Below are 144179 nucleotides of genomic sequence, written 5' to 3'. Positions count from 1 at the left end.
CTTTTTTTTTGATGAAAGTTGAAAACCTAAAAATCATGGATGATTTTTCTAGTAACACACAATTTAGCAAAACAGAATCAATAAAAGTTGGCATGCCTGTCTATTAACATGGGAGAAATGAAAAAAAATAGTCAAGATCTAGCCCTGTGAAAGAGTTCTATCCAGGTCGCTTTTATAAACAAGGTAATTCTTGTGTTATATTAACTGTTCTGGAGCTCAGAAAAAGATGGACACTTTAAAGCTGATTTAATGACATCCTGATACTAAAACCAGAACAAGGCTAATGCCCACATGCACACACACATGTACACACTCACCAGTCTCGGCAACTCTCACAAACATATAGGCAAAAATCGGAAGTAGCACACTTATAAAATTGAATTTTGCAATGAATTAAAAGAATAATGCATTATGAACATCTAAGGTTTCTCACTTCATACATTTGCCATATAACAATAATTCCCCATCAGGGAAACAATGAAATTCACTATTTAGCACACAGAAGGATGATAGCCATGGAATCATCTTAATAGACGCCCCAGACCCTCTTGATAACACACACACACACACACTCATTCCTCAGTAAGCTTCCTGTAAGGTGAATCTACATCGATATAGTTACACAACTCACTCAACGAAATCAAAGAATAAGAAGCATAAATATTAGAAAACAAAAAGCAATACTCGCAGACCATTTAATTATTTAGATGATAAAATTAGCATACAAGAATAACAAATTTTGTTAAGTGGCTAGACTCAAGACCAACATGAAATCTCAGTAAATTCCAATATATAAGAACTATTATTTGGAAATTGTAAGGGAAAAACATGCACTTCCAATGGATACAAAAAGGGAATTAAAAATACCTACGGGAAATCCTAACAAAAATAAGCATAGCCTACGTGAAGTAAGTTAAGAAATGACTGAAGGATATAAAAAGAACATCTGAGTGGAAAAGACCTAATATTATAACAATGTCACTTCACCATAGGTTAATTTATAAATTAAATGCAGCCCTACTTTGAATCCCAACATGACTTTTTTAATAAATAATACTTGACAAGCTGATTCAGATGTTTATATGGAATTGAAAATAAACGTAACCAATACAATTGACTGAGCACCACGACGATATAATTAAAACCCAAATTCCTTTAAAACGTATTCAGAGGAGGTAATTTTCCTCTGCCCTTGGATGAAAACTCCAGTAGGCATATGAGTTTTCTCTTCATTCTTAGACAACTGATAGTTCCACGGTCACTTTAAGTTCCAAACAGTCTCAATCTAGAAATTAGAATTTGCAGTCCAAGATACTAAGTGAAATTCCAAACTTGATTTAGAGTTAAATGTTCTCCACTCCTCCAGTGTGCGTCTGTTTGGGCAAGAAGTTCTTCCACTCCTGTTATTCTTTATTTCTCCACCTCACGGTACCCCTCCTCCCTGCGCTGCCCCTCCCCCACACTGGCTTGGTAGGCAGTTTCTAACCCATCAAGTTTGGCGATCAGGAGTGAGGAGTAGTAAGGGAACAAGAAAGTTCTTACTTAAACTGGTGGCTTCACACTCTCTGGTCTGGGAGATGCTCACTGTGGACTCTCCCTTGGAGGCTGTTTTGCACTGGGGGATTCCCATTGCTAGACCTCTCCCCTGTGGTTCCCAATAGATGGCATTTAGAAGTATCCTTCTCACTCCAATTTGAAAAATTACTTTGTTTTAATCAAGAAAGGATATTAATTTTATCAAATGCCTGCTTTGCTCTCTATAGAAATTATCATAGGTTTTTTTCCTTTTTCATCTTAATGTGCTAAATTGCATAGAATTCCTAAATCTGAATTACCTTTGCATAACTATAATGAATCCTATTTGTTCCATTTGCTAAAATTGTTCATTAAAGGACATCCATTCTGCCCCGGGTAACCTTACAGAGCAGCCTTGTTTTTAAATCATGAAATAAAGGGTTTGATTTGCTAATATATAATTTATTTATATACATACATATTTTTTTCCAAACGTGTTAGGTCTGCGGTTTTATTTTTGAGTTCCTTTATAACATTTTGATATTAGCAGTCAGTTATAAAAATAATGGGGAAACGTTCCATCTCTTCCTGCACTCTAAAAGCATAACAGCATAAAAAGTGTTTAATCCTTAAAGGTCTACTTTTAAAAATATTTTGCACTAGTGCCATTTTATGGGACTAGTTTTAAGTGACTGAATTTTAAGTGTTTCTCAAAGTTATTGGTCCGTTCAGATTTTATTTTTCTTTATAAGCCAGTTTTGGAAATTTGTATTTCCATTAAAATCAAAGAGATTTTTACATTCATTAGCATTCTGTTACACATAGAATTTTCTTATAATTTTGAAAACTCTTTTAAAGTTCTGATTTTTCATTCTGCTTTATCTCTTCTTTTCCTTGATATAATTTACTACAGAATTGTCACTTTATTGGTTTTTTTCCATCAATTCTGCTTTTTGAAAATTTTTTAATATAGTTTTTGTTGTTTTATAACTCATAATGTATTATGGTTTTATCTTTATGAATTTATTCCCAGTTTGTTTTGTTTTCCTTCATTTAACTTTTTGAACTTGGTGCTTATTTTATTTATTTCCAGTCTTTCTTATTTAGTAATGAAAGACGTTTAAGATTATGGATTTCCTTTAGATATATAAATTTATAGGTTTTGCTATGCTGTGTTTTATTGTAGTTAATTATTAATTTATTAATAATCTTTGATGTTAAATTTGATTTTCTCAGAAATGAAAGTTATTTAAAAGAGTGATGCTTTAATTTTTTTGTTTGTTATTCTTTTGCTAGTAATTTCCTGTTTTGTTGCAGTGCGGTTAATGAATATGGCGTGTGAAATCTATTTTGGGGACTTTTTTTTCTTTGTTGAGTTTTACGTGATCAATACTCTATGTACATTAGAAAAAACGATTATATATTTAATCTTGTTTGATATATACTTTAGTCTATCATGTTACTGTTTATTGTCTACTTATAGCAAATTCTGAGAGAACTTTGTTAAAAATCTTTCTAAGGGTTCATAAGAATTCTATATTCATTGTGAAGTATACATTTCAGCAATCTGTACTGTCTCATTTACTGCTTTTTGCTTTGAATTCCACTTCGTTGTTATAATGTGCCCACTACAACTTGTATATTGTTTGCATTTGGGGGGTATTTTAATCTGTTGTTTTATTTTAAACTGTTGATACATTTTGTTTCCATAACCCACTCACATTTATTATGGATAATGGATACACTGACCTCATTCCTGTTGTTTTATTTTATACTTTCTTAGTATTTCCTTTCTGGTTTTTACTACATTGAGTTGGAAGTCGTTAATCCCGTTTCAAGTCTTTTCATGATTACTTTACCTTAAAACACAAACCTGTATTTCTCTATCAATGTCAAGAATGAAGCAGAACGTACATACTTACCACCTTCAACCCAAGCAAGATGAAAACTTGAGCCTTTGGAACACAAAGAGGGTTTTTGCTTGCTCTGTTCTGTTTTTTAAGTGTGTGCTCCTTTTTCTCCCAGAGATTCTGACTCTCTATATCCCATTTGCTCTGAATGCTGAGCTTGGTTACCCATATTGACTTCCTGAAAATTTGATATATCCAGTGGTATTTCTCTATTTACTCATCTTCATAGAAGGAAGTCAAGCTTGTTAAATGTCGATAATGAAGATGGGCCCCCCCAGAGGTTGTAGAGGGAATCCTCCAATTCCTTCTATGAACAGATTCTTCTTCGTATCCATCTTGTCAATCCAAAGCCATGACATGTCCCTGGCTGTCAGTGCATGTGTGTTGAAAGCAATTTGAGAAGACCCTGGTCCTGATGAGTTCTGACACACAACTTTTTTCCTCTTCTGCCTTGTTTTCCATCCTGGAAAATTATCCCTGAGATATTGTTATACTGGTGAGAGAGAAGCTAGAAGGGGTGGGAGTGGACCTGACTCCATTTGTTTCCTGCCCAGGAGGGCTTCATTTTGCTTGTGCAAAACGGCTGCTCTCTCTCTCTACTCTCATCTGTAACTTCAGGCATGTAGCATGACCCATCACTATTTTCCAATGTTTTTATATGGTTTTTGTCTTGTTCCCTGGCTTATTCGCTTCAGTGGGAAATTGGAAAAGAAATGGGGATGCGGAAGGAGTCAAATAAATGGGCCATCAAGACCCTGGAAGTCCTACTTGGTGCTTTATGGCATAATGATTTGTGCTCTGTCTTGTGCCCTTCACTAGCCTAAAGGTTCCTTGAGGGAATGATTTAGCATTCCATCTCTGTAACACGAGGTACGGGGCTTGCACTGAATAGACACCCATTACTGTTGATTGACTGAATACTGAGTTAACACTATTGCATTCATATCCATTTTTATATAACTGTAAGCTTCTTTTGGGGTTAGAAACTTTCTTAGACTGAGTTCCCCAGAAGCAGACTGGGAGAGGAAAATTTATGTGCAAAGGATTTATGTAGAATGTGCTGCCAGAATAAATCAGTCAGGGAGTGACGGAAACAGAACAGGGAAGAGGAAGGAGGAAGAAACTGAACAAGGATGAAATTATAAACAAAGCTCCAGCCTCAGTCTGATCCCACAGGGGAGCTCTGGAGTTGGCCTCCCCTTGAGCTTCATGGAGTCTCATCCTTCCACACCAGTCACTTGGGTTGGATGGCTAAGGGCCGCAGGAGTTGGGGGTGATGGGATGATGAAGGAGGATGCAAACTCCCAGGCCTCTGGCTCTGTGTGCTTTCAGGTAAAGCAGATCCAGAAGCCCAAGGAAAAGTCTCAGGTGAGGCCTTGCAAAAGAAAGGCAGAGGGAGAAATGGGCACCCCAAAACAGTACCAGGACTTGAGGGGATCTGGGTGGAACACCAATAGAGTCTGCAACAGAAACCTCATTTTGATTTTATTTTTTTAAGTCATTGCTTCCTTGGGTGTCGTTTGTTCTGTCAACATGTCTGTTTGACCACTATGGGGCATCTCCCTTTTCTACAAATGGAGACAAAAGTGCCTATTTCAGCAAAGAAACAGAACTTATGTTTCCGTTACTGGTGAATGCCGGATTAAGCACAGAAAATGCTCATGCTGGGTCTTTCCTTATGGAAGATTATCTCCTCCTGATGGCCACCTGCCATCATCAGTTTCTCATAGAGACTTCTGGTTGTTGCAAAAAGCAAAAACTTTACTAAGGGAAGGAGCACTGCATAGACATTCACAATTTCCTTTTGGCCTGCACTTTGCATGGACTTTCACCAGACAAACTCATTTTTGAAAATGCCTGGCAGTTCTATTTTTAATTTTTTGAGGAACCTCCATACTGTTTTCCATAGTGGCTGCATCAATTTACATTCCCACCAACAGTGCACAAGGGATCCCTTTTTTCCACGTTCTCAGCAACACTTATCGCTTGTCTTTTTGATAACAGTCATTCTAACAGGTGTGAGGTGATATCTCATTGTGGTTTTCATTTGCATTTCCATGATGATTAGTGATATTGAGCATATTTTCATTTACCTGTCGGCCACTTGTATGTCTTCTTTGGAGAAAACGTGTATTCAGGTCTTTTGTTCATTTTTTAATTGAGTTGTTTGTGGTTTGCTATTGAGTTGTATGAATTTCTCATGCGTTTTGAATATTAACCCCTTATCAGATAGATGGTTTGCAAATATTTTTTCCCATTCCATAGGTTGCCATTCTATTTTGTTGCTTGTTTCTTTTGCTGTGCAGAAACTTTTTAGTTTGATATAGAACCACTTGTTTACTTTTGCTTTTGTTGTTTGTGCTTCTGGTGTCATATCCAAAAAAAATGGTTGCCAATACTAATGTCAAGGATATTTTTCTCTATGTTTTCTTTTAGGAGTTTTATGTTTTCAGGTCTTCCATTTAAGTTTTTAATTCATTTTGAGTTAATTTTTATGAGTGGTGTAAGATAGGGCTCCAATTTCATTCTTTGCAAGTGAATATCCAGTCTTGTCAACACCATTTATTGAAAAGAATATTCTTTCCCCATTGAGTGTTCTTGTCTCCCTTGTCAAATATTAGTTGACTGTATATGCATGGATTTATTTCTGGGCTCTCAATTCTGTTCTGTTGGTCTATGTGTCTGTTTTTATGCCAGTACCATACTGTTTTGCCTACTATAGCTTCATAATACAGTTTGAAATCAGGAAGTTTGATGTCTCCAGCATTGTTCTTCTTTCTTGGGATTGCTTTGGCTATTTGGGGTCTTTTGTGGTTCCACACAAATTTTAGGACCCAGAAACCCCACTTCTAGGTATATGAAATCACTATTTCAAAGAGATATCCACACTCTCATGTTCATTGCAGCATTATTCACAATAACCAAGACATGGAAACAAACTAAGTGTCCAACCGACAGATGAATGGATAAATAAAATGTGGTGTATATGTACATATATATATATGTTAAGTGAAATAAGTCAGACAAAGAAAGGTAAATACTGTGCGATCTCATTTACATGTGGAAACTGAAAAAGCCAAACTCATAGAAACAGAGAGTAAAATGGTGGCTGCCAGGGGCCTGGGGGGTGGTGGAAATGGGGAGATGTTGGTCAAAGGGGACAAACTTCCAGTTATAAAATGAATAAGTTTTGGGGATCTAATGTGCAGCATGGTGACTATTGTTAACAATACTGTACTATATACTTGAAAGTTGCTAAGAGAATAGATCTTAAATCTATTTTAAGATCTCACCACACAAACAAATCGTAATTATGTGAGATGATGGATGTGCTCACTAACCATATTATGGTAATCATTTCACAATACATACATGTATCAAATCACGTTGTATACCTTAAACTTTCAAGATACTATACATCAATTGTATCTCAACAAAGCTGGAAAAAAATTTTACATTTAAAATTTTATGGGAAAGGAGAATAGGAGAGAATTTAGATGAAAGCAGATTGGCTACGACTTTCATGTTGAAGCTGGATAATGGGCTAATAAGTGTTAAATAAAGTATTATGTCTACTTCTTTAAATGTGTGAAAGTTTTTATAATAAAAAGCTTTTAAAAAGAAAAAGAAAATGTCTGGGACTTAGTGGAAGTCAATAGCCACACAACCTGGTAATCAAATTTGTCTATGAATAGCCCCAGGTCTGGAACTTTATTTAATCAACATCTTCCTGTTTCTTTCCTTAGAAAAAAGCAAAATATGTAGAGCATGAAACATATTGTATAATGTAATTAATAAAATCTCTGATAATAGTTATTCAGTTTTACTCAGTTCCACAGACTGTCATAGAATCCCTCTATGTGTCAGGCACAGTATTAGGCAAGGGGAGTAAAATTGTTGAAAAGACATGTCCATTGAACTTATGAGATTTTGAATTTGGTGGGGGCAGGGCAGGGGAGGTTTGTGTGAAAGGGAAGTGGCATGCCTACTGCCACTGTGTAGGTGGCAGGGCTTCTCCAAAATAACTGTGCATCAGGTTATCTAAAGCGATTAAAAATAAACAAACAGAAACTAAGAAGAATCTAAGAATAAACCATGGAAGTTTTTATGAGCAAGACTCCCATAAATTTTAACTATGGAAGGTCATTTTTTTATGACAAGCACATTTCAGAATAATCTTTCCCAAAATGTACTATGAGACAAATCCACGAAATTATCTACTAAAGAGAATAAGTGAAACAAAATCTAATCTTCTATTAGAAAAAGAAGAGAACAAACACAAAGAAAGAAAATAAAATAATAAAGATATAAAGAGAGACTGAGAATTGAAGAACGTGAAAAAGGAAACGACGGGGCCGGCCCTGTGGCATAGGGGTTAAGTGTATGCGCTCCACTTCGGTGGCCTAGGGTTTGCAGGGTCAGAACCCCGGGCACGCACCGACGCACCACTTGTCAGGCCATGCTGTGGCGGCGCCCCATATAAAGTATAGGAAGGTGGGCACGGATGTTAGCCCAGGGCCAATCTTCCTCAGCAAAAAGAGGAAGACTGACATCGGTTGTTAGCTCAGGGCTAATCTTCCTTATGCACACACACACAAAAAGGAAATGATGAATAAATCCAAGAGATAATTTCTAAAAGACAGTAAAACAAATAAATGGATAATTATCCAATAAAAAAGAGAGAAAGCAAGCAAAAATAAAATTATAAATAAGATATTAATGTAAGATATAGAAGAGATTTTAAATTAAAAGTGTTTTACTTTGTGTTAATAATTAAGATATCAATAAAGTCATTTTTCTGAAAAATATAAGTACACAATATTGTATCAAGAAGTAGAAAATTTATATAAAACAATAAGCATGAAATACACTAAAAGTTTATTAAATATGTCTTTAATAAAAGCTCTAGGACGAGTTGGTTTTGTATGTGATTTATTTCAAACTTGAAAACCACACAATCCCCATGAATGTTAAACTCTGAAGCATAGATGAATATTGAAAGTTTATTAATAATTTATGAAGCTTTATAATCCTGATTTTTAAAAAGAAAACCTAACAGAGATAATACCAAAACAGGAAACCCATAGACCTCTTTCACTTTTTTTTTTTACTTTCTTTTTTTTTTTAATTTTTGTTATTGTGGTAACATTGGTTTATAACATTGTATAAATTTCAGATATACATCATTTTCCTTCTATTTCTGCATAGATTACATCATGTTCACCACCCAAATACTAATTACAACCCATCACCACACACATGTGCCTAATCATCGCTTTCGCCCTTCTCCCTCCCCCCTTCCCCTCTGGTAACCGCCAATCCAACCTCTGTCTCTATGTGTTTGTTTGTTGTTGTTTTTATCTTCTACTTATGAGTGAGATCACACAGTACTTGACCTTCTTCCTCTGACTTATTTCACTTAGCATAATACCCTCAATGTCCTTTTAATTATAGGTGTTAACTTCCCAAATACAATACCACCAAGCCAAAATCAACAGTACATTTTAAAAAGCACAATGATTTTGACAATATTCTTCTGAATCTGTTTTTTTCTGTCGTTGTTGTTGAGGAAGATTTGCCCTGAGCTAACATCTGTGCCAATCTTCCTCTATTTATTTAGTATGTGGGCTGCCAGCACAGCGTGGCTGCTAACAGAGTGATGTAGGTCCACACCCAGGAACTGAACTCAGGCCGCCAGAAGCAGAGCTCACCGAACTTAACCACTAGGCCACTAGGGCTGGACCAGTAAGTCTGTTTTTGTACTTATGTTTTTCTTGAAAGTTTTCCGTTTTATTTGAGTTCAAATTTATTGGCACATAGTTATTTGTATTCTCCTATAATTAAAATTCTCTATAATATCTATAGTATGTCTCTATTTTCTGTAATATTATTTTTAGCTTTCAATTTTATTTTTGCTTGATGAGTTTTTCATATTGTATTAGGCTTTTGAAAAGAAAATCTTTGGAAAGAATGACCATTTCTGATATTTTGTGTGCTCATTTTCTGTTACTATTTTGTTTGTTTATTTGAAGTTCTTTTTACTTTGATGTTTCGTGTTGTTATTTTGCTTTTCCTCATTGGTAGCTCATTTGTTTTCAATTTTTCTTGTTCTAATAAATACTTTTTACTTTATATTTCTAAGTACCTCTTTAGCTACATCTCCCAATTTTAAGATGTAGTGTATTCTGTTCATTTATAAACGTTAAGTAATTTCCATTTTTATTTTCTCTTTAATCATCAACTATTTAAAAATGAGTTAATAGTATCCAATTTTGTATACATTTTACATTTAGTTTCTTTCAATATTTACAATCAATAAACTTTAGACTTATTTAGAAACTGTTGTTTTACCTTTCATGTTTAGATAAACAATCTGATGTTGGTGTATGATGTATATGATACAAAGTAAGGGTCAAGATTTATGATTTTCCAATATGAAAGTCCATTTAGACTAGAAAAATTTATTGAAAAGGCTGTCCTTTTCCCATGACTTTGCAGAGCCACTTTGTCATAAATAAATTCTCCGTATATATGTGAATCTGTTTCTGAACCCTCTATTACGCTCCACTGACTTCTTTGTCCTTAAGCCAATGCCATACTCTCTTAATTACTGTAATTTTCTAACAATATCTGTTAGTGCAATTTCTCCACTTTTGTTTTATTCTTCATGATTGCCATGGCTTTTTTTGTTCCTTTGCATTTCCATTTTAATTTTAGTATCAGTTTATTAATTTTCTCATAAAAACAACACAAACAAAAGAAAACAAAAAAATATGCAGGTGTTATGATTTTGTTGCAATGAATCTTTAAATCAAATGCGAAGAATTGGCATCTTTATAATATTGGGTCTTCCAATCTATGATATGCTATAGTCTCTTATTTATGTCTTCTTTTGTTTATCTCAATAATGATTTGCACATTTCTGTAAAGAGAGTTTACAGATATATCCTTAAGTATTTGAAATTTTTTTCGTGCTTTTGTAATGGAATTCATTTTTAAATTCACTTGCAAATTTTTTGTTGTTGGTATATGAAAATATAACTTTTGTTTATTGATCTCTCCAGAGACCTACATAGCTAAAATCATTTACTAACTCTATTAGTTTGTATATTGATCCTTTTAACTGTTTTTATCTACACAGTCATGAAGGCTGCAAATAATAAAAATTTTATTTTACTTTTTCAAACCATTTGTCATTTATTTCTTTTTCTTGCCTAAAGGCGTTGACCAGGAACTCCAACACAATGTTAAATAAATTCGAGGTAGTAGGCATCCTTTTCTCATTCCTACTTTCTAGGGAAATTGTTCTAATTTTCCATATTAAATGTGGTGATTACTAGTGTATTTTAACAGAATACCTTTATCAGATTGAGGCTGGTTACTCAGATTTTTAAAATATCATTATTGAGTATTGGATTTTATCAAATACATATTTAAAAATGAACTAATTTTATGTCAATAACTGAAATAATTTTTAAAGCAAAATATAAATATGAAAATTGACTCAAGAAGAAATTAAGCAGGTCAGCAAGTAAAAATTTCTAGTTATAAGTCACGAAGATGTAAAGTACAGCATGATGACTATAGTCAATAATACTACATTGTATATTTGAAAGTTGCTAAGAGAGTAGATCTTAAAAGTTCTCTTCATGAGAAAAAAAATCTGTAACTATGTATGGTGATCCTTTCCCAATATATGCAAATATTGTGGTGATCCTTTCACAATACATGCAAATATAAAGTCACTGTATATTGAAACTAACATAATGTTACACGTCAATTACATCTCAAAAACCCCCACAAAAAAGAAGAAATGAAAACTCTAAAAAATTACCTTAGAATAATTTTAATTTATAGTTGAAACACCCAACAACTGACAACTCCATATATTCCCCATGCCCATTTGGAAAAGACAGACATTTTACCTACTCTCAAAGAACAGATAACCCCTAATTTATAGAAAATATTCCAAAGAATAGAAGAAGTAAAATTGACCAACACATTTTATGAGGCCATTATAACCTTGAACCAAAACTGGTCACAGCTTGTTCAAGATGGTAAATTTAGGGTAATCCTTTTGAACTCTGGTCAGTGCATGTTGGAATTTCGTATTTTAGCTCCCATTTCCCTTAGATTCTGTTATCTATTTTCCACCTCTCTTCTGCATTCTGGATGATTCTCTGTCTTGGCTTTGGTTAATCAATTATTAAGCCAATTCATTGAGTTTACCTCCCCCTCTGATTTTAGTCTCTTTATTGTTCTTTTCAAGAATTTATATTTTCTTTTTGAAATTTGCTCATAATTTTATAATTTCATCCTATTCTGAGTTTATACTTTCCCTTCATTAATTTGTCTCTTAGGACATTTTAAATATTCCTGATTAAAATCTCTTCTTTAATGAATTCCTTTTTTTTGTTGTAACTGCTGATTACATCACAGGACAGTTTCTTCATGTGGTTTCTCATACTCAGTAGAGCTCCTTCTTGTGGGAGCCCTGTTGTGGATGGATTTATGGAGTCAGTCATATGGAGACCTACGGGATTAACCAGAACCAGGTCACTTTTTACAAGTTTCCCATCTCAGGAGTTTTTACACCTTCTAAAAAGTGCTCATTAGGGCCACATGATAGTGCCCTTGTAGCCTCAGAGCTTTAATTTCTCTGTAGCAGCTCTGCCTCCATCTCCTCCTTGGTTAGGTCATCCCACTTGCCATCCACTGGTTAGAATATTTCCAGTCTCAGTCCATAGGCAGTACAGTTTGTGCAGCTCTGGGCTTACACATGAGGCCCGTCCCAGATGCCCCCCAAACACATGGCCATACTTTTTCATTTTTTCCACAGGTATTCAAATCTTAGCTCCTGAGTCATACGTCCAATACAGATATTCATAGGAATTTACTTTGACTTATGCTCTTACTCACAGCTGTGAAAACTGAATTCTCTCTTTCTCTTTCTTATGTTGGGAGAAACATGGGGGTGTGATGGGGCTGATTATCAGCCTACCGTCTTGCCTGAATGTCAGGAGTATGAATTAATAAATGTTATTTTAAAAAATATATTTCTCCCATTTGTAAAATACATCTACTGTTTATTTTAAAATGAGTGAATTAACTAATGGATAGCTCAGTCCCTGAACAAGATAATGAAATTGTTCTCAATTCAATTTATAGCTTGTTAGGTACTTAGTGCATTTAGCACATCAGATGCACAGCATTAAAAGGAATAAAAGCAAATTCATGACCACCAATGCCTTCCTAAGCCACATGAGAGCTCGTAGCAAAGGCCTTTGAAGTGAACATTAACAGTAACTTCTTTGGTTTTGGATATTTAAAATCAAATGCCAAAAAAAGTTCCTTAATTTGAAGGAATAAAAAGAGCTTTTCTTCACTTACCTCCTCCTTCTGAAATGCATTTTGCACCCGTGTTGGTTAGAGTATCCTGGGCCCAAGGTCTTTGTTCTTTATGGAATACTCATGTGCTTCCTGCATTATTTAGGGTTAGGGGCATGCCTTACTAGTAATTAGTGGGTCTAATCAGGGTCTGGGGAGCCAACTAAACGGCCTACAACCCGAGAAGACTTGTTTGGAGTCTTAAGTATTGGCTTTTAATGTGGAGAAACTAGAAACAAGACGTAAACCAGGTTTTTTCTTTTTTGTGTATATATATGTGTGTATGTGTGTACATACATGTGTAGCATTCATGCACCGTTAGGTAGTCGACATCTGTGGTAAAGTTAGAGCTTCCTGGTCCAGCTGGGACTCACGTTCTAGTACACTCCGCTACGCTCAAGGCTCAGCCTGTCTTAAATGTTTTAGTTGGACATCATGGGCTCTTCAAACTGGAAATGACCTTAGAGATCAACTTATCTATCAATCTCAAATATAGATGGGGAAACTGAGGAAAGAGAGATGAAAGAACCACAAGTCGCAGGGGATCAACTTCTAGGTTTGGTTGTTCTGAAAGAAAAGAGAGGAGAGTGCCTTCCTGAGTACTCAGATCCTACTTTGGATGTGTGATGAGGAAAATAGCAGCTGGGAAGATTCTTATGGACTTCTTTCTTTGTGTCTCATCTCAGTCAATCACTTCCTTGGTTCACCACTCACCCAGAGGAAGAAAAGCAAACCCTAATTATGACTCCCTTGCCTTGCAAGGAGACCAGGTCAAAAACAACAGCTTCCTTGTGTTGATATTGTTTGTGCCCTCAGGATGTGGGTTCAGGGTTTTCCATATCCTATAGTAAGATCTCCGTATTCTCTCCCAGAGGACAAAAGTTCCCATGTTCCTAGGATAGTCCAGCAAGATCAGAGTAAATGCCAACTTCTAAGTGACTGATAGAGGTGCTTTTCAGAAAGCCAGTTTTGATAAGGGAAGTGGGAGAGAGTCCTAGAGCTCTGAGTGACACATGGTGCTGCTTCGTGGAAGGTGGAGCAATTACAGGCCATTCCTCACAGTCCCACGTGGCTTATACTAGCAAGCATCTTAAGCATCCTGATATTTATTTTCTGTGCTGAAAAACTATTTTAAGATATACCCTGGATTTGTCTTTAATCAGGTGTGGTAAAACACATAGACACAGAAATGATTGTCATGAAGGAAGAAGGTTTTACTCGAAGTTCCCTAGAAAGAGGAGGCATAGGACGCCAAGCAGGGCCACTCAGAGAAGCACGAGGGTCAGTCAGGAGCAGAAGGAGCAAGGGGGAAAACGCGGGCTAGAGCCTTTATTGTGGGTCTGAAGGAAAGGCAAGATGAGTCAGGGCACACAGACTTAGAATTGACTTGTTTGAGTCACTTCGGCAGGCTCTGGGGCATAGGGGCTCTCTCTAATTCTCTGGGACCTGGCCCCGGGATGAGCAAGGCAGAGGAATACTGCCTCCTGGAGTGTAAGAGTCAGGTAGAGGAGGTGGTCAGGAGTGTGGGTTCTGGACTGGTGAGTATACATAGGAAAGATGCACTCCCAGGCAAGTCTTTCGCTGTCTCCAAGAATTAGCTGGCCCTGGGAGGGGCATCTCTCCCCCGTCAGTAAGTCCCCAGATGCCAGAGCATCCAAAATACAGAAAATGAGAAAATACAGTTAATACACTAACATTCCTGCTTTGACTCTGCTCCCCCATAAGTCTCCCTCCCCCAGCCCTCATACCTCATCCCAGCTTCTTCCTTTCTTGGTCTAAAGCAAACTGCTCTGTTTCTGACATCTGCTCCAGTGGGCATTCTCTAGGAGATGAGTGCCCCTGGGTTTCCATCTTGACTCCCTCTCAGTCCCTCCCACTCCTGCATAGTTGCCAACAGAGTGAGGCTCCGTGGCGCTTGAGCGTGGTGAGAGGAAGGAATGACTCAGGAAACCTTATACGGAAGAAAGAATTGGCTGGTGCCTCAAAGCCCTCCTCACTTGCTTCATCAGTTGCACTTTGGGGATAATTGTGTAGTTGGAGAAGAGACAAAAGGCATAAAGTAGAAGATATTAATTAATATCAGGGAAGATGGAAGGGAGTAGTGTACATTTCACTTTCTTCTTTCTCCTGAGAGAATACGGTGCTTCATTAAAGCATCTCAGATCATTCCAGTTAAGCAAACTCTCTTAGCTCCAGTTCTTTTTTTGTAAAATGGGAACAATAATATTGCTTTTGCATGGTTTTATCAGTGTTAAACGGGCTTATGTATGTACATTTTCTAGCGTAGATCCTGGCACATAGTAGGCACTTGGTAAATAAGTTTTTTCAAATTCAAAGAATTAAATTTTTAAGACAATCTCTCTCTTTTCCTTGGCTTGAGAGGCATCCAAGATGGAAACAACTATTCAAGCCACTGCAGCAACATTACACCCCATGTTACCAAGCAGAAGCATGGACATTTCCAAACCTAACAGTCTTGGTCCTGGTACTGCAGTTCACTAATGAAATTTCCATGGTGTTTCTGCTGTCCCAGCACTTTTACTCACACTAAGACGTACGAGGCCTGAGCTGCGCTTCCTACATCCCTGAGGGGCATTAGAGGCTGCATCAGAGCGCACTGTGGGGCTGTGCGGAGCAGGCTGAGCCAGGAGGAACAGGAAACAGGCATTATGAGTTAATTAACATATAGTGAGTTAATCCAAGAATCACCTGTTTTTACATTATTAGTACAGATAGCCAATGTAAAAATTTCCACGATATAGAAATATACAGAGTTAAAAGTAAGAGGCCAACACACATTCATGAATATATACAACCCACTCTATTCCCCAGAGGTAACCACAGAGAACTGTTTGTGGTATCCTTCCAGAACTTGTGCTATGCGTTTACATACATATACAGATACAGATATGTTCATGTCCAAAACATACAAATGTGGTTATATTATATATGATGTTTCGTAACTTGCTTTTTTGATTTAAGTTAATTTCATGCTAGTGCAAATAGATGCATCTAAATATTTTTAAATGTTACTTTTATTCCATGATATAGATGTACCATCCACAGTTTATTTAAATAATTCCCTTTTGAGGAAAAATTAAGTCTGTTTCCAAATGTCCACTATTGCAAAAAATGCCTCCAAAGACATATAGGTTTCTTTGAGCAATTATATTTTTTTCTCTAGGATACTGTTTGTATTAGTTTGGTAGGGTTACCATAACAAAATACCACAGACTGGGTGGTTTAAACAACAGAAATTTATTTTCTCACAGTTCTGGAGGCCAGAAGTCCAAGATCAAGGTGTCAGCAGGTTTGGTTTCTTCCGAGGCCGCTCTCCTCATTTGCTGATGGGGGCAGACATCCTCCATAGTCTTTCCTCTGTGTTCACATGTCTGTGTCTAAGTCTCGTATTCTTATAAAAACATCAGTTATATTGGTTAGGCCCACCCTAAAGGCCTCATTTTAACTTAATTATCTCCTTAAAGACCTTATCTCTAAATATGATTACATTCTGAGGTACTGAGGGTTAGGACCTCAACATTTGAATTTGGGAGAATATAATTCAGCTTGTAGCACTGTTCTAGTTACTATTGCTGACTAACAAATTGCCACAACATTCAGCAACTTAAAGCAACAACAATTTAATTAAGCTCACTGATTCTGAGGGTCAGGCTTAAATAACAGACATTTATTTCTCAAGCTCTAGAGGCTGGGAAGTCCAAGAGCAAGGTGCTGAGAGATTTGGTGCTGGTGAGAGTCTGCTTCCTGGCTTATAGACGGCTCCCTTCTTGCTGTGTGCCCACATAGCCGTCCCTCGGGGTATGGTCTTAGAGAGAGAAAGAGCTCTGGAGTCTCTTCCTCTTCTTATAAGGGTGCTAATCCCATCATGAAGGCTCCACTCTCATGACCTCATCTAAATCAATTATCTCCCCAAAGCTTCATCTCCAAACACCATCACCTTCGAGATTGGGGTTTCAGCATATGAATTTGAGGGGAGGGGGGATACAAACATTCAGTCCATAGCAATAATGAGCATTAAATAAATAAAAATATAGTTTTAGATATTGATAAATATTATGAAAGAAGTAAAATAGGGTAATATGATAGAGTATTGTAGAGAAAACTCCTTTACATTGAGTGACGCAGACCTGCTTATCTGAGGAGGGGATATTTGGCTTGAGACCTAAAAGATAAGAAATAACCATCCACGTTAAAAGAATGGGGGAGGGCTTTGCAGACAGAAGGGACAACAAGTGAAAACACTTTTGGAGGCTCCAGGGAGAGACAGAAGCTAGTATGACTGGAGGATGGTGAGTGACATAGAAAGTGGCACAAAATTAGGTTAAAGAAAAAAATAAGAGAGAAATCCTGAGACAAGTTTAGAGTTTTACTAAATTCAGTTGGAAGCCATTGGAGTTTCTTAGAGAACGGAGTGACATTATTTGATTTACATTTTAGAAAAATCACTCCGCTTGCTCTGAAGAGCAAGAGTGGAATGTAGGAGAACAATTATGGGATTTTGAAATTATTTGGGCAACTTATTGTCATGGCTCGGGCCAGGGTGGTAGTAGTGTCAACGGGAAAGAGTGGAGAGATTCAAGATGTGTTTCAAGGGTGGAACCGTTAGGACTTGCTGATAGATCAGACTTAGGGACCAAGGGAAAGAGCGGAATCCAGGGGCGTGTGTCGGTGTTGGCTTTGAGCAACTGGGTGGATTGTGGTGCCATTGACTCAGAGGGAAAGAGTGGTGTTTGGGAGGACAAGGATGGAATGACAGGGTGTTTTGAGGGAAAATGAGAATCACAGGACTTATGACTTATTTGTTATATTTTAAGTGTTTGTTAGCCATTTAAGTGAAAATGTAGAATAAACAGTTGGATAAGTGAGTTCAGAGGTCAGGGCTAGTGATAGAAATCTGTGGGTCAACATTCAGGTATTAGATACACAAAGCCTAAAAGAGATTAAACAGAAGGAAAATGTGGCTGGAGAAGAAAATATGCCCCAGAGAAAAGACAGGCATTCTAATACTTAAAGGACACAGAGAGCAGGGAGAACAACCAGGAAAGGAGACTGGGAAGGAGACGCCAAGGAAATAGGAGGAAAATGGAAGTGTGTGGTGACACAGGAAGAGAACCTTTTCAGATGGAAGTTACAATGGCTGTAGAAGTTCTTTCTCACAACTAAAATTAAATCTCACAATTTCTACACATTGCTCTCAGCTCTTAAGTCTGGAAAACATATAGCAAAGATCAAAAGGAAATTTTTAAAAAATGTTTCATTGTGGAAAGAGAATACATTGTAGTTACCCTGCTCCTGTTTGAATCCTGGGGCCACCATTGATGAGCTGTGTGACTGTAGACAAGTGACTTGGCCTCTGTGAGCTTCATTTTCCTCATCTCTGGAATGGAGATAGTGACATTTACTTTGCAGGTTTGTCGTGAAGCTTAGTAACAATGCACATCACACACCTAGTCTATAAAATATGCTAAATAAATTGAAGTAATTGTTAGATTGGTCCCCTTTCCCCTTCGATAGCCCTCGAAAGAGTTGACGATTACCCATATTCCCTTTGAACCCAAGATTTTCTAAGCTATGCATTTTTCTCTCATCCTTGTCTTTTCTCCCTCCTTTGGCTTTGTCTTCTCACATCTGGCGACTTTTCTAGATCTCAGAGAATTCTAAAGAAACAAGACAGATCGCCACATAGGCGATGGCTTTCTCCAAACACAATGGCGTGGGCTGTTTTGTGAAGCAGGGTACTACTCTGATGAAGTAAAGCGCAGTGGTTCAGAACTCAGTTTCTTGAGGCCTATTATGTGGGATTTAATTCCCTTTCCACCACTTAGAAGCTATGTGAACTGGGACAAGTTACTTAAACTTTCCATGTGTCACTCTCTTCATTTATAAAATGAGTGTAATTGTCCCTATCTCATCGGGTTGTTATAAGGATTACCTGAATGAAGATGGTTAAAGTACTTAGAAGAGTGGCATGTGCTCAATATTGAGTAAGCATTCAACAAATATGAGCTGCTGTCTATAATCAAGATTTCAAGCAGATGGCAAGATGGCCTCCTTTCCAGGATTTGGTACCAAAGATTTACGCCTAAAGAAGGAGGTGTGGGATGACTCTTGAGGTCCTCTCCGGCTTGACATTTTTGGATTTGATGGCTAGTGAGACTCAGTGATTTTGGGGAGAGCTGTCTCCAGAGGTGGAGGGAGAGCAGAAGCATGGTCCTTACTCTCAAGAACCTAAGACACACTCAGGAAGAGCTAAGAATTTGGGTTAAAAAGTCAAAACCACTTCAATTTTTAATAATGCCTTTTCATGTCAAATGTCAAAACTTGAACTGCTTTTCTGGGCTCATATGTTCTATTCAGGTGTTAAAATTTTCTTTGATAACTTATCTTCGGTTATAGAAGCAGAATGATATATAGAAAAGATTATAGGTTCACAGTTAACTGGAAATTCAACTCTCAGCCCCTCTACTTCCTAGAGTAGCTGAGTGTTTCTGATCCTCAATTTCCCCACTTAAAAAAGAAATTATAATACTTGCTTTGCAGAGTTATGAGAATTAAGTAGAATAATGTACATAAAAGACCCAGCAAGGTGAGAATTACGCTTTCCTTCCCTACCTATACCACTGGACTGCAATCTCTATCTCTGTTTGTTCTCATTTCCTTCCAGATTCCAAAAATATCAGCGCAGATGGCTCCTTCAGAACCTCGGGAAAGCGTACCTGTATATTTGCAGAAGTCAGTCCTATTATTGGGTGGTATTTATATTAAAAAAATAATAAAACCATACTGAAACCAGACTTATGACTTGAATTAATAAAAAAGACTAGTTTCTTCCCCAAGTTCTAAAAATATTACTCAGAAATAATGCTCTTTCCAGACCCCTAATGCTGAGTAAGGTAAACCTAACCTCTCAGTTTAATAGGCTACTGATAATTCCCTTTATGCCAATGGGAAAATTAGCTAGTGCCAAGATATTTTTAACTGGTCTGAACAAACCCATCTTCATTTGCATCCAGCAAGATGTAACCTTAGCAACAGCATGTATTTTTGGACTCCTTTTCATTTAATGCAAATGAAGCACCACTGACAGACTCGGAATCTGATGACAGAATTCAACGTGACCAATTCATGTGTCTGGGGCCGTGTCCCTTGCCAGTCCAGCAGGATTCTGATTTCCTGTCATCAGCATGAATCAGTAGGGCCCAAACTTTATTTTAGAGCATTGATTTTTCTTGTTTACTTTCTTTTAAGTCACGTTTAACTGTCACTCCTGTTATAAATGGTGTGACATAAAGAGCTTAGGTTTGACATTTCCGCAGAGAATTAAAAATGTGTTTATGCTTCTTCTGACCTATGACCTGAGGGCAGTTACCTTCCATCTCCAAGCCACAGGATCTTCTATCAAGTAGAGGCAATTGTTAATTTGACAATTTTCCTGCCTTGTAAAGTTGTGAGTGTTAAGTAACATATAATGTTTGAAAGTGATTTCCAAAGAGGTAAGAGGGTCATCAGTTCGACGGCTTGCTTTTATAACTTGTGGTCCTCCATCACACCCGCCTGATGCCTGGCACGTACATAAAATGGGTGATGCTGAATTGAACCAACGTTTTCTCTGTAGGAGTGGAAATGCAGATGGAAGAGATTGGTCTCTCTAAAGGCTGCCCCCCACGCTCTGTAGTTACCACTTGGTTTGTGTTGCTGTGCTTGAGCCATTTAAAAATGGACATATGTGCAATTGTTTGTATATGTGGAAGAAGAAGAACTTCTCATTTTTCATGAAAAGTAGAGCAACAAAAAAACCTGAGTGATACAGGGCTTTGCCAGTCTTGTTTGAATAGTTGAAGATCCCCTAGCACTTGTTTCTTAGTCTTTCGCCTGCCATTGCCACAGCCAGCTCTTTTTCAACCTTCTTTATTGTGCTCTGGAATAATTGATTACATTGTCAAATTGTCATGACAACTCATCAAGTTATAGGGTCACAGTTAAATCCATGGATAAACCATGGATTTGGATAGAGGGCTCAAGAGTAGAAATTTGAGTGTATGTAAGTATCTCCATGTGTGTGTGTCTATGTATGGGCATGGGCGGACCTATGTGTGTGTGTGTTTATACATCTACATTCATGAAGCTGTGCATGTGATCTTATGGACTAGGGTTTGTGAGCACATGGAAGTCTGTGAGTTCATATGATGTGTCTGTATACATGTGTGTTGGTAAATTTATGCATGCGTAGTTTCTGTATGTTTGTTGTTGTGTAGGAGGAAGGGAGCAGCTGAGGATTAGGTGTCATTTATTCATTCATTCAAGAAATGTTCACTTAGAGGATGAGCAAGCCAGACATTGAATCTGTGAGGTTACTGGTTTAGTCAATGAAGGAATCATGCCAAACAGAGATGGAGGAATGCTGGCTTTGCTCGTGTGCTTTGAGCAGTGCTATGGCAAAATCCTCTGTCTGTAGAAGCTCAGGTGGCAACACTGGGGCTCAAAGAAGCCCTTAACAATCTCTAAGGTCATATACATTACACCACAGAGGGTTCTGTATTTTCCCTTCTGCTTTCGGTAGGTCCCACTCTTCATGGGAGAAGCAGCAACCTGGTGTGTTCCTTCTAGAGCGGTTCAAGATGACATGTCCCTGGCCAATTGGTTCAGTTTTCATGCTCCACAGTGTAAGCACTAGGATGTCTACAGGGGTTTAGGAGACAGCCTAACTCCTTTCATTTTGTTTAGAGAACTCGGTTAGGAAAATTGTTGTATCCCAATTGTTGTCAGAGTACTACTTTTGAGTGCTCTAAGGGAACAAAAAGAAAGCTCATTATTTCCACTGGCCTCAGTTATGGAATTAGACAGAGATGATGCCTTCATATTTCTTTCTGGACAGGAGAAAGGAGAGCAGCACATCAGAAAGAAGTCATGTCCTGCCCGTGGCCCTCAAGGGTGAACTGAGGTGGGAACCCAGGTCTCCGAGTTCATGACCTTTCAAAATCCCCTGTCCTCTGTGAAGCCTCCCTGTGATGGTTAATTTTTTGTGTCAACTAGACTGGGCCATGGGGTGCCTAGATTAAACATTATTTCTGGGTGTGTCTGTGAGGGTGTTTCTGGATGAGATTAGCATTTGAATTATTGGACACGGTAAAGCAGATTGCCCTCCCTAATGCGGGTGGGCAGCATCCAATCCACTGAGTGCCTGGGATAGAGCAAAAGGCAGAGGAAAGAGGAATTCACCTCTTTTCTTCCTGCCTGCCTGCTTGAGCTGGGACATCAGTCTGCTCTTGAACTGGGATTTATACTATTGGTTTTCCTGGTTCTCAGGCCTTGGGATTCGTACTGGAATCACACCATTAGCTTTCCTGGGTCTCCAGCTTACAGACTGCAGATTGTGGGGCTTCTCAGGCTCTATAATCCCATAACCCAATTCCTCATAATAAATTTCCATATCTATGTATATCCTATCTGTTCTCTTTCTCTGGAGAGCCCTAATACACTCTTTGACCTCTCTTTCCCTAAAAGACTACAGGCTGATTGAACTCCTTCTGATTTGGGCTCCTGGAGCACTTTGAGTTTAGGTCCACAACACATCACACAGCACTTGACGGCTTATGAGGCACTTGGACTAATGCCTCCTTTTGTGCAATCTTCACATACCCAACGTGAGACAGGTTATCAGAACTATTCTAAAGATAGAGAAATTGAGGCTCTGAGAGGAGGATAGTAAGTGGCAAAACCAGATCTGATGGCTCAAATCCAAGGCTTCCTGACTTGAGTATGGTTAATGTTTCACACACCTGCCTGCCCTGTGGACTAGGAGTTACTGAGAGTAGGGGCTGCATCTTGCTCTTTGGTGCATCCTCATCACTTCGCTTGGGCCTGGCTTGGTGTCTGGGGTTGGGTTCCCCAGAAACCAGACTCTGACGCTGAGATTAGTGTGCAGCAAGCTCACTGGGGAGTCCCCCCGGGATAATACCTGTGAGGGAATGAAGGAGGTAGGACTGGGCAGGTGGAGAAGTTGAACTATGGAGAAGTTGAACTGTAGTGTAGTCGCAAGAAAGGCCTCAGCTGATGCCTCAGGCAGCTCTGGAGCTAGGATAACCCTTGAGCTATTTTCAATAGAAGAAAGGAGTCCGGGCCTTTGTACCCTGTTATTGACCAGTCATTGGATATGGCTGCCTCCAGAAAGGGTGTGACCTTGGGCGAAGTGGTTCTCTTTAAAGAAGTGCAATTCAGGGATTCAGTCTGAGGAACTCAGCTAAGAACCATCTGCTACCAACACTCTCAGCAGCTGGGGGAGTGGGTGACTCAGCCCTTTAAGGGGATCTGGGTGACACACCAGAGAACAATCAGGAAGGGGTTGTGAAATTGACTTTTCTCTGCAACATGCTTCTCTTCTCTTACCAGTGAGCTCTCCTGGTACATTTTTGTTTTTTCCTGTACTGGTTGCCCTAGATCTTTAAACACTGTTGCCTTCTCTGCCCCTCTTCCTCCTGGGATCACGTTCTGAATATAGTCTCAGTATGTGTATGTGCATGCATGTGTGTGTGTGTGTGTGCATGCAGGCATGCCTGTGTGTGTGTGTGTCTGTGTGTGTGTGTCTGTTTCTGCCCAACATCTGCTAAGGCTCACTTCTCCATTGGTTTCCAAGGCAGAGAACTCAGTAGTTCCCTAGATGGTATGGAAAGCTGGGACAGTAATGACAGAATCCCAGCCCTGGCTTTGCTGTGTTTCTGTGGTCAAGGGGTGTCTGGGTCCCAAACTTGTAACCTTGGGAACCTGCTCTGACACTTACAGAGCACAGTCTCCACCCAGCGGGAGCATGACTCCAGGTTGGGCGGCTTTGAGGCCTCCTGTGCTCCTCTGAGACCTCTCACAAGGGAGGCCCCAGTTAGGAGGGTGGGCTGCTGTTTTGGCAGTGAGAGATTCAGAGGACAGATGCCAAGAGGCCGAGGCCTATTCCAGAACAGTGGCTCCATTCTCCACAGAGGGTCAGCACTCACACTGGGTGAGTTCACCAGGACTCTCTCTGAGCCCCTGACTTCAGACTCTGTGGAACTTGACTAACCAGGCCATGGGGCATGACTGCCCCTCCAGTCGTTCTATCATTGGACAGATTTCTCCCATGTTCCAGAGGTCACGCAGAAGGCCTTATGTGAAAAGTCTGTCTCCTCCTCCAGGAGTTCATCCTTGCCCATGGCCCACACTTCACATTTTCCAGTTAGAGGGTCAGGCCCTACAATCTGGCTAGACTGGAAGTTTGGAATTTGGCCACTCTCTGGGGCTCCCTGCTAGGCTGATGGGTTGTAGAGGGAGGAGTTGCTGTGTACTTGGGCAATTTCAGAGTCTCCAGAAAGTCTCTCTGGCTTTTGCCATGAGATGAAGGCTGATCGCTACCAGAATTTCCCTTTTGCAGATGACAGCATTTTTCAAAAAGACAGCTCAGACATAGAGAACACCTTTGAGGGTACGTGGGGGGACAGTGTCTGACCTTCAATTTATGGCCTGGGTCAGAGATGTGGCCCTTCCTGGGAGCTGGATGCTCTGTTGTTGAGGAGGAAAAGAGGGAGGAGAGGGGTGGGGGCCTGAAATGGAGAAGGCTGTGGAATGGGATAGATCCAGAACTGGGAATGGCATCAAAACCAGCACTACGGAGTTTGCCAACTTGTCAACGCCCTCTCAATTTGGCTGGTGTGTGACCTAGGGAAGACTGAACAGAGAGAATATCCACGTAATTTTGCAGGCTTAAGTGGGCCCACGGGCTGTGTGTTACCTCGTACTCACGGCAATGCTGTGAGGTGAATGTGCCCCTAGGTTCCTTCTGAGGAAGCTGGCTCGGAAATACAATTTGGATGCTCATTTGTAAAGTGGATCACCTCTCTTAGAGTCTAACGAACATTTCCAGAGCAGGTGACATCTGAGGTGGGGCTTAGGAAACTGGTCAGGAGTCCCACAAACAGGCCTTTGTCCCAGTCCTGCTCTGTGCTGGGGGGTTCTCAGTGGGAGGGGGCAGCACTCATAATTGTGAGGGTCTCCCAGGGACTGAGCCATAAGTCATAGTCCTTGTTACTGAATAAATCAACAACCAGGAGCTTCCAGAAACAAGAGCAGTCAGAGAAACAAAGCTGTTTTGAAAGTTATGAACGAGAAGAGGAAGACTAGGGCAAAGATAGAGAATTTATACAAAACCAACATGAAGATGTCATGTTCTTTGAAAATAAAAGATGAGTTTGTTTCATAGAGTTCTTTCTTTCTGTTCTTTATGTCTGCAGTCAGAAATCTCATAAGAAGGGATCGAGGGAGGATGTGGCCTGGAGTGCCTATGATTCCTCGACAGAAGCACTTATTCGTCTTTCTCAGAGAAACCGAGAGGTGGCTGTAGCTTGCAGGAAAGGGCCCTGGGCTGGGGCCAGTGGCCTGTGTTTGCTTCCCAGCTGCTTCGTGAGCTCGCCACATGTCCTTGGGCAAGCACCTTGCCCTCTCTGGGTCTCCCTTTGCAAAACGTAAACTGAAAGATGCCTTTCAATTCTACCCTCTATGGACCTATTTTTAACAAAAATCACAGTTACTCCCACACTCTGAGCTTGCCATAATGACATTTGTAGCTACACAAACTTCCCAGAATCAGAAAGAAATAACATTTGTGAAATGTCAGCTCCTCAGAAATGACTGGCAACAGGGGGGTTCCAATCCCATCCCCAAAACCTGCTCCGTGATGCGAACACAGGCCGCCTTCCCAGCAAGGCTGCCTTGCGGGGGTGTGTGCTTGCTGACTACGCCGCGTGGTCTCAGGAACAGAAATAGAATCCGTCTGTCACACAGCAAGTGCACTCCTGGGAGGATAGGGTGTGTGTGTATTTTTTTATTTAATTTTTTTCAGATAATTCTGATAAAGAAAATAATTTCTGAAGTGGAGGGTGGGAGCCCTGAAAAGCTATCGGCTCCCTGCAGACATGTCACTTAGCACAGCATCTCGGCGTCCCCAACTAGAGATGGTGCAAGGATGCTGATCACACATCCTGCAGGAGTGTCGTGGGGCTGCATGTAGGGACCTCACAGACCTTTCGGGTGTCAAAATCCACTGCAATGCAAAGTGTTGCCAGATTATTAGGATGCACAAGCTACCTTCTCCGCATCCGAGACTCAGGATTTCCATGAGCTAAACTAAGCTGGTAGCTCTGAGCTCATGGGGTCCATAGATCAGAGACCGTGATGCTCTGAGATCACCCTCCCCACCGTCCACTTGGAGCAGGGATCTCCTCCTCAGCCTCCCTGACAAGGGGCATCCAGCTGCCTCATCTACCATCTGAAGTCCACACAGTGGCAGTGGGCTTTCTTGTGTCCTAATCTGATCTCACTATTGAAACTACCAAGAACTTGAAAATCCCTTGACAGGAGGTGGAATCAGAAATTCAAGTCCAAACTCCCTCACATAGAAGCTGCATAACTTCGGTGGCCTTTTTAGACTTCTCTGTGCATCCGTGTCATCTGTAAATTGGAGATCATGAAAACACATGTGGGTTATTGTAAACATCCCATATAACATTGGACACAAACTGTTTTAAGCATGATCTGGGCTGAGCAAAGGCCCGTGGATGCTCTGTTCATGGTACAGTGCCAGCCACTCGCAGCTGAGAAGGAGAGATAAGAATAGTACCCAGAAGACAACTACCAGGAAGAAAGCTAGAATCCAGAGCATGTACACAGGAATGTGAGCGAGCAGAGGAGAAAAGTCATCTGTCAGCGTTTCTTGGAGGAGACCCATATCTACGCAGCCCCCATCCAGCCCAGAATGTCCTGGGATCATTGGTTTTCTTACATATATGAGTCCTGTCCCCTAGCCCGGTGACAGGTCCCTGAGAAAGGCCAGAGATGCCTGTTTCCGTGTTCTCTCCTCAGAATGGTCCTGCTTAGCCCCAGCCTGGCTCCCCGCCGGAGCTCAGGATCCCTTTCAGATCTGCTCCTCAGCCTCTCCCCCTGCTAGGTGCACCTGTGCTGCTCTCCTGAGATGCCTTGCCGAGCCAGGTCCTGGCACACAGGTGCTTCCCTCCTCTGCTCTGCTCTCCCCATGCGCCCCTGATGGGGCTACAGCCTCAGATTGCTGCCAGCCTCCTTCACACATTTATCCAGGCCCCTCATTCCCTGTTCATTCAATGAGAGTGGGCACGCTTCAGACCCCAGGTGGGCACCGCGGGGAATTCAGAGACCAACAGGCTTGTTTCCTACTCTTGTGGATCTTGGAAAGCTCCTAGTGAATGATCTCCACCAGGCCTGAGGAATCCTGACTGGCTCATTGCTGAGCTGAGGATGAGGATAGCTACATTTTAATTGGAGCCATGCCAACAACGAGCATCCAGAACAACTAGTTACTTCCTGTCATCCACACAATGGCCTCTGTGAGGATTTTCATACCCATTTTCCTGATAAGAAAACTAAGGTTCAGAGAAGGGTAGTAAGTGGCAGAGCCGGGATTAGAAATAAAGTCTTCTAACTCCAGTTAACGCAAGTTCCTAATAAACCAAGATGTTTCAAATGGAGTGCTTGGTGAGAAGCCCAAGATACACTTTGGGATGAGAATAGTGGAAAGAGTACTAAAATAGGTCTGCTCTGCCTGGGACAAGAAATTATTCAATAAATGAACATGAGTCAGTGGGGAGGTGGCATTTTCTCCTTGGAAAACATGGGTGTAATTCTGCAATTAGAGGTTCCAGTAAAAGTGGGTGGGCAGCTCCTTGGAAATATAAATCACTTCCAATAGGCAAAGATGAACAGCTGTAGCTACACAGGCTGGGGGCCAGGAAGGGTCAGGAACTTTGTGTTTTACGTCATGACCACCTTGGAACCCACCCGCCTGCTTTGGCCACAAATCCCTAATTGGGATTCCTTCTTCTCTTTTGCTTCTACAATCCCTCTTTCTCCCAGCCATCTCAGTGATATTTATTTTAAAAATATGAATAAAATAAATTTATAAAAATTTATCTTAAAAAAATTCATATATATGAATATACATATATATATATATACACAACCATGTCACTTTCCTAATAAAAGACCTCATTGGTTTCCTAGCTCCACAAGGTAGAATCTAAACTCTTAAGCATGGCAGTATGGCTTTTGAGTTTGTCTTAGCTTAAGTTGTCCCCAAAGCAGACCCTGAGACAAGGGTTTGATTTCAAGCATTGACCACTGAGAGGCAAGACAGCTGAGGTATTTACCCATCAATGCTTATTCCTCACGAGCTAAGGCTTGTTTCTGGGGATATTAACTTCCCAACATGTCTAACTACTCCTTGCATGACCAGATCACTCCTGGAAGGAAATTGAGCCCTCAGATGGAGAGTGGGCCCACAAATGCTTGAGGTAGAAGTCATTGGCACATAAGGAACTGTCCACCAAAGCTGCTGGCAACCACTCAGAGTGAGCCAAAGGGATGCAAGTCAGTCAGTGGGGCATCTGTTGCAAGGACTCCGCATGAATTTCCTTCTCAAGTTGCATCTTCTCCTCCTACCCATGGCCCTGGATTTCACAGAGGTGTTACTCTATGAGTAAAAAAACCCTCATAGGTCACACATAGTTATGGTAACTTAACAAGAACGTGTTTATCTGAAGAAGCAGGCAATTAACCTTTCTGTAGTAGATTGATCAGGTTGTAAACTTTGGACTCTTTTCTTTTTAGTATAAAGTCCCATACCCTCAACTAATAGGCATGAGAAGGAAGCAAATGACAATGAAAAATTAACTCATAGCAAGCTCCCTGTGTGGTTGGCAGGAGGAAAGGCTCTGATCAGCTCTCTCCCTGGGCCTGGGCAGAAACACCTTATGAAGCTCTTCAAGTCTTGTAGGATTCTGTATTACAAAGGAACAATTTAAGTGCATTCCTTAAACTTTTCTTAATAAGGCAAAACATAGGACCTGAGCATGGGAATTTAACTTGAGTTTTTGATTAGATGAAGTTTGAAAGCTGTTCCCAAATATGCAATCTTTCCTTGGATTCTCATTTTTTGCACATGCTTGTCCCTCTACTGAGATTATCTTTCCATGTTTGTCTATCACCACCTCTGTGAAATGTTCTCTGACTAGTACATACAGACAATCCCACGCTTGTCTATTCATCATACCTTGTCAATAGCTCATTATAACTCTCAAAATCATTAACCCCTTTCTGAACTTTATTTTATTTATCTGTAATACAAACTGTTCAAAATAATGAGCTTCAAGGCCTAAAGTTTTTTAATCTATTATAGTCTCTTATTATTATTTTAATAGCAAGATCACCTAATTTGTAGGATAATACGTATGTCTTTTCTTACTTTTAAATCTATTTCAGATTGGTTCTCATAAAAATTTTTTGATTCAAAGGCATTTACTAAATGTTTTTTATGTGCCAGGCCTAGTGGGACATGCCTAGAATTTATTAGTCCTATTCTTGAGAAATTTATTTTTCTGCTAAGAAGCTGACAGATAAGCCCAGGAAAAAGACTAAGAAATAATTCCAGTCACTTGGCAAATCAACTGGAATTCACACCATGGGGAAGTTCACCATGAGTTGGGGCAATGCTTCAAGAACATGAGGCTGTAGCTGAGCCTTGGGGGAAGACTAAGGTATGGTATTTCTGACGGGAGGGGATAGGTTAGTACAGTATCGATTACACAGAACCACATCAGGAGTAAGCAAGGTATGAGGTTGAGGGAGATGAGAACCGTGACGAATCTCCCTGGAACAGCTTATTCGTGCTGAAGTGGAGTTGGACATGTGGTTGGAAGGGTGCAGACTGGGGAGAACTTAGATGCCAGCCAATGGAATTTGACATCAGACAACATGAAACCAGTAACTTTTTAAGAAAGAGTGGGCCATTAAGACGTTTGTGTTGAGGAAGGTCAATGTGGCAGCTGTGGGAAAGATGGTTGGGTGAGGATGAGAGGAGCCTGTCCATTGAGACCTTCAGGAGAACATGGCTTGAGGTTGGGAAAGGAGAAGGAGATGTTCGTGTGATGGGACATTGATCTGGACAGCAAGAAAGAAGAAGGATGCAATAATAAGCACTGCAAGGTTTGGCTCTTGGCTGGGAGAATGGTGGTGGTGGTGGTGGCAGGGGTTAGGACAAATTGATCCAAAGAGGTAAGACTTGTTAAAGCCATATGAATGGGGAGTGTGTGTGAGTAAGGGGCACAAACAGAGTTTTGGTGTGAGAAGAGGAAACTAAAGCAGGAAAGGAAATAGAGGCAGACAGAGGTAGGATGTAAAGCCTTTGTCTTTGAACACAGCTTGGTTTCAGATGTACTTACTACTTGAGCCATTCTTTGCAGCACAAAGGGGCCCCAACTTCCCGGAGCATCAATAATGCAACATGGAAATTGCAGGTCTCTCCCTGAATAAAGACCCCCTGGGATTAGGGAAGTAAGCCATTCGAGAAGCTCTTCCTTTATCACAGTAATTATAAATATGGTCTGTGTTTGGAAGCTGGGATGGAATTTGATGCTTGACTTTTTGTCATGTGGGACACGTGACCACACAGTTTCCATACTCTTTCTTTTTGGCTGGTGATGCTACTTAGTTTTGTCTGTAGATAAAAATGAAGCCATTCATAGCAGATACAGAAACACATTCACAGATTTTTTACATGGGAATCACTTAAGCTCAGTGGCTCTCAAAATATTTTTGCCATCCCAACACTCCTGAGAGGTACAGTATACTCAGATCAATAGTAGATAGTCAATTTCCATATCTCCAATTTCAGCGGGAGAATGGAAGGGCATACATTGCTCAGTGCTTGAGTCAGAATCTGGGGAAAAGAGAGCAGAAAGCCCTGCAGGAGGTTCTGATAGAGCCCCCAGGAGGCAGGTCCTCCATGGGGACTCACTGGCCTCTAGTTCAAGGACAACCTAGGCTCACCCATCTGTCGAAACTGAATTTTCTGTCCTGCCCTCTGCTCACCTAATTCTAAACCTAGTGTCAGCTCTTACCAGGGTTCACGACCCATTAAGACCCAGTTGTAGTTCTCCCTTCATCTGAGAAATCATCCCTGCTTTGCACAGCTGAGGTGATCCCTTCAATGTGCTATCCTTGCCCTTCATTCAGTATGAGACTATCTGAGTATCTGTCTCCCCACTAGATGTGAGCTCCTTGAGAGCAGGTACCGTGTGTTATTCACATCCGAAGCCCAGCATCTAGCATAGTGCTTGGCACAGGGTAGATCCATAGTGAAGGCTTACAGATTGAATGAATGGATGGATGCCTTGTAACATATACATGTCTGCAACCTTCAGTCTCTCTGCTGTTTCTTGATTCCTTTCCAAACATCTGAGGGGACCCTGGCTTCAGCCCCTTGCTCTGGAGTCTCCTCCTCTTCTGGACAACTGCTGCTGCTGCCTCCTCCCTCCTGGCCTGCGTTCCTCAGGAGTGGTCAGATAGAACAATCTTTCCCACCCTGTGGGTTCAGATTCTATGACCACTCTATGGTAGTTTTTCAATAACTCCTTACATGTGTGGAGCGTTTCAAAATTCCCCAACCATCATGTCCTTTATCTTACCCTCACCTCACTGCCATGCTGGGAGATTAACAGGGAAAGTATCATTATTCTGCTGTTATATGGAAGAAAACTGGGGTACTTGTGAGTAAAGTGACATGACTGAGGTTGCACATAAGCACGTGGAGGAGTTAGGACTGGAACCAGGTACTTTGTCTCAAAATTGGTTTTTTTCCACTTCATCATATTTGATCTTTTTCAATCAGTTTCAATTTTCTTTCTGCCTTTAGGGATTTGTCCAATATTTCTCTTTTAGAGCCAAGTGGGGGACACCGTGATGAATGCCTGGCCCTTGCCTCTTCTGATACTTTTGGAAGGACTCCACTTTCCCTGACTGGAAAATCCAACAGAAACTGTTACTTCTGAGATGTCCAATATCTGACCTCTCATGCTTCACATTTCCCCGTTCTATTCCAGAAGTCATGCTGACCCAGAGAACTTTGGAGTCTCCTTCGGAGGCTTGGAGCAAAATTGTTTGGAAAGCGCTGTTTGGTACCCATCCTCTTACAATAGAATACTAGAATATCTATTGTTTTATTTTTTACGGTTTTTTCTCTACCTCCTCTTTCTTCTTGCCTGTCTATTCCTTGAAGCATTTGAAATATCCTCACAGATATGACAATTAAATTTATTCACTAAGTCATCCTTTGCTTTATTATAATGAAAACTAATGCATATTTTTCTTTCTGCAAAAGTTTCCTAAAATCCCTGGCTAGAACACAAGAAACCTCTTTTCTAGTCATTTTCTCATAATCATTGGCTTTGTGACATCAGAGAAGTCATATAATCTTTCAGTTCTCTGGTTGATCATATTGCATTCTCAATTATTTATTTACATGATTGCCTCTCTTATCAGACCGTGAACAATTAGAAATATCTTGTTCAAATTTTTATTCTCAACACTTAGTACAGTTTCCAGCAAATATTGGTTGAATTCAATGGAGCTCTGAATGCCAGAGAGAGGATGGGAAGCAGCTAACTGCAGAAAAGGGACACGGAGAAGCCTTACTCATCTCTCTGATGCTTCCCTTCACGTTTGAGAAGGAAAACAGCAGCATCAAGTGGGGGTAGAAAGTGTGGCGTGCGTGTGTGTTTGCACACTTGAGTGCACAGATGGCGTTTGTTCTGAATGGAAGACATAGAGTTGTTGGCAGTAAGAGAGGGGAAGGAGCCATGAATGACAAAAACGTAGACCAAAGAGTGAATGATTTAATGTCAGGATCTGACATGACCAGAAGACACTGACTTAAAATTCTCTAGTCAAACACCCAACAGATGCCTAGTCAAATGCCCATGGTCTTAGCACCACTGTGTGGCAACAGCTGGGAGTCAGAGTTCTTTTAATTCATTGGGTGACCTAAGGAAAGTTATCTCTAATTTAAGGTGACCTTTAAATTTCCAAGATGACAGAGGACAACGAAAGTTGTTAGCTGGACTTTGGAGGATGCAAAAATGCACACAGGTTGTTGAGAATATCATGCCGTTTTCTGGGGAAATAGAGTCATACTGGGATGTGCTCATTTTGGTATTGCTTCTCTCAACATTGCCAGGGGAAAGGCTAAAAACTGCCAGAAACTCAAAATACTAGTACAAAGGATTGTTGGACTGGGGACAAGGAACACTCAGAGGATAGAAATTTTTTTCCAAGGGAAAGACTGTGAAATATATATGAAGGTAGGGAATGGAATAGAGGAACCACATGCGATTAGGATAATTGGGACAAAGACGTTATGGAGAAGGCAATCCTGCTCAATAATTTAAAAGCACAAGAGTTACAACAAATGAATCCTGGGAGAGCACTCAGTTCAGGAGTTTGGCAAGGGGAGTAGGAAGATAGGGAAGTATTTTTACCAATGGGGAGAAGAGAGTGGAACGTATTTTGTAGGAAGGAGGATGCTTTGTACATCATATTCTTGGGGAATAATCTCAACATTAAATTGATTTTCAAAACAATATAAATAATTAAATTTATATAAGAAAATATTTAGTGTGAAAAGGCCCAGATTCTCAGCCATTTTTGAAGTCCTTATGTATTTTGAGGCAGCCCCAGTGACAGTTTTCTTGGGATTAAGCTGCTCCCCGACTCTCAGCTGTTTTCCCATTACAATGGCTAGTGTGAGACTCTGAGATGCACACCTCCATCCTTACCCAGGGATTTGGGGGCACGTTAAGAACTCGGTTCACTGTGTTTCATCTTCTCAAAGGAATTCTGCTCTGTTGTGATCATTTTCCCATATGGAATAGGGAAAATAAAACAACAAAAACAAAAACCACACAATTCCTGTGAGCTTCACACCTTATAAGTATGTAAGAAAATGGCAAATGTTTTCTCCGAGCATCAAGGTAACTTTTCCACAAAACCTCAGGTCTTGTTTGTTTTCCTTAAACTTCGGAAGCAGGCTCTTTCCTGCTATGACCTTGAGATCTTAGAAGTAGCAGAGGGGTCTGTTTCCTGTGTGTTTGCTTATTGTGGAGCACCTGTTTCTACATACAGAGTTCTGCTAGTTGTCTGGGATTCATTTCAACCTCTTGACCGGATCTCACCAGGAATTTACTCCGAGTGGATGCTCTGCTTTAAGGGTCATTATTTGACTCTGCTACATCTGAGGACCTGAACTATTTATATAGTTCATATAAACGAACTATAAATATTAAAGCCAGAATAGATCTGAGACCACCTATGGTCCAAAGAGGGGAGGGAAATTGGGCTAAGGACATCCCTAACTTGAACAAAAGCGAATATAATTCCTGGACAGAATGTCTAACAGAAAATTAAACAGGCATTGCATTTCCATTTGCCTATAGAGTGAGGGAGCCCTCGACACTGAAATGCACTCACTGATTACTAAGCTGTCAGATGACAGCTGACCATGGATTGGCAAAACTGGTAAACGGGAGGAGTTTGTTTTCATAGGCACTGCCCTCCATATTCTCCGCACAAAGGTATCAGACTCTCTTTAAGGCAGTTGGTGTCCTAATACTGTAAGAGATTGGCGTTCAGTCATTTTCCACTTGGAAAGACTTTGCACCATGGCATACCTTTTCCCAATCCTCTCTTCTCATTGGACCCCCTTTCTCCTTCCTCCTCCGAAGTCATCATGTAAGGTGGACTTCACATCTGACAAGCACCAGTGACCACAGAATGGAAGCTCTGCCTGAGACCTCAGTGTGGAGGGTGTTGGCCCTAATGTTCACACTCACTATTTCTTGACTTTAGATTTCCAGGTTCATAATCTCTTCTTCGAGCTTCCAGGAGTCTTGGGTTCCAATCACTCCCTGGCACTCACTCACTGTGAGTGATCCTGGGCGATTTCCTTCTCTCTTGGCCAATGATTTCTCCATCTGAATTTTAAGGCATCTTATTTGATGCTGTACTTGAAAGCAGAAAGCAAAGCTCAAGTAAAAGGATTTAATATTATTGTGATGATTTTCCAACCACAGGGAAAAGGCTTTGGATGTTTGTGCTAAAATGTTGACAGCCTGTGTCTATTGAAAAATTAATCTCCTTTCTACCCAAGAGACCCTTCCTGTCCCCTCTGAGTTGAGGTTCATATCCTATCCTCCAGCAAGACAGTGATGCAAAGCTATGCAGAATAATGATTTACTTGTGCTTCACTTAAAATGAATCTCATCCCTGTCACCCACATAAAATATTATGTTTCGGGTCATCACCAAGAGGAAATTCCAAGTCTACTAAATGCATTCCTGCTCATGACACAGGAGTATGAGCAAGGCTCTCAACAGGCTCTGGTGCCTGCCTTGTTTTCCAGCCTTGCCTCCCCCAGCTGCCCCCACAGGATCCCCATGCTTCAGACACACAATGTCCTGTAGTTTTCCATTGTCCACGTTATTTTTTTTTTCTTAACATTTTTGTAGGACTTCAAATTTATTTAAGTATTTATTTTATTGAGATAACATTGGTTTATAACGTTATATAAATTCCAATTTTGTATCATTATATTTCGATTTCTGTGTACATCATGTTCACCACCCAAAGGCTAATTACCGTCTGTCACCTTACACATGTTCCCTGTCACCCCTTTCACCCTCCTCCATTCCCCCTTCCCGTCTGGTCTGGTAACCACCAATCTAATCTCTGTATCTATGTGTTTGTTTGTTGTTCTTGTTGTTTTTATCTTCCACTTATGAGTGAAGTCATATGGTATTTGACTTTCTCCATCTGACTTATTTTGCTTAGCATAATACCCTCAAGATCCATCCGTGTTGTCACAAATGGCAAGATTTCATCTTTTGTTATGGCTAACCAGTATTCCATTGTGTGTATATACCACATCTTCTTTGTCCATTCATCCATTGATGGGCCCTTAGATTGTTTCCAAGTCTAGGCTTTTGTGAATAATGCTGCAGTGAACATAGGCTTGCAAATATCTTTTTGATTTAGTTTTTCATGTTCTTTGGATAAATACCAGAAGTTGAATAGCTGGATCGTATGGTAGTTTTATTCTTAATTTTTTGAGGACTCTCCATACTGTTTTCCATAGTGGCTGCACCAGTTTACACATTCCCACCAGCAGTGTGTGAGAGTTCCCTTTTCTCTACATCCTCTCCAACATTTGTTATTTCTTGTCTTGTTAATTATAGCCATTCTGACAGGAGTGAGGTGATATCTCATTGTAGTTTTGCTTTGCATTTCCCTAATAATTAATGATGTCGAACACCTTTTCATGTGTCTATTGGCCGTCTGTATATCCACTTTGGAAGAATGTCCATTCAGATCCTTTGCCCATTTTTTAATTGGGTTATTTGTTTTTTTTTGTTGTTGTTGAGTTGTATGAGTTCTTTATATATTTTGGATATTAACCCTTTACCAGATATATGATTTGCAAATATCTTCTCCCAACTCTTAGGTTGTCTTTTTGTTTTGTTGATGGTTTACTTCACTGTGCACTTAGTTTGATGCAGTCCCAATTGTTTATTTTTTCTTTTGTTTCTCTTTCCTGGTGAGACATGGTATTCAAAATGATACTGCTAAGATCAATGTCAAAGAGCCTACTGTCTATGTTTTCTTCTAGATGTTTTACAGTTTCAGGTCTTACATTCAAGTCTTTAATCCATTTTGAGTTAATTATTGTGTATGGTGTAAGAAAATGGTCTACTTTCATTCTTTTGCAAGTGGCTATACAGTTTTCCCAACACCATTTATTGAAGAAACATTCCTTTCTCCATTGTATGTTCTTGGCTCCCTTGTGGAAAATTAGCTGTCCATAGATGTGTGGGTTTATTTCTGGGCTCTCGATTCTGTTCCACTGACTTGTGTGCCTGTTTTTCTGCCAGTACCGTGCTGTTTTGGTTACTATAGCTTTGTAGTATATTTTGAAATCAGGGATTGTGATGCCTCCAGCTTTGCTCTTTTTTCTCAGGATTGCTTTTGCTATTCTGGGCCTTTTGTTGTTCTACATAAATTTTGGGATTCTTTGTTCTGTTTCCATGAAAAATGTCATTGGGACTTGGATAAGGATTGCATTGAATCTGTAAATTGCTTTAGGAAGTATGGACATTTTAATTATGTTAATTCATCCAATCCATGAGCACGGAATAGGTTTTCCTTTCTGTGTGATTTCAAGAGATCACCACTTCCATGAATTTTTAAATTATCTTTTAAGTTTTTATAGCATTTGACCATATTTGTAGGCATACATAAACAACACATTGCATAGTTTTGCCTGTATTTGAACATTATATATATTGAATCAAATAATTTGTATTCTTCTGACTTGCTTATTTCACTCAACATTATATTTTTGAGATTCATCCGTATTAATGCATGAGGCTAAAGTCCATAAGTTCTTTCAGTGCTGTAGAGTATTTCGTTGTATAAATCATCACAATATGTGTATCCATTCTCCTGATGATAGCGTATTTTTTTTTTGTTTTTATAAGAAATGCTCATAGACGTTTTTGAACATTTCTCCTGGTGTAGATTGCAAGTGTTCAAAACATATACTTCGAAACGGCAGTGTCGCATCAAAGATTATGCACATTTCAATCCACTGGGCAATGCAAAATTGTTTTTAAAAGTGATTATATCAATGTATCCTTCCTTCAGTACCATTTGTAGTATCCAGGTTCTTTGTCTTTTTTTTTTTTTTTTTAACTTTCTTGCCTTCTTTTGGATTGATTTATATCCCTCCTCCATACTTCAGTTTTCTTCAATTAGTGTGGAAGTTATTCACACCTATACATATTTATATACTATACATATTTAACTTAAATTCTAAACTTATTCGATATCTTTAACTTCTTCCAAATAATACCAGAATTTTATAGCATTAATATTAACTCTTATCATCCCAATTCTAACTACTATGCTATTGCTGTCTTGAGCTTTAGCTCTATCTTGTTTATTTATTTGTACAAATTATACAGATGATAATAGTTTAATGCAGTGTATGTTTTTATATTTACCCATGTTTAACATTTTCTTTGTTTACTATTCCATCTTTATTCTCCAACTTTCCTTCTGGAATTATTGTACTGCTTCCTGAAGAACTAGACATAGAATTTTAGTCTGACAGTTATTTTTTTCCCCAGAGCTTTGGAAATGCTGTTCTGGTTTTCATTATTACTACTGAAGAGTCAGATTCAATCTAATTGAGTTCCTTTATAAGTATTCTGGCTTTTCTTCATGCCTCCTTCTAAGGTTTTCTCTTTGTCTTTGCTGTTCTGTAATTTGACTAAACAATATCTGGGTGTGGAATTATTCTCATTTACCCTGCTTGGGATTTATGAGGTTTCTTGAATCTGAGAATTGTTCCTTTCCAACAGTTATGGAAAATTTTCATTCCTTTACTTTAAATATTTCTTTAAATGTTGCTTTTATCTCAGTCTTTCTCCTTTCTCTTTTGAGGACTCTAGTTAAACATGTGTTTTACCTTCTCACTCTATTGCCCATATCTCTTAGCCTTTCTTGTGTTTTTCTTGCTATTTGTCTCTTTGGTTCTGGATAATTTCTTCAGATAAATCTTCCAGTTCACAAATTTTACCTTCAATTCAATCAGCAGTTAAATTTAGTCACTTTTATTTTAACACACACACCTTTTTATTTTATTTTAGCTCTAGAAATTATATTTCTTTTTTTCTATTTTGCATCTGCCTGATCAATTTTGATATCTTATTTTTTTACCATACTTTTAATTCCTCTTTTATTTTTACAATTATTAAAGATATTTGTTTTATTTTCTGTTCCTCATAATTGAAATACCTACAACCTTTAGCTGGTCTGATTCTATAGTATTTATGCCAACCCTAATGGTGAATTTTGATTGTGAACTCATGTTCTTTGGATCTTTATCTGTGGGAATTTTCTGAGGCCTTGGTTTAAACTATATCTCTCCAGAGAAGATTTGACTTTTGCTTCTTCAGATTTGTAGCAATTTAATACTATTAAAGGATAAAGCCTAGAGGACATTTTTGCCTACAGAGATAAATTTAATTTTGATCACAAACTCACAGGAAGGCAGGTTCAAGTTTAGGTATTATAAGAGATGTCTTTCTTTAATTTTGTTCTTTCTCTCTCTTTTTCTTTCCCTCTTCTTTCCTTCTTTTATTTCTCTCTCTGTCTCTCTCTCTCCCCCCCCCCCCCGCCCATTCTATCAGAACATGGCTTCACTATATACATTTGCAGGGTATAGATTTTATCTCCTTATTCTCCCACTCAAAATGTTGCTCCTCAAATGGTCTAGCTTTTGTGGATATCTTTGGCTTAGTAAACTCTGATAAAGGCCCAGATTTATATCCTATATCATTTATTGCTCATTAAAAACCAAATTCTAAGCACCCTGAAATCAGCATATACCCCAAAAACATTCTGGCTCCTAGACTGGTTTAGTTTATGGATTCATGCTTATGTTTCCTTGTCACTTCGGGCTTCTGAGAAATTCCTTTTTCCTCCACCTCAGCCATGCATCAAAATAAGTTTTTAATATTTTAACTGCATTTAAACTGTGCTTTACTGGGGATTTTCCTATAAATATCTAGTCTATCATGTTGTCTGAAATAGAATTGCCACCCTGAAAATTCTTCAGCCTTAACACTTTTTACAACAGTTGTAATATGTCAGTGTAATGGTCAGTTTATTCATCTGACACACCCTGAGAGCTTCTTAAAGGTAAGGGTTGTGATCTCTTCATCTTTTAATTTCAGTGTCCGACACAATGTAGGGACTCAATCGAAGTTGGTTGCATAAATGAAATAGTACATTTTAAAAACCAATAATGCAATAACCAGAGATTTCCCCTGAACCAAACAGAATCAGTTTATTAAATTTGGTTACTCTGATATTCCAGGTTGATAGACTACAAACTGAATATTTAAAGCAATGATAGTCTTTTACTCAGAAATTCTGAAACTACTAGCAGATTCATGGGGTCTGAAATCTTGCTGAGAGTTAATTAGTTAGAATATAGAATACTCGGAGGGACTGTGGCTGAAAACGTGGGAAGAGATGAGCCCAAGAGGCAGCAAGGTGGAGAAGCAGGGGGGAATCTGCCAAGCAGGTGCTTTCAATCTGCTGAGGAGGCACTAACAGGGGCTGGGAGGCCCCAGTGAGACAGCCCTGAGGGTAAGCTGGGGCAAGGAGGGGTGTCCTTGCTGGATCCTGCCCACGCTATTGGCGTCGTCCTGGGTGAGGAGTGCAACTGCTTCTGCTGCTGGTATCCTCCTCTTCTCTGAGGGCCCCCCAGAGGACTGCGAGCTGTCAGACAGTACTGATTTGTCCATTGTAGAGCGGTTGTGGCTGAGAATCTGCTGGCAGCATTCATCCAAGAACTATTGGACATAAAAGGATCCTGATGTAACAAACAGCAAGCCCTCTTCATCTGATTTCACAACTGTAATAATTGGAAACAGTGCTCTGGACTCCAATAGCTACCCCTTGCCCTCAACCAAAGAATCTGAAATAGCTTAAAACTTGAAAGGAAAATGAATATTTACAAAGTCCCTTCTTTTATTCTCATTGTATGGTGTGTGTAGCATGGCTAGGTGATTAGGGATTGGAGCCACGTGTTCCCTCTCAGCCCTTCACTGCTGGGTACCTTGGTAGGAAACCTTGGGCCAGCCATTCCCTGACTGGGGACCCCAGTTTCCTCATCTACACCATGGGGGAGTGTCCCAGATTATGAAGTCTAAGATTCTATGATTGAGAACTCTTCACTTTCTGATTCTATTATAGGCCACGATTTATCTCCTACTTTGGAAGCTGATGAAATAGTTTCAGTAAGGCATTCAGAACCCCCACCCCCCCAACTAAAAATAATGTAGGTGCATCTTTTGAGTCTGTTATTATGTAGTTTGCCTATAGACATGAGGAGAACCTGCGTTCCTGATGATTTTTATTCTGGGAGCCATACAGTTGAAAAATTACATCAAAATAGATATGTCACCCATTACTCCTCCTTATTGTGGATTTACCCAGCTTGCCTAGTTCCTTTGGTCTTGAGGGCTGCCTCAGGAATCCTGCATTTTCACGTGATCACTTTGGGAGGCCCAACCAGCACTAATTCTTCCATACGATCATAATATAGAACCATTTCATCAGTTCTGAGACCCAGGAACATATTGGGCCTGGGTGCCTGTTGTATTTAAATTTCCCCCAATATTTCAGATTGTCCTCTGTTCCCCTCCCTCAACGCTTAAAAACAGAGTTTTAGCCTCACATGGACTGAGTTCCTAGGACTGTGTCCTGGTTCTCTCTCAGACACCCTGACAGCAGCCTTCCCTTCTTCCTCTTACCCCAGATGGTCCAATTTCCCCAACACACCTTTAATGAGCACGCGCCCAAGTGCTGAGGCAGCACCAGGGGAAGCAAAGCTACAAGGACAGCGTCTCCAGGACCTCATAGCCTGGTGGGGAGGGGGAGGCACTGCTGCTTTATGACTTTCAAGCTGCTAGGCACTTTTGCCTTCACGGACCCCTTCCTCTGCTAAAAATTTTTTTTAATTTAAAATCATATTTTATGACAGCATTGGTATAAAGACGATTACAATCTGGGCTGGATTCATTACTACATGTTCATTATTATTATCTTCAGCTTTTCTTCTGATTTTAAAAGAAATTAAGATGCTTTCATCTACCCCTAAAAATATCGTGGGTCCCAGGCACCATGCCTAATAGGGAAGTCAGCCCTGGGCGAGGGAAGAAGCATTATATAAACAGAGATACAAGAAAGCAGGCCATAGCAGCCTCACAGGAAGCAAAGTATTCTCTGGGACCTCAGAGCAGGGTTTCTTAATTCAACACATGTGGGCCCTGCCCAGGGAAGGACGGTTAAACGTGAAGCTTGAGCCAAGGGTTGAGGTTGAGTAAGAAGTAATGAGGCAAAGAGAGGTAGGATGGTCTTTTGAGAAGTAAGAAATAGGAGGTTGTGTACAGGGAATGAGAAGCTGTCTGATGTTGGAGCAGAAAGTACCAAATGCAGGTGGTCAGAGACAGGGCTGGAGAGTTAGAGGGGTCCAGACGGTGACAAATCTCATAGGTCAGTTTAGTAGCATGAACTTTGTCCTAGATGAACCGTGCAGAGCTATAGAGAGACGTCAAAATGAGAATAACATGATTAGATTTCAGATTGGAAAGATTGGGTAATACATGTATAAATGGAACAAGGAAGTGAGAGGTGTGTGTGCGCGCGCGCGTGCATGCGCATGCTTACACTCATTCCAGGAGAAGCTGGAGGGCATATTCTGCTCCCCTGGGCCCTCTTTGAAGGCCAGTAGACTTTCTTCTATGGATATTCCACTGGTCTGAAAGCACAGCCTCTGACAACGTCAGTTTTAGGAGCAGAGGCTGCACAGTCCAGTCTCTCAAAACTCTTGTGGAAAAAACACAAAGTTAAAAGATTTTTGTCCTGTGATATCATATGCGACAATGTTCAGTACTGTTCTCGATAGACAGAATCTCACACAGAAGCCCCCATCTTTCCACCCTACTAAATATTGCGCGTTTCCCTGAACTGGTTCTGTTCCCCTGCACCCTCGTGTGCCTTCTCACATGCTGTTCCCTTACCCAGCATTCCTTTCCCTCCTTGGCTTGCTTACTGAATACCTGCTGTGTTTAAGATGCAGCTCAAATGCCTCCTACGAAGGTCCTCCTGCTCCTTACTCCCTTCCTCTACAGTTACTCCCTCCCTCCTTTGGGCTGTGGCAAGACGTGGTTCTCCCTTATCACAGCACCCTAACTGGGTACCTCCACATGTGAACATGGCTGGGGGAGTCCACCGGAAGGGCAGGTCCTTGAGGGCAGGGACTCTGCTTAAGCGTCTCTCCAGGATCCAGGCCACCATCCTGCACACAGGAGCTGGGCTAACCCTGAATCAATAGACCTTTCAATCATGAACCTTTGAAGCTGACTTTTGATTTTAAGCAAAGTGCCCCAAATCTGAAAAACACCAACGAAGCAGGGTCTTTGAACTTTAAACTACTGAAGTTTCTTTTACAGAACTGTCTATGCTTTAATCCCTCATTTTTACAGCATTATCTCACTTCTTCAGAGGCTGTAAATCTCATACTACAGGAGCCAGAGTCACCACTACGGGAATTTTCTTATTTTTTGTATAAAATAGTTTCAGGCTCACAATTCATGTCAAAGCATTCTACTATAGAGGCTTTTCTAATACAACAAACTGGAATCCTGCATGAGCTTAATTAGAGTTTGGGTTTCTGGCTTGAGTTTTCTGCTTGACACAGAGGAAGGCATTTAGGAAGGAGCTGAATGCATGTGATTCACATGGTGAGTCTGGGCGATGATGTGTCCGGGGCCCTCAGAGGAAACAGAGATGATAGAGTCCACTCTGGGCTCCCTCGAGATCAAGGCTCTTCTGTTTGCTAAGGATGGAGGAAGAGAGCAAAGAGCTTGACAATTCTTAAGTATGTGCCCGAGTCTACATGCAATCTGGTCCCTCAGATGCTCAGTGCTCTCCTCTGGCTAGCTGTGTCCTCTGGACTCGGAGCAGAAAGACCCAGGCTGAGCTGAGTGGGGACAGGCTGGAAGGGGGTGTTGCTCCCGTTGACGGAGTGTGCACCGTGTACCAGGCACTGTGAGGATCCTGCAGACACTGTCTCATTCAATCCTCACAGTTTATTCATTCAAGGAGTAGTTAATAAACAGCTCCCAGGCATCATAATGGAGATACAGGGATTACTAAATGTTAAAACAACAACGTCCCAGTTCCCCACCGAGTCTACAGTGAGACATCTGACTGAAGTACAGTGGGGGAACAGTGGCCTGGGGGAGGGAACAGCAAGTGGGAAGGCCTTGAGGCAGGACTGTGTGTAGCATGTTTGAAGAATAACAATCATCCTGCAAAGTAATTACTATTATTCCCATTTTACACATAAGAAATCCCAGGCACTGTAAGGCAAAGCAGCTTGTCCAAGGTCACAGAGCTGGTGAGTGCTAGAGCCATAATTTAAACCTGAGTCTCTCTGACTCCAAAGCCCTTGTTCCTTCCATCACTCTGCCAGGCTTAAAGTCAGCTTTTGGTGGTTGAAAAAGAGAGTGGGATGACCCCTGAGCTTACCATCCTGCCCCACCCTCTCAGGCAAGTTCCCAGGAGCCTTCCTCCACCCACACATCAAGCAGTGTATATTGCCCGTGCAACTCCTATGTGCCCACCTGTGCTGGGCAGCAAGGGAAGCCCAGTGTCTGACCCCCCTGCATCTCACTCAGGAGACAGCTAACAGAGGGACAAAGTCGAGCCTGGAGGTGGTCAGAGAAGCACAGATCCATTTCGACTTGGGTTGCCTGGGAAGTCTGGCTAAAGGAGTTAGAATATGGGCCGGGCTTGGAGAAAGACAAGAGTAGATAGGCTTCTGGCTTGGTGCCTGCTCAGCATTCCCATCTTCCTCACCTGTGGTAGGTAATATTACATGTTGACCATTTTTCTTTTCCCTCCCCCTCTTGCCAGGACTTCCTAGTAGGCAGAACGTTGTCTGTTCCACTGACCTTGACTTTGGCCATATGACTTGCACTGGTTAATGGATGTGGGGAGAAGTGACAGGTGCCTGTTTTGATTTGCAGCTTTAAGAGTCATGGCAAGGCTGCATTTATCCCTACACTTCACCATGAGAAGAAAACACCCAGGTAGCTGCTGGTCCCAGAATGAGTAGACATGTGGAGCAAATATAAACCCACCGATTGTTTAGGGCCGAGCTCAGCCCATCCCAGCTGACTCGAGCCAAAGCCGGCAGATGCTATCAAGGTCACAGCAGATCTGTCCACCTGTGAATGTGACATAACTTTTTCTTTTAATAAGCCAGTGAGATTATTGGAATTGTGTGTTACCCAGCACTATTACAGCAGTATTTGAATAATACACCTATGCCCTCAATCATAGGTAAACTCAGGTAAGCCCCTTAACTGCTCTGAGAGGACAGGGTACATGATGAAAACCAGCCTGAATATACACCAATTGCTCAAGTTCAAAGACTCCACAGCTCTGTGGAGGATCCCGTCTCTGACTTTATAGACATCCCAAAGATTGCGTGCCTACAGACTGCACACAGCACAGTGCGTGAGGAATAAAAAATAATAATAAAGTTGTGTCCTGTGTCCTAGTAACTCTGTTCCCTACAGCGGTGGCTATTAACTGTGCTCCTCAGAATCCTGGGGCACTGGAAGGGCTGCTGAAGGGCCAGCTATGGTAAGAGGAGGACAAGGGGACCATGGATTCTAGTCCCTCATCCTGGTTGCAACTCAAGAACTTCTACTTTTATTGCTTGTATATAATCAGATTCCATGGGGTTTTATTTGAAGTTGAAATCTACTACTGAAAAATGTTTGGAATCACTAGTGTACATGAAAAGCCCAAACTCCACAGCCTGGTATTTAAGGGCCTCATAACCTCTCCCTACTCTTGCCTGATAGTAAATCCCATTTCTCCCTTCGCTCCAGCCCCTGCTGCCGATAGTCTGTGCCCCCCCATGTACTATTCCCACGCATGCGCAGTTTTCCCTGCCTCCTTTGTCTGTCTTCTGTCTGTCTGGCACACTCCCTCCCTCACTGTCTGCTGGACCTCAGAGCCCAGCATCAGCGACAGACAGAGACCTTCAGGGAGCATCTAGTCCAACCTCTCTAATTTGTAATCTCACGATATCGATTTGTAAAGTCCAACATCTATTGAGTACTTACCAAAGACAGGCACTGCTAAGCATTTTACATGAATTAGCCCAGTGACTCTCAATATTTTGAGCCGCAAACTCATTCTTTCCATTTTACAGGTAAGGAAACTGAAACCCAGAGAGGTTAAATAACTTGCTTAAGGTCACACAGCTAGTTAGTACATCACTAGTGTCTGTATTTACAAAGGCTCCAGAGTCTACGTTTTAACACTTTCAAAATATTGCCTCCTTCATTTTATATATGAAGAAACTGTGGCCTTGAGTGGAAAGGGATCTGCTTAAGGCCATACGGCTGGTCTGTGGCCAAGCAGGCCACCATTCGGGTCTCCGGATGCCAGCCCCATTGGCTGACTGCAGAGCTGTGCCGCTGGGCGCCACTCAACCCTGGCCACGCCCACACTGGAGGCTTGTGGCTGGTGGCAGAGCCAGGAGGCATTTCTGCAGTGGTGCCTCCTGCCAGCTGGCCTCACCTATGCATGGTCCACCCTGGGCATTTCTTCTCGCTCATAAGTTCCATCTCATTTCATCATTGAGTTACAGTTCACTGGTGGAAGGCATCTTGGAGCATCTCGGGGCCATGGCTTTAAACTGACCACTCATTAATGTCATCTGGGAAAGTTTTATAAACACTCTCAGGGATTCTGATTTAATGCTCCAGGGGTTGGCCCAGGACACTGATATTTTTCACACACTCCCGGGTGGTTCCAAAGCGCAGCCAGCGCTGAGATGCTCTGCTCTAACCGGATATCCTGCTGCTCGGCTCACTTCATAGAAAGAGAAGTGACCATGCAAGTCCCCAAACAGCAGCAAAGCCTTGCCTGGACGCTCAGCCCCTCTGATTCTAAAGCTCATCCTTTTTTCCACTCAATCAGAAGTCTTCCCTAACTACTCCAGGCATCAGTAATCTCCCTCCTCCTATGGCATATGAGCCCAGAGCACAGAGAATAAAAATCCCACCTGGTTGGAAAAAAAATAAAGACAGCTGGGCACAGAAACTGAGATGTCACTGAGGCTATCCTGGAGGCCCAATCCGATCCTTGGGTGTCAGGAACTGTAGGCATTGTCAGCTTTTCTCATTGTCCTTTGTATTAGATTTAGTAACTCACTGCCCCCACACCCTCCTCTCTGCCCCCACCTAGACCCTGTACTTTTCATGGGGTGTGGGTTGAGGTGGGCTGAGACTTGGCTACCACCTTCCCACCACCCACACCACTCCCCTAGCATTTCAGTTGTAGCACACCCTGAATATTGCATTTTTTAATATAACGGTAGGGAATTACCAAACATATCATATTTTATCTTTTGTTCTGGATCAAAGGCCTTTAAAATCTGAAATGCCATTTCGAAAACCAAAATTGCATGAGTATGGGCATGCCAGTTTAACTTGGGGTTAAAAAATAATCCTCACTTTTACAGCCTCTTGCTCTGTAGTTGTCCCTGGTTACTGTTCTGCCTCTGTCTCCACAGAGACCACTCTGGGCCCAGTAACCATGGTGATAGGAGAAGACGTGAGCAGATGGGAGCTCTACTTCCAGAATTTAAAATCCTCATGTTGGGGGAGGTGTGTGGGGAATGAGGGAAGGGAGGAAAAAAAGCTAACCGGGGAGGGAGAAGTTACACTATTCTTAACCCAGGAATGGATCACAACGCTGGGATAAACCATGAGGCAGGATTTTTTGTTGCCGAACCAAGCTCTTCTCCTTGACCTCATAAAGATTTATTCCCCTCTCTTCCCCTTGCAATCAGACCCTTCTAGACAATAGCTTTCCTAGGGAAATGGAGACAAAGGTTTCTGTAACGTGAAGAGTTGGAAGCATTTTTAAAACATATTTGAGCACATTGCATTAATATATTTTTAATGATGTATCATTCACTTTGGAAAACAAGAGTCTGAAACCATGTTGATTTAGGTCCAATATAATTGTGGTGTATTGGGAAGACCACAGCTCAGAAGGTATGACAGCGGGGCTGTAAGCTTGGTTCAGTTACTCACCCCCTGGGCGGCCTTGGGCCAGTCCGTTTCTTGGTTTATATCTCTAAGATGCTCTTAAGATATCTGTTGGCTTTGAAACTATGTGAAAAAAAATCTCATTGGTTGTTGAACTGAGACTTTCTGTATCAGTTTCTGCTGAGACCTCAAAGATTGACACCAATAAAATAGGTGACAGACAACTATGCAGGGCATGTGAAAAAATGGCAAAATCGGTTTTTCAGTCCTTAGTCTAAAAGAAAGCAGAAGAGAACAGGGAAGACGTCTTAGGAGAGAGTTTCAGTTCGCTGAGTATCATTCCCAGCTCATGGGAGAGAGGAGTGGGTCATTCTGCCCACCGACCACGTAAACCCAGGGAAAGAGGCATCAATAAACCCACCAGGAGAGCTTGACCCATGACCCTCTGGAATTTGGGAAACACAGGAACTGTACCTGATTCGGAGTGGGGGTCGTGGCTGAGTGCTGCAGCCTAGGGGCAGGGTGAGAAAAATTGTGAGTTCGGCAAACGCTGGGAGGAGAAAGAAAGTAGAGAGAGAGAAGCTTTAGGTTGGACAAAGGGTCTGGGAGATTTTATTTTAGACTGAAATAGACTTTTCATTTGGTTTATTTATTGAAGGCAACTGGAAAAGCTGAGACTAGCCTGAGACTTCATCCAGAGGTGGGGATGGGAGAGGATGTCCATAGAGAGCATTTAATGAGGAATGATTAGAAAAAATAAAGTGGCTTTCTGTTTGTACCCTACTGTGCCAGCTCGTTCAATAAACTGGTTATGAGGTGTTATGGGCTGAATTGTGTCCCCCCCAAATTTGTATGTGGAAGTCCTAACCCCCAGTATCTCAGAATGTGTCTGTGTTTGGAGACAGGGGCTTTAAAGAGGTGATTAAGGTGAACTGAGGTCATATGGGTGGGCCCTGATCCAATAGGACTGGTTTCCTTATAAGAAAAAATTAGGACACAGACACACACAGAGGAAAGGCCCTGTGAAGACACATGGGGAATGCAGCCACCTACAAGCTACGGAGAGAGGCCTCAGGCGAAACCAACCCTGCTGACACCTTGATCTCGGACTTCTAGCCTCCAGAACTGTGAGAAAATCGCTGTTGTTTATGCAGCCCAGTCTGCGATACTTTGTTATGGCGCCCTAGGAAACTAAGATACTGCCTGCGATTATTTTGGCACTTCAACCACCTGTATCATTGGCCTGAAGGGAGAATAGGCCCCTCCAAGGGTCTCTGCAAAGATATTACTTCTCAAGTCTGAAAAGGGACCTGAGGTTTCACTGCTTTTCTATATCCTCCCAACTCACTCCTGAATCAGTGCTGGGTACAGTCTCTCATTTATCTGCATCACAGCCTGGGGTCCTGGCTGTTCCACTATCTTGGGTTCAGATAACATAGGAGCTCAAGGTATTTCTCCTGGATCTCAGGCCTGGAAGTCGATACCAAGGCAGGTCCACTTGAAGATGAGTTAGGAGGCTGCCCGAGCTGTGGTCGTTCAAGGCAGATGGACAAGCCTCCCAGCTTCAAGCCTGACAAAAAACAAAACCAAATGGAACCTAAACCTAAAGCCCTTCCCTACTTGCTCACCAATTCTGGAAATGCTTTTCCTGGGGTTCTCTTCATGCCTCTCCACAATGGCCAGAGCTGAAGGGAGCCACAGAGCCGGCTCTGGCCATCACCATGACATCTAGTACAGGATTCCCATTTATTCATCTTCTAACTCATTTACTAGCCTTAAATAAACCAATAAAAAGGAAGTAAGATATGCAAATAAATGGGATTTCTATCTTTCCATGAGCTCTCTCAAACTATTCCCTCTTAGTTCCAACGACTGTTTCTAAAGGGAAAGAAGCTTCCAGGAAAAATAATCTGCATTCCCACGTGGCTGATGTTGAGATGTGGTCTGGGTGATTGCAGTGGTGTCTCCCAAGCCCGTTCTGCTTGGAGACTAGGCCGAACTAAGCCCAGTATTGGGAAGTCCAATGAGGTCTTGGTTGTGGCAGGAGAACAGGGTTTGCCCTTTCTACTGGTTTGGCCATAGTCTGCACTGCCTCAGGCCATAGAGCTAGTAATACATGGATGTCCAGGTTTCTGGGAGCAGTCATCTCAGGGTCACAGTCATGAGCAGAAATGCTGCCTGAACATCTATATTGCTAGGACCTCTGCTCGGAAGTTCTCCTTATTGCCTCTAGTCTAACTCAAGAGCCCTGGAAGGTTGACAGTAGCGTCTCCCATCATGTCGATGAGGAAAATGGTAGTCAGAAGGGTGAAGGAATTTGTCCAAAGCCATCTACTAAGTTTCAAATAGCACAAGACACACTAGAGTCCCCTGGCGCTCTGATGCAAGAATAGTGCTGCTTCTTTAGCTCAACACTTAGGAAACCTGGAGCTGTTTAATGATCAAGAAATGTGCTCACTCACAAATCCTAGAGACAGGTTCACATGCTAAGAAGAGAAAAATTATAACCAGCCTCCAAACACCTGCAGTTTACCCACTTGTGTGCTTCCTCATGTGCCTGGCTGGACTCCAGAAGTGTAAAGCTCACTAGTTGGGCACATCCGGTGGCACTCTTGTCATTTGGTGCACCGTGGGATCCTCAGGTTGACTTCTTGACACCTGTGATTGCTGAGACTAGCACACAAATCTTCAGCTGTCTAAACGGACCCCAGGAAGACAGGTCCCACCTGAGCTCAGTCTTAGAGGTGGGCGGGAAAGTCAGCCAGATGGAGACGGAGTGGCAGTTTCTTTTCTGTGGCCTGAGCCATCCGTGCATCCCTTGAAAGCACTTGTCTCCATGCATGCTGAGTGTTGGTCCAGGTTGGAGTGTTAGGCTCCGAGGTTCTTAGGCAGGAGGAATCGTGGACAGCAGTCCTGGGACCAATCCACTGACTTGCTGCTCTGCTCACAAGGATGAGGGCTCCCTCAGAGCATTACTGATCTGAGGTGGAGCTGATATCTTCCCAGAGACCTGGTCCTCTTCTCCCACCAGGCCTGGCTGGGGTGAATTCAGCTGGAGACCTTGCACCTGTTAAACCATCAGGCTCTTCTATCTCTATCTAATCTAAGCTTAGAGCCTCTGGGTCACCTGTGCTCCCTCAGATGCATCAACTACTCTGTGCCTCTCCTCCCCTTCCCTCTCCTACTAGACTTTGTCCCTTTGCCTTCTGGAACTACTGATCTGTGGTAACAATTTCCCCTGCCCCTTTGGACTCTTCATCAAATACTCCGTATCCTGAAGTGTCAAAGCCTGATTACCCCTGAGGACACAACTTCCCCAGATGCTTCCTCTTGCGGCAGCTGCTGATTCTCCTTGAAGCCCCACATGTAGAGTAGGGAGGTGGGGTTGCATCTGTGGTAGATGCTCTTGGTGCCTTGCCCAGACCCCTTATTGATGCTGGGGCAGCAGCCTCCTATGTGTTGTACATGTGAGCTGCCAACTGCTCACAGTTGCCCCTTTCTCTCCAGAATTGCCCTCCACCAAACAAGGCCACCTGTGCCAGAGGCCAACAGCTGACTGGCACAGGGGTACTAAAGGCTGGCCCCTTGCCTCAAGTTGGGGTCAATTCTTTGGTGGAGTCTGTGCCCCAGAGCTCCTTTGGCTGAAGTTAGTCTCCAGGCAAGACCACATCCTTGCTTAGCTTTCTTCCCCAGCTTACTCTCTCTTCCATCGCTCCTTTTCTCCTGAGAGAACCCCTTCCATAAATCACTTTCACAAGAATCCCTGCCTCAGGCTCAGCTTCTAGGGAACTTGACATAAGGCCCCCTGCTCTTTGGGGCTGCAGTTTGTCACATAGGATACTGCCATCGTCTGGAGTTGCTGTCTCTCAGATTCCTAAACTTGAACATCCAAGTCTCTGCTGAGAGCTTCCTGTGCTTCCGGCTGCCCCTTTCTGTCCCTATCCCTAACCCTCGTGTCCATCAAAACTGCCGGTGCCCTGACCCCTCTACTCTCCTGTCAAATCCATTCTGTCCTGCCTTCCTTTCTTCTTCGACATGGGCTTCAGGGCCCATCCCTTCAATCTTCTTTGCCAATGTCCTTCAGGCTCTGCCCTGTTATTTTTGCTGCATTTTCCTCGGTTATCCATAACTCCACACCAATGAAACTACCTGAGCCTCATGAAGACCTCTGGGGAAATTCAAACAACTGTGCAGAATGCTGCCAGAGAACATTCATGGTCTCCAACCCTGATGCTGCCAAGAAATCCTTCTGTTCCCAAGTCAACTCTGTTTCCCATAGTAGTTATTTAAAATCTTCTTGACAATGCTCGAACTTCCCACCCACCACTTCCCACTCCTTCCCCGCAGATAACCTTATCTTCTACTTTGCAGAGAAAATAGGTGGCACCTGCTACCATCTCCCTCTACTTCCTGACTTCACACCTACTGACTGCTTACTGCCATCCCCAATCTTTTAAAACTTCTCTACAGCCAAGAAGAAAGGTGTGTTCTTCCTGTGATGGCTCAGACCTGACCCTCACTCTAACACTTGCCCCACTGATTATCCTCTCCTTTGCTTGTCTTTCCATCCTCTTCCTCCCCTATCTTCCCCTGTAGCTCAAGCTTCTTCTACCTTGTGTGCACCTCTGAACACAGCCCCTCCTCTCTCCCTTTCACAGTCAAACTGCATGAAAACATCGTCTACGCCTTCTGGAGTTTACCCCCAACCCTGGTCTGAAACTTGCTCACTAAGGTCCCAAAACACCTCTGTGAGGCAGAAACATTACAGCCACTTCTCAGGACCTCCCACTGGCCGTTCCTCAGCTTTCACCACCACGCCCACCCCCCACCTTGATCCCGTCATCTGTTCTGTAACTCCCCAGGCCAGTCTCAAGCCATCTGGGCCATTGCTTCCCAGGATCTTACAGGAGCTCACCATTCGCTTCTGGCCCAGGTTTCAGGTCTCTTTTACCGTGTCTCTTCTCTTTGTCCTCATATGTGTCCCCTGGGGCATTTCCTCCATTCTCTTACTGAAGGTTTCTGATCCCTAGCACTCATGGCTCACATAGGGCTTTAGATTCATTCATTTAACCTCCTACCAGATACACTATTCAGAAATCTCACAAATTCTTCAATCTCAACATATTAAAAATAGAACTTGGCATAGTTTACCCAGGACTTCTTTCTCCTTCTGTTGTTCCAACTTTGGTGGGTGTAGTGGGTTGAATGGTTCCCTCTCAAAAGGTATGTCCATCTGGACCTGTGAGTGTGACCTTAGTTGGAAAAAGGGTCTTGGCATACGTACTTAAGTTAAAGATCTCAAGAAGAGATCATCCTGGATGAGGCTAAGCCCTCAATCCAATGACAAGTGTCCTGAGAAGAGAAGAGAAGAGAAGAGAAGAGAAGAGAAGAGAAGAGAAGAGAAGAGGAGGCGAGAAGGCCATGTGGAGATGGAGGCAGAGATTGGAGTGATGCATCCACGAGGCAGAGAAAGCCAAGGATTGCCGGCGGCCACCCAAACCTAGGAGAGGGGCAGGGGGCAGATTCTCCTTCAGAGCCTCCAGAAGGAACCAACCCTGATGTCACCTTGATTTTGGACTTCTGGCCTCCAGAACTATAAGAGAATAAATTTCTGTTCTTTTAAGCCACCAGTTTTGTGGTGATTTGTTACAGCAGCCCTAGGGATCTTATACAGTGGGCGGTGCCGCCTCCTACAGGCTGCAGGGGCCAGGAAGTGGTGCGTTGTTCTGACTCCCCTGTCAGGCTCCACCAAGTCTCGTGGGTTCTTTTGCTTTTTCTCACTTCACTGCTTCTCTCCATTCCTGTCTTGGTTCTCTACCTGAAGACAGAGCATTGTGTCATTGCTTGAGGACCTAGATGTGGGTTCTGGAGTTGGAGATCCTGCGTAGGCTGTGTTACCTTCAGCAATTTATCTAATGTTGTGGTGTTTAGGGCCCTCCTTTAAATTGGGGATAGTAATTGTAGTGACACAGGTTGTTAAGAGGTTAAAACAGGCAGTATGTGTGAAACTCGCCAAATGGTGCTTTTATCTTAGTGAGTGGTCACAAGCATTAAAAGCATGTTATACTACCAGCCATCTTATATGGGTCACCCTGAGAGCCAGCATCTGCTCTCCCTTCCTTCCTGCTCACCCCCACACTGATGCATGGTCCACAGTTCAGCTGGAGTAACGTGTCCACAGAGCAAATATGTCCCTGTCTCTCTCCCGCCTACATTTCTTCAATCATGCACCACTGCTGGAGGATAAACTCCTTCCTCCTCAGTGTGGTGTGCAGATCTTCATGATCTGGTTGTTGCTTCTCTCTCCACCGTCACTTCTCACTGCTCACCATTTGTACTCCAACCACCATGAGACCTCAGTGGCACGCACTGCGCCCTCTCGCCTAGGGCCCTCGCCCACCCTCTTCCTCTTTGCGCTCCCTCCTGGTCATGTGGGTAGCTTCTGATCTACAGTTAAGAGAACAGGGAGGGCTTCCCAAAGAAAGCAGAAGTGAGGCTAGGACACCATGCTCCTCTGACCTCCCAACGTTGGACGAGGCACCTCGTGACCCCCCAGCGCTGGGCCAGGTGCCCTTCACGAGTCGGGCCATTCTGGGCCCACCCCTGCCAGAGCCCTTATCACATTGTGTGGTAATCGCCGGTTACTTGCTGGGTGTCCCACAGACTGTCAGCTCCTTAAAGATAGGGCATGCTTCTTGCTCACAGATCTTTTCTAAAAATTAGTTCACTGCCTGGCATAGACTTAGACACCTGGTGACTATATGTTAAAAGAGCTCATTTATTGAACACTTTCTGTATGTCAGGCACAGTGCTAGGTCCTCAAATGCTGGATTGATAAGGTAACATTAACTGCTATAACACATCAATGTGAAATCTCAGTGACTTAATATAGGAGAAGCTTATTTCCTGCTCTCATGAAGGTCACTGGTTGGAGAGCAGGGATGGGGATGGGGTGGGATCATGATATTTTCAGGGAACCAGACTGATGGACATTCTGCCATCTTTAAGACCTGGCTTCCGAGGCCACTCTGGCCACCAACCTCTGGTTGGCAGGTGGGGAGAGAGAGAGGACGGAGGATCATGAGAGAGGGTTTTACAGGCCAGGCTTCAACATGTGCACATTGCTCCCACTCTTAACTGAGGCTGGAACCTGGTCTCATAGCCCTGCCGCAATGTAAAGAGGGCTGGACAATGGAAACCTGCTGGGTTCCCACTTCTCAGCAGCATATATTTTGGGGAGCTCTCAGCCACCTCTGCCACACATCCGTGGTTCCATTTAACCCTCGCTATAACTCTGCAAGAAAAGTAGTATTGGCCCCATTTTACAAAGGAGAAAACTGGATCTGAGAGATGTGAAAGGACTTGTTTAAAGTCAATCAGTACTGTGTGACAGAGCCCGCACTGAGACCCCGGTGTGTATAGCTCACCAGGCCTTAGTGTCACCACTGGGGACACTGTTTACCAATGCTGCACGGCATTTCCTTCTGCTCTGGTCCCCTGGCCCTGTCCTCTGGACCACCTGTGGCTACTGTTCCAGGTATCTCAGCCCCTAGTCACCTTTGGCCATGATGAGCATCAAGGAGTCTCAGCTCATTCTGGAACTTTCTCCACAGTTCTAGAACCCAGCCATATGACCATTGGTCAACTCACTCCTAGTAAAGACTCAGGACTGTCCTACCCCTCAGTTTCCCTGGAAGAGAGTGGGAATGGCTCTCAGGAAAGAGCCTTGGAAGTTCACTGATGTTCTGAGCCAGCACCTAACCTGGAGCTATGGCTGCCCATCTTTATAAAATTGAATATCTGAGATGAAATAAAGCCTTAGCTCAGTTACTCACTAAGTTTTCTCCTACATGCAGAAGCTCACTGTCATGTGTAGGTCCTTGGGATTCACGTCCTCTGCTTGTTTCTGGCAGAAGTGGGTGCTGAGGCCGACCTCCTGAGTACGGCATTCAAGGGCCTTCATGATCTAGACTCTGCCTGGCTCGATTTCCATCTCACCTTCCCTTTCACCCTCATCGCCTGAGTGAATAATACATCAGTTTTCCAACACTAGACTCTTTCCTGTGTCCCTGTCATTGCACACGCTGCTTCCTCTGCCTGCCCTGGCCATGTCTTATCTGGTGTCCATCAGAACCTTCCTCATCCTTCAAAACAGTGCGGGCAGCCCATTGCTGCTAAGGCACCTTCCCTGACCCTCTGCAGAAAAGATGGTCACTCCCTTTTCTGTAGTTCCTCTGTCCTTCTCTCTCTGCAGTACAGCCTTCTTCACCACTCATTGCCTCCTCTTTGTCTATCTGCACATTTTCCTCCTCTATTGTGAGCCCCTGAGCAGGGTCTGATTGTTTTCTGGTTTGAATCTTCTCTGCTTAGCCCAACAATCATACTGAATCAGTAAGTAAAAATACTGTGATGGAATCAGAGACCCCTGCGGCTAGAAGGAACTTAGAAACCATTAGTTAAAACCTCTCATTTGTCATTTGGGGGGAAAAATGAGCCGTAGGCTCAGAGAATTTAAGTAACAAAGTTGAAGTTCAACTTGGTTGAAGTTTGCAGAGCTGGCTGGCAATACATTGGGGATGATCAGCTCACAGATTTAACTCCTAGCCCATGTCAGGTAGAACCACTGGATCTCAAACTAGCTCCTGAATTGGCCTTTCAAAGACTATATTCTCCTTTTCCTGTCATCTAGTGTTTTGGGGACTTTTATCAGTGGCATGTTGCCCATGGACACCGGTGGGATCCTGCGAAGGACAGATCCCCATGTTAGGGGCTATACTCGGTACTCTGCCCCTTCCAGAGCTGTGGACGTGGCCATGGATGATGGAGATGCAGAGAGAGGTGGGCCTTGTAAACCCATTCTTTGGGATAGACACTCCCCGGAGCACTCTGCCACTGGAATAGCAGGTCTTGTAAAGAGTTCAGGGAGCAGATGGATCCAGCAGATGCAGAGCAACAGGCTTGGGGAGGAGCGCTTCTCAAGTGTCCAGCGGTTGGCTTGTCTCCCCAGTCCAAGCTGCCTCTGGTCAGGGCGAGTGTGGGTGGGAAGAGGGGGCGATCAACGCCGCCTGGAGGCTGGATGCAAACAGTAAGTAAAAACAACTGTGAAGGAAACGAGGTCCATGACCCACATCGCTTCATAATCACATTTTTTTTTTCTGCCTTTTGATTTTGATTTTGGCTTCATCTCATCTGTTTGCTTTTGATGCTTTATTGAGACCAGCTACTGCTGAGAAATGGGAAACGACACTGTGCATACAGTTGAGGTTTGGACAATCCTGAGTCGTATTAAACTTGGGACTTTCAAACAATTTCATCAGAGAAAATCAGTGAACAAAGAAAGAGGATGACAAGATCTTCAAATATCCTCTGCTGTTAGTCAGTGAAAATGCACGCTGATTTACACATAAATTACATCTTGAGGATTCTGATCTCGTGGCTTTATCAAAAGGATGAGTTTTGAGCAACCAAGAGATCTTATTTTTCTTTGACTGGTATTGTTGGCAGGCAGAAATCCTCCTTCTCCTGGGGTGTAACCCTTCCCTGTCTCCTTTCTGTCCTCGTGGCCTCAGCCCTAAGTCAGGCTTCGTTGTCTTCCTGTGCAGCTATGATCTGTAAGCCTGGCTCAGGTCTTGCCTCATGCCGCCCTCCAATTAATCTCAGCACCACAGCATAGCCACGGTGATTCTTCTAAACTGTCTGACCATGTCACTCTCCTGCTTAAAGCCCTTCCATGACCATCCATGGCTCTCGAATAATGCCAGGCTCCTTACCACGACATGCACAGTCTTCCAGGTTTTATTTGCTGCCTACCTCTCAGTCTCCTCCCTCCCAGCCGGGTGGCCATAAGAATTAGAGTGAGCGGCTGTCCCCTCTGTAGACCAGCTGTGCTACAACCTTCAGCGCCGCGTTACCCCGTCTGTGGACTTGTCTGTCTGCCTGTCAGTAGGGGAGTTCCTAAGGCTGGGTCAACTCCTTCTCGGGGAGGCCTGACACAGATCAAGGATTCAGTGGATGTTTGCTGCATTTGTCAGAGAATGAGAACGGATCTCAGATGAGATGGTCCCTTCCGTCCTCTCTTTAGCCCCTGCCTGCCTGCGCCTCACGGAGAGACAGCTGCAAGGCCCGCAGGCCAGAGCCCTGGGGTCAGAGAACAACTGTCCTGTGTTTTCTCCAAAAATGAAGATTGCAACATCCTTATGGCCTTGAGTTCAGTGCTGTGGGAGGAGGTCGCATGGGGTAATGGGGTAATGGCAGGGGCGGGGGGCTATGGGTGGGGATGTGGGGACCACTGGGCCAAAGTGAGCACTGAGGCAGAGCCCCAGGAGCACCCTGCTGTGACTGGCTGCACAAACTCTCAGAGAGGAGGCTGCACGCCTCAGCTCAGCTTCCCACGTTTCACTTTTCCCCTGTATCCGGTTATGTGTCAATCCCTTCTCATCCCATGGGAGCCAGTACCAGTACCCGAACATATTTACCAAACATCAGCCAGGGCTATTTTTTGCACGTCATGGAGTTCCAAGGGCGTTCAAACGACCTTCTAGCTGCAAAGCACGGTGCCTTGGGGAGCGGCGCCACCTGGTGGCCATGGGGAGTTAACATCTACATTGTCAGTCTGGAGGAAGCTGGCTACCAAGCCCGCTACCTAGCACACAGGCTGTGTGAAAACAGTCTCTGCGATCCTGGTGGAGGCTCAGACTAGGCTCTGCTGTCCCTGAGACATTTGTTCAATTGAGGCAGGGCTGAGTGTGTGTGGCCACACTGGAAGAAGCAGACCAACTCCTCACGTGGGCAGTGACTGGGAAAGGAGGCTGAAAATGTCTCCTTCTGGAATCTGAGAGCTGAAAGGTGGTTTAGAGACCAATCAGGTCCCACCCACTCATTTCTCAGATGAGCAAACTGAAGTCCAGAGAGGGGAGGTCTTGTGATAAGTGAGTTGAAGGGGCAGGACAAGAACCCAGGTTTCCAGGCTGGTTGTCTGACATTCGTCCATTCTAGTACTTTAGATCAATTCGTTGTGATGTTTGATTTTTTATTGGAATTGCTGTTTCAGAGGAAAAGGAGGATTAATCTCCATTCCAGTATTAATCTCCTTCTTTTTTTCCAAATGTCTATCAATTCTAGTCCTCCTTGCTGCAGGAAGTCTTCCCTGAGCAGCTAGAAATCTCCCTTCTGAAGCCCTATAGGAATTTCATTCATTCAGTTCATTCATTCATCCAATATTCACAGAGGACCCGACCTAGACACTGGGATACAGTACACACCAGACAAGCTAGTTGGGGGAGACAAGCGATGGATGGATGGATAGATCGATAGAGCAATAGATAGATAGATGGATGGATGGATAGACAGACAGGTAGATGGATAGATTATGGATGGATAATTTCAGGTACCAATAAGTGCTTTGAAGATGATAAGTAGGGCAATCTGATAAAGAATGACTTTGAGTGAGGACAACTTTAGCTACAGTGATCAGGGAAGGTTGCTCTGGAGAGGGCTCAGCTGCAAAGGAGGATGAGAGGAGGGAAGAGAATTCCAAACAAGAGGAATGGTAAGTGCAAAGGCCCTGAGGCTAGGATAAGATTGGCAGGTCCAGGGCACAGACATGGCCAGAGACGGGGTAGACTAGTAGACAAGGGGAAGAACGGAGGATGCTGAGATCAGAGAAGTGGAGGCCAGATCTTGGGGGTGAGTCAGGTTTGTATGCTGCTTGCAGTGGGAAGTCAGAGAGTTTAAACAAGAAAGTGGTACAATCTTGTTTATACCTCAGGTGATTCTCTTGTGCATTAGTGCTTGAGGACTCCTGCTTTCATACCTCGTCCTCACCTGCAAAAAGTCTTTCCTCACCCCCCAAGTTGCGTAGGCGTTCCTCCCCCGGGCCCTGGTGTTAACGTTTCCATGTCGCTATCATTGTGCCCACCTTGTTTTAGGATGAACGGTTTGTGTGTCCTTCCACTTTACTAGAAAGTAAATTCCATGTGTAGTGAGACTGCAGTAGAGTCCAGATCTGGAATAGACTCCATGGTGCGAAGACTCGCTCTATCCTTAGCGGTGGTGTGGCTTTAGGCGATTTACTCAATGTCGCTATGCCTCAGTTTCTTTGTCTGTGCAATGGGGATAACAGTGCATACTGCACCCAATTGTTGTTATAATGAAATAGTATGTGAAAAATATGTCATGGGGGGCACAAAGTATCCACTCTGTATATAGTAGATATTGTTACTGGGTGTTTTCTCAGGCCTGCCACTGAGAAGGTTGGGTGCAGCATCTCTTAAGGCCTCTGGCAGTGGTATGCATTACTCACTGAATGGGGATGCTCTGAAGGAAGGGGTCCAGCCAGAGGTTCAAGGTAATGAGGTTGGAGGGCTAGGCTAGCAGAAGTATGAAAGAAGAAAAAAGGATGATTTGTTTTGATTATTCCTTTAGCCAACATGGGTGAATAAGACAAAATGCCCTGTTGTCTTCCAGGCCCTCAGGCTGTCCATCTGCAAAATGGTAACAGTCGCCCCCATATTGACTATCTCAGAGAGCTGCCAAGGGGCCTGATATTATTGTAGGGGGAAAGGACTTGTAACCTGTCAGGTACCTCTGCCTGCTCATCTGAGGCCATGCTGCGCTATGCTTCATGGCCGCCTCTCCTCTCTCGGCGATTTCCTTGGTCATTGGGCCACGACTTAACCAGCTCAGGTTGTAGGCCCAGGCTTATACCTACACCACACTTGGACACATCTAATTCTGGCCCTTCTAGAGAGGAAATACATCCCATTTCAAGTACCCTGGATCCTGGGTTCTGGTCTGAATGATTCTGCCTATGCTTTGGAGATTAGGCTCCATATATGTGTATTTGACTCACATCTACCTCTCTGACTCTCTCATTTCTCATCTGATACTCAGGCTTCCCATATGGCTCCCTGGTCTGTGAACACACCCCTCATTTTACTGCTTAAGTGGTGAGGTGAAAGTAACTAACATTTGTTGAATACCTACTATATGCCAGATCTGTGCATAGTGTTTCATGTGCATGTTCTTGAAATCTCAAAATAAGCATTATTTTTCTAATTGTACTAATTAGAAAGTCTTAGAGAAGTTAACTAAAGCTCTAAGAGGTTCAGTAACTCAGTAAAAGCCACACAGCTAGAAAGATCTGGAGCCAGCTTGAAACCCACGCACATTTGCTTCAGATGCTTCGCCACCTTTGGACTCTGGTGAGTAGGTAGTGTCTCTGACATCCAAGGCAGGAAAGAAGCACGGATACCAACCACTGTCTCAAATGTCCTCTTCATGATCGCTCTGAGCTTCCACAGCACTTCGTTTACACCCATTTCTTGATACCAACCACTCATGTGCCAGCCTGAATTCAGTCGGGAAAAGAGACCCACTGCAAGTTTGATAGAAGTCAGGGCTTATATGAATGTGAGAGGAGCTGAGGGAGAGAGGTCTGGAAGGCTGCAGGCAGAGGATAGGAGAAAGTCATGAATGACTTCAGGTGGAGAAACCAGCAAGCACTGGGGAGTCTAAGGAACCATCATGTGTAGTGACCAAAATGGGAGCTCATGGAGAGCCTTACGAAGCCAACAGGTCTCACATTCACTACCTCCCCAAATGGTGGAAACACTTCACATCCACATTCTAGATCTCGTGAGAGTTCCACACATTGGCAAATTCTGCCATGGATCCGTGCAGGGAAGGCGCTTCTGGGGTGCAGAGTTCCTAGCCTTAGAAGACAGAGATGGCAGAGCTGAGTTGACAGCAGACTTCCATGCACACTTCTCAACAAACCAAGGAGGCAGGGATTGTTATCTTCATTTTATAGATAGGCTGAGAGGGTAATTTACAAAGTGATGCAGGGAGCAAGTGTTGAATCCAGGACTGACATACAAGTCTGCTTGACTCTAAAATCCAGGGTGTTCTTTCTAGTTTTGTTTATTTATTTTGTTTTGATTTTAACCCCATGGCACCATGCATGGGTAGTAGCTAGCCTTATTGATAAGCAAATTTGTTGCCCTAAATGATCATGCTGGCGCCTGAAATCCTGCCATCAACCCTGCCTCCCTTGTTCACATGAGGCTAAACTTCCTCTTGTGGGCCCAGTCTCCTGGGTGCACAGGTGTGAGTTTTCTGCTCTAGGTGGCAACATGGTCAAGATGGAATTATGATGTCTTTCTATGGGCCCTGACCCCCAAATGGAGGTAATGTTCAGAAACAGATTGAAAACTGAAATTCACATAGTAGTTTTGTCTATCAAGTTCTCCCTGACCATGTTCAAATTAATGCTTGGTTATATTTTTTCAATTTATAATTTGCCCCTTTTCAAAATTTCAAGTATGCAGACACAAGGCAGGTTTGTGTTGGGAGGTAGCAGGCAAGGTGTGGTGGTAGAGAGCTTTGATTCCCAGTTATCCATGCAAAGATCTGTGGCCTTCCACAAGTTAACTCCCTGTGTCTGATTTCCTCATCTTCAGAGGAGGATAATTGTGGTATCTACCTCCTGGGTTCCTGGGCCTTCTTAGAAGGAATCTGGTCCATAATTATGTTAGTGGTGGTTGTTATTGTTCTTATTATTACTCCAAAGATATATTTGAAAGCTTCTTAAGAAAGAGAAGAACATTATACCAGGGGACAAGGGACAAAGGACTTGTCGAAATAAAGTCCCACATTTAATTTTTAAGTGAAAACAAAATAAACATAAAAAAAAGCAAAGCACAGAGAAAGCACAGTATTTTCCAAGGATCTTACAGTAAAGCTATGGCTACTATGTCCAGCTAGTTTGTTAGAAGACTTGATAGGTATCTTGACAATAAAGAGAATTTGAAACTCCAGGAGTAAAACCCCTTATCTTCAGCAGCATGTGCCCACGTAGCTCTCAACTTTAAATTATATGGGCTGGTATCTCTACTTTCAAATTATGCAACACAGGGCTGCCGCTTCTCACTGCCTCCAATGCTGTCCCTCTGGTCTAGCCACCATCATCTCCCACCTGGATCGTTTACATCAGCGTCAGCATCCTAGTGGGTTTCCCTGCCTCCATTCTTGCATCTTTGCAGTGTCCCCTCCGCCCAGGATCTGGGTAAAAGCCCAGGTCCTCACAGCAGCCTATAGAAGACTTTCGTGATTTGACTCCAGGGACTTCTCTGATTTCTTGCTTCTTTCCTCCTCTCTCACTCCATTCCCGCTGTCCTCTGCCTGCAGAAAGGGTTACAAACCTCTGCGAGAGAGTTGGTGCCAGAGTTTTCTGTGAGCAGAAATAATTTTCTCCTTCTCTTTCCTTTTCCTAACCTTCCCTTCCCTTTTCCTCCTCTTCTCTCTCTGCTATTTTTAATCCTTAGTTACTAAATAACTGACTGTGTTTCTCAAACAAAATGGAGGTTGGTTCCATTGGTACAACAAATAGGTGTACCCATTCTGCTCTGAGTTCAAAGCAAATGCATAAACAGGATTTAGAGGGAGCCTTATGAAAAGGTTAAGGCTTGTTAAAAATAGTTTCTAAACACTGCAATTATGAGCTTTATATTTTTATTTCAAGGACCTTGCTGAAGGGCAGAGATCTCTAACAGCCCTGTTGAAAGTTCCACTTTGGTGAGAAATTTTATTGGAAAATCTAAATGGTCAGATACTATTAAATTAGATTCAAGGAAAAAACAGACCTGGTTAAAAATCATTATAATCTTAGTCCTGTTGAAGTTTACCAGAAAATTACCTAAACATTTTACCCAGAATTCTAATTTCTTTTCAGAATGAGGTCGTAAATGCCTTCATACAAAAACATTTCTTCCTAAACCAGATTTAGTATAGTTTTTCCAGCTCAATGCTTTGGAGGGAACAACTCAAAGCAAATTTGGCCAAAACTCTGATCTTATGACAAAGGTCCCCAGACTGAAAGAGTCAGCATTGAGTCTGAATCAGACGTTAATTTGTTTGTGATTTGTACATGGGGCAGCCACGTGGGACCCAAGGGTGTTCACTGAGATGCTCCACAGAAAGTACACCAACACTCTGTCATGGCAGAGGGGAGCAGCCATCTGCCTTCGGGCCCAGTGGGAGAGGCCACCATCTTGTCATGCATAATCATTTCAAAATGAAGTCCATCTTGAGTGACTGACTCTGCCCTCAATATTCTGATGAGTCCCTTGGGTGGTAGTAGCCTCAGATATATCTCAGGCCATGGATACATTTTAACCTAGATATTCTAGTTATAAGAAAAGAAAATTTTACTGACTAGTGTTTAGAAATTTTCGATAATTATCAAAGTGAGAAAATAAACTATCTTCATTATGAAATGTACAAAATGAAATTATTTTCTCATCACCTAAAAACATTAAGTCAAAAAAATTCATGACTTGAGATAGAGCATCATAGATCATTTCTTTCTAGTATTTTATGCTGCTGTTTTTACATAGTAAGTACAGGTTTATCTGTATTTAAAAAAAATGTTTGCATTAACCTTTAGGGAAATTTACTGTTTTAGTTGAGTTAAAAATTTAAAAAAATTACAGTTACATACAAAGTCTTTTCTCTTGTAAAGTAAAGCTTACTCTTTATAAAGCTTATTTTTCTTTGTTTTATTGAAAGACTAATAGTTCACTGATTTTTTCAAAAAAAATCTAATAGGACAAAAAGGTACACAGTTTAAGTATATTTCACTCTCCGTCTAGTCCCCTAGTCTTCCCTGCAAGCTATGGTGAAAAAGGAAATAATGGTGAATATGATGCTAAAATGAGATCTTTGCACTTCAGCAGAGACCCCGAGCTGAGAGCAGCACCATAGGGCAGAGTACCTCCCCACCTAAAGCCAGGTGGGAGATGACCTGCCTGGGGCATGTTAGAGATTGCGAACCAGACTCTGCCAGGATAGGCAAGCACTGACCTCCATCTATAAGAAGAGCTGAGTTGGATGTGTAGAGTGGTAGGGAGAGTTGGAATGCCATAAACATGTCCCTCTCTGCTTGTCCCAGCAAGAGAAAGAGTACTTTCCCTCACCTTACTGAGAGAGACTTCAGCTTCAAGGTCTATGCTGGAGCTTTATTTGTGTTCCCTGGAGTTTGAGAGGCAGAGGGCACTGGGGTCTGAAACATGCCCGAGAATTTTAACAGCAAAGGTTACAGTCTGCGCCTGAAGTGCTGGATGCAAGGAAGCCAGGGCTGTCCTGGGAGGCAGCTGCCCCTCCCCCTGATGGGGCACAGATGGGTGAATTTCCCCAAGGACCAGTGGACACATAGGATCATTTGGAAGAACTATGTACAGGAGAATGCCTGGACGTGGAGTCGGGGGTGATGTGACCCACCGGAGTGGTGGACCACACCATGTCCAGGAAAGAAAGGCATCTCCCATCTCAAGAGAACAGCAGGGGGAGGTCCTCAGTAGGAGAATCACTAAGAAATCCACAAAAACACCCACCAAAGGGAGAAGGCCATTTGCCAAGCCCAGAGGACTTAACAACAGGTTATGACTGTACCCGTCTCGTAAGACTTTTCCTGCCTCCTTTTTCCTCTCCATGGCCTCCAACCCTAGTGGATGGACACACACACACACACACACACACACACACACATACACACAGCTGCATCTGCTTCTATGACAAATGGGAGAGGACTGCATGTGCCTCCTGACTTCCCCCATTAGCAGGACAAAGCACACCTGTACCTATTATGGCCCTTCTTCACCCAATCAAGTCTTCCCAGCCTCCATCAGGCCTGCATAAGGACACTGGGACATATCAAACTCTGATAAGAATTTAAGCTTTTCATTAATACTCTAGATGGATCCTTTCAATTATCAGATGAGCCTGCTCTTATGTGTGTGAAAGAGACCTAAGGACACTTCCTTCTATGAGCATGACCAGAAAAGCTTTGTGATCTGCCTAATTCTTCATCCAGGGGGGAGAGGAAGACCCAGCCCACGGGGCAGATGGAAGGGACAAGGGGGAGAAAAAGTAATTGCCCACTTATCATATTGAGTCCTGACTATTTAGCAATACAAGTGTGCCAGCTCCTTTTTCATTCTTCCAGAAATATTGATTGCAAACACAGTGTGTGGGAGCATAGATGAGGGACAGGTCTACCCACTCTCTCCCTCTCCCTGTCCCTCTTTGTTCATAGGCTTTTTCCTGCTAACGGGGGAGGAAAGGAGGCATTTGCCGTCTGCTCCTGTTTGTCAGGGGAGCAGATGCAGCTGATTGGCAGGTGTGGAGTTGGGGTGGGGTGAGGGCGGGGGATGGGCAGACAGGTTCACCTGTTTCAGGCCTGGCTTATGTAGCTCCCTTGGCATTTGGGATGCCCTGGAGAGATGTGTGTGAATTATCAATCTGATCCCCTCCTGGCTGCACAGGTCCACTTTTCTCTGAACTGGCAGGTGCGGACCTCTCCCCTCATCTACTCTTTCTGTCTTCTATGCAGGCAATGGAATCCTGGAGCCTCCAACTGCCCTATCACTTGGGAACTGTGGGGAACTTAAGGTTCACCATTGCCATTCTTGCCTGGAAGGCTGCATCCTTCTCCTGTGAGACTTTGCCCAAGCCTGGTGGCACCAGTATGAATCAGCAGACATCGTGGCTTAAGAAAAATCCAGGCACCAGCAAGACCTACCTGTGCACTTTATGCAGACACACCCACACGTCATGGGTGATTCTTGTCTGCTCAGTTGTGTCTGGCTCCCTCAGGCACAGTCTCCCTACTGTCAGGAACGTGGGTAGGGAGGGTGGCTTGGAAGAAAACAATGGTCTCAAGTTGCCATCACCAGTAGATGCTTGCCATCACCCTGCGTTAGGCAGATGTGTGTGAGTATGGCCACCACACGCTTAATTTACTTATATTATTAAAGATAGATAAACTCTTTGCCCAAGCAATTCCATATTTAGGGATTTATACCCCACATAAACTGGAACCTGTGAGCAAGCATATTTACAAGGACATTTGTAAAAGCAGAAGACTGGGAACAACCACATTATTTAATTATGTAAGTGTTGGGTTGAATAATTATGTAGTATCTATACAGTGGAATATTATGCAGCTATTAATAAGACTGAAGAAGGCCTATATGTCCTGCTCTGTAATTTTCTCTAAGATATATGGCAAAGTACAAAGCTCCTTTTCAATTACTGCTTAACATCCCCAAATTTATGTATACCATAGTTTTACTTATCTAGTGCCTTAGTGGGAGTCAGTTATGTGGCTTCCCATGCTTTATTTATCCAAATAGGATCAGAATGAAGATCTTTGCCCTCATATTTTTGCTGTGCATTTCCAACCATTTCTTTAGGATAGACCTGGCATTAAAATATTTGGTTCAGAAAACTTACATATTTGCTATTTGGACAAATGTTGCCAAATAGCTGTCCAAAGGAGTTGTACATGTTTACAATTTTACCAGCAGAGTGCGAGGGGGTCCATCTCCCAGAGCCTTTTTTTGTGGTAGGCAGACTTTGAAGATGGTCGCCAATGATCCTTGTCTTCTGGTAACAGCTTTTGCTTAATCCCCTCCCCTTGAGTGTAGGCTGGACCTAGTGATTTGCCTCTAAGGAACTGAATAATGCAGATGTGATGAAGCGTCATTTCCGTGACTATGTTGCACATGACTATGACTTCGCCTTGCTGGGACTCTCTCTCTTGCTGGACTCTCTCTTGCCTTCTCAGCTTGTATGCTTTGACGAAACGAGCTGCCATGTTGGATCATCCCACCCGTCAAGGAACTGAGGGCAACCTCCAGCCAACAGCTAGCAAGGAACTTAGCCCAACACCCACAAGGAACTGAATCCAGTCAACCACCGCATGCATGAGCTTGGACGTGGATCTTCCATGCTTGGACTTTCAGAGGAGACTGCAGCCACAGCTAGCATGTTGACTGCAGCCTTGGGAAAGACTCTGAAGCAGAGGACTCATCCAAGCCATGCCCGGACTCCTGGCCCACAGAATCTATGAGAGAATAAATGTGTGTTGTTTCAAGCCCCTAAATTTTGGGGTAATTTGTTATGCAGCAATAAATAACTAATACACTTTTATAACTTCTCATTGTAGGTAAGTTATTTCCACCTTGTAGCTTCTTTAATAAACCTAATAAGTCCTTCTATATACACAAAGTAATATGGAAATAAAAAATCTTCCCATTTTCTCAAATGAGAAACTGAGGTGCTGACATAATGTTGTGATCTTCTGTCACATGGTCCCTCCTTCAATCCCCTTGGCTGGAGCAAAGTGTTGCTTATGGGAACATTTGCTGCACCTCCCATCTGGATATCTTCCCCTCTCCACGCTTTTCACTCAGCGCATTCATTCAACACTGAGTGCACGCCTAGTGTGAGCTGGAAACCATGGAGGAATAAGAAATACAGGGAGTCAGTGCACGTATCTCATGCCCCTGAGAAGATCCTTGCTGCCTTCGTGTCATCTCTCAGGTTGGGCCTCCTCTTTGGAAGCCCCTTCCCTCTTCATTCTGACTTTCCAAACTGTACTCATGGTTCAAAACCCCGTGTTCTCCATGAAGTCCTCTTTCCCCAGCCCGTCCCTCTGGTGCCCATCCTTCTCCTCCCAGTGTCATAGACATCAGAACTAAACACATATCAAAGTTTGATTTTGTCAATTTTCTGTGAGATAACCTCTCACGTTGTAAGATGACTGAGCCCTAATCAGTTGTAAACAGCAAATGAGTCAAAGGAAGTTACAATTTCTAAGAGAAGGAGGTGCCCCTCAGGCAGGCCTGTTATCAAATGCTCTAAGAAGGCATTAAAAGGTCATATAATCATCATTTTGCCTTATTACCAAGGTTTGTAAATATACTTAATACATTTTAGCTCTTAATTATATTTAGTTTTATGATAAAATCTTCCAATGGATATTAACTTGAAACTGGACATTAAACATTTAACAATGTACTACACATAAACTGTCTGACCCTAGCCAAACAGAGAATTTGATTTTTAAAAAGTGTGGAATCTAATTAGCTATCATACTTAGGCCCCATGAGGCCACCTGTGATGTGTAACCGACACTGCCAGGTGTCCTGTTGGTGGCTTGAATCAATTAGTGATCTTTATTGAAACCGAATACAATTAATTACATAATTTTGAAATGTTCGAGTCTAATTTCACTAAAATTACATCATGAAACTGGGGCATTTGTAGGATTTCTGGCAGAAGGGAAACAAGTGTGAATAATTACTCAATGTTAAAATCATGACTTATACAACAAAATTGGACCCCTTTAGCTTTCTGTTGTCAGTGACGAAAGTACCCTGGGGTTGCACATGTACGGATTGTAGAACAGGTGTTCATTGTTAAAGACACATGTGTGTTATTGATTTAAACAATAAGCCTACTATGGGACTATGTGCACAGATATTAGCTGCTCAAAACTGTAAACTAATTGTTCATTCATTAGAATGAAACCACTGTGACCTACCTCTGGTATGTGGTAGATTTTCAGGGGTCTTAGCCACAACAGAGGCCTGAGCATGATGGATGATTCCAGAAGGTCAAAGCTGACATGTACAAAAACCTGGGACACATCAAATAGTTGGGAACTGAAGCTGACTCTTGTCTCAAGTCTCCTTCTCTAGTATCCCTATGCTGTTAAGTCACATCTGAACAAAATACCAAAGAAATCCAACAGAGATTTCAGCATCTACATGAGCAATTTATTGCCACAATAATGCTGTGCAACACACCACCCCAAATGTCAAGGTCTTAAAGTAACACCCATTTATTGTTGCTCATGAATCTACAGATTGGTGGAGTGGTTTGGTTCTGCTGACCTTGGTGAGTTTGTTTTGAGCGGTTCATCTGGTTTGAACTAAGGCTCGTTCACACGTCTAGTAAGCTGCCTATGGGTTGATCTAGAATGGCCCTGTTACTGAGAGAAGGCTCCCAGACTGACGCATGTAGAAGCCAATACCACAGCACCAGCTTTCAAGAGAAGGAACAGCTATATTGCATGGCCGACCAGCAAGGAGACACAGGCAAGGCTCAAACCTGGTTCCCTGAGCTGAAGCAGGGGCAGACTTTCAAGGAGTTGGGAGTGGGAGTGGTTATACAAAATGCTAACTTGGCAGCATCTGACTGGAGGGTGGGACTGTAACAGTCTTGTAGGTCTGATGTGCTACAAATCAAGGGGCCCCTCACTTCTCATTAGGGTCCCCGTTCTGCTTTCTCTTCACATTGAGTTCTGTAGCTGGGGAACTTTTGGTTCCTAGGCAGCTCGAGGTCATCTGAGGACAAGGTTTCCATCTTCTGAGCACGCTCCAGCTACGTGACTTGCAGTTTTTGCTCATTCCCCCTGCAAAACAACTTTTGATACATCGTTATTGATACAATAGGATACAAGAGGGCCAATAGGAATTGGGCTGTGACGGTTACAGCCTGGATCAAACAGCTTCCTCTGTTCCACCTGCACGTTCTTATGATGATCTCAGGGGTGAGAGAGAGAAAGGGAGAGAACAAGCTCTAAGGCCTCTTGAGGCCTCAGCTCAGAAGCAGCACAGTATCACCTTTCCAACACTCTATTGACCAGAGCAAGACACAGACTAGTGCAGATACACGGGGTGGGGAAATAGACTCTACCTCTAGAAGGAAGGCCCTCAAGTTATAAAGCATAAGGCCCAATGAAAATTGGGGCCATTTCCCAATCAACATACCACAGTACCCAAAAATGGATGAACATATGCATGTTTGAAAATATACAGTCAATTCTTATTATTCACAGTGTAGTTATAAAGTCACTGCCAACACTGAACTGGTGAATGCTGAATTATTGCTCCAAGGGGGAAACACAAGGTTAGGTTCCTGTGAGCCTCAGGTCATAATATTTCCATCACCTCAATTGCCATTTTTGTCTGCCGATGTCCTTGTGAAACAAGGCAGTCTCATCAGCATTAAAAATGTGCTCTTCTACAGAACCCTTTTCTTGTTTAACACTTAGCAAGTATTTGTACAATTCTTCTGTAGCCTTCTGAACTCCAGAACTCACCTTGCCTAGGTGTGTGATCTCCAATGCAGCATGCTCTCATGGTCCATTGGGGTGAAGAAAGAAAATATTAGAGCTTCTAATTACATATTTTTATCTCATCTGTTAATTTTTTAAAAAATGGTGTAGCATCACCACAACAATCTGCTTGCTCTGAGCCACTCTAATTTCTCACCTGGAAAAGTGAAATAGCCCTTAATTAGTTTATGCTTCTGCCCTTAACCCCTGCCCCACAGTACTAGTCTCCTCTCAGCAACTGGAATGATACTTTTAAAATGTCAATCAGATAAAGTCACATCTCTCAAAATCTTCCAATGAATTCCCATTTCACTGATTTAAAACCAAAGTCCTTAAGGCCTGATGCTATCTGCCTTGAATTTCCTCTCTGATTTCCTCTTCTCTCACTCTCCGTGGCTTACTCCACTCCAGCTGCAAGGCCTCCTCTGCCTCACAAACATGCCAGGCATACTCCTGCCTCAGGGCCTTTGCACTGGTTGTTCCCTCCAACCCAAGTGCCTGAAATCCAAACATAAACATGTCCAACTCCATCACCTCTTTCAAGTCTTGATTAAATATCACCTTCTCAACCTGCCTCCATTACCACCTCAACCTCAATCCCCCTTACACACTTTGTTCATATTTTGCCCCATAGCTCTTACTACCTTCTAACATACTATATAGTTTTCTTATTGATTAAGTATATTGATTATTATCTGATGACATGAGGGCAGGTATTTTTGTCTTTTTTATTCATGGAAATATCCCAAATGCCCAGAACAGTGCCTGGTGCATAACAGGAATTCAATATGCTCAATATATATTTTAAGGATTGATTGAATGAATGGCTATATTTTATATAAAGTAGATAATATACTAGTGAAGCTATAATGTATATAACGTAACAATAAATAGATATATTGGGATATATTCTCTCTCTCTCTTTTTTATTTCCTCATAGGAGTGCTGGAGAAAGCATTTAATGAACACTGGCTTCGATGTATGGGATAAGATGGATTTGAGGTAATCTTGAATGTATTTCTAACTGTATCCAGGAGGTGGCGCTCACTCCCAACAAGTCACCAACAGCAGGCCCAAGTGCCGAGCGCCTCTCGTTCTTGGTGCTTTTAAGAGTCCTGCTACTGTCACGTAATTATCGAGGGCCCTTGTACTGTCGCGTGACATAGCCATGCTAGTACTTGGATAGTTGTGTCCCTGACGTTCCTACCCAGCGGAGAAGGACTTGAGAGTATCATTTTACAGACATCCACTCCCCTGTGCCAAGGGGGTGGGGTGCTGGCCCCTGATGCCAGAGGCTTGGCAGGGCCGGGGCCGTGTGGGGGCCTCTCAGAGCCCCAGCTGCTCTTCAGTCCATGCTATTGGAGTCCTCCTCCCAGCGTAATGCCGCAAACCTTCTCAGGACTTTGCCTGCAAAACCCTTCACCCTGCCGTGGCTGCTGTTTGCTAGGAAGCGGTTATGTACCAGGCACCGGGAAGGACCCTTGATGTATGTAGCTGAATCCTCTCAACAGCCCTGGAAGGAAGGGGTTTAGAACTCCATTTTAAAAAGGAGGAAACTAAGGCTTCACAGGATCCGCAGCCAGTGGTGGAGAGGGATTCCTTGCCCAGGAAGGCAGAGAAGGTCTCTGCGCCTCTCTCTCCCTGCACACAGAAGCCCGTGAACTAAGCACTCGAGGTGGGTGAGTTCTGATTCCTGCCCTCCAGGAGTTCACCATCGCGTTAGAGAGAGACACTCACAGCAACTCTATACACGTTGACACAAAGGTGTGGAGAACCCACCAGAGGGGAGCTTCCTTCACACGTACAGGTTTCCATGTTTTTTGCTGTTAGAGAGAAGCACTTGCTCCCAGCTCCTCATGTGGGATTTTCCAGAGTAGTGCTTCCAAACTTTATTTGAGGTCTTGTTAAAAATGCAGACTCTCCTTCAGTAGGTCTGGAGTGAGGCCTGGGATTCTGATTTCTACCAGCCTGTCAGGTGTTGAGAATGTCACTAGTTCAGAAACCACACTGGGCAGCAAGGGGCTGGAGGAGGGGTTGGCTCAAGGCCTGTTTGTCGCTTTTTTGTTGTTGTTGAGGAAGATTGGCCCTGAGCTAACATCTGTGCCCATCCTCCTCTATTTCGTATGTGGGAGGCCGCCACAGCATGGCTTGATGAGCAGTGCATAGGTCCGTGACCAGAATCCAAACCAGGGCCACAGAAGCAGAGTGTGCGAACTTAACCACTACACCACCAGGCCCCAAGGCCTGTTTTTCTATGGCCCATGAGCTAAGAATGGTTTTTACATTTTTAAAGGGTTGTGGAAAAAAAAGAAAGAGAATATACAACAGATCACATGTGGCCCTCAAAGCCTCAGATATTTACTACCTGACCCTTTACAGAAAGTCTGCAGACCCCTGGGCTAAAGTAATTCTGCTGCCTCTTTCTGAACTCTGTTGGAAGAGCAAGTTTTCTTAATGGTGAGTTTGGAAGAAAGAAGAGACACACTCGACTCCACCCTTCCTCTCTCCTCCCTCTGCCTGCCAGCCTGCAGCATATATTCTAGGAGCCGCACACTGGGACTCTGCTGTGTGGGGATGGGCCTGGGGTGGTCCAGCTGTTACAGTGATGAGGTAAATGGGGAGGTGAAGTATTGGTGAGCTCACGTTTTGGCACATCTAAGCCAAACTCTCCAAACCACTTTATCGGTAATCAAGGCGATATTTTGGCCTCTGCTTGATTCTTCCATCTGTATCTTAGTGGTTCTGAGATTGAGGGTGGAGGGTTCTTTTTGACCCCCTCAAAGCCAACTTTCCCCTGTTTCCTCCATGTATTCCCTCTGTGTGTCTGTCTCCTTGTTGAACTCGGAGCAGGTGCCATGGCCGCAGCCAGGGCTGGCATTCGGGACCCGGCTGATGGGCTCACACGAAGCCTGGAATCAACATCCTTGTGTTGCTAAATGACTCCGTGTTGGACCATGCTGCCCACTGATTGTCAATTCAGAGGGCTCATTACACATCACATCAGCCTCTGTACCAGGAAGCTTGTGTGCATCCTGGCCCTCCACCAGCAGTTTCTGGTCCTTCCCGTGCTATCCCTGCCAGCTCCTCTGGAGAGCAGCCCTCAGCCACTTTCCAGCGATGCCTGGAATCATGGAAAAGTGGGCCTGATTTGACAAAAGCAGCAGCCATATATTTTTTGCTCTTGGAGGTGTAACCATGGTAATGAGATCAGATGAAAAACTGTTCCTTAATTCAGGAGACGCTCAAATGCACATGGCAGTTTGGGGTAGTGGCGATGGGGTTTAATTTTAGAATCCGAGCTTTGCTTCATGGAACAAAGAGCATTAGAGCAGAGCCTGTCACGGACCTTCTGCAGCTTCCGCTCCTTCCAGGACTGCACATCCAGTTGCAGGCAGAGCATCTCCATCAGTTGTGGCGTATTTGCTTTGCTTGTGACATCCTTCTACCTGCTGCAGCTATCGTAACAGGGATGTGCGCTTAAAAGTCCTTGTGTTGTGGCAATTCCTGGGAGTATCGACAGAGGAATGAAAAAACTGAACTCAAGAAGATGCAGCTGTTCTAATCATTCTGTATTCTAACTAGGCACTTTATTAGCTCCCAAACTCCTCACCTCAAACCCTACAGGATAGATGCCATTATCACCCCCCTTTTACAGATGAGGAGATTGAGGGGCGGAGGTGATGTGACATCTGATCCAAGAGAGCTGGCTGAGAGCCTGCACTCTACTATCACATCATGGGAGACAAGGGCTTGCTGGAAGGTTTGGGGAGACCTTAGGAATATTTAAACCAGTGCTATTGTCCAAAGGCATCCAGGAAGGCCAGTCTCTGTTCTTTGGGAGTCACAAGGCTGTTGGTGACTACTTCTGAGTGCAGATGTATGTCCTCCCAGAGTGGCAGTGCTGGAGGAGAGGGCATGAGAAGGAAATTTTAATCCCTGACAGAGGCAGGGAGTTGGTGTAAAACCAGTCTCACTTCTCTGAAAGCAATTTTTCAATATGTGTAAAGAGCCTTCAATGTTCACATGTGTTAATCAACTGATTCAATTTCTATGACTCATCCTAAGGGAATAATCAAAGTTCAAGATTTTTTCTAACAATATGCACATCACAGCTTTATTTATAACAGATTATTTTCAAAAGAGCCTACACAGTCAAGTATTGAGGATTGATCGAGTAAACAAGTCTATGAAGTAGAATAATATATAGCTAAGAATCTTATTTTTGAGAAATTTTTAGTGATGTGGGGAAATATATGTGATATAATGCTGTGTGGGAAAATGAGAAAACAACATTATATACAGCACAAACTCATAAATTTGAGTATAAATATTTTATATACAGGATCAAGGAAATGAACAGAATATTTCAGAGTCATGGAATTAGAGGACGTTTTAATTTTCTGCTCTATATTTTCATGCTCTTTATAATAAGCAGAAACTCTTGGAAATAACAATAGTTTCATTAATAGAAGAAATAATAATAATGTAGTAATAATAAAAGAACTGCTTCTGTTTGTTAAGTGCTTATAGTGTGCTCGGCAATATAAGAAAGCAATTTACCTGTATTTAAAGTACTTCTCCTTACAAAGTCTGGCAAAATAGGTTTTATTAAAAAGGAAATTGGGACTGAGAAATTAATTGACTTGCCTAAGATTTACGAATTGAATGAATTGTTAAAGGTAACGAGTTATAAGCACTTGCTGTGTGCTCAGAAAGCAAGGAGCAGGCTACTTTGCTGCAGGATAGAGGTGACGGACTCATGGGAGATGAGGAATGAGAAGGGGCTGGGGCCAGATTATGGGAAGTCTTAAACGCCCTACTGAAGAGAGAGACTCTATCCTGCAGGCAGTGTGGAACCAGGTGCACAAATTGAAAAGAAGGAAGGAGAGAAGGAAGGAAGGAAGGAAGGAAGGGAGGGAGGGAGGGAGGGAGGGAGGAAGGAAGGAAGGAGGGAGGGAGGGAGGGAGGGAGGAAATAACAGGTGTGTATATGTGTGTGTGTGTGTGTGATGGAGTCCTAAAGACCAGTGCTCAGAAAGATTTACTAACATTCATATCAATTCTAGCCTTCATTAGGCGTTGCATTTCCATACACTGCCCCCAACATAAACATTACTGGATTTTGGAGTGTGTTCTCAGTTTCCCTGGAAGGGAAAAGTCAGAGGTAATCCAGCCCTCCAGGGCAGCTAGAAGAGAGGAACACAATGAGCTTGGAATTATCTTTAAAATCCTCTTTCTCTGCCCCTTTCTTTTGTAGCATCGTTAAGTCCTGGTGCCTCTCGTGCCACAGGGTCTCCATTGTCCCGTCTGATTATTTTCATCCCCACCTCAGATCTAGGGTTCGGTTCAAGCTACAAACCTAGGTCACTTAGCATGTGTTTTCAGCCTGAGGGCTGCCAGTTCTCAAGCCTGCACACACTCCAGGGTTTTTGCACATTTGTACCATGCAGATCTCTCCCTATGTTACTGTGTCACTCAGCCTGCATGAGTCATGATTCCCAGAGTCCCTGGCTCTTCAAAACTTCTGATTGGAGCATCAGTCATGTAGTCAACAATCCTGTCCATTTTTTACCCAAACTGTTCATTCAGTGCCACATTTCAATCATTTTCTTTCCATTTGGATGTATGCATCTATAAATATGTATATTTACAGATACTTTCATAACACTTACTCTGTCTCAGGCACAGATCTCAGGACTTAACTTACATTAACACCAGTGACCCTTGGGCTCACTCTTCCAGGTAAGAGCTAGCCCCAATTTACATGCAAGAAACAGAAGAGGGCTTCAGTGACTTGCTTGAGATCCTACCATTAATTAGGTGCAGCTAGAATTTGAATCCCAGATTTGATTTCTAAGTCAGTGTTCTTAATCATCCTGTCATGCTGCCACTCACATTCAGGACAGAGCATATTCTGAAAATATTGACATAAGGAATCATTATTACAATGCAGTCACAGTTAATGTCCAGTTCTCTACCCATGGTGCCTCAACCTTCAAGCTTTTGATGTAAAATTCTGACTGATTATAGGCAGATGTGTGGATGGCAATGCCATTAACTACTAGATTTAGTGGTTCCTTCTCCTCTGCTACTTAAAAGATCCCATATTTCCCCTCTCCTGTTTTTGGTAAATTCTTTGCTGGTGATCTCTCTTCTACCAACTATTTCATTACCCATCCCCTTGTGGATGGTTTCTCTTTCCAGTCTCTAAATTTCTCCCATGGTCCAGATCTAAATGTCCAACATCATACTGCACATTTCCTCCTGTATGTTGCACAAAGACCTCAAACTCAACAAATCCCAAACCAGGCTCAGTGCCTCACTTTCTGTCTTGTCAATGGCACCACCATTGTGCCACTGCCAACTTGGAAATCTCAGAGGCAGCTCTGACTCTTACTTTTCCTGCCTCCAGCATCGCTTAAGCATCACTTTTCTGTTGATTTTTACCCCTTCCTTTCTGGAAGCTACACTTCCTGGCTCACACACCTTGCTCTGGTGTATCCTTCTCCTGAGATGGTCTTCCTGGGTCTGGGATATAGTTAGGAACCCAGGGATCACGGACTTCCTTAAAACATTGTACTTCTCCCCCTACCCCCATTCCCAACAATTTATTCCCTGGAAAGCTCTGCCTATGCCAAGATAATGGAGCTGGAAAGTGGAACAGGAAGCTAAGAAATTTCTATAAAGGAGAGGGCTCCATAAACTTGCAGAGTGTAAAACAGGGCAATGAAAGTGTGGAGAGCCACCGAGTCTCAGGGGAGGTAGGAGCTCAGTCCTCACTTTCAGCCAAGGTGCCGGTCAGCAGCACACTAATACCACACCTGCTCTCAGACATCTGGGTGTGCGCAACTCCTAGCCGTCTTTCAAGGGCCACATTAAATGTACCTTCTTCAGGAAGCTTTTCCTGCTGTAACTTCTTGGCTTTCTTGACTACCAGAGTAATTTATTTATCCCCTTCACATGTTTCTTAATACTACTTTTGTCAGCATTTGTATGTACTTATCTTTCCTGCTACATTGGAAATTCTAGATCAAAGTCTGTTTCATCTTTCTTTTCAGGCCAGAACAAGTCTTGCTACAGAGGTACTCATTGAAGTTGGTTGAGCAAATGAACAAATGAAAGGAGTCCGCCAAAGCCAGTGTGTTTGAGTGTATCAAGCAATGGCCGCAGTAATTCCCTTCCATGTATCCATGCTCTTGGGTAGTTTTTCCCTCCCTGACACTGGGTTTGTCTGTGCCTTGGCTGTGCCCAGTGGGAAAATAGTGGGTGTGACACAAGCAGAGACTCGACAGTGCCTAGTCACGGAGCTTCCCCTCTCTTGCTGCCCTTGGAACTCTGAGACCACCGTGGGAATGGCCTAAGCCACTCTGCTAGATGCCGAATGGCTAAACAGAAGACTCAGATGCTCCCACTTGCCTGCTGAGCAAGGCACACGAGAGTGCCCTGCGGAGATCAGTTGAGCTGGCACAGACACGAAGAGCCATCATGTGACCCTCAGAGTAATAAGATGGATAAATGTTCTTGTTTTAAACTACTTAGTTTGGGGGTGGCATTTTATGCAAGAAAGCTAACTGAATACCCATAGATTGCTAATTTTCGAAGAACTGGAGTGCGGTCAAACACCTAGCACTGATGTACACAAACAGCTCTTGCTGCTGGTATAATGGAAAAAAGCTCTCTAGTCAAATAGACAGTCTAGTCAGACAGCCCTGGACTCAAGTCGAAGTTCTGTCACTTATTAGCTGTGTGACACTGAGCAAGTTATTTCACCTCTCAGAAAAAGGCACCTACCTTTCAGGGTTGTTGAAAGAATGGTGAGCAGATTATGTCCGTAAAGCAGCTAATACAGACTTCCATATAGCACCTAGTTGATATGTATTGGCTATTTCTCTTGGTTGGTCCATGACTTGAAAATGCAGCTCTCATTCTCTTCCCACAGGCAAATGCCTGTCTCTCTCCCCTCCCCACCCCCTTCACAGTAAAGGCAATTCTTTGCTATTTAAATTTATTTATCAAATTAATTAAGCCAGTTAGTACCAAATTCCCCCCAAATTAAGTCTCAGATTGGTTTCTGAGGAGTTAATTACTTACACCAGTGCATAAGTCAGCCCTGGAATTTCTAAAACACTAGGTGGTCCGGCCCAATTAATACTTCCCATCCCCGAGACCAGCAAAAAAATAAAATAGCAACCAGATTAGGAGGACAATCTAATTGCTCTCAACGTAAGGTCCCCTCTTGCTGCATCCTTTGAGTGTCAATGAAGGATCTTAGATGAAAAAATTGTGGGCATCTATTCCTGACTCTTCCTTTCTTGTAATTCTCCGGCCATCTGGGGCCCCAGAGTGAGAACATGCCTGGGTGTTAGCTACAACTCTTCCCCAACTATTTATTATTTATTGGATGATTAGCCGTGGTCTATGTCCTCATAAAATCTTTATTCTATGAAGAGACAGTTGTATTTTTGGTCACCATCAGCAGGGCTTGGTGATGGCTACACATTGGAATATTAAGTACATAACGTGTTCCAGTCGCCAGGCTAGGCATGTGATGTATTTCAATGACCAAATTAAATTTTTAATTTAGAAATTGTGACTATCTTACCTAAAATAGACCCCTTCCCCCACCCTCCTCTGCCTCCAACCACCTTGGCCTCTTCCCCTGCTTTTTCTTCTTCACATGATTAGTATTGTTTTTTTTTTTGGTGAGGAAGATTGACCCTGAGCTAGCATCCATTGCCCGTCTCTCTCTTTTTGCTGAGGAAGATTGCCCCTGGGCTAACACCTGTGCCAGTCTTCCTCCATTTTACATATGGGACGCCGCCACAGCATGACTTGATGAGCGGTGTGTAGGTCCACACCCGGGATCCGAACTCGCAAACCCAGGGCCGCTGGAAGTAGAGCACACGAACTTAACCACTATGCCACTGGGCCAACCCCTCTTCTTCATATTATTTATGGCTCTCCTAATTTATCTTATTTATCTACTAGTTTACTTTTTTTATTGTCATCCTCCGCATGGGAAGGTAAGTTCCATGAGGGAAGGAGCTAGTCTACCTCGTTTGTTGCTGCCCAGAACAGTACCTGCACACAGTAGGTCTTATGAATGGGACATTAGAGCAGAGAGTGAGCAGTCTACTTGTTTCTCTCACCAAATGGAATGAGAAGCTCTCCAGGATTACATAACACAGGCTCCCAGCACTGTGCCAGGGACGTTGTGGGCCCTGCATCAATATTTGATAGTGGGTGAATCTTGAAACTCCACTGGAAAACAATAATATCTACTGCAAATAAGTAATTTCTGACATCTGAGTTTTCGAGAATATTGAGGAAAGTCAGCAATTAAGGTCCCTGGGGTGGACATATTTTAAGTAGCAGGTGCAAGAAGAATTAAACAGATGTAAAATTGGTCCTTTGTTCATTTACTTGCATTCCCAAAATAATTCGGGTTGGTACAACCTAGTTTTGCTAGCTCAAGGTTATTACTGAAAATACAATTCTTAGGCATTATCTTATTATGCTGTATTTAACGAAGGCCATGTTTTTCTTCCCCAGGGGACTCTGAGCCCTTGGAAGGCAGATCTTGTCTGATTGATCTTTACATCTTTAATGACGGGCTCAGTGCTTTGTTTACAGTAGATGCTCAGTAAATGTTAAGTTGAATAAGTGAATAGATGGATGGACATTCCCACCGCTCTGTGCTATGACCAGTGATGGCCTCAAGGACAGCTCCGTCTTTCAGCTAGCTGACCCTGCATTGTAGCTCCAGGCTGCTAGCCCTTTTTAATTGCTTTGTCTCCAGCTGATGGTTTTTCTCCTTTTTCCCCTCATAACTCCAGTTGTGTCTCATTTCTGTTCAGTTTGTTTGTCTGCAAGGGGCAATGACCGAAATATATAACAGCTTTGCCTAAGACAGTACCTTTTCCTTTCTAACTACCTCCTTCTTATCTCTTATGGGTAGAGGAGAGGAGCACAAGTTTGTTAACATGTGGCAGATTAAAGAAAGCTGAAAATTCTCTGACACTTCTTCCATCAAGAGGTGGGTCTGTATCCATGCCTGCTAGATCTGGATGGCCTCAGTAACTAATTTGATCGAAAGAATGGGGTGGAACTGCCTATGTCAATTTTCAGGTACAGGCTTAAGGGATTGGCAGCATCTGCTCCTTGTGGCTCGGGCACTCTCTCTCGGAGCTCTGAGCCATCAGGTAAGGAGCCCACCACCCTGCTGGAGGGACACTAGGAAATTCTCTGAGATTGCACGGAGGAGGAGAGGGCCCAAGCTGAGCCCAGCCTATTAGCAGGCTCACCAAGGCCCCAGGCAGGAGAACGAAGCCATCTTAGATCTGCAGAGCAGGCCAGCTGCCAGCTGCTTCCTGCCCAATGAGTGCAGTGGACGCCACAGGGAGCAGCGTTGGTCAGTCACACCCTGCCAGGATGCCTGACCCATACAAATCATGAGACATAATTAAACGATTGTTATTTTAAGTCACTAAGTATTGGGGTAGTTTATTATGTAGTGATAGAAAAGCAGAACAGCATCGATTATAAGATAAGATTAAATAAGTCTCAAAAGGTTACTTAAATAAAATGTTCTGTGTAAAGTGCATGGAATTTATGATCCATATTGTGGTTCTTTAGCAACAACGATCGTTTCTTTCCTGAAAATGGTAGCTTGCTGGAGACCTGAGGTCCATAGACAAAAGTGCCTACTGTTTAAAAAGAAACAAAAACGGAGTCCTTGGCTGGCAGAGTGTACATGAGCCAAACTGACAAGCTTTTATGGAATACTTACATTGTTTTTGCTGCATTACTTTGAAGGCTCAGAGAATAAATAAAGAAATGATAGTAGATGCATTCAATTTACTAAATACTTATTATGTTTCTAATATGTACAGATCCCATACTATTAGGTATAGGACAGCTCGGGAGTACAAAAATGAACAATGTAAATGTTTCCAATTGCCTTACATTTTCGGTGGCCTTGACATCTCCAAACATTTTTATATTAAATATGCTATTTGGTCCTTATAAGAGCCCTGTAAGATTGTCAGGGCAGCCTGATATTTCACATTTTATAGACTTATAAACAAAGGCCTAGAAGCATAAAGTAGTTATTATGGGCTGAATTGTGTTCCCAAATACCCAGAATTTGTGAATGTGTTACCTTATGTGGTAAAAGGAGCTTTGCTGATGTAATTACCTTAAGGATTTTGATATGAGATCATCCTGGATTCTTTGGATGGGCCTGATAAAATCATAAGAGTTTTTACAAGAGGGAAGCAGCAGGGTCAGGATGAGAAAGATGATATGATGATGGAAGTAGTGATTAAAGTAAGGTGCTTTGAAGATGGAAAAAGGGGCCACTAGCCAAGGAATGTAGGTGGCCGCCAATGGTGAAAAAGGCAAGGAAACAGACTCTTCCTTAGAGCCCCCAGAGGGGAATGTAGCCCTGCTGACACCTTGATTTTATTTTTAGCCTGTGTTCTTGGCTGAATTATGTCCCCCCAAAATTCATGTGTTGAAGTCCAACCCCCAGTACCTCAGAATGTGACTATTTGGAGATAGGGTCTTTAAACAGGTAATTAGGTTAAATGAGATCGTTAGGGTGGGACCTATTCTAATATAACTTGTGTCCTCATAAGAAAAGGGAGAGACACCAGGGGGGAGCATGCACAGAGGGAAGACCATGTGAGGACACAGGGGGAAGATGGCCATCTATGAGCCAGGGAGAGGGTCCTCAGAAGAAAACCCTGCTGACACCTCGATCTTGGACTTCCAGCCTCCAGACCTACGAGACAATAAATTTCGTTAAGCCCTCCAGTCTGTGGTACTGTGTTGTGGCAGCCTGAGCAGACTAGCACAGTGATCTACCACAGTTACTTCAGGTTGTTGGTGGCAGAGCTGAGACCGGATCCCAGGAGTTCTGGCTCCTGGCTCACTTCCTGCTGCTTCGGGCTGCTTGCCCTCCTGCTCGACTATGGGGCAGTGGTTACAAATTTCCTGGATTCTAATCTCAGGCTCCATCAATCTCTAGCTATGCAGTCGTGGACAAGTTACTTACATTTATACAAGGTGCTTGTATTTATACAAGTTCCTACACGTGAAGTGCTTGGCATGTAGCAATTGTTCAGTGGACCTCAGGTACCGTTTCCTGTTTTTGTATCCTGGACCAAGAGAGGACACATGGAGTTTTTAGCAAAATCCTGAGAGCCTTCTCCTGAATGTCCATAGCTTAAAAAAATAAATAAAGGGAAGGGGAAAATGAGGTACAAGATCACCAATGCGAAAACTGCACACAAAGGAGAGTGTCCCTTTCTTTGTGTAAAGTGTTAAATTTTGTAGCAAAATCTCTCTGCTATATCGGCTATAGAATCTGTAATCATTTGCAGGGGCGGAAACTATTATTCATCAATGTCACTGTCATCAAATAAAATTTAAGTGCCTACAGAGACACAGTGTGGTCTAAGGAGGCTTGCCAAGAACCTCTAATTGGTGCCCTGTGGTTCAAATCAGCGAGAAAGTTGGCTCTCGAGGCAGGAGCTTCCGGCTGCAGATTTTATCTGTGATTTTCATGAATCTTGAAGTGTCTGACCAAGGCAATCCTCCCCCTCACTTGTCCAGCAACTTCCTGAGGGGGCGTTGTCCTCTGACATGGACACTCAGGGCTGTGCTGTGATGTTCTAAGCCCCCAGACAGCCTGAGGGAGCTTCTTACAGCCACGATGAATCTGTGATCTTAGCTCCAGAACCCAGAGCCACAAGCCCAGGGAGGCAGAAAACCTACACGCGCCAGTAGGTGCAGCTTGGGAAGTTAGACCCAACCCTCTGCTGTCTTGATGTTTTGTCTTGTCTGAAGTAAACCCCCGTGCTCACTATAGTGAGACGCCACAAAACAAGCACACAGGGGGCCACACTCAGCTGCTTGCACAAACCCATTAAAACCCGCCGTGTGTGGGCCCTGCATGCCAACGCAGGTTAGTGCTAAAATCAGGGACCTTCTGCATCAGAAAACACGTATTTTAGAATGAAAGAGCACAAAATACTCTTTAGCTCTCTCTTCTTGTGATTTTCAATTTTTGTTTTATTTGACTACAATCAGGATTATCAATATCAAATCTTATCTTTTTCTCATAAATTAAAAAAATAATCCTCAGCATAGCTTCAGGAGCCCTGCCTGAACACCCCCATGGCGCGTCGTCAGTGATAAAAAGCTGGGAATGCCAGGCTAAGCGTTTAGGTTGCATTTAAATTATATCAATTATTCATGACTCACACTAGTCGTTAGCTCTTCATTCTCTCATTCATTCATTCATTCAATGTATGTTTTCAGGATTTACTCTGAGCCAGATGCTGTGCTGAGTCCTAAGGTGTCAAAGATTAATAAACTGGAGTCCCTACCCGGAAAGAGATTTAAGGTATGGTGGAAAAATAATAATGATTAGTATGTTTGCTTAGCAGTCTATGGTATGCCTTTACAAGCATTTTATTTATTTAAAGCTTTCTCAAAAATGCTGGAGTGTGTGAGTGTGAGCCAAACAGAAGCTTCATACCTCTTGCGGGCTGTGGGTGCTCCTTCCTTCTTGGCCCATCTCTCCCCTGGGCATTGAAGGTAAGATCAGGGATCAATTATGAAAGTACCTCCTAGTAAGAGCCAGCAGGCAGCCTGAGTGTATGTCTTCCAGGGTTCACGCCAGAGTTCAGAAACCCCCGATGCAACCAGAACTACTCAAGGTGCAGTCCTTCCTGGGCACCAGCTACTGCTGCAGGCTTGGTTTCCAGGCTAGGCATGGGGAGAGATGAGAAGGAGAGAGACTGAAAGGAGGAGAGGAGAGAGGGAAAGAGGGTATGAGGGACAAAGGGAGTGTGAGAGCAAGAGATCATGGTAAAGAGTCCCAGCATGGCCTTGTAGAATCTTCTAATGAAGTTATAGTTGCCACTATATTGGCATATATATATATGCCATACATATTTTCCAATAGTTCCAATTGAAGGCTTATAATAATCTCTGTAATATATAAATACTATTTACTCATCACATTTAAATACTGTTTTAGTTAATAGAATAATCTGGGTAGAGACACACTCGGGACAGGACTTCATAATGTAATGAGAATTGCGTCATGTATGAAGGATTTATGAAGATACCTACAAGGCGTTAGCAAGAACATTGCAGAAATAAATATTCTTTCATGCTTGACGTGGATTCACTCGCTCATTTAAGTGAGCAAACATTTTTTAAATGGCATGCACTAGAGAAATCAAGATGGTAAGATACACTCTAGGTAGCTCACAGTCTAGTGATGAAAACAGACAAGCAAATGGACCATTGTGCTTCGGTATGGAAAGTGCCAAGGCTGGAAGCCCAGGGCCCTATGGGGCACAAGGGGAGGCAGAGATGCCTGAGCTGAGAAATGAAAGTCCATTGGTCATAATCCAGGTGAACACTGCAAGGGATCAGCATGTGCAAAGGCCAGGAGGCGAGGTCTGTTCTAGGATCTGCCAATGGAGTAGAGTGTGGTTGGGGTGTTTGCAGGAGATGAAATCAGAGAGATAAAGGCCAGAGGACAAGCACCTTTGCAGGCTCACCTACCTTCTGGGAGCTCCTTAGCTGAAAGCCTTCTGAAAACATCCTTACACTTAGCTATCTTTCCTTAGACCAACCTTCCTTCCTTCCTTCCTTCTGTCCTTCCTTCCTTCCTTCCTTCCTCCCTTCCTCCCTCTAGTTTTTTATCCATTTGTTCCTGAAAAACTAATCCTAAAAGTGGCCTCTGCAGCAGTTGGCATAACGGATCCTGCAGTTAAAATTAGGAGCTCTAATCCCACTCAATTTTTTTGTGACATTAGCAGTCATTTCTCCTCTCTGGGCGTTAGTTTCCTTATATGTAATTCATGGGAGGGAGGGGTTGATAAATTTGTTCTAATTGTACTTTTAGACCTAAATATTCTTCATTTCTCTCATCAGAGCTTAAGCCTGCTGAAGAAGGATTTCGGTCTCAGAGTGTTGAGAGAGGGTTTGTTGAATAGTTACTCAACTTGAAGAAGGTAAATTTTAGTTTTCAGAATCTCATTAAAAATAGATTGGTGGCAGAGGCAGAAGGTGGTCACCGTTTTCCTCCTGACCAGTGCCTCAAGGGACCATTGTGCATCCAGGGCTCCGTTTCCATGTCAGAACCAGTCCAGAACCAGACCATCTCCAATCTAGTCTCAATGCTAGAAACCAGTCTCTAAAGCCTGTGGAATAGAGTTTTTCCCATACATTTTGGCTCTTTTAAGTTTAATAGTTTCACACACTGTCTCTTTGGTTCTTTTGGAATCATTATTAATTTTAGCCATTTATTAATTGCCTACTAAGTGTCATGTACTTGTTGACTTTGAATATGTTATCTTTTTAATTTTATACCAAAGTATGTATTCTTACCCTAGTTTTGTACACAAGGAAAACAGAGTTCTCGTGGAGGGGTGGTCACAGAATTATAAGGAGAGAATTGGGGATTTGACATAAAATCTGTGTGATTCCACAGCCCCTGTCTTTCCAATTCAAAGCATGTGGACACTAGAAGACACCAGAATCCCCAAGCAGACACTAGAATCCACGATCTCCTCCTTTGTTGGGCTGCCCCATGCTCACCTCCATGGATCAATAGTTCATGGGCAGGTGGGGCATTTTTAGGTCTTTTTCTGGCCTCTGCCTTTGAGAGCTGGGCTCCCAGAATCCCACCGTGTCCCCGGTGCTCAAGAGTGTCCACCTTTGGCAAGCTCCTCGCACTGCCCCGAGAACACAGATACACATGCTCTGGCCAGTTAAGACCTCCTTTACCCTTTGAAAGTGCTACCTCTGCAAGGAAGTGCGGCCTTCTCTGCTCACACTGTGCTTTCCCAGTGAGTTCTGTGGGTTTCTCTCATTTCCAACTAATCTTTGACCTCTTCAAAGGCAAGCGCCACATCCTCTACGATGAAGCTGGAGAAACTAAGCAGAGAGCTCTGATGTCAGTCTCTGATTCCATTCCACCAGGAACCGTGGGGCTGAGGGGGTGGCTTTTGGTGGTCTGGGTCCTCTCCTGGCTCTAGTGCTGCTTTTGCCCTGCCCTCGTCTCACCCTGGGATTTCCACGGAGGCTGAGCTTCCCTCCCTTGTGCCCAGTGCTAGGCTCATGGTGTCCTCTTCCTTGAGCCCTCTGCTTCATTTGTGTTTCCAACTGGTCTTCTGTATATTCCAGCTTTTGTAGGGGCATTTAGTTTTTATTTTTATACTTTTTAAACAAAATTTGCAAACAAAATAGAAAGAATGTCATCATGAACCAGCTACTCCCCATCAGCCAACTTCAACTATTATCAACATCCTGACAATCTTGCTCATTATACTCCACTTAAATTTAATTTAATTTTTTGGAGCACTGGAGCATTATATTTATTTATTTATTTATTTATTTATTTAGTGAGGAGATCAGCCCTGAGCTAACATCTACCAATCTTCCTCTTTTTTTTTTTTTTTGCTGAAGAAGACTGGGCCTGGGCTAACATCCATGCCCATCTTCCTCCACTTTATATGGGACACCGCTACAGCATGGCTTGACAAGCGGTGCATTGGTGTGTGCCCGGGATCCAAACCGGTGAACCACAGGCCACCACAGTGGAGTACGTGCACTTAACTGCTTGCGCCACCGGGCCGGCCTTGAGCTGGAGCATTTTAGAGAAAATTCTCGACATTATATTATTTCGCCTAAACATACTTCACTAAATATCTATAATATATAAAACAAAACCACGATAACATTGGGAAACAGTATATTATTTTTGAAGGGACTGGTTACTTCTTACCCTGCCATTCACTGGATCATATCATTAACCATCATCTTGAAAAGAGTCAATGATGAGGAACACTTTTTCATCTTCCGTGGCTGGTATTAGGTAGCTGATAATTTAATCAATAACTATGTTCCAGGCTTTGAGAAAAAAAATTATTTAACACCCAATTTGAACTGGATATTATCCTGGATACATTTGTGTATGTTACCTCTTTTAACCATCATGGCCATTCTCTGAGTTCTTTCCCCACATCCAACCTCATCTACGGTTGAGGAATCAGGCTCCAGAAGGCAGACTGTCTGGCTAAACTTCACAGAATTGCGTAGTGACCACTTTGTGAATTCAAACCTAGATTGTTTTATTTCAAAACTCATGCTCTTGCTACTACACTTAAACCACATTTTAACATCACATTTTACTGGTGGAGAAGGAAGGTACCTGAAGGAAAGAGGCAGCACCAAGTTTGAGAACATGCTAGTGATCACACCAGAACGCATTCCAATGTTTTTCCTACCCAGGAAGTGACGAACAGCTGGTGCTCAGTCTCTTGAGAATTGCGCAGGTCTCTGAAGCTTCTTAGTTGGTGAGTAAACAGCAACTTCTTTATTGTAATTTCCTGGGGGCAGAGACTGAACTTCAGTGAAGCCTCTCCTTGTGTGACATGAGCTAATGAATAAAAATAGGGATTAATAGCCACCTCTGGAGGATTAGGTGTGCTTTATGGTGCAAATCTGTTTTCTATGAAGTACTTGAAAAAGGCCATCAAATAAAAAAGCATCTGCCTGCCATAGCTGTTTCAACGTCTTAAGCTGAGGTAATGTTAAGCAGTAAAAATAGTCTAATCTTTGGAAACAAAAATAGTTTGTTTTAAATCCCAGTTTAACCACTTGTTCACTGTGTACTTTTGCGCTTGTGTATAGCACAAGTAGTCTGAACCTCAGTTTCTTAAATTGTAAAATAGGAGAAATAATTGCCTCCTACCTCACAGAATTGTTGTGGCGTCAAATAGAACAATGAATGAAAAATATATTGGAGGAAATTATTATGTAGTGTATAAATCATTATAATTTATTGAGTCAGACCAACAAACAAATGTAAAGCATAAAACAATATCAATGGTATTTGTCCATTTAACTGATATCAACGGCTTATCTCAGAGGAGGCATCCACAAAATGTTACTCGTCCTCTGCCTCCTCTATTTCTTGAAAGCTTCAGAGCTCTTTGATGACTGTTTAGCTGTCCCATTTGCCAATTCTCAGCGTGTCCTGGGAAAGCTGAACTCTTTCAAGGCAGTCAGGGGCTGTTGCATAATAAGAAATACACTTGGTCTTTGTTCCTGATTTCTGACACAGAGATCCTAAAACTTGAAATTTCTTGAGTGATAGAAGTGTTTTTTGTTATTCATAAGAAATCTCTTTTGATCACGCCTGAGTTTATGCAAATAAAGTGATTTAGGGTGAGGCCCCTAGATAGCCTCAAGATGGGACTGGTCACCAAAAAGACCAAGTGATTAGAGGGTTGGAATTCTAAGCCCCACCCACTGACCGCTGGGTAGGGGGCTTGGCTGGAGACTGAGCTCTATAAAAATTCTTTACCAATGAGATTTGATCAACTTCTGAACTAGAAAACACATCCACGTGCTGGGAGGGTGGCACATCCCAATTCCATGGAGACAGAAGCTCCTGTGCTTGGGACCCTTCCAGACCTCACCCTATGTACCTCTTCATCAGATGTTCATTTGTATCCTTTATAATAAAACCAGTGAACATAAGTAGAGTGTCTTTCTGAGTTCTGTGATCCATTTTATCAAATTACCAAATCTGAGGAAGGGGTCACAGAAATCCCTAATTTGTAGCCAAGTCACTCAGAAGTGGGGAGGCACTAATTGTGATTTGCATCTAAAGACAGGGCGGTCTTGTGGGACTGAGCCTTCAACTTCTCAAGCATGTGCTACTTCCAGGCAGTTAGTGTCAGAAATGAGTTGACTTGTAGGACACCCAGTGGGTGTCCACAGAGAATTGGTAGCTAGTGTTGGAAAACACCCAGGGGCTCACTAAAGTCTCCCCACCCCTTTTTGATCTCACATCCTCTATACCAATTTTTGTGGCTGTCTGATCGTTTAGTGTTCATTTTCCTTTGTTGAAAAGTTAATTGCAAAATAGAAGTCAAGTTTTCTTCTTTGCCTGCATGATTCAACAATATCAACTATTATCACCAAGCAATGGAGCCTACCCTAAATTTGACCACTTTCTTACTCCTGATGTAAAGTAAAAAGTCTTATTGATTATCTTTCTCATTTTTGGAAGCAATCCTTCTCTTGGGGATGTGATCTTCTGGATTCTGTTCTTACAGATCTCTGTTCACTCCTCAGATCTGTCTTGCACTGTGAACCTCCTATCCCCCGTACCCTAAGAATATGTCCTTTTCAAAGGAAGTGAAACTTAGACTTCCTGACTCCTTTCACACAGCGATATACTTAATGGCACCCGAAGCTCAAGTGAAAAGAAGGAGCTGAGAGACTCATCTGGCTTTTAAGATGAAGTTCAATAAATTCATACTTAGGGTTTGAACTAAAAACTCCATTTAAAGAGGACAGCCATTATTTAATGGCTTCAGTCTATCAGGGTTTCTTTCATTAAAGAAAAGAAGTTTAAAAGTCAAGGGCTACCCACTGAGAGGAAACATACTCACAAAAACAGCCTTTAGATGTGTCCCTGGGTCAGCAAACATTGTGATAAAAATTGCCACAGTTAAGTGAAAAGTTCTTAATGAAGGAACCCTGCCTCTCAGCTCTTGTGATCAAAATCTTTCCATCTTGACGCATTCTCATTGCCAGCGTGTCTCCTGCTCTAGTCTAATAAATAGGTTTTTCTCCTGTCATCTTTGCAATCAGCTTCCTTTGTGGCAGGAGGCAGAGGCAGGACCAGGACTGGCACTGCTTCAAAGCTCCCCTTTCTTTAAAACGTTTCTATTTCTATAATCTCCTGATCCCTCACTCAACCACTCACTCACCCACTAATTAAAATGCTCATTAACTTATTCCTTAATTAAGAATATAGTAAATATCTACTGTATTCCAGACACTACCTGATGAGAATACAGAGAGGAATCAGAGTGCCTTTCTTTCAGGTAACTGGCATAATTGTGGGGAAGATGGACAGACCCATCCCTATGTACACTGCAGTGCTATAAGCACTATGTTAAGGATGGACAAGGTTCTTAACCAGCACAGAGTAAGGAATCCAAGTGTGTCTGTGAAAGTCAGGAAGCCCTTGCAACTTAAGGTCTTCGAGGATAAGAAGTTCTAAGAATTGAGAAATGGCATTAGAGACAAAGTAAAACCGTATGCAAAGAGACAATTCTGTGAGAGCGCAGGAGAAGGTCAAGAGTGGTAAAAACTGAATGATAGAGTAGATAGGACATAGAGTGAACGACCAGAATGGCTATAATGAAAAAGACTGACAGTATCAAGTGCTAGCCAGGACATAGTGAAAGTGGAACTCTCTCACGTCGCTGGTTGAAATGTCAAACGGTATAGCTACTTTGAAAAACAGTTTCACAGTTTATTAAAAAATTAAATTTATACATGTAATCAGATTCAGCAATTTCACTCTTAGATACCTACCCAAAAGAAATGAAAACATGTCCATCCAAAGATTTATACACAAATATTTGTAGCATGTTACATAATCGTGATAAACTGTAAACAATCCAAAAGTCCGTCAACTGGTGAATAGATAAACAGAATGTAGTCTATTCATACAGTGAACACTACTCAGAAATAAAAAGGAAAAACAGCTGGCACATGGATCAACCTGAAAAACATTGTAGTAAGTGAAAAATGCCAGACACAAATGGACCAGATTGTATGATTCATATGAATTTTGCAGAAAAGGCAAATCTACAGAGGTGAATGCAGGGCAGTGGTTGCCTGAGCAGGGATTGACTGCAGGTGGGCAAGATGGAACTTCTTTTTTTTTTTAAACACATGCTGTCTTTTTTTTTTTTTGAGGAAGATTGGCCCTGTGCTAACATCTGTTGCCAATCTTCCTCTTTTTTCATTTTCCTCTCCAAAGCCCCAGTAGATAGTTGTATGTCATAGTTGCACATCGTTCTAGTTACTCTATGTGGGATGCCGCCTCTGCGTGGCTTGATGAGTGGTGAGTATCTCTGTGCCCAGGATCCGAACCAGTGAACCCCAGGCCGCCGAAGTGGAACGCGTGAACTTAACCGATACTCCACTGGGCCGGGCCCCAAGAGGGAACTTCTTGAGGTGATGGAAATGTTCTAGAACTTGATTGCGATGATGGTTACATAACTATAAATTTACTAAAGATTGTCATCAATGTACACTTACAATAGGTATATTCTGTGGCATGTAAATTATACTTCAGTGGAGCTGGGTCTTTTTTTAAGCCCACAACATAAAAAAAAAAAAAAAAGCCTCTTTTATCTGTGTACTTGCTGGGCCTTTTTGATGCAGCCACATCACTGATGTGTGTTCAGTAAGTAATAGTTTGCTCCAGATCCTGAATCCAAGAGGAGTTTCCTCTTTTTCTTCCATTATCTCATTTTCCCTGTTCTAGCAAGTTTAGTCACATTGAAGGTAAATGGTTGAAAGAAATAGAAATTACCTCCTCCGTTTAATCATCAAGTATCTTTCTTGTTTTTGAATTGAAGTGCTTTCTGTGCAGGAGCATTCAATCAGGATTTTTATAAAGAAAAAAAACACTATCAATATGTTTGCAAAGCTCTTTTGATATTTTTTTCCCCCTAAGGAGTGAAAACCAAGCAGGAGTAATACAGAAAAAAATAATGTTTCTATATTATTTTCCATTGCGTTAGGTAGGGAAAGGAAGATGAAAAAGAAGGGACTCAGTCTTGCTTGACCCTGAGTTTCCAGGACCGCCGAGCCACCGTGTAATCATTGATGCCCTGGGCAGCGACTGCTCACAGAGCAGGTCAAGATGTTGCTCAGCTAAATTGGCACAGGAAAGAAAGGTGCTGAGGTGACAGAATATCTTCTCTAGCTTAACTATTTCCAGAGGCTTGAAAACTCAAATTCCAGCGCTCATTAATTTTGCCAAAGTCTTAGCTTTCCTAATACGAAACCAGAGGTCCTAAAACCGCATTGCTTGAAATGATTTTGCAGCCCAAGATGGGCTTGAAAGCACAGGAGACATGGCTTCCTGATCGCTAGTTCAGTCCTTTGGCATTGGGCCCCTCTGAGGAGATCTGTCATCACAATCTGGGCTGAACACACCTGAAGAGCAGAAGGCTTTGTGAAGGGAAGTGCTGCTCTTTCAGGCACCAGGGAAACGCAGCCCCTTCTAATGGGAATTAGAACTATGAGCTGTTTGCCCTTCAACTTTTGACCCCCAGAAATTTATCATTTCGTAATTGTGAAATATTTCAAAACACTAAAATGGAGTAAACATGTAGCTGCCATTTATATACTCATCACCAAAACTGACTAGATGTTAACTTTTGCACATTTTTGTGTCACATTTTCCATAGACTGAATGTTTGTGTCCTCCCAAAATGTATCTGTTGAAGCCTAACTGCCCAGTGTGATGGTATTTGGAGGTGGAGTCTTTGGGAGGTGAGTAGGTTATGAGAGTGGAGTGCTCAGGAATGGGATTAGTGCCCTTAAAAAAGAGACCCCAGAGAGCTTCCTGGCCCATTCTGCCATGTGAGGGCACAGCGAGAAGATGTGAACTAGGTAGGCTCTGTGAACCAGGAAGTGGGCTCTCACCAGACTCAGAATCTGCCAGCACCTTGGTCTTGGACTTCTGTCTCTGAAACTGTGAGAAATAAATTTCTGTTGTTTATAAGCCACTCAGTCTATGGTATTCTGTTATAGCAGCTTGAACAGACTAAGAAGACAAGGTTGTTCTCTCTTTTTTTTTTTTTTATTTTACTAGACAGTTCACTGACAGTAGTGTCTTTTTTTTTTTTTTTTGTGAGGAAGATCAGCCCTGAGCTAACATCCATGCTAATCCTCCTCTTTTTGCTGAGGAAGACCGGCTCTGAGCTAACATCTATTGCCAATCCTCCTGCTTTTTTTTCCCCCCCAAAGCCCCAGGAGATAGTTGTATGTCATAGCTGCACATCCTTCTGGTTGCTGTATGTGGGACGCGGCCTCAGCATGGCCAGAGAAGCGGTGCGTCCATGCGCGCCCGGGATCCAAACCCAGGCCGTTAGTATCGGAGCGTGCACTTAACCGCTAAGCCATGGGGCCGGCCCAAGGTTGTTCTCTTTAAAGTAAATAAAATTAAAGTACACTCCTCTCCTCTTGGACCAAACCTTTCACCCTCCCGTCCCAGAAATAACTATTATCCTAGAGTTGGTGTCAAAGATAAATATACGTTTTGTACTTTATAATATGTCTGCATCTATATATATCATATTTAGTGTTGTTTTCAAGTTTTAAAATTCTTACAAATGGTATCTTATTCTCTGCATTGTTTAGATATTTTATTGACTTGTAACATTCATACATTAAAGTGCACCAATTTAAGTGTACAATGCATTTTGCATGTGTGAACCATCGTTGCAGAAATTTCCCTCCTGGCTCTTCACAGACCATGCCTATTCCTCAAGGTAACAACTACTCCGACATTTATCACAGTAGATAAGGTTCATGATTTGAACTTCATACAAATAGAATCATCAGTATGCATCTTTTTATGTTTGGCTTCTTTTGCTGCACATTATGTCTGTGAGACTCACTCATATTGTTGTGAGTTGCAGTCATTCCTTTTATTGCTTATAACACTCCATTGTATGAATATCTACAATTTATTTATCCATCCTACTGTTAATGGATATTTGTATGGTTTCCATACGAATAGCTTACATGTCTCGGTAGACACATGGACTCATTCTCTTGGGTATACACCTAGAGTGGGATTTCTGGGCACTAGGGAAGGCTTATATTGAACATCAGCTGATAGTGTCACCAACAGTGTCTGAGAGCCCCAGTTGCTCCCCACACTTCCCAAAACCTGGTATTATCAGTGCTTATAATTTTAGCAATTTTGATGAATGTTTGGTGGTACTACATTGTTGTTTTAAAATTTGCATTTACCTGATCCTTAACGATGTTGGACATCTTTTCATGTGCTTAATAGCCATTTGGATATTCTTTTTTATGAAGTGCTTTTATGAAGCACTATTTTATAAAGTGCCATTTTGTCCATTAAAAAATTGGATTGTTAGTCTTTTTCTTATGATTTGTAAAGATTTTTATATAATCTAGATAGCATTTTTTGTCAGTTAGATACATTACAAATGTCTTCTTCTACTTAATGAATTCTTTTCATTCTTTTAACAGTGTTTTTTGATGAGCAAATATTCTTAATTTTAATTACATCCAATTTATCAGTGTTTATGGCTAGTGCTTCGTGTGCCTTGTCAAAAGTATGTATCTTTTACTGCTTGCTTTTTCTTTTAACATTACATTTTAAAAATTCATTCCTGTTGATAAATTGAACCTCAGTTGTCCATTTTAAACTTTTCTATAGTGTTTCTATAAATCATAATTTGTTCATAATTTTTCTACTTTTCCCCACCTTTTATTATTAAAACAAATCTGCAATTAATGTGCACAAATATGTCGTTTGTTCTCCTGCACAGCATTCCTCAGATTAGACACCTAGAAGTGAAATTCCCGGAGCAAATGTCTTTGTTTGTACTTATTTACCTTCCCACTGGCAAGATATAAGAGTTCGTATTTCCCCTCACTCATGCTGAGGCTTGCTGTAACAGACGTTAAATTTTTACAATTAACTGATAACCGAATCATATTTTATTGATATTTAAAGTACATTTTTTGGTGATTATCATGAAGTAGAACATTTTTCCTCTGCTTATTGGTCATTAAAATATCTTTCTCTATGAATTGCATGTTCCAGTCCTTTGACCAATTTTCTATTAGGTAATTTGTCGTTTTTTTATTGATTTGTGCATGTCAGTAGTCCATCTGTGACAACACACACAGAAGGATTTAAGGGTGGTCTTTAGAGCTCCAAGTCCCCTGGAAAGGCCACCGCTCTTCCAACTGCGATACTACCCTTCTGATGTCCATAAAGAGGTCTGCTATATAGTTCTATGTGTTAGTTTCCTATGGCTGCTATAATAAATTATCACCAACCTAGTTGCTTAAAGCAATACAAATTTATTCTCTTACAGTTGGAAACCAGAAGTCTAAAATGAGTCTGAAAGGTTTCACCAGGGCAGGCTCCTTTGCAAGTTCTGGGGGAGAATCTGTTTCCTTGCTTTTCCAGGCATCAGGAAGTTGGCTGCGTTCCGTGGTTTGTGATCCCTTCCTTGCATCACATCACCTGCCTTTTCTCCCTTTGCTTCCATCATCACCTTGCCTTCTTCCTCTTCTGTTGTAAAATCTCCCTCTGTCTCTCTCTTAAAAGGATACTTGTGATAACATTGGTCCCACCTGGATAATCCAGGGTCATTTCTCCATCTCAAGATCCTTAATTTAATCACGTCTGCAAAGTCTCCTTTTTCATATAAGGTAACATGCACAGCTTCCAGAGTTTAAGACCTGGATATCTTTGGGAACCATTACTCAGCCTACCACACATTGGCACTGCTCTCATCAGGACTTAAGGGAGCTCATATATTTAGTAAGGGAGCTCCATCCACTGATGGTCACAGTCAGACAGGGTTAACTGCCAAAGAAGATTCACAGGATCAGAAATGACAATGGTGTACATCTATGGATTATTGCAGGAAAAGGATGCTCTGGAACAGCAATACTAAAGTAAGGATACACCTCACAGTCAGAGGCTGCCTCCCAATAAGGCGTCCAGAGAGGCCAAGCACAAGCTCCAATTGTCCTCCCCCCACAGGGCACTACCGAATGTGCCCACTCTCAGGTCAGCAACCACTGATGAGAGCACGGAGCACCTTGAAACAAGGGAGCCCAAAATGTGGTCTTGGCCTGAGACCCACAGGCATATTCTTATATAACTAGCCCCAAAGTCAGAGACCTTTGGGTGGGGATGGCGGTCACACCAAAACCAGATATAAGCCATCCATCTTGCTGCTATCAATAAACAATGCTAACAAGCTGGTTAAAATTGTTCCCAAGCTTATCTTGGACCCATGTTTATAAACAATACTATTAATCAGTACGTTTTACATCTTGACCATGGGTTGGTACCATGAAGGTAATAATAGCTCAAGCTAACATCCAGCCTATTAGAATTAATCCTCAAATCACAACCACCTGTTGCCACGTGCAGCACCTCATAAACAGCCTTGGAGACCAATCCCAAGATGAAGACTAGTCAAAACTGGTTACCCATCTTCCCCTAAAAGACCATCATAAGTAATACAATATGACTGCACGGAGCACCTTGAAACAAGGGACCCCAAAATGTGGTCTTGGCCAGAGACTCACAGGTATATTCCCGGGAATTTGACTGTGCATTCTCTAATCTAATTCAATTTCTCACCCTTTCCCAAACTTCCCAAAGCTTTTCTCTGCCCTTCTAGAGCTCATTGTCATTGTGAATTCATGTATTCTAAATATCTTTTAGGACTTACCATTTTCTTCTTCTACCTGAAATCTAGGCATATCCAAAGGACTTTGCCCTACCCAGAAGTCCTCTCCAGTGGGTGCTGTTTTCTCTTACCTCCACGATTTCAAGGGTCTAGAGGTTGGGTAGGTGTGTTCTTAACTTTTCATTGTCATTTTTGAAAAATTCTAGCTTCTTTTAGATGCCTTCCACTCCACTTCGTTCCAGTTGAAGTTTTCTTCCCATATCCTGATTACCCTCACTTTACTTGCTTCTAGTTTTTCCCTTTCTCTTTCTTTCCCTTCCCTCTCCGTAAACTCCCTATGTGATCTCATCCAGCTGCACATTTATATCTTTTTCTAAAACCGCATACCTTTAATTTCCTATTTGATATTTCTGCTTAGATTTCTAATGGGCATCTCAAACCTAACTTGCCTAAACAGAACTCTTGATATCTTCTCCTCCCAAATAAACCACTGCCCCTCCCTGAGATTTCCCCATCTCAGAAAATGTTATCATCATTTAACAAATTCCTTGGGCTAAAACCTCTAGAGTCATCTTTGATTCCTCATTCCTCATCTCCCACGCCCATCAAGAAGCACTGTTGGTTTTATCTCCAAATATATCCCATAAACACTCCTTTGTTCATCTCCAGTGCTACCACTGAAGTCACATCCACCATCATCCCTTGTCTATGATTTTGCAATGGCATTCTAACAATCTTATTACAATTCCTTCCATTCTTGACCTCTCAGGAACAATTCTCCATATACTTGGCAAAATTATTTTTCTAAAATTGAAATCAGATCATGCATTCCCTGCTCAAAATCCTGCAATGGATCCACATCATACTCAGAATAAAATCCAAATGCCTTTCCACGGCCATGGGTCAAAATATGACTCAAAACTTGTCTAAATTTACCAGGTTCATCTCTTGCCACTTTCCAGCACTTACTCCATTGGCCTCCTTGCTGAACCTTGAATATATCATGTGTATTCCTGCCTCTGGACCTTTGTATTTGCTGTTCTGTCTTCCCAGGCTGTTCTTCCTCCAGAAGTTTGCATGACTGGATCTCTCATTTCATTCAGATTTCTGTTAATGTGTCATCTGCTTAGAGAAAACTTCCTCAGCCTTCCCACTGAAAAGATCCTGCCCCCAACAATCTTGATCTACTTACTGTGTTGTAGTTTTCTTCACAGCAGCTATCAAGATGTTATTTATTACATATGCATTTGCATACTTAGTTATTTGCATGCGTGTGTTATTTCCTTCTCAGAATGTAAGTTCCACTTTTAGTATCCAGAAAACTTTCTGGCACATAGTAGACGCTCAATTACTGTTTGTCAAAGGAAATGATGATAGAATAAATTATTTGAGAGCTCTTTGAATAGTCTGGATAAAAATCCTGTGCTAGTTATTATAGAGTATGGAATATCTTTTCCTGGATTGGTGTTTTTATTTTCACATTGATCATGGCATACTTTGAAATATAGAAGTTCTTAATTTTAATGTAGTCATATCCCTTTTTACCGCCATGGATTTTGTTCTTTTGGTGCCATTTAACATTCCGTCTCTTTACCAATGACATCTTGCAATTTGGGTTCACATTTTGGAACAGTCACCGTGGGTACTGAACCTGCTTCTTCTCATAGGATCAGTGCATCAGAGCAGGACTGTGCTGGGACACACTGAAGTGTTTTTATTGCCTCCAGTATGTCAGAGCCAACTGCCAGTATGTGGCCGTCACACATGCAGCATAAATACATAAATGTCAGACGTGGTGGAATACAATGATAGCAGCCAAAATTTGTTGGGTACCACCGTGTCCTGGTTGGTACCTAGATTTCATTATATAATATTCACAACAACTTTATCTGATGGATGTTTTTATTATCTCTACTCTAAATGTGAAGGACCTGGGGGTCAGAGAAGTTAAATGACTTGGTCAATGTCATGTGGCTAAGAAGAGAGTTTCAGGAAGTGAACCCAGTTATTGCGTTATAGAGTCTAAGCTTTTAAACACCAAACCAAGAGAGTGCCTTTTCAGGGTCCAAGAGCTTGGGTCTTGACCCAGATATTTATCATGGGTAATTCACTTCTTTTCCCTCGGTTGATCTCTGTTACACATCACAAAGTTTTTATGAGGATCAAACCAAAATGATATGATGTACATGATTGGACTTTAAAATTTATAATGTGGTAGAATACTGTTAGGTGAATGCTGTTATTCCAAAGACACCGAGTAGAACCACACAGTAAGTTCACTAAATTATAACAGAGGCACTAAAATGTATCATTGTCTGATTCAAAATTGTTACCTTGGAAGATTATGTACTCATCCAATAATCCTACCTGTCATTAGTAAACATGTCTTTTTAAGTATTATCAGTAGGATAGATTGTGAGCTGTACAGCGATTTATAATACAATTTAACAAACAGCTTAATGTTATTTAGAGTCAAGTCTGGTGATCAAGTGAGGGAAAGCTAACAAAGAGAAACAAGAAATAACTTACATAATAAACTTGCTTTTCTTGTGTGATTTTTTAAATAGACTCTGAAGCCTTTCTCCAAATGTAACCCAAATATTGAGTCACAAAGAGCTGTTGAAATGAGCACATTGCCTGTACCCCACCCCCAGAGACTGGCTTCGCCTGCGTCTGCATAACTCAGTGTCATGGGACATAGAGTTCAACTCCCTTTCCCTGCAGAAATCTGTTTGACACAGTCAGCCATCCAAGCATCTCTATGCATGTCTCCAGCCTCGGAGAGCAAGTCATCTCAAGAAACAGTTGCTCCACTGAGATACAGCTCTGCTATTTAGAATGGGTTCCCTTATATTAAGCCAAAATTGGCATCCTTGCAAGCTCCACAATTATTCTGAGGGGATAAGAATGCTTTTGGGAGTTTGTACAGCATAGTCATTGAGATTATGGGTTTTGAACTCAGGCCTGGATTCAAATTCCAACTCTCCCATTTTCTAGGGTGGACCTTGGGCAACTTGCCACTCTTCTATAAGCCTTAGTTTCCTCATTGGCACAGTGGAGGTGATGATGATATAAGCTATCTCATTGGGTGCTTATAAATCTTTAATGAGATTGCATATCCAGCTCCTAGCTCAATAGCCATTTCATGCAATTTCATAAAAGGTTCCCCTTCTCTAAAACTTTTTACTGCCCTCTGTTGGAAAATTGCAGTAATAAGCATCTAAATCTGTAGGACAGTGAGCAACTTGCCTGCCCCCAGGAACTGCCCTGGCTATAGGAAGGTGCTTGAGGCACAGGGTCCAGCCTGTGGCAATCTCCTGGTACATGTTAACAACTTTTATTGCTCAAGTTCTGCGCCTTACTGGTCCAATCCCAGGCCACTGGATTCGAACTGTAGGCCTCTCTCTCTGTGGTCACGGGTCCGGCAGTACTTTCGTTCCCGATGGCCAAAGAGGCTGTCATCTTGGAAAGGAGGAATAGCTGGGAAGAATGAATCACAATAATCACTTTAGTGTGCAGTGTTTATTTAAGATGAAAAGAGGAACAGTGAATGGAATTTTTGCCTTCATTAACCAATGGGATTTTAAAATAAAGAATATATCGACCTTAAACAGTTAGTTATTGAAAAGTGAACAATAAAAGCACAGAAACGAAGCCGAAAACGCTTTTGGAAGATGTTATTTAAATTGTAATGGGTTGTCAAGGGAAACTAATGGACCTGAGTTATCAGATAATAGAAGCATTTTCTTTTAGTACCGCCCATTGAAAGCACATTACATGTCAGGAACGGTGTTAAGTGCTTTTCATACAAGGTATGCATTATCTTATTTGTGACCCATAACCTGTTTGTCCCCAGGTCTCCTCCTTCTCAGTAAATGTCCAGACTATCCATTAATGTAGAATTTGGGGGTCATCTTAGAATTGTCTCTTTCCCACGCTCCTATTCTCCAATCTTTCATCAAGTCCCGTCCGCCCTCCCCCCAAAATATGTGAAAAATGCACGTCTCTATCTCTTTCTCCAGTGCCACTGTCCTAGCTGAAGTCCCCACCTTCTTCCTAATCTGACATGATTTGCCTCCTAATTGTCATTCTACTTCTTCTCTTGCTCCTCCTCTTCCTATACTTCTGACAAAAGCCGGATTATTAAAAACATGCAGATCAGACAAAGCCTTTCTCTTGCCTGATACTTTCAACAGCTTCACTGTGCCCTTAGAATAAAATCTAAACTCTTCCAGGTCCACAAGGCCCTGCGGCATCCGGCTCTGATCCTCTTCCCACTCACCCCATGACTCTTCTCCCTGACCATGGCTCTTCCGCACCCTGGCCCTCCCCAGGAACTTGCCAGCCCCAGGGCCTGGGCCTTTGCCATTCTCCCCACCTGACTCTCTCTTTCCTCAGCGGGGCCTGCTCACTTCTGAGGTTTCCTATTCAATGTCACCTCCTCAGAGAGGCTCTTCGTGATTGCACTATCTTAAGTGGGTCCTCCTATCATTGTCTATCAAAACATCTTGTTTATTTTGTTTAGAGTATTCATCACAATCTGTAATTATTTATATTATTTATTTGTTGCCTTTTTATTCTATGTCTTTCCCTTTAGAATCTAAACTCTAAGAAGGCAGGAATCTTGTGTGTGCCTCTAAGTTCCTAGCACGATGCCTGGTTTATAGACTGTACCCTGTGTATATTTGTAGGATGAGTAAATGAGTATTTCCTTATAACTTTCTTGTAACATAAAAATCATGTTCCTGATTTTGCAAAGGAGAAACTTAGTTTTAGTGAGGCTGTAAGTGAAGAGCCAGGAAGCAAACATACATCAGTATGATGCTTTTCAAACCAAGCTTTTATCTACTGATCTGTCCTGCATAAAAAATTGGTGATGTGTGTGTGTGTGCATATCTGTGTGTGTGTGTCTGTGTGTTAGTTGTACGTGTTTCAGAGAAAGTGATCAGATAATAATAACACCGGTTTATCACAATCTGGCATTTACCCAAAAGAAGTGGAATTAAATAGAACTAGAACATAAAGTCAAATAAAATAAAATCTGATAAAGGCTAAGATTCAACTCCAGCTATTTACAACACAATCTGGAGAGAATTATACCATGCGGTATTTTCATTTGGGAGGCAATTTGAAATCTTGGAGCTTGATTTTCCTAAACGTTAAGTTTTGGGCCATTTTCCTTCATTTACCTCTTTATTAGCACACTTATTTGTAAATAGTTTTTGGTTGGTTGGCTTATTTGCTTTGGTAAGTAGCTTTTCATTTCATTTACGCACTATTTTATCTCAAAAAACAGCCTTTCCTTTGTGTGTTCATTCATTCATTCACTCATTCATCCCTTCAGGAATAATGAATGGAGCATGTGCTGTGTGCCAGTCTGGGAGATGCAGGCCACCTGGATCTGCTGAAAGCATGGTGGTAGCTGTTGTTCTCTGTGCTGTAGCTGCCACTCCAGTGGAATAGCCAAGTCTTTCTCTTCTAGCACAAAAGTCCCAAGAGATATGAGCAAGGTTTATTCCTTGTATATAAATTCTAAAATTGCTTTCTAAATTTGTCAATACAAAAATTCATATTATATCTGTGATCCTAAGGACTCTGGGAAGGAGGAATAATAATAATGAATAATAATGCTTGACTCATCTCCTTTGGTTTGCCTGTGCTAACTTGCAAAGATACGAAATACCATCAATTCTACCAGTAATGAGGAGGAAAGTGGTTCTGATAAATTCAAATGGAATTACAACTCTACTGTTAAATTAAAGCCCCAAATATGTATTTGCACCTCCTCATTCATGAGTACACACCTTCTGAATCATCAGACGGGGGCCGTGGATGGGAAATTTAAACATAAGTTAATCTTTAGCAGGAAGATGAGTGTCGGAATCCACTGCTATGAGTAATGCGTGCCTTTTAGTTAACATTTAGGAGAATATACACAACACTCAGTAGGGTTTATGTTGAAATCAGAGCTAGGAAGAAGCATATTTTGAGCAGGTCTTACTCTAGCCCTGATTGCTCATTGCAGCCTAAGGGTAAGGTGACCTAACTCTAGTGGGTACAGTGTGGAATTGTAGACAGACCACTGACCAGGAAGCAGGAGACATAATGTGTAGACCCTGACCTGAGTCAGTGTTCCTCAGTGACCTCATCTATGAAACATCTTTCCTGGGTATCAACAAATGGGGAAAACCATCTCTTTCTTTCTATCTCGTCTGCTCTGCATATGACATGAGATATTAAATGAGAAAGTGCTTTTCTTGCCGTGTGAGAAGTGTGTTAACATCTTTGGTTTCCTGCTTTAGTTTCCTGCTTTGTAAAATGGGAATTATATAGTACTTCATAAATTGCTGCAGGATTGAATGGTACAAAGCATTTACAAGTCCTTGTCTCATACAAAGTGCTCCTTACGTAGCAAGTGGTATTCATTTCTTACATTGCCTGGCCTAACTTCTCTCCTCTCTCCCCACAGAGATAACTGAACCTATAACTGTTTACCATGTGCCAGCTTTAAAGACCTGGATGATTAAGGCTTACTTCGGGGTCATGTGCAGGAGTTCACTTCTGTATAATGATGCACAGAGGTATGGATTCAGATGTGATGTTCAGGACTCAGTTTATAGGGAACTTAATATTACCTCGCCTAACCTAAAAGACAGCTTTATTACCTCTTTTTACCAATGAAAAGTGCAAGAATTAGTGCTCTGACCCACGGTGACAATGAGATTTACTTCAGGGGTTACAACCTCGGCCTTTGGAGCACCTTCATTTTCCTTCACTTGTGTGTAGGAAAATCCCCTCGGAGAGCAGTGGTCCACCTCGCCTGCTCCAGTGCCTGATAACTGCAGGGGAAGGTGTTTAGAATTTAGAACCGGCCACGGTGTTTCCTCGGGCATTTCTCTCCCCTCTTTCAGGCCTCAGTTTCTCCAGCTGTATAATAGGAGGGTTGGAGCAGTGTAGCCACCTCCTCATTTGCAATAACCTTCCCCAAAGAGCTTAGCTCAGGACAAGTTCCAGGACAGGGGCTGGGGTGGGAGGGGATTCAAGGCAGAGGGGACCAGAGAAGCAGACAAAAGCAATGAAGGAGTTGGAACATTGTTTATTACTTCCTCAGCCTGAGAGGCTAATTTTTTGTTTCAGTGAAGAAAATAGTTAAGTCTAGGAGCTCAATGGGATGTTTTATGACTTTTTGAGACTTTGGGTCAAAGGAGTGCCGCTTCAGGACCCACGCTACAATGCAAGGCACAGAGTTGGATGACAGCCCCTCTCAAGGCCTCCCTCCAGCTTCTAGAACGTAGCTTTGACACCTGGAGAGCTAAGGAAGCCACCAGGGGAGGTGGCCGCGCTTGGCCGGTGGCGCTAGCTGCTGAGACAGGTGTTTCCTGCCCTTACAAAGGGCTACTGGGACCATCCTAAGTCCGTGTGAAACATCCCCAAAGAAGCTAAAATAAATAGAGAAGACTTTGGCTCAAAGATTCTAATACAATTCGGGTGGAAGCTAAAAATTGTGGGCATTGACATTATTGTGTCTTTTTGTATGCACATGCTGGTAAGGCCTGGAATATTCAGTCTACATTTCTTTGAACTTTTTATTTTGAAACATTCAAAACAGCCACACAAGTAGAATAATATAATAAGCTTGCCCCACCCCCATATCCATCTCTCAGATTTAACAGTTAACAATATAAGGTTAATCTAGTTCTATCTATACCCTCATATACTTCATTGCCTCCAAATCATTTAGAAGCAAATTCAGACATCATGTTTTTCCATCTTTAAATATTTCTGTACATATATATATATATATATAAGAATTAGGGACTGTTGTTTTCAATATAGTCATAATACTAGAATCGCTCAGATTTATCAAATAAAAAACACAGGGTGCACTGCATGATACATACTTATACAAGCAATTTATCTGTTGCTTATCAGAAATTCAAGTTTAACTGGATGTTCTGCATTTTATCTGGTACTTCTTCAGAACCATTTTCACATTTTAAAAAATTAACAGTAATTCCATAATATCAAATATTCAGTCAACATTCAAATTTCTTTTTTTTTGTTACCATGCTGTACTTTATATCCCTATAACTTATTTATTTTATAACCACAAGTTTGTACTTTTTGACCCCCTTCACCCATTTCACTCCCCCAAATTTCTAATTGTCTCGTAATTGTCATAAATATTTTGTTTGTTTATAGATTGCTTTACTCAGCATTCAAAGAAGGTCCACACATGACAATTGGTTGATATAATTTTTAGTCCTTTTTACATCTCTAGATTCACTATTCATCACTATTTTTTCCCTTGCAATGTATTTGTTGACGAAATAAAGCCATTTGTCCCATAGAGTTTCCCATTGATTGCATTTTGTTGATTGTACCCTGTGGTGTGTTAAACATAGGTCTTAGTCTGCTGGCTTTGCTGTAAATCTGTAGGTGAGTCTAGAGGCTTGATATTCAGATTTGAAATTTTTTTCTAAGACTTTCGTAGCGGGTGTTGGGTTTTTCCATCAGGAGGTACATAATGTCTGCTGTTCTGTTATATTAGTGGCTTGGATGAACAATGCCTAGATTAATTAATTAGGGGTTGTACAACAGTGATATTTTAACTTTTAATTCTCTTATTCCTTTTCCATTATTAGCTGAACTGCTGTAAAGTGAAATAAGAATGATACTAGCATTAACAATATGGTTGCTGAAAAAAATTTAAAATTTTTTGCAGATCTTTTTTTTCACCTTAAGATATATCCCACTAGGCATGTACACACAGATTCTTATGTTTTTTGTTGTGAGGAAGATCAGCCCTGAGCTAATATCTGTCAATCCTCCTCTTTTTTTTTTTTGCTGAGGAAGACTGGCCCTGGGCTAACATCTGTGCCCATCTCCCTCCACTTTATATGGGACGCCGCCACAGCATGGCTTGACAAGCAGTGCATCAGTGTGCGCCCGGGATCCAAACCTGTGAACCCTGGGCCACCACAGCACAGCGAGTGCGCTTCATTTTTTAAAAATTTAGGTATAGTATTCTATGACTTTAACATTTTATTATTATTTAAAATAGTCTCAGTGCTTCAAAATCAAATCTATAAAACCAGATCTATTCAAGAAAGTCTGGCTTGTATCCCTGGATCCCCATTCTACTTTTCCTCCCCCTCCCTCCCCTTATAGATATATAGTTTAAAATTTTGCAGTTTATTTTTTCATATTTTAAACATGTAAATATATATACATATATCAATATCTTCCCACTCTTAAATTAATATTAGAATACTCTTCATGTGAGTTCTTACCTTTTTTATTCTTATTTTTCTTAAAAATAACTTCTGGAGATCACTCTATAGCAAAACACAAAGATACTTCACATTTTTTCCTGGAAAAAAAATTCCAGTTTGTTCCATTAGCCGCCTATCGACAGACATGGATGGACAGTTGTTTCCAGGCTTTTGCTATCACAGAAAGCCCTGTAATGAAGACGAACTATGTAGCTCAGAGATACTGAGGTCCATTAGGGTGAGCTTCTGGAACACCCAACCACTGACTGTCGACACTGACGGATCATGCCACACGCTCACGTGCTGTCATTTATTCTAACGCAGGTTCAGGGACAGCCCACTATGAATACACACACCCCAGTTTTCCCAGTGAGGAGAAAGATGTCATGTTTTTTCTCATGCCAAAGATAATGAGCGGAGTGAAATAAAAGAGGTAGATAGGAGATCAACAAGTTATAGTAGTTTTATAAATTCTGCATCTTAATTCTTCATCATGAATAATGGACAATTCCCAGCATTTAGAAACAAACCAAGGTAAAAATCACTTCTAAATAATCTGTGTGTTAAGGATTATATAACAAAAATTAATAAATTAAGACAGACTTTTCATAAAATAGATTTAAAAAAAAATAATGATTTTGGGGTCCAGTGTTTTCAATGGAGTAGAAAACAAGTATTCTAATCAATGCTATTAGGAGTAAAACTTAGCACAAAATTCCTACAAGACAGATAACAATGTTTATTAAGATGCTTAAAAATATTAATTTAATGTGACTCAAAACTGACGCATTTAATGCATCTTGAGGCTTCAGCTTCTGGCTCTGAGAGAAAATCTTTTGCCAGGTCAATCTACTTGCTGAGAGAAATTATGAGAATATAACAAAAAGATAGCTATTTGATAGCATCAGAGAGCAAACGAAGCAGCCATGACCTAAGGGGCCAAGGACCTGAAGAGAAGGGAAAGGCTGCAGTGAGCCAGAGCTCCTCTGCCACTTGCCCCTTTACCACGTGGCTTCATTGGCACAAGGAAGGTGTGCATCCTCCGATGGCGTTTCCCCATCTGCTTTCTGAACTCTGATATCCCTCTCCTAAACATACTACTTCCTTTGGTGACAGGTAAGGCTCAATGTGGGACTCCTTCTGAGGAGCAGGAGCCAGGGGTTGACCTTCATGCTAAATTATGACTGAATCATAACCCAGAGATCCAGGATCATACAATGATGGTATTGGATACCCGTGGCAGACGGGCACAGGCATTGAGAAAGACTGAAGGAAGGAAGGTAGATCTGAGAAGATAATGGAGGTGATGCTGATGAGGAGGAAGGGGAAGACGAAGAAGAGGAAGGGGAAGGAGGAAGAGGATGAGGAGGAAGAAGGGAAGGAGGAAGAGGAGAAGCAGGAAGAAGAGGAGGAAAATAAGTAGGAAGAAGATGAGGAGCAGGAAGAGGACAGGTTGGGGGAGGATGTGGAAAAAGTCATTGAGGAGGGACTGCTTCTAACTGATTTCATACTCTGGTCCCTGCTACCTCCTTCCTAGCTCCAGTGCAATTAACACTACCCCTTCACTACCATCACCTAAAGGAGAAAAGAATTGCTAATTCCTTGGTCAGAAACCAGGACATTTATTAAACCCTGAGTCCTCTGACTTCACAATGGACTTTCTGTGTGACCTTGAGGAGTCACATACTCTCTTCGTTTTCTAAGACCCCATCTTTATCTTCTGTGTTCAGTATCACCTAGTCCAATCCATTCTGTACTAAATGTTGGTGAATATTCCTCCAGCATAGCTCTGATATGTCAGGTCACTCCAAAACACACAAACACACTCACAAGTACTCCTCTGTGCCTACAGCATAACATCTAATCTCCTTATTCTAGCATAAACTCCCCCTCCACCGACTCCCACCCTATTTGGCTGTACTGTATCCAGAGGTAGACCCATTGCTGATTGTCTGGACTATCCGAGTTCTCACATTTTTTTTTCCCATCACCAAATCTAGTGTGGAGAGCAGGAGCTTCTGCTACCTGCTACATGCTTACAAGTAGGACAAGTGCAGACACCTTGTTTCCCTTCCAGTTCGGTGACCAACCATCCTGGCTTGCCTGACACTGAGAAGGTTCCCAGGATGCAGGGTTTTCAGTTTTAAAATTGAGAAAGTACCAGGCAAATAGGAAAGAGTTGGTCACCCTACTTCCAGTAATGGCTTGGTGATTTCCCCTGACCTGACTGGGTCTGTCCAATCAGGGAATCAGCAGGCCTGTCCTCATCACCTACGAGTTTACTGGTGGGAGTTCCAGATAAGGTGAGGTGGGGATATCTGCAGAGTATGTTAGGTTTGAGAGGACACAGAAATGACCTCAGTGGGCCCACATCAAGAGGTCCCAACAGAGGGCTGCATCAGCAAATTCATTCTCTGTTTTCTGAAGCATACATAGAATCAGGTATCCACGTCTGTGGAAATTGAAACATTATCATAGGACAAGAGATCATTTGGCCCGGTCCTTTGTAGCCAATCAGTAAAGGATTTTACCTCCCCTTCACAAATGAATCCATTCGGAAATGAGGGAAATAGGCTTGCCCAAAGCCACACAGGAAGTTAGAGGTAAAGCCAAGATTAGATCAAAGGGCACTGGCTCCTGGACTCATCATTCCACCCAAAATTCCTCATCCCATTCCCTCCTGTGGTGCTCGAGTCAGAATAAGTCTAGATGATGATACAACATGATGTCAGGATACTGAAGGTTTGTCTGCTCTCAGAACTGGCCTAGGTTCCTGGAGTGAAGAAGGATCTGCTGCTCCAATACCATATGGCCTCTATATGTCCTTCAGTGAAGAAAAGTTTGTCTGTTTTCCTCTAAAGCTTAATTAGCACTTCTAGATCTTCTCTTCTTATGTGGGATTGGGGTCATATGAGGGCCATGACTATATCCAAAAAGAGAGTCATATTGTCCAAGAACTTGGGTACATTTTAACACAGTCCAAAATTATAAGTGTCCAAGACACAATGTGGGTAAGACTGAAATTACACAGAGAGTTCTCTATGTTCAGTGACCTGTGTTCTATTTCTGACTTCCTTGCTAACTCGCTGCTGCTCCTTGGGTTTAATTGCCCTCCTCTGGATCTAGTACTCCCATCTGAGCAATAAAGTGGTGGTACCCACCAGCCCCTGATGACAGACTCTGAGTCTACAATTCTGCAGGTTAGCAGCCTGCAGAAATCTTTCCCCACTGGCATGCTGATGCCTGAGATGCCACTGTTATGACTTCATCTGCTGTTACTAATTTTGTCCCTTGTGAGCATTCACATATCTTGGTGGGAAGTGAATTGGGGGCTCTGACACTTCTTTACAAATGACTGCCTCACTTCGTTTTCTTGGCTGCTGGGTATTCTGGAAGGATCCACAAATTCCCTGCTATTAGGAGAATGAATGAGTAAAAAATAATTCTATTCTGAGCCACAGGCAAGAAGTCCTTGAATACTGGAGAATAGAAGCAAGGTAGGAGCCCTCAGGAGAGTGATAGAGTAGCAAATATCTCAAGGATGGTGTAGAGCTGCCTTAATACCATAAGGGAAGTACCCCAGGACCTGGGAGATTTAGCTTATGGAGAATAGCCCCAGGTACCCAAGGCGGAACTGGAGGAAAACTTCACTCAGAAGCTCACCTGCATTCTCCTTGTGCTGTCTGAGCAAGTCGTCTTGTTCCCTTAAGGCTCCTTTGCTTCGCTTGTAGGCCAGACACAATTGACTGCAGTCTATCTCTGAGGATTTTACAGACATCAAAGCAGACTTAAGAAAGATCTCTTGGGACAGAATATAGTTGAGTTACCTGACTCTCACTATGAACCAAGCAGGATTAGGGTGGAGGTGAGAGAGAAGGACAACTCTAATTGCCTTTTTCTGGGGAAATCCCTGAATCTCACCTCTCAGTGTATCTTAGAGCTCTCTAAGGCTAAGGTGGGGTCTTTATCAGGCACAATTTTAGCTGCAAGTAACACATTACTCGACTAACTGTAGCTTTAATAAATAATCGCTCCCTCCCAGGCCATATGATAAGAATTCTGGAGGTAGGAAGTAGGGGGCTGGGGCAGACTCAGTGATTTCATCAAGGACCTAGACACTCTTTTTGCTCTGACATCCTTTGCACTTTAGTTTGTCTCCTTATGGTCAAAAGTTGGTTACTGTGTGTGCATGCATCTATCCGCATGCAACTGGAAAGTGAGTAGTTAGCATTTCCAGCCCCCAAGGCAAAGGTGAAAAAGAAAAAGAGCTTTGGGAATGAGTAAACTATGGGTAAACTAGCCGATAAAATTGCCTACAGCAAAGACATCACCAGAAGTGTCTGACCTCAGAGAACTCATGAGTTGAAGCCAAGTCAGCGTTCTTGAGTGAGGACTAGGAGTAAACACAAGAAAGACCAGATGCACACGCCAGGTCTAAAGACGCAAAATGCAGTTATAAGTGAGAGCTGCAACAAAGAGTTAGGACCCAGGCAGGGCCTGTGATAAGGAGGGAATGCACTAGCAACAAGTGAGAAAGGTTGAAACTGGTTGCCACAGACTGTGAGGCAGCAAGAACACTGCAAAAAGAGACATTTTGCAGACCTTTAGAGAGCTCTCCAACAAGAGCAGGTGGTAATAGTCTAACAAAATCACAGCAACTGTCAGGACGACCAGTACCTGCATTCTGCAAAGAGAAAAACAACAACAAAACAAAAGAAAAAAATAGAACACATTCTTTCAATATCAAATTCTTAAAATGGGACTCTTTGGGTGCTCATGCCTCTGTGGAAAGAAGCAGAACCAAGCTGTGAAGGGCAGGGAGGAGCAGGTACAAACGGAACTGGGAAGAGAAATGCTGACCACTGGATTTGATCATCCCGGCAGAGGTATGAGAAAGGGCGAGTGGGAGAGGCATTTGAGGGGAATGTTAATTTCATAATTAAAAGACGGGCTTTGTATAGAGCAACTCAGAAAAATCCCATCCAGCTATCTCTGATTTTTTTTCCCCTCCCTCCCTCCCTTCTTTCTTTCTTTCTTTCTTTGCTTCTTTCCTTCTTTTGCTCTTCTTTCTTTCTTTCTTCTTTGAACATTGCTACTACATTAGAAAACAAAAATGACAAAAAATTTAGTTAAAATTACTTCCCAAAAGATCTGTGCCTAAATAAGCAATGATTTAGATAATAAATAAAACAGAAATTACAAGATATTAAGACCTAAGCATAAAAGAAAATATTTGCCAAAATTTGTAAAATGAAAAGTACATGGGCAAAAACCCCAAAATGATTGAGCAGGAGCTGAAAATTGTTGAAAATGAAAGGTGGGTACACGAAGTTCGTATGTATGTTGTATATGTTTCAAATTTTCCATAATAAAAAAAGATAATGAAGAAATAGAGTGGAATGTAATCTATTATAATGTAACTTAGGGGTAAATTTAGAGTCAAAATTATTTGATGAAGGACAACCAAGAAGTAAATTAAAGAGTTCAATATTTGCTTCAAGAAGCTAGGATAACAATAGAAATAAACCTAAATAAAGTAAAAGAAAAGAAATAATAAAGCTAAAAGTAGAAATGAATGAGCTATGAAACAGCGGTAACAATAATGCCAGCAGAGCAATAGAGATGGTTAATAAATCCAAAATCTGCTGTCAGAATTGGAGAAAAATGTAAAAAGAAGAGAGAAAGGGAGATTGTGGAGGCTGTTGTAAAGGAAGACAAAACATTCAATGGCACCACCTGATTAGATCACAGAACAATGTGAGAGCTCCTTGAACCCACAGATTGTACAGGATGTGCCAGCACCAATCCATGATCAACATTCATCAAATGAATGAGTGGGTACAATTTCTGCCCAACCTGAGTTGCTCACCTGTTCACTCAAAAGGATCACTGGGGGGCTGCCCCTGTAGCATAGCGGTTAAGTGTGTCTGCTTCGCTTCGACGGCCCGGGGTTCCCAGGTTCGGATCCCCGGTGTGCACCAACGCACCGCTTCTCAAGCCATGCTGTGGCAGCATCCCATATAGAGTAGAGGAAGATGAGCATGGATTTTAACCCAGGGCCAATCTTCCTCGGCAAAAAGAGGAAAATTGGCATCAGAAGTTAGCTCAGGGCTGATCTTCCTCACACACACACAAAAATAACAGATCATTGGATTGAAGATTCTAGGTTTGAATTGGGACTGGGTATATGAGGAAGTTATAATTAATTACAGCAAAAATTTATGGACACAAATATTTTCATCGATGTAGTTTGATGAAAGGCATTTTATCGGAAGATTAGAGTCCTGTTTTCTGTGATTCTGCTAGGGACTTGAATGCCCTTGCATAACTTTCTTCCCTTCTCTGAACCCCAGTCTCTTCACTGTAAATTTAGTGTAATAGTAGAGCAATCTTCACTGAGTAGTGACTTCCAGATTATTACTATTATGTTTCCCAAAATCCGAGGATAAAGAGGAGATCATCTTCCATGGTAAAAGGGGTTAGCAAAAACCTGGAGCTGGTTTCCTTCCAAATCAGTGTCTTGACTCCTGGCCGTGCTGCCACATTCTGTTCTCTGAGCTCCAGTTAGAGCATACTCTGTTAAAGGGAATGTCTTCAAGGTGTATAAAGTGTAGTCCAGATGTGCCATGCAAAGAGCCATTATAATATAAGGAAAAACCAGTAATCCACAAGAGAAAGACAATCAAAGATCTGTGGGAGCCAGAGGAGGGGGGACACATTTCGGTGAGCATCAAAGAAACTTCTGAGAAGTTGCCTGTTAGCTAAGCCTTGGAGAAAGACTAGGATGTGTTTCAGCTGAAGATACTGCAGATAAAACAAATGACATAAACACAGCAGCGGACTTGGGAAAACATGGGACATTTCTTGGGAATAAGGACTGTGTATTCTGTGAGTGAGGAGTTAAATATACAGAGGGGAGGGCGGAATTAGAGCCAGGGCCATATTGCAGATGACCCTGAATGATGGGCTAAGGAATGTGGGCTGTTTCCTACTGGGAAATGAGGAGATTCGAGCAAGGGCTGGCTTTGGACTGTCACTGATGTACCTGTGTGCTAACGTGGAAGCCCTTACCCTTTCGTAGAGGGAAGCCTCAATCTACAAGTAGCAGCCTCCAGACTCCTGTGAGGTTCTGAAGTCAGAGCAGCCTGTGTCTCTATTCGATCTTCATTTGAGACCCATATTCTCATCCCAAGCCTGTACTGGAGATCCAAGGGTCTCTGTTTCTTTGTTCTCTGGAGGCCAGCCTTGAAGGCCATGGGAGAAAGAGAGGGGAGCCTACCAAGTTTGCTTACAAAACATCCACTTACTTTAAATAATGCCAACTGGATTTTGAAACCACAGCTGTCATAAAGAGATTGGGGGAGAGGGGCTGGCAAAGAAGCAAACTTTTCGGTTGTGTATAAAAATGACAAAACAAATGTCATTACATCAGAGCAAAAAAGATGTATGCTCTCACCAGGTCCTGGCATCAGGCATCCAGCATGATGTGGAATCAAGTTTCACCCTCTACAGCTCCTCTGAGAAGGGATGGCTCCATGAGGCAAAGTCCCCTCTGAACAGGCTTTGGGACTCGACACAAAGGAAGGAAGCAAACCTGGAGCCATAGGGACAAGCTTTCACAGGATGGAACAGCAATCACCCTTTTTCCCTGGGAACTGGAGAGAGGAGCTGCTTGAAGTCTCTCTGCTCTTTTCTCTCCTCGATCTGACTCACATACTTGAGGTGAAACACTGACCAAAGAGCAGTGGGTGCTTCCTAAGCCTCTCCTCACAATCCCCTCAGCGTTGTTCATATTTTAAATAAAATCGAGGCATGCCCATAGTTTTCAAACCCATATCCTAATAGTGCTGAGGAGCTTAGATGAAAAGCCATAATCCCCTCCCCTCACTTCCTTCTCTGCAGCAGCGTTGTTCTCTGGAAGCAGCTGCTCCATACTGTTTCCTTTTGCCATTATTCTGGTCATTATTTCCATATGTCTAAATAATAGAGTCAAAACTCTCTTTCTTGATTTGTCAAATTTAGATGTGAGCTATTGATTTCCTGCTATAAGAGTTAAGGATTCGGCTCACTCATACCCCTTTCCACCTCCCTCCCCCCAGAGCTTTCTTCCATTATCTTTAGTTCCCTTTATAACTTTAAACAATGTATGCACACACTTCTAGCCCATTCACCATCAATCATAGACACTGCTTAGCTATTAAGATTGGATATTAACAGTTCTACTCTTCACCTTATCTCTCCTTCTTCTTTTCAATATCTCGTGAATTACCTTGACTTTAAAATTTTCACAGTTGGTTATATTACCTTCCATTCTGATACCATAATGAAGTCTTTAGTGAATTATCTACAGATGGATTTTAAAACTTGGAAATATGAATATCTTAATATTGTTTTTGGAATGATAAGTGGAGTGTTACGATTATGTTTCCCTTTTTGGTCAATTTGTTTGTTTGTTTCCTGGATTTTCCAATTTCCTTTTGGATCACTTAATATCCTGGCAGGAAACAGAGGGCCCACTTGAATGGGGTAATTGAGAAGTATTTAATAAAGGGACTATTTACGACATTGTGTGGAGGTTAAAAGGAAACCAATAGGAGTGGTGAAGCATTTAGTTGCTAGCAAGAGTGGACAGTTATTGCAACCCCAACCCAGTGAGGGAAAGGGGAGGGAGCAGATAGCATAACAGGGAGAGAATAGCTATAGTTGTGGGAGAGGATTTGACTTTAGCAGAGGGTCCTAGCTCACTTGCAAAAAAGAGACTGAAAGGAAACCAGGTACTGTGACTGCCATTCTTGCCCATTGGCCAAACCCAACCAGAAGCTAGAGGGTGAAGGAGCCATTGATACAGCCCATAAAACTTAGCATCCTGAGACACAGAGCAGGGCAGAGAAATTTGGAAGGTGGATCTGGAGGGTCAAGTAGAAAACATTCAGATGACTTTTTGAAAATATTTTCTTCATTTCTTTATACCTGATATTCTGGCTATTCAGTCACTAGCATTCAATGCCTCAACATAGATTTGTACAGTAGGTACATAAATAGAAGTAAATAGTTAATATTCAACCTTTAATTGACAAAAATAGGCCTTGAATTCCAAAGCAAATCAAAGTCTTTAAAATCAAAGCTTATAAGAGCAAGGCTTTTTTTTTTTTTTTGTGAGGAGATCAGCCCTGTGCTGACATCCGCCAATCCTCTTCTTTTTTTGCTGAGGAAGACGGCCCATCTTCCTCCACTTTATATGGGACGCCGCCACAGCATGGCTTGCCAAGCAGTACGTCGGTACGTGCCCGGGATCCGAACCAGCGAACCCCAGGCCGCCACAGCGGAGCTCGTGCACTTAACCGCTTGCGCCACCGGGCCAGCCCCAGGAGCAAGGCTTTTTTGAAGGAGAAAGTGGATTTTGCTTTTGCCTTTGTTTTTAAATGGCAAAGGTTAAGTGTCTAGAACCCAGAACGTGTTTATCCCATAAGTTTAGATAGAAGAAAAAAAATACCAAATATGTTAAGAGAAGTTTTCTAACTAAAAAGAAATATAGCTGGTGGGAAAACGCAAATTTGAAGAACACAACTAGAATTTACAGGCTGCTGTGAACCTGAGGAAAATTGTGTGCCCTTCTCAGAAGTGCATTGTTGTACAACCAGTGGTTTGGCAGTGATTCTCTCCTTTCAGGTGCAAGCCAGGGAGGGCACGATGCCTCTCGGGTTGTCAGGGGATGAGGGGCACAAAGAAATGCCTATATAAATCCAAGCACAAAGAAACATTACTTAGTTTCTATTTTTGGTTACCCAACTATTTTTGGTTATTTTTAATTTCCTATGATGTATTTTGGGGAGACTACAAACCTTGTAATCTCAGATCCAGGTTCAACGTGGTGCTTGAGTAGAAATTGCTGAGTGAAATGTCCAGGCTACGGCTGCTGCTGCTGATAATAATAATAGACAAGTAGCATTTATATAGCACTCACTCTGTGCAGACTCTGTTCTAAGCACATTGGATATATCACCTTCTCTCATTCTCAGAACAACTCTATGAGGTAATAAATGCTATTATCATCATTTCACGGATGAGGGAAATGAAGCACAGGGAGATTAGGTGACCAAGATTACACAGCCGATCTTTGGCAGAGCTGGGAATCAAACTCAGGAGGAATGGCTCCAGCATTCCTACTCTTAATCACTCTACTCCACTGCTTCAGAATGAGCTCAAAGACAGCTACACACCATACCATCAGTCTACAGCAGGTGAATTTCCAAATTTCTTTTAATCGTGTGCTCTGAGAAGGGTACAGAAATTTTTGAGAGTAAGCCAGCAGACATGGACAGTCATTGGAGTAGGGTTAAGGAGGGTGAAGAATGACCTGCATGAACATAGTGACCAATTAACAAACAGAAATGTAGAATTTTCTGTCAACATTGCATTAATCGATGAAAAATGATGGTTTATTTTAGAAGATGCCAACATAGATACATGCTGATAACTATGGGCCAAATATCTTCTCTTCAATTCTTGGATAATAAGTAAACCTCCTACCCAAACATAAACAAAAAAATAAAAATAAATTCCTAGGAATTAAATCATCCTGAGGCACACCTTCAGGAAAGGAGGGGGAGAGGAGGGAAATATTGACTTGGTTTAGTGTCTTCTCAAGAGACTCAATAGTAAGCCAGAAGAGATTGAATGGTAAGAATAAGCTGTCTTCTCCCAAAGTGGAATGGTGGCTCCTGAGATAAATTAAATTTAGTTAGAATGAAATAAAGCAAGTGATATCTTTATTAGTGAGAAATTCTGACTGTGAAATTTGTACTTATTGCATTTATACCTACTGAAGTATTACTTTATCTGTTTGCCTTCTCCTTTATAGGGCAGTTGGTGGGTTTTCTCCAAATTTCCTTAGTACTTCACTTATATTTCTATAATCAGTCTTATCAAATGGCATTACAATTTAGATCTTCTGAAATTATTCAACAGTAATATCTTTAAGAACAGAGATCCATTTTTATTTTTTCTTTTCTTTTCCCCTTTTCACTTCTTTTCTTTTCCTTGCCTCCTTTCCTTCCTTCCTTCCTTCGTCCCTTCCTCCCTTCCTCCTTTCCTTTCTTCTTTCCTTCCTTCCTTCCATTTTTTCTGAATATTTTCTTCTACCTAGTATTTAGCACGTTAAGTTGGTGCTCCACAGATATTTTTTCCAACTAGATGAGATTGTAATAGCTGATCAAGACCCTCTCTTAACCTAAACTCTTTGATCCCTGAGCTCCAAGAATGATACACGCTACCTTCTTTTCAGGGGAATAATTGCACTAAAATTAGACAGCTCCTGCCTCCAGCAGGATTGGGCTGGTCTTGGTTATTGGAGGGAAGTGGAGGTGGAGAGAAGGAACTAACAGCAAGCTAGGCTCCAGAGACCACTGGTAATGGCCTCAGGCCTATGTGGCTATTAATTTTTTCCATCATTAACTTATGATCTTGCTGAAAAAATACCTCCACTAGATACTGAAGGTTAAATATTATCATTATTGTGAAAGGTTTATTATTAAATCTCTAATCAAGATAAGATTTTATTAATTAGTGCAGAACTCTTTTAGGACTTTCAGCTAACAGTATCTGTATGTTTCACCAGTGTACATTTTTGGAAAGCAGAAGCCTAAAGTTAGGTTACATATCCATGTGACACACTAATTAAAACAATTGCATAAGACTTTGGCTTCAGACTATGATGGAGTAACTAGTACTGGTCTAGCCCTTCCAATGTAAACAACCATAAAACTGAACAAAACAGACAAAGGAATTCTTTTCAGCATTGACCACCAGGCAGTACATCACTTCAATCCATCAGAAAAGGGAGACTCACAAGGTGAGCCCCATAATTTCCTGGGTCTCTGCACCGTGAGAGATCTACAAGCAGAATATGATTTGGGGAGGAAGAGATCTGAGTTCAGGACAACTAAAACAGCTGTAATCCTGGGGGCAGGGCATGGAAAAAAATGGAGTGATACAGAGTGAAGGGCTGAGCCGGAAGCCGGGCGGGGCTCCTCACAGGTCCTTAGCTAAGGGTTGGGCTGCACGTGCAAGTGAGGAGATCTCATGATATTTACTAGAGAGTGACAGCTATGGATTTTAGAGTAAAACAAATAACCTAGTGGCCTGGCAGGGTTGCGGGACATTGAAATTTTGGTCTAGCCAGAATGAACAAAATCGTTTATATCCCGTGAACACCACAGGCATCTAGTTGGGACACCATAAAGGCCATGACTTAGGAGGAAGGACCATGTTCATGAGAAAAGTCTATTTTAGACCACCTTAAACAAAACTAAAGTCAGGCCCTGATGAGATTTACAGGAGAGGCAGAGTTTGGATGTTAAATCCTGACAAGTTGAAGTTGGGAAACAGCTTGAATGTTCCACATATCTCTCCTAACAAAGCAGAACTCCACCCAACTTCTGTGTAATCAGCCAGCATTTGAACTGCCTACTAGAACAAAATTCAACATTCAAAGGACAAAATAATGGAATCCAGAATCTGCACAACATTTTATCAATAAAATCCAGTACACAAGCAAGAATTACTAGGCAAGTAAAGAAATTTTGACATGTAATCAGGGAAAAAAACAGTCACTAAAAATCAACCCTGAAATATCCTAAATATTAAATTTAGTATATTGTATTTAAAACAGCTATTATAAAAAGTTCAAAGAACTAATGGGGAAATACTATTAAAATAATAAAAGGAAAATATGACTTTAATGAATTAAAATCATTAATAAAAATGAATAAAATATAAAAAAGAGAGAAAATCTCAGCAGAGAAATAAAAACCTTAAAAGGAATCAAATGAATATTCCTGAATTTGGGACTATATTAAAAATTAGAGGAAAAAAAATCCTTGGATGGGCTTAACAGATTGGAAAGTCAATGAATTTGAAGAAAGATCAACAGAAATTACTTAATCTGTAAGAAAAGATGAAAATTATATTAAAAAATGACTAGAACCCCAGGAACCTCTGGGACAATATAAACTATTATAAATGTAATAGAAGCCCCAAAAGGAGAGTGAGAATAGGGCAGAAAAAATATTGGAAGAAACAATGGTTGAAAATTTCCCCCATTTGATTAAAAAGTTTGACATATAGAGCCATGAATCACAGTGAATTCAAAGTAGGAAATATTCAAGTGAAATCACATGTAGGCACGTCGTAGTTAAACTGATAAAAGCCGTAGATAAAGGAAAAATCTTGAAAGCATTTAGAGAAAACAAGCCACATTACATACAGTGGAACAATAATAGAAAAGATACCTGACTTCTCATCAGAAACAAAGGAAGAATGGAATCCAAAAGACTGCGGAATGAGCTTTAAGGTGCTGAAAGCAGAAACAAAACCTGAATCCAGAATCCCATAACCAGCAAAAAATAACATTCAAAAATGAGAGTGAAAAGACATTTTTGTAAAATTGGAAGCTGAGAGAATGTTTTTTGCCAGCAGAATTACACTACGATCGATGTTAAAGTATATTCTTCAGGCTGCAGTGAAATGATCCCGGATGCAAACTGGCATCTGCAGGAAGGAATGAGGAGCGTAGCACCTGATAATTAAATGGAGAAATATAAAATGTTATGTTTTATTCTTCTCATAATTTCCCTAAAGGATAACTGACAGTTTCATGCACTGTAAAAAAGGGTGGGGGTGGGGGGTAAATGATATTATATTTTTTCTAATGCCATTATATTTGTGAGCTAGGGAGTAGGAATTGAGAAAGGGGAAGCATGAGGTATGAAGATAGAAGTGGGCACTGGGAAAGGGAATGTCTGAAATGCCCAGTGGAAAGTATGAAGCATGAGTGGTACAGTATAGACTCTAAACAGACTGATAAGTTAACTATGTATATTGTTGGCCCTAGGGCAAGGCTAGGCTAGGTAAGAAGCCAATAGAGAAAATAAAATGGAATACTACTAAAAAGAAAAAAAAAAGATTTTTGCAATGAGCAGGAAAAAAACTAATAGAGAAACAAATGGAAAACAAAGCAAAATGTAGATGCAAACCAACCGTATCAATAACTGCATACGTGTAAAACTCTAAAGATTCTTATAAAAAAGAGAGAGAGAATGTCAAATGGATTTTAAAAACCAATACTTGGGGCTGGCCTGGTGGTGTAGTGGTTAAGTTCACGTGCTCCGCTTAGGTGCCCCAGGGTTCGCAGGTTCGGATCCAGGGTGCAGACCTACGCCATGGCCTTGTCAAGCTATGCTGTGGCAGGTGTCCCACATATAAAGTAGACGAAGATGGGCAGGGATGATAGCCCAGGGCCAATCTTCCTCAACAAAAAGAGGAGGATTTGTAACAGATTTTAGCTCAGGGCTAATCTTCCTCACCAGAAAAAAAAGCATACTCAACTATATGCTGTCTATAAGAAGTATATTTTAAATCTGAATCATAAATAGGTTAAAAGTAAAAGGATTCAAAAGAAAATCTCATGCAAACAGGATGTATAAGAAAAATGGTTATATTTTTAAGAAACAAAGTAGACTTTAAGACAGAGTATTAAAAAAGATAAAGAGGGGACATTTCAATGATACAAACAGCAATTCATTTGGAAGACACAGCAATCATAAATATGTATGAATCTTAAAACAGCTTCCAAATTCCTGAATGCAAAAATTACAGAATTAAAATAAGAAATAGACAAATTCATGATGATAGTTTTACATTTCAACATTCCTCTCTCAGTAATCGACAGAACAAATAGACAATCAGTAGGTATGTAGAAACTGAAAAATACTCTCAACTAAATTTACCTAATTCAATTTTTTTCTGGTAAATTTTATTGAGGAATAACTTATTTAAATAAACTGTATCCATTTACAGAGCACAATTTGAAGAGTTTTGACAATTGCATATATGTGAAACCATTGCCATAATCAGTGGAGAATACCTCCAATCGAGAATACCTCCACTACCACTAGAAGATTCATTGTACCCTTCTGCAGTCTAACTCTCCCTTTGTCCCAGCCCCCAAGGAACCACTAATATGCTTTTTGTTACTGTAGGATAGATTGCTTTTTATATAAATGTAATTACTGTGTGTGTGTGTTTATTTTTGCACATTTATGGACATATGGATTTTTTTCATGTATTTTGATATGTTAAATCTGTTACATCTATTATTAATTTGGCGCATAAGTTAATTCATTTGGGGCCAGTCAGAACCTCTTGAAATTGGCAATTCCGTCGTTTTGACACAGTCATCTTCAACAGCTTACTTACTTTCTGGCCTGCCAAGTATTTCAGGCTCTTCTTGTACAGTTTTTCTTCCAGATTTGTTCGGTTTCTTTGGTGAAAAATGGTTTTTTAGACACCAATATTTGAGTTGTGGTGCTCATTGTTATAAAGTTATTTATTATTTTTAGGCTCTACCAGTGCACAAAGCTGGGAAATACAGAATATTTCGTAAAAAGAAAATACAGTATGAGTTCAAGCTGATTTTTATATTTTACAATTTAAAAGATCTAAAAGGAGGGGCTGGCCCCCTCTGCACTTTGGCAGCCTGGGTTCACGGGTTCAGATCCGAGGCGTGGACCTGCACCACTCATCAGCCATGCTGTGGCAGCAACACAGATATAAAATAGAGGAAGACTGGCACAGATGTTAGCTCAGGGATAATCTTCCTCAAGTAAAAAAGGAGGAAGATTGGTGGTGGATGTTAGCTCAGGGTTAATCTTTCTCAAGTAATAAAGGAGGAATTGGTGGCAGATGTTAGCTCAGGGCTGATCTTACTCACCAAAAGAAAAATAAAGATCCAAAAGGATATGGTCAATTGATTTTCAGCAGAGCTCTGATTCAATGGGGAAAGGAAAATTTTTTTCAACAGTCCAAAACCAACTGGATATTCATGTGGAAAAAACATGAACCTTGACCAGCATGCCAAAATTTATAATAGTTAAAAATGGATTACAGACCCAAATATAAAAAATAAAAGTATAAAATATCCAGAAAAAAATAGGAAAAAATTCTTTGCAACTTTGAGGTAGGCAAAGATTTCTTAGACACAAAAAACACTAATCATAAAAGAACAAAAATTGATACATTGGACTTCACCAAAATTAAAACTTTCTGTTCTTTGAAAAATCTTTAATAAAATGTAAAGTCAAACCAAAGACTTGGAGAAAATAATCTTCACCCATACGTCTGACTGAGCAATCATATCCGTAATATATAAAGAACTTCAATAATTCAAAAATGGAAGGATAAACAACACAAAAATGGACAAAAGACTTGAGTGGACACTTCAAAAAGAAGATATACAAATGGCTAAATGAACACATGAAAAGATGGTCTACAGTAGGAGCTGGTGAACTTTTTCTGTAAAAGGCCAGATAGTAAATAGTTTATATTTTCCAGGCCACACAGTTTCTGTTGCACCTGCTAACTCTGTCATTGTCTAGCTACAGATAATACACAAATGAGTAAGCATGGCTGTGTTCCAACAAACTTTACTTATGGTTGCTGAAATTTGAATTTATTATAATTTTCAAGTATCACAAAACATGATTTTTTTCATTTTTTCACTATTTAAAAGTATAAAAACCATTCTTAGCTCACAGGCCATACTAAAACAGGTGTTGGGCTGGATTTAGCTTACAGGCAGGGGCGGGTTTAAAGGCATGTGACCTGTGCAATCTCACAGGGTCTTGCTCTTAGCGGGGCCTCTTGCTTTGTTTAATGTTTTGCTGTTGTCCTCTTGGAATTCTTATTAACTTTTGAACAAGTGGCCTCGCATTTTTATTCTACGCTAAGATCTGCAAATTATGTAGCCTGTCCTCTTATGGACATAGTTTGCAGATCCCTGCTCTGTAAGTCATTCATTAGTCATAAAGCAAATGCACCTTAAAACCACAGTGGGAATATCACTTCACACACACTAGAATGGCTAAAATTTAAAAAGACTGACAGTACTAATTGTAGATGAAGATGTAAGGAAATTAGAAATTTCACATATTACTAGTGGGAATGTAAAATGGTACAATAACTTTGGAAACTGGTAGTTTCTTAAAAGTTAAATATACACTAACCATCTAACCCAGTAGTCTCACTCCTAGATATTTACCAAGAGAAATAAAAACACAAGCCCATGAAATGACTTGGATAGAAATGATAGTCACTAGGTAAATGGATAAACCAACTGCGGTATATTCATACAGTAGAATACTTATCCAGCAATAAAAGAATGGATATGTGATACCCACAACAATGTGAATGAGGCTCAGAAACGTGACACTGTGTGAAAGAAGCCAGACACAAAGGAATACATACTGTATGATTCCATTTACTGGAAAATCTGGAACCAGCAAAAAGCAATCTATAGAGATGGAAATCAGGGCAGTCAGGACTTGAGGGAGGAAGGAATGAGGGAACTTTCAGGGTGATGGAAATATTCTACGTCTTAATAAGGTAGTGGTTGCATCCTTTATACATTTGTCTTTTCTCCGTGTGTGAATGGAACAACCCTCACTGAGCTGAGCAGCATCAGGGTCGTGACCTTGCATGATTGACAGGTGCATGGTTTATCACTCAGCACAAGATGTCCATTTAGTGCTGTGGCTTTTGATATCCTGGATTTGTCATATTTAGCTTTACTCTCCATTTTAAATATTCACTGACATTTCTTTTTGATACACCCGTCTGCCCATTAATTTCTCTTTCTACTGCAATTTTTTTGCTTCTAATCTGCCATGAATTTGGATATCAGTAAACATGATTTTAGACCTGAGTACAGACTAAAGAAATAGACCCCTCAGCAAGGGATTGAAAGGTCCTTCGGACTGTAATGAAGAGACTTTGATATATATTTTTCGCTTGCCAGAGAACAGTTTAGTTCTACTTCCCTGAAATTTTTGGATAAAAAATTCCAAATTTTCTCCTCTGAAAATTGAATAGCTGTGGCTCTCCAAGTTTTGGTTTGCAACTTGATGCCAAGAAAATAGCAGAGAACTGGAATACCAGAGACACTTCTCATCCTACCAGGTCTGGATATGAGGGTCATTTGCACTGGAAAATGATTTTTACAGTTTGTATGGTGATGTTCAACCCAATTTCAGAGACTGGAGTGAGGATCGGTTGTTTTTTTGGGTTTTTGGGAAAGAGCTGTTCTTTCTTCAAGGTTTCAGGGGAATAAACTTTTTGTTAACGAATTGGAAAACTGTGCATATGGCCCTCACAGGAGCTGAGTCATTTTATAGCTTGGAAGAATTTTGTTGTTGTAATCAAGTCCCTGGTGAGGGTCAATCTGCCTAGGGGAATTCCAAGGCCTTGGAAGGCCTTCCTGCCTCTAGGGACACTTTGAAATTAGCACCTATTATCTGGAGGATGTGATTTTCTGCAAATAATATAAATTTCTGGGAAGGCGGCACCTAGACTCCTGAGAAATCAGGCTCTTTGCCTGAAGGAGCAGATATTCACTGGGGAGAAATGGGGGGAAAGAAGGAAATTAGGAAGGATAGAAGGGAGGGAGGGGGGAGAAGAGAGAGAGGAAGAAAAGAAAGAAGGAGGAATCAATAAATTTCTCATTGTCTAATATTTCAGGCATTTCATAGACCTGTTTGAATACTTTAAATGGTTGTTTAATCCTCTCAACAATATTTTGATTAAGTATTGCTAACTTCCTTTAACAAACAAAACCAACATACAAACAAAAGCCATGAAGCTCAGAGAGGTTAGCTTTCAAATAGTATAGATCTAATAAATGTTGGAGTCAGCTCAAAGCCCATGTTCTTGCCCTGCCCTTAGCTGCTTCATGAAGGAAAGCTCTGGACCCTCTGCTTCCCACCACGGCACACCCGATCCACACATTAGACCCGGAAGGCAGCAGAGTAACAGATGTTACAGTCTGAGCTGGATCTAAAAACCTAATTAGCTGAGTCTGTATTTTTCGCCTGCTCATTTTGAATGGAACTCAGCAGCGGTGACATTTCCTATTTTCCTTCAGACACACTTCTAGGAAACCTTTTTCTGGGGCTTACACAAAAAAGAAAATGGATGATGTGCGATTGGTGGAACTGTTCATTATTACAGCTTGTCTGTATTGACAGAAACGTGCCATTGTCTGACTCAATTGTAGACTTCTAAGCCAGCTCCTTTTTTCTTCTTTAATAAAAATTGACAAACTGCAGCATCATAAGCTGACCATCCTTTCACTTCCATTACCAGAGGGCGTATATTGCTACTCCTGCTGTATTCTCAAAGTACGGCCTCCCCCGGAACGTGCTGCATGCTTGCCAAGCAAATATATTACGAGAATGAATTAAACATCTCCTGCTTTCTCTTTAATAAAGTTGGAGGCTCTGGGAAGCCTCAGCCCAAAGACTTTCTCTTAAATTTAAAGAATTCTTGAAAAGAATCAACACTATATAATGAAATTTTCCTAATGGCTAAAGGACGTACTCAACACACGCTGAATAATAACGTTTACAGCTCACTACAATTAGCTTCTGCTCTTGCCTTTCCACAGACCTGCTCTCCTTCAGGTCATCCATGATCTTTTTCTTGTTAAATCCAAGACACATTTTTCAGTTCTCTTCTTAGTTAATCTCTCTGCTGATTACTCCCTTCTTCCTGGCACTCTCCTACAGGGCTCTACGGCAGAACTTTCTCCTATCTCCTCCAGTCTTTATTGACTCCTTTCCCCACCCCCAGGCCATTTATGTTGATGTTCTTCGGAGTTCTTCCCTGAGATCTTTCTAAATACATTCTCTATGGAAATTCTCATCCAGTCCCCAGATTTTAGTTAACCTATGTGCTGATAATTTCCAAATTGACTTTTTCAGCACTGGAGTCCCCCGCTCTGCCCCCAACCACCTCAAATCCTTAACTTTAATGGCTGTTACACATAACAGTGGATGTCTACACTTAACATGTAGCAATAAAGCTCCTTAGAAACCACTGTCCTATATGTTTCCAATCTCAGCGAATGCCCTTGCCATCTGTACTGCTACCAAAGCTAGAAACCTGGGAGTCATGATTGACTCTTCCTTCCCCCTTATTTCCTTCATTTAGAGATTCTGTCGATTCCACCTCCTGAATATGTTTTAAAATCTACCCTCTTCAAGCTTCAATGTCTACTAAACTCATTATTAAAATGTCATTTGAACTGGGTCTCTCTCTGACTATTATTAGCATCTTCTCCAAGTTGTTATCCATTTGGCTATCTTGGAGAATTACTTTGTATGCAAATCAGCTGTATAACTCTCCTGTTAAACACTTTAATAGTTCTTCCTCAGCAGTAAAGTCTAAGCATAACAAAGCACACAGAATCCTTTATCTCCCCCAGCCTACCTCTCCAGCTCATCCTCATCCACACTCTGCTTTTCATTTTATGCTCCCCAAACTGACCCACTTATCATGCTCAGCAGACCAGTGTTGTTTCTGACTTTCCCTCTTTTCTTACATTATGCCATTTCAACTGCTCACTTTGTGTACCCTCTAGAAAAAAAAAAACCAAAAGAAACAAAAAAAACTAACCCCCAAAAGAAAAAAACACAACAGTATTTCTCTTGACAACTCCTCCGTGTTCCTTAAGATTCGGTTCAGGGTCTTCTTTCTCCAAGAAGTTTTCTGAGACCCTCTGCACTTTCCAGGGTGGGCTGGATGCCCATTTCTCTGCTCTTGCAACATACAGTGATTCCCATAATCCCACAAGTCACATTGTCTTGTATTATCTCCCTCTCATTGTTAAAGTTCTTTTATAGCCTGGCAAGGATGTTTTGTTTTGTTTTGTTTTTTCCTTTGTATTCCTAATACCGAGCAAAATACCTGGCACAGAATAGGTGTTCAATAACATTAATTGAATTAAATAATATAAATGAAATAAATGAATACATGGATATAGTTTAATCCATAGCAAAAATGGGAGAAAGAGATTTGAGAAAAAGGCCCGTCAATAAATCTTCAGTCATAACATAATTTATTTTGTGATCTAGAGATTAGAGAATTTCATGGCTTTCATCATTTTTTGATTTTGTTTCTATGGTCAGAGGGATGGAAGATAAATTTATTTGTGACCTTGGCAGAGTATCTAAGAGTTGCATTGGGTCAGTTTCCTATAGTGGAGAGCATAAAGGCTGAGTTCAAGTACTTAAAAGTGTAAAATTGTCACCAAAACCTTCAGAAGCAAGAACAGGAGGTTTTGCTCAAGAAGAGGTAGTATATGGGGCCGGCCCAGTGGCGCAGCGGTTAAGTGCGCATGCTCCGCTTCGGCGGCCTGGGGTTCCCGGGTTCGGATCCCGGGCACGCACCAACACACTGCTTGTCAAGCCATGCTGTGGCAGCGTCCCATATAAAGTAGAGGAAGATGGGCACGGATGTTAGCCCAGGGCCAGTCTTCCTCAGCAAAAAGAGGAGGATTGGCATGGATGTTAGCTCAGAGCTAGTCTTCCTCACAAAAAAAAAAAAAAAGAGGTAGTTTATTCTCAAGGGTAGAGGAAGACAGGAGGTTTTTCTGAAGATAACTTTAGTTGACCCCATTACTGCTTGGTAGGTAGGGGAGGCCCTGCCTGCTCCTGGCTTATTGACTGCATCAGACCTCTTACCTTCAAGGACTATTGGTGGGGCCTCACCACAGTTGACACTTGTTCAGGTTGCAGTGCTACTGTTCCAGTCCTGACCTCACCATTGTGGCCTTAAACTGATGTGTGCCATGTCTTTGTCTTTCTGAGCCATTTGTACTCTGATAGTGGTACATCATTTATCTCAAAACCTATTCAACATTGAACTGATGGTCAAGTGATTTCATGGAACTTCCACACTCCTTACCATCCACAGTATGGTATTACTGAGTGTTGGAACAGCTTCCTCAAAAACTGCCTCAAAAAGACTTTTGAATCTACCTTCCTCAACTCCACCTGGTCCATGCACCTTAGGAAGGCAGTTTGGTTATTGAATGTGGCTGTACCTAGAAAAGGATCATCTCATCTAGGCTCTTCCCCGGGTAATTATCAAGATGAAAGGTGTGGGAGGTTATATAGGTCTATTTTGAAAATTTGGAACTCCATCTTGACCGTTTTTAGGCATGTTGTAACTTCTTTCTCCTAGCAGAGCCCCAGGCCAGCTTAATTGGTACACTCTCTGGGTTACAGCCCAGGCAAAAGGGAGTATAGGCTATTAAAACTTAATTATGGTTAAATTTTATAAAAATATCCTTATTCTTCTTACTCTTGACACTTCCAGACAAAAAGTAGGAGTGCAAGTAGGGGATGAATGGAAAAAGAGGTAAAGTTATAGCTACTGGAATCAGACACACCAATTTTGTTCAAGTGGAGAGAAAGCAGTGACCCTGATTCCTGAGGACGGCGTACCTTAGACCCAGGGAGAGATGAGGAAGAGAGGAGCATTATTAGAGTTTTGTCTTGCAGAACCACTGCTCGAGTTTTCCTTTGATGCTGCCATCCCAAATTTTTGCAGTTGCCTTAAATTTCACCGACTACCAGGTCTGCCTTCACCAGATGTGTTCAACTATGACCACAATTTCATCACCTTTCTAATTAACCTTACTGAGAAGTCTAACAGAAACAGCAAGGAATGCCCACAGTTCCTGTACCTCTCATTGAAAAACACCTGTTGACACCTCTAGATGACTTCCCCATCCTATTCTCAGCTATTCCATGGAGAGGGCAATACCCCTGCTTGACTGGTGGCATGGACAAACAGAACAGGTTGGACTGATTGCCCTCAGGCAGTGCCTCAGAAAGAAGGATTCTTTTTTTTTTTTTTAGTATTAAATTTTTTTGGGGGGAAATTACTGGCTTCAATATTAATAATAAAACGGTTGATTTGGAAGAACAGATCAAGAAGGATTCTTTTTAACTGAACTTAGAATCCTAAGACCTACAGCCGTGAGGCTACACTGGCGGCGCCATCCAATCAACCTGTGCTTCTAACCAATATAGGTCCCGCTTGGCAGGTCCCAACAATTGTAAACAACGCTTTCTTCCAGGGGCAGCCTGTGTGCCCTGTGTGCTTCTTTTGTGAAAGACAGGAAATACCTGGCTTCTATCAGAAAGACACAGTGGTTTGCCCATTAGGAGTAGTCATGAGTGACCCGAAATTGTTTGAGGAAACAACATCAGCAGATCATTTAAACCTTAGATAACTTCAGAAATCTTTGCGAAATGAGTCTAACTTTGGTTATTTGAAGGAGCTTCCTGGAAGACTGTCTGGCTCTTTATTTTCGTGCATCCTGCAGGCACGTTTTCCTGCAATGGGAACTGTCTGCTCAGGAAAGTTGGCTGAAATTTATCCTCTACTTTAAGCGATCAGTGACATCAAGTTTGAACCTGGACGGCATTCAGGTCAATCCCAAGTCACTGGACAGAGTTGTCACGGATGATGGCATTGCCCTAGACTGCCACCTTTCAGACCAAGGCTTTCTGTGCAATCACCAATACATCTTGAATTAATACCTTAGGTCAAGTGGAAATGCCTATAAAGAAACTTAGAAAAAAACAGAGGTGGATTCTAATAGTTTATGGGATTTGTTCAACTGGTTAAGTCCTGGATTCTGGGGGTTGGGAGGAAGGGGATGTAGTCGAGGTTGATACTTCAGGTTGACCTCATTTTGCTGTTCAGAGTCCTAGTCACAGTCATCTTAACTAAATCCTGTATGAGACATATTGAATGGAGTTGGTCCCAGTCCCTGTCCGTCAGATTAATCAGAGTGGTTGAAGTAGTGATAAATTCATGGGAAAATAACTAGAAGCCAAGATGGTATAAAAATGAAGGCGGGTGGGTCTTGTTGAGAGACAATTCTCTATGGGTCTCTCGCATTTCTGGATGTCTCGAGAGGAATGATACTGACAGCTTTTGTTTGGACTCCCTTTTCAAGATTGTTTCTGTAGCAATAATAGACCTTTCCAGGGCAAAGGTCAGGCAGGTTTGCTGAGTGACCATTAAGAAAGATTAGTAATTCCTAAGCTCAGAGTTTCTTTCCTGTAATGCAACCACTGCATGTGCAGGCATCTCTTGGCCCTTTTCATGTCACCCTATGGGAAATGGGACTTGGGAACTGGTCAAGAAAATGATAACATTGTCGGTACTGCTATGGCTGTGAGTAATAAACTGGCCCTTGTATCTGACCCAGGACTCTCATATCTTCCAAAGCATCCATGAAACCATAACAGGATAACTTGCTAATTTGCACGTAGGGCAAAATCTCAGACCCTTAGTAGTTCTTGACAGTTTTTAAAATCTAATATCATTCACAGTTTTTGACAAAAATATTTACAAAAAAACATTTGTTTGAAGGCTTTGAAGCACTACTAAGACTGAAAATTTTCAGGCCCAAAATCTGAGATAGGAAGGAAACCCGGAGAGGTGAGACCAGTATTATAGTACTTTTCCCTTCAGAATGGTTTTTAATCCATTTACCTTAGTTCAACACCTTGGGGAAACATAGAAGAAGACTAATTTCTCTTCAAGTGGCAGTACATCCAGTCTTTGAAGATCTCCTCCATGTACATCCTGAGGCTTCGTTTCTCTTGATTGATCATTTCAATTCCTTCCACAGTTCTTCATGAGAAATTATTTGAGTTCATTCTTTGTCCTCGTTTGCCCTTTCCAGAGTAAATTCCAGTTTGTCAATATCCCATGTGGAATGTGGCACTCAGAAATGAGGACAATTCTAGTGAAATAATTGATGCTTTGGTGACTATAACAATGTGCTGCTGAGGAAATGAATAAATACAGTAAATTTTGCTATAAGCATATAACAAAATATTATACAACAATGGAAATGGTATTGTCAAAGAATGTTTTTCTATCTAGTTACCTATATCTACTATCTATCTATCTATCTTCTATCTTTCTGTGTGTTTATCTATCTGTCTGTTTGTCTATTTATCTACCTATCTATCAATCTATACTGGGTGAATCATACCAGTCCAAAATGCATGTTCACCTGGAACCTCAGAATGTGATCTTATTTGGAAAGAGGGTCTTTGTAGATGTAATTAGTTAAATTCAGATCATACTGGATTAGGGTGGACCCTAAATCTAATGACTGGTGTGCTTATAAGAAGGTCACATGAAGACACACACACGGGGAGATTGCCATGTGATGACAAAGGCAGAGATTGGAGTCACACATCTACAAGCCAAGGAATGCCAAGGATTGCTGGCCACCCTCAGAAGCTAGGGAGAGGTGAGGAATGACTCTTCCCTAGAGCCTTTGGGGAGAGCATGGTCTTGCCAACATTTCATTTTAGACTTCTAGCCTCCAGAACTGTGAGAGAACAAATTTCATTGTTTTAAGCCACCTAGTTTGCAATAATTTGTTGTGGCAGCCCTAGGAAACTAATATACTTTCTATCTATATAGTTTTATATGGCTGCTGTAACAAATTACCACAAACAAGTGGCTTAAAACAGCACAAACTTATTATATTACCTTTCTGGAGATCAGAAGTCCAAATAGGTCAGCACTGCTGTGTTTTTTCTGGAGGCTTTAAGAGAGAATCCATTCATTGCCTTTTCCAGCTTCTAGAGGCCACCCTCATTCCTTAACTCATAGTCCCCTATGCATCACTCCAGCCTCTGCTTCTGTCATCACATCTCCTTCTCTGACCCAAGCCCTCCTACCTGATGTAATTCAGGATAATCTTTTCACATCATGTTCCTAATCACATCTGTGAAGTCCTTTGGCCATGTAAGGTAATATATATTCATAGTTTCTGGGGATTTAAACGTAGACATCTTTGGGGGATTATCTCTATCTATCTACACATGCTCATGAGAATGTAAAAGTAAGGAAATACTCCAAAATGTCAAAGTGATTATTCCTGTATATTGTTTTTTAAAAAAATTGTATATATACAGTAAATGCATAAAATGTACATTGTGCCATTTTATATGCCACACATAAAATAATAGCAGACAAGCATTTTGAATACTAATTAAAATATTGACCTGAATAACACAAAGAATAATTCACATTCTCCTTACACTTTAAATTCCACTTGAATAAATTTTACTTTCAGTCAGGGGCTTCAAGTTTGGAAATGATCCCTGGGCCATGGGTTCGGAGATCAGCTTTCCGTCAGAAAGCCCAGCGGTTTCCTTTAACCCAATTCCATGGGATAGATTTTTATTTTTACTGGACAGCTGATATATCCTTTACTTGTTTTACAAGTACATTGATGTCTGCTGGTATCAAACACTGGTCTTCTAGACACTGGGGATGCAGAGATGAGTAACACAGTACTCTTTCTCTCTAGGAGCACAAAGTCTAGTCTGGGAGATAGTTGGAGAACAGAGATTGTAACATAATATAGTAAGTGCTGCAACAGATCCAGGCATCTCAGGCTGTTATAGGAGCAGAAAGGAGTCAGTGATAGCGTGTCAGGCCACTGAGGGAGATCCAACGATGAATGAGCGATGTTAGGCTTATTTTAAATGAAAACGAACTAAAAATTCTGGCCATCTCTACAGTCATAATGATGACTCTCTGCAAAAGCTTTAGGAGATCTTGAGTGGCACAATTCACTAGTTGAACACACACAGTTAAGGGTAAGCCCACTGCCTGGGCTGGTTCCTCAAAGCTGGGACTTGCCCAAGGCTCTCCTTCTCCCAGACCTCTCCCTGACTCCTTCCTGGGCCTAGTGAGTAGGAAGCACTCAGTTCCCAGGCTGTCTGCAGGGGAAGAGCAGGTTGGCAGAAAGGTCAGGTCTGTGCCTGTTTCATTGTGCCCCATGTGGGCCTGGCTCTCAGAGGAGCTGTTACACAAGAGTGACACCTGGGATTGCAAAGCATCCTTAAATTGTAGATCACTTGCTTCACTGAGCATCTCTACATCCCTGGGGGTTCCTCTCCACCTGCTGAAAGTGTGAGAAGTTCCCTGGTGCGGGTGCAGCTGGGCATGCGGAAGGAAGTGACCCATGTATTCTAAATCTTTGAGTTCAGCTATGAGTCAATTGAAGATTCCGAAAAATACACACTATTCTTTTGTTTATGCTGTGCAGCATAGTAGTTAAGCCAGGAGCCCTGAGTTCAAATCCTAGTCTGGGCATGTTCATTAATCTCTCTATGCTTTGGTTCGAGCATAAAATAGCAATAGGGTTGCTAAGAAGATTAAATTATGCAATGCATGTGAAGTGATTAGCAGGATGTTTGGCAGAGTAAAACTCCAGTGTATGCAATATGTTAACTTTCTAACATTCAATCCTTTATTCGTTTGATCGTAGCTGAATACACAGCCCTTCCTATGAGCAAGAGATAGTGTTTGACACTTGATGGGAAAGAGAAGGTTTCCAAAACCAGAGTCCAAGTTTTTCTTGAACACAGAGTTTAGTAGGAAAATAAGACACATACCCTATAACAACGAAGGAGCACAGTAAGGCATTTTACAATGAAAGAAATTGAACCAGACAGGTGAAGTGACTTTCCCACGCCTGAAGATCCCTTCCGATTATACCTTCTCTTTGATTCCAGGATTGTATTCAAAGACTGATATCACAGGCTACAGGACTTCAGAGAATGGAAAGGCCAGTATAGTGTGGGTGAAGGTGCAGCTGGGAGGTCCCAGGAGCAAGTGGTGCGGACAACAGGTCCAATGGCTCTGAAGTGGTCCTGATATCCACCAATAAAATATTGATTTTGTGAGTACCTACTTTGTGAAGTATGTTGTTCTAGGTGTTGCAGATAAGAAGCATATAAATAAATCTATTTGTATATTTATATATGGAGCTAGAGAGAGAGAGAAGAGGTTTGTTATATGATTTCCGTTTTCTGTGTTGTTGCTCCTGCTGATGTTTGTGTGTGTGCGTGTGTGTGTATGTGTGCATTTCCTGGAGAAAATCTGTAGAGTTTATAATATGTTCTTAGGTCTTGTGGTGGTTACAAAAATAATCATAAATAATATACATAAATCTGTGTTTCTTGAGGTATATACTTTTATCAGTACGTTGAATTTTTGTTCTGAAAAATGAGGAAATCAGTTAGGTTACACTTCCCCTTAATTTCCTCCTTAAGAACATTAATGTCCTAATTTCCATTAATTATATTGTCTTATAGTGTTAGAGTTCATGATGTTTATGCCGTTTTCTGTAACCACAATTCCCATATTGTTTTTAGCCTTGCTCTCTATTTAAATAGACTCCATGTGAATTATCAGTTCATTCATACAAACGATGTCAAATTTGTGAGCTCTTTTGGGGCCGGCCTGTGACGTAGCAGTTAAGTGCGTGCGCTCCGCTTTGGGGGCCCAGGGTTCCCAGGTTCCGACCCCGGGCGCGCACGGATGCACCGCTCGTCAAGCCATGCTATCGCGGCGTCCCATACAAAGTAGAGGAAGATGGGCATGGATGTTAGCCCAGGGCCAATCTTCCTCGGCAAAAAAAGAGGAGGATTGGCACCGGATGTTGGCTCAGGGCTGATCTTTCTCACCAAAAAAAAAAAAAAAAAAAAAAAAATTTCTGAGCTTTTGTTTGATGAATCCTTGAAGTTCAATGAGTTCACCAGGATATTTCTTGGCATTATACTTCTGCATCAGTTTTCTGAAAACACAGTGCTCTTTCAAACCTGGCATGCAAGTTTTCTATATTTTTAGGGAAGTGTTTTTGCATTATATATTTGAACACATTTCCTGTTTCATTTATTCTATTCTTTAGTTTTAAGAAAATCCATTATGTGACAGTTGGGTGTCCTTCGTCATTTTTAACGTAGCTATCATGTTCTCTCTAACAATTTTGATCTCTTTGCAATTTTCCAACTGCTTTTGCATGATTTTTCCTCAAGCGTAAGCTCTTCCATTTTAACTCCATTTTAAGCTGTTCTATTCTTGCTGCTTTTAAGTTGGTTTTTATTTCTGTATTGGTTTTTATTATTGCCTTATTTTTTTCCCTGAGGTAAGAAATTAACTGTTACCACTTTCTGTGATCTTGAAATTTCTTATTAAACTTGTTTTTTCTCTTCTCTTGAGTAAATACCTAAGAGTAAAATCTCTGGAACATAGAGTATGAGAATGATCAACACTCAAGATAGCGATAAAACGTTTTTTCAAAGTGGTTCTACCAAATTGCACACTCCAGAGCAACGTATAAAAGATCAAGTCAATCCATATCCTCTCTAACACATGAATTATATGACATATTTTTTTTTTCAAATTGAATAGCAGTTATATATCATACGTAGATCTTTAATTTTGAAATTTAAGTCCTTAATCCATCAGGAGTTGATTGCCGTATATGACACGATATAGTCCATTTTTCTGCACCTGTATAAACGTTTTTTATCAGCCCAACTCCATTTATTGACTAGACCCTCTTTTCCACACATCTGTCATACCATCTCTGTCATCTATCAGGCTCAATGTCGTGCCCACTGATCCAGTTGTCTATTCCTACACCAACCCCACACTGTCTTGATTACTTTAGCTTCATAATAAGATCTAATACTAGATGGGGCATATGTTCCATTCTTTTCCTTTTTCTTTCCCTCCTATTCCTTCTCTTCCCTTTTCTTTCTACATGTCTTGGCTAGTCTTAGTTCTTCACTCTTTAATATGTATTTTAGAATGCCCAGCTTGAAAATTTCTACCCAGAAGAAAAAACTGTTAGCTTTTGATTGGAGTTTTAGTCATTAATTAGAAAGAACCAATATCTGTACTATTTTACATCTTTCTATTTACCAACATCAAATCTCTCTTAATATCTTCTGGTTCTCTTTAACGTGTTCAGTACAGTTTATAATTTCTTTTGCATTCAGATCTTATACTTATTTTGTTAGGTTTATCTCTAGGTAGCTTACAATTTTTGTTAATGTATCAAAAGATAACTTTGAAAATTTATGTTTTCTGTTTGTTTCTTCCAGTGTATAGAAATTAATTATAATAATTTCCCTTGGATTCTTTGGGATCTTCTATGTTGATAATGACAGTTTTATCTTCTTCTTTCTGGTATTTTTACTTTTAATTCATCTTTCTTATCATATTGCACTGGCTAAGACTTCCAATACAATCTTGAATTAAAGCGAGGATGGTGACAATTTTTGCCTTGCTTCTGATGCTAAAGGGAATCCTTCTAACATTTCCCTGTTTAAATATTATATATTGCCTTTTAAAAATATATAACAATAACAGATAATGGAACATACTTCTATGCCTAGTTTAGTAACAGTTGTCTGTTGGTTTGTTTTCATCATGAGTTAGTGTTGAATTTTATTAAATCCTTAGGCTGAAGCCAATGAAATGGTCATATGAGTTTTCTCCTTTAATCTGTTTAATGTAGCAAGAGGTATTTATAGATTTTATCTGTTAAATCATTCCTGAGAAAAATCTGGTTTGGCAATTTTTTTCTTCATATTTTTGAATATTGATTTGCCAATGTTTTGCTTGAACTTTTACATCTATAAACATAAATAAATCTGTCTATAATTTTCCTTTTATATGCTGTCACTGTCAGGTTTGCAATTATTACCATTTTTTAGTTTCTAGGTCAGTGATTCTCAATTGTGGGCAATTTTTTCCCCAAAGGGCATTTGATAGTATCTGCAGACATTTTTTTTTTTCTTATCATGATTTGAGGGGCAGATCCTACTGGCATCTAGTGGGTAGAGGCCAGCAATGCTGCTAAACATCCTACATTGCATAGGACAGCCCCACAACAAAGAATGGTGCCAAGGTAGAGAAATTCTGCTCTAGAGCATTTTGAGTAAGATTGGAATGATCAGGCCATTAAGATTTGGTAGAATTTGCCGATAAAATAATCTGTATCTTGTTATATCAGGTTTCTGAAGTGGTAAAATAGTGCTAATTTTTTATTATAGAGGTAAGTAAATTGAGATGCTATGATATTAAGTTGGTGTTAGAATAGCATTTAGAAACAAAATTGTTGAATGCCCTGCATTTGTTTACTCATTTATCAAACAATTATTTTTTACCTATTACAAGGATCTCTGTTAGGTACTGTTAGAATGCACAAATGAAGCTGACTCTGTCCTTTTATTAGAGAGTCTGATAAGGAAGATCAAGCATGTAGATACATAATTGTAATCCAAAACAGAAGACAGAAGTAAGTGCCATGGGAAGAACACAAATAAAACTCAATGAGAGAGAGAGAGAGAGAGAGATGACAAATCCAGGACAGGAAAGCAAAGAAAAAAATTTGATAAAGTATTTTCTATAGGCAGATCCAGGGAGAACTGGATGATTTGGGTTAGCACAGAACGTGGTGAATCATTCTGCAGAGGGCTTGAGAAAGCAACTGTGGCTGATCAAGTTAAAAGAGAAGCTGACATTTAATGATGGAGGGCCTCAAATAACAAACTAAAGCTTTAAATTTGATTCTGTGGACCACAGAAAAGAGAACCCCTGAAATTATTTGTGTAGGGTAGTTGACTGATATGAATTGTGCTCTAGCAAAATACGCTTCAGAAGCCTTTCAGATATGTATTGGAGGTAGACCAGATATGATTTCGAGAACTGAGAGCTTCTTCCAAGCCCCATTTTATTTACCTTCTTGCTGTCTAACCCAGGATTTGTCTCTGGTCCTGATCTGGCACTGTTGTGGCAGTTTGTGTTTGATGATTGTAATTTGTTTATCCCCGTCTGGTATTCTTCTAGTCTCCTCCTGCCACTGAGATTAATATGTTTGGTCACGTTTCACAAATGAGGAAGCCAAGATTCTGTGAGCTAGTGTGGACCTCCACTGTCTCCCAGCCCATGTAGGTAGAGTGGAAATTGGATTTTGCTACCAAAAAACGAGATAGACAGCTGCTGAGCCCTAGGGGGCTCAGCAACCTTCCAAGATCCTTGCTACCCTCCGTTTCAGCACAGCCAAGCCCACTTTTGCTGTGTGTGAGCTCAGCGAGGCATGAAATTCAATAGTTTCTATGAATAAATCTGGTTAGCATGACCAAATATATCCAAGACTCTGAAAGAACAAAATAAGAATGATCTTTTTAACAATGATCCTATGTATATTAAAAAAAGATAATTTCTTCCGAAGTTACTTCAATTAAACAGCCTCACGTCACTGCTTTTCTCAGAGTGATGATTCATCAGTGAATACTTGCGTCAGCAGAGTTTGTTGACCAGCAAGGAAGAAATAACAGATACACTGAGAGATTGCAAAATCCATTTCTTCCTGATAAACCCACTGAGTTTCAACTTATCCAGCTTATGTAACAACAGGTGAATGATGACGAACTTTCTGGTTTCCAAGGAGAAGGAAACTCAAGCACCTCAGTTTTGTGTGGCAAGCCCACAGGAACACATGAACAAAATGGATATGTGCAAATATACATATATACTATATATATATATATAATATGTATTATGTATATATGCATCATGGACACACAACCTGCACACATTCTTGTAGTATTGTGAAATGTACATTGCAAACAAAACTCATATATATGTATACATATGCACACACATATATAAACAAATATAGACATGCACGTGTCACATGTATGCAAGTAGACACGTATTAAGATAAGTACAGACTGTAAGTACAGCATAAATACATAATACACCCCTTTGACGTTCTAAAACAAGAAAAAGATATAACATTAAAAAAGGAATTGTGTAATCACTTTGTGATTAATTGCAAAGTGTTAACAAACAGATTGATATAACCTGTTGAGATAACAGATTGATATAAGATGTGTTGAACTCATATGAAGAATTCAAGGGAATTTCTTGATCTGATGTTGGCTAAAGAAGTTATCCATTTGAGAATACATTACATAATCTTGACACCATTCTAGTGGGAGAACCCACTGTGCTAACAGAAGTTAGGGGACCGGTGAAAATAATGGAAGGGAGGAAGGTGCAGGCTGGTGGCCACTAACTATGAGAACCGGCATTATAAGCCCGGAATTTAGGAAAATCAAACTTTCACGAAGAGTGTGCCCCATACTTCATGACGTATTAAAGTTGCTAGCAGTAAAAGAAGGATATGCAAACAACAATGTATTTGATTTTCATATTACAACTCCCATTCTGATGAGTAAATGTGACAGAGTGACGTGCTCTAGAGAGTATAACCAGTATTTTCCCCTAGATTGAAAAGAAGTTGTCATGTTCTCTACTACAAACCATAGGTACAGAAATAGTTCAGGTTTTACATAACATGAAGAAGAGAGCGACTGTAGATGAATGGCAGCATTTATCTTGACCCTACTGTGCATCCAGAACTGTCTGAGGAACTTTCATATATTATCTCATGATATTGTTGAGATCTAATTTCCATACCTGTACAGAGTTCTTATTTAAAATAGAATACAATATAAACTCAGAAAGAAAATTTCAAATTTGCTACTCTCCTCCCAAATTCTATCTGGACTTTTCAAACAAAATGGATGAGATGTATTTATTTTTGATAGCCATCTGAATAATGTTTTATTTTTCTTTTTTAAAAAGAAACATGCCTTCACTTAGAGCACCCTTTAGAGTAAGCTAGAGGTAAGATATATAGGGATGTGTGTCTGACTTATGTATCTTTAGAAATTTTGAGTTTCATCTTGAGGTGCTATGGAACCTAGTCTTGGCCTATTGGGAATCTCCAGGTTCTCAGAATAAGGGCCAAAGCCCTGGTAGTAACATGTCCATCCTGATAGGATGCTCACTCCTCTCTACTCTCCATATGGTTCTGGGTAGTTACAGTCTTCTGCTTGGAGAAGGATAAAATTAATGGCAAGAGCTATGGGAAGTTATTGGCATTTAGGAGTTTATAAAATATTTATGAGGACCTGTTTGGATGAGAATTGATCTGGGACATTGCCTAATCCCAAAGGATAGGGAAATACACCAAATTGCTAATCAAATTTCTTAGGATTCGGTAAGATAAAGATTTCTTTTTTAATTCGTGTTACTCCCAGGACTGTGGGAGTATTGATGATGGAATGGGAGAGCAGGTGTCTAATTTGGCTTAATGCTTATTCCACAAGCAACAAGGAAGGAGACTGAAATGATCCCAAATACTGCAGAAGAGAAATGCTGAGCAAAACCATGAGAGAGGTGATGTGTCAGAAACCAATCAGTCCACAGAGAGGATGTCCTAGGGACCAAGTGGGAGAAGACAAAGGAAACAGAAGACTCTGTCCAGTCTGTTAAGAATCTTGTAGTATAGGTGCAGAGGGGCAGCAGAAGGCATCCCAGGCAATATATGCGCTAGAAGTTCTGGGAACCAGAGGACAAATTCTAGGTAGGCTGGGAAGATTTGCTGGCGGATGTAAATACTGGGAATAGAGCAATGGATTGATCAGAAAGAGGTGAGCAGGTCCTAGAATATTCCTAAGATAGTGAGGGGGCAATTTTTGGGAGTATTTGGAAATACAAAAATAACAATAGATGTGCATAAATTATGAGTCAATTTTATGTCAGGAACTCCTGTGTTGATTTTCATATGTTATTAATCCTCACAACAAGTCTATGAGAACGTATATTATTAGTCTTATGACACATTAAGAACATGATGTTTTACCTGTGGAACTAGCCCAGGATCACACATCTAGTTCTGATTTACAGACGTTAAGAAGATCATAACTCAGCTAGATTTTTTTAAACAAGCAGAGCTATTTAATAGTGGAATGTATTAGCCAATACCTTTGGTCATTGGAAGCATCCAAACAATTAGGTGATGAGCTCGAGATGGGAGCCTTTCTGTACTGGTGAGATTTTGAAATGGATAAGAGTTAAGATCATTGACAACTTTAAGATCCTATGGCAATAGAATCTATGAATAAATACATGCAAAGTGAATTTTTATCTCAGCCTTGGTGTGAATATCCTCTGGAAGATACTTCCTTTGCTCACTGGTGTTTCAAAGGCCATTTCTCTGGAAAGGGCTGATGCAGTGCAAATTGCACTTATAAATTCTACCTCCATATAGCTTGTGGTTAATTTGTCTGCAGACCTTAAATCTGGCAGAATTTTATGAACTGAGACTTTCTATGCAAGTGTAATTAAAAGACACTTTACAATTTTTGGTTCTCAATGATGGTGTAAGGGCAGAGTTTTTTTTTAAGGGTGAATAATAGAAAGTGCAAATTAAAAAAAATTACCCTTCATCTGATTTAAAATAAATACATGTTAAAGTGGAAAATTTTGGAAACACAGAAAAGTAAAGATGTTAAAATAACAATGACCCTTAAACCCAACATCCACAGATAATCATTCTTAGCAATTTAGCATAGTCCCAACAATTAGCAAATTCCTTTCAGCTCTTTTTTATATAGTTGAAAAAATATTTTCTAGAACACGGGTTCTCAAACTCTTTGACCTCAAAACCGTTTCACATCTTAAAAATTATTGAAGATTCCAAAGAATTTTGTTTATGTGTTTTGTTATTGATATTTAGTGTTGGATGTTAAAATTGAGAAAAAAATTAAATATTTATTTGTTTAAAATTGCAATAGGAAAGCCAATACATGTTAATTAACACAAATGATATATTTTAGTAAAAATAACTGTATTTTTCAAAAAATAATTTCATGAAAAGAATGGCATTGTTTTATGAATCTGTTTTGTTTTTTGTTTTGGGTGAGGAAGACTGTTCCTGAGCTAACATCCATGCTGATCTTTCTCTACTTTTTGTATGTGGTATGCCTCCACAGCATGGCTTGACAAGCGGTGTATATGTCCACGCCTGGGATCCGAACCCACAAACTCAGGGCTGCCGAAGTGGAGCATGCGAACTTAACCACTATGCTACCGGGCCGGCCAAACAAATCTTTTTAATGTCTGACAAGTGAAAACAGCTGGATTCTCACATCTGCTTCTGCATTCAGCCTGTGTGATATATTGTTGTGGCTGAAACATATGAGGAAAATGCAGCCTCATACGGATATAAAATTGGAAAAGGAAGGATTATTTTACCAGCTTTTTTAGATAATTGTGATGTGTCCTATAGCCTCCAGAAAACTCCACTGTACATTCTTGAGAGGAGAGTGAAATGGCAAATAATATCTTAGCTTTATTATGAAAATAGTTTTAACTTCACAGACTCCCTAAAAGAGTCTTGGGGACCCCCAAGTAGTCTCTTGACTAGACTTTGAAAATCCCTGCTACATATATATTTTGTGTTTGTCACGCAACAGTATATTTTAAACGTTACTAAATATAATTAAAATTAAAATGTTTTAAAATTGATTTAACCATCTCCATGTTATTTATGCATTTAGGTTGATTTCTGCCATATACTAACAAAAATAACACTGGACTAAATATATTTTCTTCATAATTCTGCACTGAATTTCATACTATACTCCCTTAAGGCAGATCATCAGAATTTGAAGATTATATTTTATGGTACTTAATATGTTTTACCAACTTGATTTCAAGAAAGATTTTACCAACTTCTTTTCATCAAATAGGATACAAGCAGATATCTCATTGAGTCCTCAGCAGCACTGAGTATGTTATACCAAATAATCTTTGCTTTGCTGTTAGGAACACAAATTTTGTTTTCAAATTATTTGCACACTGATGAGGTTGACTAATTTTTATGCTTACTGGTCATCAATGGATATTCTGTATGTGTAAGCATTATAACAATGGGCTTCCTGACATCAGTGTTGATCATCCATTCTATCATTGTAAAAGGTGTTTATAAATCTGACCAAATACTGCAGCAATTTCCCTTAATATTATAATATTGTAAGCAAGGGTGTATTAGTTTGCTAAGGTTGCTGTAACAAAGTTCCACAAACTGAGTGGCTTAAACGACAGAAATTTAGTCTCACAGTTCCGGAGGACAGAAGTCTGAAATCAAGGTGTGGCAAGGTTGGTTTCTTCTGAGGGCTATGAGGGAGAATCTGATCCTTGCTTCTCTCCTAGATTCTGGTGGTTTCCTGGCAATCTTTGGCTTATAGAAGCATCACTCTAATCTTTGCCTTCATCTTCACATAGCATTTTCCCTCTATGTATGTATGTGTGTGTGCGTGTGTGTGTATCTGTGTTCAAGTTTTCCCTTTTTATAAGGACACCAGTCATGTTGGATTAGGGGCCCACCTTACTCTAGCATGACCTAATATCTAACTATATCTACAATGACCTTATTTCCAATTAAGGTCACATTCTGAGGTACTGGGGGTTAGGATGTCAACATAAGAATTTTGGAGGGACACAATTCAATCCATGATAATATGACTCACAAACTGACATATCTAGTGCTACATAAAATTCAACAATTCAGAATGAACCCTAATATCTACCCCTATTCCCAATAGGAAACTTTATGTCTTGCAGTGGCCTATCTGGTTGGGCACAAGAGTAACATAGCCTTTATTGTCATCATCATCATCATCATCCTTCATTACATTTGTCCAGAATTTTACTGATTATAAAGCGCTTCTGCATGCTTGACATCACTTGACCCTCTTGGCTACCTAAGGAAGGCAGGGTTGAGATTATAGCACCCTTTACAAAGGAATCTGACGTTCAGATAGGTTGCCTTGTCCCAGATCACTGTGAAAGGCAGGAGCCTCCCCTTGTGTTTGGACCAGAGCCAACGGGGACAGCTTTAATGACCATACTGTAGGTGAGAGCCAGTCAAAATGATCTTTGATTAACAAAAACACACACAGAGCGTATAGAGTGGTGAATTAATTAATACAAGGATGGTGAATTTTTGCTTAAGTAAGAAAATTTAGTTTCCTAGAAGAATTGTTTCTAATCTTTTAAGAGAATAGTTGCAATTTCTTATAACATATGTTTTGCAATCTTTGTTATCTTAAGCTTTGTTGTTAATAGATACATTTACAAGCTTTATAGGCAGGCAGTTATAACTCTCTGACGGTCTTGTTTCTTCTCATTAATTATCAGTAAACATAAGATAAATATATGTCAGCAAAATAATCAGAGGCGATATTTAATCTTAATCTTCATAAGGCGTTTGCTCCATCCAGCTAATTTCTAACAGGACTATTCGTTTATTGTATTCTTATGATCACAGAAATGTAAACATTCTATTAGTTCTACCTATTTTTTGATCATATTAAGAAAGGAAATGTTAACTGTCTTTCCATTTTCCATTCATGTAAAAAACTTTTCATTTCTACAATTGTCACATATGCAATATCAAGATCAGTCAAAATTGAAAGTTTGTAATTTTTTATTCTCATCATAGAATCAGCTTGTAGTAAATCCATTGGGAAATGTACAAAAGGAAATGCATAACAGCAACATTGCAATGGCCAAAAACAGCCCAGCTGT

This window comes from Diceros bicornis, chromosome 12, assembly GCF_020826845.1.
Source record: "Diceros bicornis minor isolate mBicDic1 chromosome 12, mDicBic1.mat.cur, whole genome shotgun sequence".
In the NCBI taxonomy this organism is placed as follows: domain Eukaryota; kingdom Metazoa; phylum Chordata; class Mammalia; order Perissodactyla; family Rhinocerotidae; genus Diceros; species Diceros bicornis.
The sequence above is the reverse complement of the archived record's forward strand: the minus strand, read 5'-3'. Positions refer to the sequence as shown.